Source organism: Pseudochaenichthys georgianus, chromosome 6 (assembly GCF_902827115.2).
Source record: "Pseudochaenichthys georgianus chromosome 6, fPseGeo1.2, whole genome shotgun sequence".
Taxonomy (NCBI): Eukaryota; Metazoa; Chordata; class Actinopteri; order Perciformes; family Channichthyidae; genus Pseudochaenichthys; species Pseudochaenichthys georgianus.
In genome coordinates this window covers 30,639,850-30,757,016 of record NC_047508.1, presented here as the reverse complement: position 1 = coordinate 30,757,016, position 117,167 = coordinate 30,639,850, and the positions used below count along the sequence as shown (strand labels likewise).

Sequence of the window (117,167 nt, the reverse complement as noted above, 5' to 3'; positions counted from 1 at the left end):
TGATAAGGAAAAGACTGCAAAATCCATTTTATTAACTGGAACCAGAAACGTCAAACATTTATGCTGGTTTGATCATCAAAATAGTAAATAGCTGATTCCTTTTTCTTTTCATGACCAGTCAATTGATTAATCGACGCAACTCTTTATACGGTTAAGGGTCTTAAGTATTCAAATGAGGTAAAGAAAAAAGAAAAAACGTTGATTGAAAAAAAAAACTTTATATAAACCAACTTTGAAGTACAGACATGGACACACGCTCCTAACAGACTTTTTTGTGTCCGGGGATGTTTTCAGCAGCCTGGCGCACATCCCTCACCTGCCTCCTCTCCTCCTGCTGCACACATCCCATCAGAGAGGGAGAGGCGAAGGACGAAGAGAAGCAACACAGGACATTCTGACTCAAGTTAGCCAACGTTTACGCTTACTTTTTTTTGAACGAATTATTTCCTGACGATTTCTCAATTTCTCCCAGGATTTATGATAATTATTTCCCAACTTTATTATGAAGCTTGTTGGAGCTGAAATCAAGGTGCGCCTGAAGGCAATTTTTCTAACGTTCTTCTTATATAGTTTTGTGTCGGCACCTTAATTATAAAAGAAACACCTAACGAGACTTCAGTTTTAAGTTATAGCCTGTTGCGCAGCGTCACTGGAAGCGTTTGGCCAAGGGACGTCAATCCAGAGCCAAGTTGCTGAACAGGAGAAGTTCTCCGCATGAACCGCTGGATTTATGTGAATTTATACAAGACGAAGACGATAAGAGTATAATCTGGATTCCGTGATGTGTCTGTGAAAGTTTCCCCCATCCGAATTGATTTCGTTCGGAAAAGGGGATACTTTAATGGATGGATTTTTTATGCGGGACCCGCTAGGATGGACGTGGTAGATGAAACAGAAGCGTTACAGAGATTTTTTGAAGGTAAGAATGTCTGATTTATTATAGGCATTTGTGTTTATTAATAGCCTACAATTCAGCATTAATACGTAATGAACAGAAAAAGTGATAGGCCTAGTTGAGCATAAAATGTGTGATTTGTGTTACCATTATTTGTTTTTCGTATCTGAAAAACTAAATGTATCACACCTTGTCAAATCCAGTTTTCGCTGGTGTGTTAACACAGTCAAAAAGCCTGGTTTATACTATTCTGATTCACAGATCACATGGCAGGTGGTAAACATCATAATAGAAATAGCTATAATATTTGCAAGTGATCTTATAGGACTTGTGGCTTTCCCATGCATCATTTACAGTGCTCTGTTTTTCACTTAAACCTTCCTTCTTGGCTCTTCATCTTAAAAACAGAAATGCAAGAATGCAGGAGGTTTAACGGGTGCAGGGAACAAAAGTGCTGGTGATGGGTAACAGATCAAGTTAAACGGGGAATCCTAAAAAAAAAAAACGAGGAGGGTGAAGGGTGGAGGAATTCAAGTCAAGATAAATGGTGTGTTTTCCAAGGGGTGCTGTGGCACAATGTGTGTGTTAGAGACATGAGCAATGGGAGTTTAACCAGTGATGTAGTGTTGCTCATAAGGAAAACACCCATAAAAAGAAACAAAAGCAGTGAAGAAAAGCCTCTTTATGTTTATCGCCACAATCAAAATCTTTATAAATATATAATATTGACTGACTTTAAAATCATAGAGAGTTTAGTAAGACATATTTTTCAACAAGTGTAACACTCTTACCAACCCTCTTTTTTTACATCTTAGTTGGGTGTGTAAACCTGCAGACTTAAACATATTGACTGAGTTGTGTTTAATAAATAACATTGTATACTGGTCATTGTTCAGTATTTCAGACATCACAGATAAGACAATTCGATTTTGTCTCATTACGTTTTTCTTTCTGCTCTGTGATTTACAGCTTGCCACAGACATTTTATTTTTTTATTAATTTGTTTTTTTTAAAGACACTTTTTTTAAAGACACTTAAAGTCAAATGTTCCAGAAGTCAAGTGCACATAAAACACATACCGTGCTTTATGTATAATAAGTTATCTGTTGAGAGACTTAACACTTGATTATAGTATACACAAAGTGTTGACTTAAATATACACAGCCATTCATGACTGTCAGAGGTTCCTTGCCACTCTGACAGGAATTTAGTGTGTTTACATTCTTGCTTTGGGAGTAAGAGAGATGTTCTTACTTTGGCTTTATTTCAGCCACTTTTGCTTGGACTAAAATGTCAACTTGTCCATGAGAAGTATACAGAAGGTGCCGCCTTGCTTGTTTTTCTATTTAGCTTGTTCCTTCTCTACCTATAGTGAAATTGTTGCGGGGTGGATTCAGGGCTTTTAACGTTTTATTGAAATTGGTTCCAAAAAGTAACATCAGAGAGCCATCAATTGGATGTATTGGATAACTAATGTTATCATGTATCAATGTTCATCTTGCCTTTTATCTGTAGGAGACACACGCTCATACAGAAGCACACGCACAGCACTATAATGGATTTCGGCACTGGTAAACTGTTTTAATAGGATTAGAGAAATATGTATACATTCACACTAATGCACGGGGTACATTCCTGGCATAGCCCTGGTGGCTGTTAAAACACAATGAGGTGAGACTGGTGATTCTCCTCGGGTATTTGGCGCTTGCTCTCTCTGACTCCATTAGAGTGACAGTGAGCAGACAGGGTGAGGAGGTGAGATAGTGCAGACTCAGGGTGGAGAGGGACTGGTCTGTTGAGAGAAACCCAGTTAAACCACCATCCTCCCCCAAAACTTGACCTTCTCCTCTCTGACTCACTCAGACAACAAACAGTCGCTCACACACTCTCAGCGCCGTGTTTGCACATTAAAGGATTGTGACATGTATTGCTGTTGTGTTACTCCAAGTAATGCCCCATCTTAAGTCAACCAAACACTTGATTAAACCGTGACCCACTGCCTGCGCTACATTTTCAGCTTGTCCTTAAGGCAAAACACATTGGTTTGAGAACATTCATTTACATGTTTGGGATCTTACGGATGGAAACTAATTGTTTTTGCCACTGAAATAAATGTGGATCCATCAGACTGTATATAAATAAAACATTTCTTATAAGCGTTTACAACCACTGCTCTGCAAGTCTGTTCTTTTAGTTCAATACTGGCATCAGAAAAGGGGCTGTGACTTGTTGGGTCTTTAAAATATTATAAAAGACCCAAAAATGGCAGCCACCCCTCAAATGTTCAACCAACACTACAAAGATTTCTAGTTTACAACCGAATATGACAAAGATACCAGCACATCCTCTCAATTGAGTCATTCAAACAAATGTTTCTAAAATGTCCTACAAAAAATAGTTTTAAAGTACAATCGATTGATCAATTAATTGTTTAGCCATAGTAAGAATGCCAACACACTCACAAGAACAATGCTACAATGTTTCCCTTATTCACCTCTTAGTTCACTATACAAACATATGCTAATCAAGCATACAAGAAAGTACAACTGAGGCTAAGAAAATGTCATTGATGTCATTAACTAATGCCATTTTGTCATAAACTAAGTATCAGGCTGACCTGATAGTAGCTCTAGATGTCATAGGATCATTAAAGTCTGTCCTGAGGTGGATATGAATGTAACATATTTTATTACAATCCATTTAGTAACCTGCAAATCATTTTACCTCATGTTGGTGCTGGATGGGAACATGAAGCAGGATTCATGTTCAGGCAATCATGAGCGTTTGTACTAAATGTCATAACCATCCATCCAATGGTAATAATGCAAAGAGACTAACAGGGACTTCATCAGAGTTAACATGGACAAACGCATACGAGTTCAACCTAGGAGGTCAAATGTCATAATTGGACGAAGAGGATCTTAACCTTATGGGCATATGGGTCAGAGAAGCGTTTTTCAACTAGGTATTAAGATATCTCATTCTGGACCGATGGGGGAAAATGCCATCCACAGAACCACACTGCTAATGTGGCTGAAAACCCTTCAATTAAAACATAAACCTGTTTAATATGGGAGAGTTTATTTTTAAACCCTTATCTGACAAAAGTTAACTGTTGAGCATAGTCATAACCCTCTGAGTCAAAAGGGACTTAATGTGGTTCTTACTGCATATTGCCCTCAAAGATAAACAACTCATCATCACACATGACAATATATCAAAATTCCAATTAAGTCCCGCTGTACTCCCACAGTAGTTGTGAATCATGGATGGGGAGGCCGTCGTCCATCTTGGAAAACCTGTGAGGTGAAGTTTGGACTTCTCTTCTGATTTATAGGTTTAGCAGTGAATTGCAATCTGAGGAATGTATTGTTTTTGAGCAGCCAGGCTTACGGTGCTTACGAGTAGGTTTTTAGATGTTTTACTGTTGTGCCTCGCCCGGTGCTGACTGCCAACTCAGTAATCTTCAACCGTTGCGTATTGTTTGCAGTGGAACTTAATTCACTTTTTGCATTTGTTTGGGTGTGTGCGCGTTTTTATAACTTAAGAGAGGTTGTCATGGAAAAAAAACCTCTAAAGAGATGTCTGCATCCAATATTCTGTTAGTCATTGTCGAACCCAGGATCGGACATGGTGACTGCGGGTCTTTATCAGATTTGCTCTGTCTAAAATTCAATAGTTAAAAACAAAATCACACCGTTTTTATTCATCTACATGAGCCTATATATTCTTTAGACAGTCTCCATTCTGAATTCTGTGTTATCACTCTAGTGACCCAACTTTTCCACCTCTTCTTCATGTTACTACATCTTTATGCTACTTCTTTCTTCTGGCCACTTCCTTCTTTATACCCTCATCTTAATTTCCCTTCTCCATTTCTTCTTCATCTTCTTGTGCTGGACCTCAAACTCAACCTTACATTCGCAGGGTTTTTTCCAGCCTTGCTCCGTGTCTCAGTCCCAGCCTTGTCACTGCTGTAATCTCCTGAGCCAGGTCCACCGGTGCGACCAGTGCTTGTGTGCGACAAGGGCTGTGTGTGGTAGCCTGGTACAGCCCTTTCTCATGACCGGGGAATAATCCTTATTATAACACTCTCCTAGCCTTTCTCACACACGCACATATGCTTTTACGCATAGGCATGCACGCGCAGACACACACATTTGTACCCTGATCTGCGACGCTCAGGTCTACAGAAGAAAGTCTCACAGCCCGAGTGGGGAAACATGTGAAAAATTAGAGAGGAATTGTTCTTCTCATCTTCTCTTTCAGGTGCTTTCATCTCAAGGACATCAACATGCTTTGGCTACGCGCAGGTACTCTGCCGCTCTGTCCGCTCTGCTTCTCTTTAAAATGATTTATCAGTCCCTACCTAGTGAGGGGCTTTCTGTTTGTAGTCTCTTCCTAATTAATATGTGTGTCATAGTGATGCTCTTCACTCCTTTAACAGTAACCTTGTCTTTTAAACAAATTGAAAAGGTCTAAATCTCTCAGGTTGTATCTCAAAGCTGTCTAACACGTAGATTTGAAACATTTTGTATCACTTTCTATTTGTTTGTGTGTGGTAAATGTGAATTGTAGGCACAATCGTTTCTGAACAATGCAAATTGTACAACTGAAAGATTGTTAGTTTCTGTACATTGATTAATTTGACATTACTAAAATCCATCAGATTATATTTTGTTGATTTTTGTGAAAATTATCTCCAAAGGTCAATTCAAATATATTTCATAAAATAATGGCACATGTTAATATACTTAGATTTGCCTGTTACCTTGAATTATTTTACAAATTTGGATTTACATTTTTACTGCAAAGCTTTATTTATTGGTTCAGGATGTAATTTGATGCTTTATCTGTATAAGCTTATTCACTCTGTGCAATATGTGTGTTGTGGGTGTTTAGCCAAGATTATCAGATGGACTTTGTCCTCCTTCGAAAGTGTTTAATTATTAACACACACATGTGAGTGCATACAAAACTAAGTTGAAGTTGGTTTAGGTTGTTTTTTTTAATGCTCCTTCTAATTTGTTTTCAAGCCTGTCTGCGGCCTTGAGTGTAGTTTACCAAACTCTACAGAAAGAAAATGTCGTTGTTAAAGTTATTTTTTACTTAAAAAGGTAGATATGTGCATTTCATTGACTGATTTAAGTCAAATCATGTTTGATGGGCATTAGCACACTTGGTCCTTTGTTTGTGTTCATTTTAGATTATAACTGCTGACAACCAAGGCATTGAAATGGTGGCATAACACATACACACACACAAACAAACAAACACAAACATGCACGCGTACACTTACATACACACATATAAACACGCACTCACACACTCCCCTCTCAACCCCTAATCTTTTAAAAGACCAGTCTGTATCGAGGTTGGACTGACAATCATTTCACTGTTCGTTGTTGAACACAGCTGGACAGAGACAAATATAGAGGGCGGGGGGATTTACACATCCAGTTCACAACTATTTTAACTAAACTGATTCACTGATATGGAGGTTACAGTAACTTGATTTATGTTTTATTCGTTACATGCAGAAGAATAGCATTAAATGAAAGCATTATAAATAACGTTTCTTTAAACTTCATGTATATGACATGTCACACTGTAAAGACAACAACTTTTTTGTAGAAAAAGGTTTGGAAACTGTCTTGGAAAGACAAACACTGTATCTGTGGGGTCATGTTCATTGGCTTCGAAAGACATGTTCAGATGGAAAGTTGTGAAAGACTTGCAAAAACAGATATTTTGATGCTTTGGCTTTGTGAGTTTGTTAGGTCTTAGATGTTTGATGAACACCTCTTTCCAGCAGACCTGTGATTGTATTGTTTATTAGTTATGAATGCAAGGAGCAGATAAAGAGCTAGATATTCCAATCAGGAGTTGATAGAGACAAAGAAAAAGCTAAAATAGAATGAATGTATCTGTAAAAATCTAAAAAAACAACTTAGTACTTACTTTATGATAGTCACGATAGTCCATCTCTATTTGCAGCTGCTTAATTTATTTTCAAATGATTATGTCTTCATCTTTGTGAAAAGGGTATAAAGCAGTTGATGTAAAAGTCAAAGCGTATTTAAATTTCAATCAAGGTCTTCTGCTACTCTTGAACTCTTGGTCCTGGACTTCTCTTGGACTTTTCTCTACATCTCTGTTTCATATTCTCTCTACAGTCAATATTGTAGGTTTTTCCCCATCACCCCATCCTTGGACCTCAAACTTGTATACTGTCGTTCTTGCCCCCACTCTCCTCAACCTCCATCTATCTACCCTCCCCTCTCTGTCCATCTCTCTACTTTTCGTTATCAGGCCTGCCAGTGTAAATTTACTGCCTATTTGGGTGGAGTGCACATCTGGATCTTATTTAACGGGAACCATCCTGCTTTCCTACCCTTGTACTGGCACGTATTAGGAGACATTAACCATCTGTTACTTTGTATCGTGAAAAGCCAGTCAGTGTAAACTTGTTAGCCGTCTCCACAAACATCGTAACGTGACGATTTATAATGTTAAAGAACATCATTGAGGTTGTTGAATTGGTTGCATCGCGATGGAGACGAAGTGATCTGGTTTGTGGGTTTTATTGATATGAGATTGTAAGATGTTGATGTTTATGCTGTCAACTCTCTGTTGGATGTGACACGGCACATGGATAAAATGGTCCATTTCATAATTTGTGGTGAACATAGCAATGTGTGGAGGAAGTTAGGAAAGGTACTATGAAAATAATAGTTTAATTTCAGTTGCATTTCTGATTAAAAATGAAGCGTTAAGGAAGACAAAAAAAGGGGGAAAGGAGACTTTTTTTCAAATGCTAACAAAAAATTCCTTGCATTCCCAACTGAGTAGCTGCTTAATCTACGTGTGTGTGTGTGTGTGTGTGTGTGTGTGTGTGTGTGTGTGTGTGTGTGTGTGTGTGTGTGTGTGTGTGTGTGTGTGTGTGTGTGTGTGTGTGTGTGTGTGTGTGTGTGTGTGTGTGTGTGTGTGTGTGTGTGTGTGTGTGTGTGTGTGTGTGTGTGTGTGTGTGTGTGTGTGTGTGTGTGTGTGTGTGTGTGTGTGTGTGTGTGTGTGTGTGTGTGTGTGTGTGTGTGTGTGTGTGAGAGCAAGAGAGAGGTAGAAAGAGAGAGAGACTGGGATTGCCTGCCCACCCACTATATACCAGGTCCTTACCCCCTGATTCACCCCCCCCCCCCTCTCTCACACTCGCTGTGTTTCCCCAAATCTGCAGTCTCTGACGAGTGCCTGCTTTTAAAAGATATGTATTCTCTTGTAACATTTGAGTTGAACGCTCTTAGGAACGGCGCTTTATATAGTGATTTATTATTTTCTTAATATATGCACAACCCCTTGTTCTGCATGTTGCTGTTTTAGAGCTTAAGTGGGGTCATGTGTTTGGGATTGGTGAGGATTTGGCTATCAAAGGGTGAAAATGACCCTGAGGTGAGGGGATAATTAGGGAATTATGAAATTACAAATATATATGTTATGTCATTATATAAAAAGTATTACAAATCACGCTACACTCGACGGGAAGAAGCTCTAGATTTAGTTTATCTTTACGAGAAGATTATTTTCGTGAACAAAGAAAGTGGAGACAACACAATCCAGTGAAGTTACTTGGTTAGAAATGTTAAAATGATTATTATCAATGATATATGTATATTATATATTTGGATTAAAAAGCTGAGGTACAAAATTCCAGTCTATATGTGTAAGCAGTTATGGCAATAAATCATCAGTATGTGATCTGTAATGTTGACTACTAACACATATCTAAACTGTTGGTCACTCTTGTAACCTTAATCTTTAAATTCTCAGAAAGCAAATCAGCTCTTCTTTTTCACATGATTGTGATAATTGTGTTATTTCTGATATAAATGCATTCATAGAAAGTAATCAGGATGCAGGAAAAGATAGAAAATGATACACAAACTGAGTAAGCAAAATGTGATAGTGATAGTTATTGTGTTGAAACTGGAGGATTTGTGGCGGTGTGTTGAGTTGCTGAAAGATTCCCATTGCTAATTCCCAGATGCTCTCCGTCTCCCCTCTGTGTTCCCGACCCTCCCTTCACCACAGGTCATGATATTATCAGCTCTCTGGAGCCAGCCAACATCGACACCAGTATCCTGGAAGAGTACATCAGCAAGGAGGACGATAGCACTGACATGTCAGTAGGGACTCCAAACCTGCCCAGCAACGTCAAAACAACATGCACCAACCGAATCAGATCATGTCGTTACAGAGGAATTTGTTTTTTCTGCGAAGGCTAATCTCTATTTTTTCCCCCCTCTTTCTCCCCAGCTGTTTCTCAGAGGTCCACAGCGCCCCAGGACCGAATTACTCATCTCCCCAGGCAGGAGTGTCCTCCTCTGGGGGATTGGTGTGTGGTGTGAGCCCCCCTATTCCTCTGCGCCAAGGAGCCCCTCCGCCCGGGCCCCCTAACTGTCAGAACGCCTATCCACCAGGTCCATCTCTGGGCCTCCGACACAACTACCACTGCCTGGGACAGCAGCAGCAGCAGCAGCAGCAGCAGCAGCAGCAGCAGCAGCAGCAGCAACAGCCGCAGCAACAGCAACAGCAACAGCAGCAGGCTCACGTCAAACCTGAGCACAGGGGCCACTACGCTCCAGGGTGAGCAAAATACCACAGAGTTAGATAGCCAGAGGTACAATGAGGAGAAAGTATAGAATGAGCTAATACTTCGGAATGCTCAAGACATGTTCTAGATGTTGCCAAAACTCACTTGTAAACACGAGGGCAGTGGATGACGCAGTATATCATTTGAAAGTATACAACGAAACTAGACTCACACACACCTTACTACAGGTTCATTATGCAATCAATACTTGATTAAGCTTTTTTTATACAAATAAACCACTAGCTGGTCAAGAGGGGGAGGGAGACTGATAACAGACAGAGAGAGAGTCGAATTACAAAAAAGAAATCCTGACGCACTCAATCTTGTGTAAAGAACACACACAGGGTTTTCTCCCTTAAATGTAATGGCACTTTAGAAAACAAGAAGTATATATGAGGAAGGGAGTCCACATTTCAAGCATGGTAGGGGATTTTTATGATTTGAAAGTTTGAATATTGTTTTTTTTGTGACCATAACATCAACTGCCTTCTGTTCTGTTTTTTTAGGACACTACCTGAGTCCCCCCCTGACTCCAGCTCAGAGCCCTACTCTCCTCAGCAGGTGAATGGTAAGTAGCACATCTTTGTCCTCTCCCTGTAAAAACGCGTGGAAACAATGTGACAAGGGGCACACACAAATATAAGAATATAACAAACAGAAATGGTGCTAGGATCTGCAAACTGCATTCAGACACAGAGGGGAGACAGGAAGGTACTGAAGTATTTGAGATGTATGTGGGTCACAGTCAAATCAATACCTGCTTCTTATCATCACGTTGGTGTATTAAGGCAGAGCATAAAGACAAAAGAATGTGCAAACCAATCAATGTATCGAATGCAGCGTGTCTGTCATTTATTCATCAGCAATTTACATAATTTGTCTGTAAAAAAAAGAATTGTATCTAACAATTTAAATTTCTTGGACTCAACTTTATAATCTTTCATTTTAAATGTATGTTCGCCCTGTTCCAACAAAGACGATACTCAAAGTCATTATGTGCTTCTTGCCGCTAACACCCCTGTGTTGGTCTTGCCCATTAGTAAAGAGGTGTGGAATAGTGTTATCTGATGGGCATCCCTCCAGTCTGAAACAATGGAAAATACCTTTAGCTAAGGTTAGAGGGAAGTAGAATAAACTGCCGTTTGTAAAACAGAACGGACTGATCTTAGGGGGGAAAAGGCTGCTTTCTGTATGTGTTTAATTGGTCAGTGTATATATCCCCATTGTGTCTTCAGATCCTCACATGATCAGGACCATGACACCAGAAAACATGTGTCAAATGACCCCAACGCCACCCCTCCCACCGCACGGGCACTATCCCAGCATGCATCGGGACATGTACATGAAGCCTGAGACCATGATAACACAGTATCCCATTGGTCAAGCCACAAGTGGAAGTGGAGACATCCAGCAGACTCAGATGCTCCATCAGCTGCTGCAGCATCCTCAGGGGCAGGAGTGAGTCCTGGAGAAACAGCGTTGTGTTGTGCAGTTTTGTACAGTATGGTAAATAATGGGAGAGAGTAGAACATGCGCAGCTTTTTAACAGTGTTTCCATTTCGTCCCACAGAAGCATCCCTGTCCACTCGGCCAAGAAGAGGAAGCACTCCGACTCTCCCAACAGCACCCTCAATTCCCAAATCCTCACAGGTATCATCAAACAAGAACCAGGTATCTTTCATCTTCTTTACCTGACGTCCCCTGCTCTTACCTACCCTTTGACTTTTGCACAGACTTTAGAACAGTTGCAGATATTAGTTGGCTGTCTCTATCTTTCTTTAACTGCTGTTCTGTTTGTCACAGGTTTAATGTCAGATGCAGACAACTCCTACCTGGACCCAAACTATCAGTGCATTAAATGGCAGCCGCACCAGCAGAGCAAGTGGACACCGCTGTATGACGCAAACTGCAAAGAGCTGTGGGTGGAATTCATTTTGGCATATCTGTACATCTTGAGGTCTTTATTTTTTGCGGGGGGAGAAGAGCTGAAAGCCCTCTTCAGAGAGCCAAAAATGAAAGAAGCTATAATTGGTAAAATAAATAATTCAGCAAAGCATAAAGCGGGAGAGGCAAAGGAATAGCTGGGTTGCAGAGGTCTACAAATTCCTCAGAGGTGAGCTGTGCGGGGGAGTGAGAGTGTGCAGGGTTTCGGCTTAGAAAGACAACGCGAGGAGGGGGTAAAGGGAGAAATTAGTGTACACCTTCTTGTGCTTGTGAATGCCAAAATAGAAAAAAAGTATAGATGGGGAGTAAGGTTAAAGTGAACTCACAAGACCTTTCAGATGCGTTATCAAAACCACCTGGTTGCACTTCACAATGTTTAGTCCACTCCACATACGTAGAGGCACAGAGGTTGTTCATTGGTTTTAAATTTGATTTATTAAGTCTTTCAGATGATCACAATACTGGTAAAACAAATGGAACAACTGTAATACTGACACTTCTTAACTTGCAGATCCTTAATAGGAAACCATCGTAATTAGGTTTAGGACCTGATCCAGGAAAAAAGATAAGCACTTTCTCAGTCAATTGCCTATATTAACTTAAAATAGGTGTTTTACACAATCATCAAATCTCTTCTCACTTAAGAATCACCGTTAAGCTGTCTCTATTTTTACTTTTCCACCAGGTAGTGTTAGTTGACTTTCATTTATTTTACACAGCTAATTATTATTATTATTATATAATTGCTATCTGAGACCATGGTCTTTTTTTCTTCTTACATGTTATCATTGATGTACATTTTCCAAAAAAACCATCTTTGATTTCTATAAAGATGTTATCACCTTGAACTCATCAGTCTTGAGAGTTTAGTGCTCATTGTTGTTTTTGATACATTCTTTGCATCAATCCTTCCTGTTATATTATATCTCTAATGGGTTATTTGTGTCTCATGCTACACCCTTCCACCAATTGTAATCAGAATTGTTTTAGTGATCCTGCTTGCAAAGCAGAAACTGAACCCTCAACATCTATGTGTGTACCTCTCTGAGGCATCGACCCTAAAACATATAAAGCCCCCTGTGGTACAGTTGAGACTGAAACATATGAACTCTGCATTAACAGTAATATTCTAACAAAGTGGTTTTCCTTATCACACTATTAATATGTCATCATTTCTCCCCCTGTCTTTAGTCCGATGCCAACCTACCGCGTTGACGCTGATAAGGGCTTCAACTTCTCCTTGGCTGATGATGCTTTTGTTTGCCAGAAGAAGAATCATTTCCAGGTCACGGTATACGTAGGCATGCTGGGAGATCCCAAGTACATCAAGACAAGTGACGGCCTGCAGCCAATCGACTGCTTCTATCTCAAACTCAACGGAGTAAAGGTGCACAGAGGCAAAATAGTGATAATTTCATCCAGATGAAAGATGATAAAGTATTTTATTTATATATATTCTTCTCTTTATTGCCAGGTGGAGTCTGTGAATCAAACCATCAGTGTGGAGCAGTCCCAGTCTGACCGCAGCAAGAGACCCTTTAAGCCAGTGATGTGAGTGTGAACACCTTAAAAGATGTGTTTAAAAACTAGTAAACAATTGAATAAGATGAATGTTTTTACTATGTGTCAGTAATCTTGTTTTTCCCAGGGTCACCCTGCCGTCAGAGCAGGTCACAAAGGTCACAGTGGGGCGGCTTCACTTCAGCGAGACCACGGCAAATAACATGAGGAAGAAGGGCAAACCAAACCCTGACCAGAGGTGAAAGACATTACATCACATGGAAACATATGATTCCCTATTTTCACATCATATCTCCAGTAGTAACACTCCTGGTGTTTTTGGCCTGCAGGTATTTTATGCTGGTGGTGGCGCTGCATGCTCAGTCCCACAGTCAGAGCTACACTGTGGCTGCCCAAGCATCGGAGAGGATCATCGTCAGGGTAACGTCTGGCCATGTCTGTCTGCCTCATAAAACAATCATACCCCTTGTGAATGTGACAGCTTTGGTCTCCTTGACATATCTTTCTGCACTTCAAAATGACTCCACCATCTCCTTCTTCTGTTTTTCCATATCTTTAATCTGCGTGGCTGTGATTCCCAGCACACTTATTATACGCTCAAATACATGCAGTACGCTGTGCTGTGAAAACCATGTATCCTTAAAACATTAACCATCAAGAGCTTAAAACATATCTTTGTCAAATCAAGAGAATTGTCTTAGCCCATAAAGGAACATTTGACCCTAGAAATAAATAAAGCCAGAGATACATGATTTTCACTGGAAAACAAATGGCATTGTTTTTACTTCAGAATTGTGAAACAGTGAAATATAATGCATGAGTTAAAAAAGCATTAGAGCTTTTTGAAACAATAATTTACTTTTTGTCAATGGGTTACATCAGGTCTAATGTAAAGTCAACCCCTTACATCTTGGTTTGTGTAATGGATATAGTTAAACAATTCTGGTAACATGCCTATTTGATTTCATGCCTCATATCTAGCTACATTAAATATGTGGATAGAACTAGCAGCTTGTTAGCTTAGCTTGGCACAGCAGGAAACAGCAAGCCTTAACAACATCTGCTTACCAGCAACTCTAAAGCTCACAAGAACATTTGTAAAAACAGCAAATTGTAGTGTTTTTACAGAGGGTTATGTGTTAGACCAGAAGTTTAAGCCAGGCCTCCCAGGGGGGCTTTATTATTTTTAGTTTGTCATCATTTTTAGAAGCATATGACCTACTGTCAATGTGCACCTTCTCCTTTATGTCTCTGCTACAGGCATCCAACCCTGGTCAGTTTGAGAGTGACAGCGAGGTGCTGTGGCAGCGCGGCCAGATGCCAGACTCGGTCTACCACCACGGGAGAGTTGGCATCAACACCGACCGGCCAGACGAGGCCCTCGTTATCCACGGCAACCTGAAGGTCATGGGCTCCCTGGTGCACCCGTCTGACATCAGGGCCAAAGAAAATGTCCAGGAGGTCAGGATGAAACTCAGTGTGTATGTATATGGGTGTGTGTTTGTGCATGTGTGTGCGCGTGCGTGGGTTTTCCAAATGTTCAGTGTGTCATTGTTTGCCTCGTGTGCTTGTCATCATGAATCATGTCATCCAAGTGCCCGTTGCTCAGCACCGCTGACTGTGCAGTTTAAGTTATTTTTGTCATGTCATTGTTCTTGACCCAAGCATTTTCATCTGCAACATGAACATTGTTTTTCATACCATCTGCATGGACATCTTTGTCATTCTGTCTGTGTGTAGGTCAACACTACAGACAATTTGAAACGGATTTCTCAGATGAGGCTCGTGCATTATCAGTTCAAGCCTGAGTTTGCTGCCTCCGTGGGCATAGAGAACACTTCAGATACTGGTAACAACCTCATAAATAACAGATTCAAATGTTTGTCTCCATCTCCTTATTTCTTTATACACTGTTCCACATGTTATCATCTTAATAAAGCACTAGGGCATTTTGCATGCCACCCTGGAGTTAGCATTGCATTGGTTCCCTTTATAAATGGTCGAAGGTATTTTTCCATTGACTTTTTTTTTATTGCAGAATAAAAGATCGGTAGAAAACAAATGTTTATCTCACCTGCACATTTCATTCAGAAAGATAACGTAAAGATAAACGCATTACATTACATTACATTACATTGCATTTAGCTGACGCTTTTATCCAAAGCGACTTACAATAAGTACATACGCAATTGCCAGAAGTAAAAGCTAACGTTTTAAACTGCTGTAAATGAAAACTACACCATTGTTGTATGATCTCAACTACACAACCACTGAGTAGATGGGTTTCCCTTTGTTCCGTTTGATTATGTTTAATGTACCAAACAACCTCTTAAGTCTCATATAGCCAGCCTTCTTAGACTGCCAAAGGCTTTCAAATTCAACAGTGGGGTAGTATTGCCATATTTTATGTTGTAAAGCAAAATATGAAGATCTCTAAATCTTGTGTTAACCACATATCTTACTGTCGAGATGAGGGAACAAAGAGTGCAAAACTGCTGCAGGACAATATGTTTTAATATTTGATATGTCCTATTCTCCATGTGCTGTGAATGACATTACCTTTTTTTGCTGCTCTTTTTCACTTAAGCATTTCTCATTATTTCCTCTTGCAGGAGTGATCGCTCAAGACGTTCAGAAAATCTTGCCTGAAGCAGTGAAGGAGGGCGGTGATGTGGTGTGCACAAATGGAGAAACTATCCCCAAACTGTTAGTGGTCAACAAGGTAATGAAAACACAAAACATGCATAGAGTTGACGGCTCTCGGACATCACTTCCGTACTCACTAACAGCTCTGCCTCTTATTTCAAAGGATCGTATCTTCATGGAGAACGTGGGAGCGGTGAAGGAGCTGTGTAAGCTGACAGACAACCTGGAGACTCGTATAGACGAACTTGAGCGCTGGAGCCGCAAACTGGCCAAGCTGCGGCGTCTGGACAGCATGAAGAGCACCGTGAGTGGAGGCACTGTCAGGTGAGAGCAATGAGCAGAAATCCCTTCCAATTAAGTTTCACACATTGACAGAGAGAATCTTGTATGATAGAAAAACTAATGAATTGATCATTTTTTCTTGTCCATGTAGCCAATCAAGCAGTTATTTCAGCAGAACAGGAAGTGGCCCGCTCCGAAATAAGACAGTCAAACCTGGCAGAAAGGTGTGTGATAGTGATGTATTTAAATTGTGTTATTAGTGAACAGCAGGATTTACAACTTTCATGTTATCTGTGGATTTTTATTGCAGACTCCGACTCAGGATCAAGGCTGCATCAGCCAGAGGTTCATGCAGGGAACCATCCTGGCTCTGGTCATCGTCATGGCCTTCAGGTTAGACTGAGCAACATGTGCTTAAGGAGAGATTGGTGGGTTAACATAAAGCAGTAGTGACATGATCTTTATTTGTTCCCAAACAGTGTCATTTCCATGTCTGTCCTTTATGTGTTGACTCTTCACCATAGAGGAGACGTCCCAGAGAAAGACGAGTAAGTGCATTTGAAGTAGAAAGACACTTGTGTTTTATAGTAAAAATAGATAAATGTTCTCCCTCTCCATTAATGTATTTTCTATCAAATGTGTTCCTGCTTTCTGTAGCTATGTTCCTTCGTGTGTTCTCTACATCTCTTGGATGCCTCTCTTCACTGCCACTGTTACTTTCTGTCCGCCTGTCTGCCCATGGTACGCTTTCAACACCTGCCTTTCTTGTTCCTTCATTGTTTCATTTTCTGATCTGCTCCAGTAGTCTTGCGTAGTTGGGTGTTTCTTTTTTCCTATCTGAAAGGAGATCATGAGTCATGTATTCAAACATTAAAAAAATGTATTTGGTTTCAAGTATATCAATGTTAAACCGGCTCTTGAACTCCTGTACTGCCATCTGATTGGTCCAGGTCCAGAGTAGCAATGGGATCCTCACACAAGAGTCCTCCACTGTCAACCACCACTGCACCAGGTGAGTGAAGTTACTGATCACCACAACAAGTTTGGTATTTTGAAAAGCAAAGCAAACAACCAGCTCTTTCAGGGAATAATATATAAATATTAGCAAATTCCACTGAGATCTGATTCTCTCATCCTCTCACTGAATCTTGTTGTTAAACTTCATCCATAGGCAACCAATCAGCTGCAGTTTCGACGTTGAGTAACAACCAATCCATGCTAGGTAAGTAAGCAAGTAATATATATTCAACACATTTAAATGTGAGATTATTGAAGCACGCTAGTCATTTACAATGAAAAATGAAAACAAAACAACAACAAGGACATATACAGAAGAGGAAATACCATTATAAGAATACTAAAACCCATTATATGAAAAGCCTTAGTATCTTGCAATGTGGATGGAAAACTTGGTAGATAGAATAAAGAGTCAAATAAGACATGGTAAACATACATTTTTTTGAAGTTTAAAGATTTTAGACCAAGTTCAAGTTATAGGTGAATTTTGTTTTAGGAAGTATCTTTTTTTGTTCCATGAGTTAGGCGCAATAAAATGTAACATTTGAGATGTTTTCTTGTAGTGTACATCTGTCTTTGATGCAAGTTAATTATCCTTCTTCTCTAGAATTAGGGAGCCTTGATTCCACGCCAGGCACCATCATTAAGAAGGCAAAATCCAGACAATTGGACAAGGACGGCCGCAATAGAAACCGCCTGAGTCACACCTCAGCACCTTTGTACTTTGCCAAGTCCAAAAGGCCGGCCCCTACAGACCTGGGCGGGACAGGTACGGCCAACCGCCTGCCCCCGGGTCAGCAGCCTCTGCCACGCAGACAACGAAGCCTACACACAAAGGGTGAACCCACAAACACAGTGCAGACACGCCACTTTCTTCACACATATTATATGTAGTATGCAAACACAGTTAAGCCATGTGCAAACAAAGCTTATCTGCATACTGTACAGAAGAATGCTACAGTATGGGTACGGTGCTCATGGCTTTTCTTACTTTTTCAGGAGGAAGGTCAGCTCCCTCTCTTACTACTCTACATATCGTGGAGACAAACCAAGAGATCAAAGCACGAAGTTGTGCAACTCCTGAAAACTGCAGGTACATTTGTCTAATAGTTTTGAGTTGACATTGTACAGATGGGTGACGAATCAAAAAAGCTATGTAAAGTGTATTAAAGACGTGATGGTCCCCTAAAAAACGCTAAAACAGCTTCAATGCTCCTTGCCATTGATTCTCCAAGTCTCTAGTGCTACTGGAGAGATGGACAGACACCATTTGCCTACTTGATATTCACGAAATAAGTGTTTGAATAATCCATCCATCCAGCCATCCATCCATCCATCCATCCATCCATCCATCTTCTCCCGCTTATCCGTGGTCGGGTCGCGGGGGTAGCAGTTCCAGCAGAGAGCCCCACACTTTCTTTTCCCTGGCCACATCAACCAGCTCTGACTGAGGGATCCCAAGGCGCTCCCAGGCCAGCAAAGAGATATAATCCCTCCACCTGGTCCTAGGTCTACCCCTTGGTCTCTTCCCAGCTGGACGTGCCTGGAACACCTCCCTAGGGAGGCGCCCAGGTGGCATTCTAACTAGGTGCCCGAACCACCTCAACTAGCTCCTTTCGACGCGAAGGAGGAGCGGTTCAACTCCGAGTCCCTCCCGGATGGCCGAACTTCTCACCTTATCCCTAAGGGAGACACCAGCCACCCTGCGGAGAAAACCCATCTCGGCCGCTTGTATCCGCGATCTCGTTCTTTCGGTCATGACCCATCCTTCATGACCATAGGTGAGGGTAGGAACGAAAATGGCCCGGTAGACAGAGAGCTTTGCCTTCTGGCTCAGCTCCCTTTTCGTCACAACGGTGCGGTAAAGCGACTGCAGTACCGCTCCCGCTGCTCCGATTCTCCGGCCCATCTCACGCTCCATTGTTCCCTCACTCGAGAACAAGACCCCGAGATACTTGAACTCCTTCACTTGGGGTAAGGACTCATTCCCTACTTGGAGTGGACAGTCCATCGGTTTCCTGCTGAGAACCATGGCCTCAGATTTGGAGGTGCTGATCCTCATCCCAGCCGCTTCACACTCGGTTGCGAACGGATTCAGTGAGTGCTGAACCGAACTGCAGACCCCCTCCCCCATGACTACGCCTCGAAATCCGATCCATGTATATTACAAACAGGATTGGTGACAAAGCGCATCCCTGGCGGAGGCCAACCCTCACCGGAGATGGGTCCGACTTACTGCCGAGGACCCGGACACAGCTCTCGCTTTGGGAGTACAGAGATTGGATGGCCCTGAGTAGAGACCCCCTCACCCCATACTCCCGCAGCACCTCCCACAGTAACTCCCTGGGAACTCGGTCATACGCCTTCTCCAAGTCTACAAAACACATGTAGACCGGATAAGCGTACTCCCAGGCCCCCTCCAGGATCCTTGCGAGAGTAAAAAGCTGATCCATCGTTCCACGACCAGGACGGAATCCGCATTGTTCCTCCTCAATCTGAGGTTCGGCAATCGGCCTGACCCTCCTTTCGAGTACCTTAGAGTAAACTTTCCCGGGGAGGCTGAGTAGTGTGATGCCTCTGTAATTGGCACACACCCTCTGATCCCCCTTTTTCTCTAACATAGAGGGCGGAGTTGTCGGGTTCAGGAGTTCCTCAAAGTGTTCCTTCCAACGCCCTAACACTCCATCAGTTGAGGTCAACAACGTCCCATCCTTACACAAGAGAATCTTAGAGTTAAGATGTTGTCATTTTGAAGTATAGCCTGTGATTTACGTTTTGTTCTGCAATTATTTATTGACATTTTCCTTTGATTTGTCCATTCTCTGTTAGTTTGCCTTTTACACAATTAGAGTTTGAATTCAGGTCTTGATGCTTAATGCTGATTTTATGATTCTCTTTTGACTCTAGCTACACAGTTTCACTCCTTGGAAACAGAAATTCCTCCATCTCACAAATCACTTTGCACATGACGTGAGTATACAAACATCAACCTATCCAAATACCTGCAAGCATTGCACTGGTATTGCTTTATTTTATGGATCTCTAAATTACGGATAATTTCCTAGGAGGTTTGCTGTAAAGAACCATGTAATTTGGCACTAATTATATTGAATGAAAAATAAGACAAGCTTTTTGGTACACCAGTCAATTCATTCCAGTTAGTTGCTATACTAGCTAAACCCTTCAACAAATGCCACATTTTAGTCAACAAACAAAGTTTTAAAACAGAGTGTTACCTGTGCAGCTAATAAAACATGTCAACGGTATGGCACAGAGACATGGAGCATAATGATTTAATTGCAGGTCTACGAACAGCGTTTGGGTAAAACAATGTGGAGCCACCAAGGGACGTTTGTGCCCCAACCACACAGAGACAGAGCTCTATGGTGGACAGAGAACATCAACAAAGGTACACATTGAAAATCATTATCCATCATATAATCAAAACATGTTTTCTTCTTTGTCATTTTTATTTATACTTGTATTTGTAAAGTGGCCTTAAAGAAAAGGTGACAAAGTACCATGTAGCATATTCAATTGTAATTTTAAATGTAACCTTTTATAACAAATAAAACAGCTACCCTGCTGCCTGCTCATGTTGTATTTATTGTATGGACTTGCTGTCTTGTTTAGTTATTTTGCTTCATCTTTTGTTGTGTTATTCTCAGATACACAAGGGAGTGTAAATGTATGTAAAGGCAACATATTGCAAATGACTATCTTGCGGACTCTCTATATTCTTTATATTTTCCTCTAAGGGGACTCATCACCTGTGGTCAGTGCCCGTGCTGTCCTTCCAGGACATCGCCTATCACTTCCGTGTCTCCCTGTCTGTGAGTAAACTAAAAGCTTTCAGGCACTGCGTTGTGTTGTTTGATCTATATATGATATCATATCAATATACTGGAATAGACTCGATATCGACTTAGATTTTGTTTATTGTATATCGTTATATGGCATCAGTGTCACCTTTTAGTGGGTTTTAAAGTCTACTTTACAGTAAAGTAATGTCCTTTATAATACTACAAAACTCTAGCTGTTCTATTTTCTGGCTTAATCCTCTTATATGTCATTATATACATATTACTGTCAATTTTCCTTAGTATTTTATGAAAGCACAAAATAGTTACAATATTGCCAAAATATTAAACTTGAGGTATTTGGTAATAAAAGTTATATGTTAGATTTTTTCCATTTTGCCCAGTAGTACTTGTGATCCATTTCCTGTAGGAGTTAGTTTGAATGAAGTCAACGACTGATTATTGCATTTTCTCTCCACCTGCTTTTCTTGGACAGAGTGAAGTGAGCTGTGCCTCTGAAGGAGAAACATCACCGTACTCCGACTACCATTTTCTCATCCAGAGCAGCTGTGTATGAGAAGGAAGACGATGTGTCCCAGTGTCTTTACAATACACCACAGTTTCCCTTTGTGGTTCCATTTGGACACTGTTGATATTATAGGATGGATTTCTGTCTTATTATTGTACATTATTTTTTAAAGATCTTCATACAGAAACTATATACCACTGTTCCCACTGTAATCGCCCCCATATGTTTATGCATTAAGACATCTCTTTCTGCTGTGATCACTGGAGTGTGAAACAGGTCACTGAAAATGTTTTAGATCTCTGTAATTGTCGACTGTGTTGTGTCATTGTTAACTGAGACCATACGTTTATTGCTCATTTTATTAATGATCACCAAGTCCATACTTTATAGAAGCCATAATTACTTTTTAGCAGAATTTAAGTTTTTTAATGAAGTCCAGGCTAAGAAACTGTATGACTCGGCATACATTTATGATTCTTTTTGTATACAATGAATCTGTATGTACACTGAAACCAGTGTCAACTGAAAACAAAAACACAATAGTTTGATACACTGGAGAGGAAATCATTGGCTTTCGCTGAAGTCCTCAGTGAATGGTTGCAGCTCACACTGAAATTATACCTCAGTAGTGCACACTGGTAAACCCTGGGTGTGTACAGTGGAGCATTGTGTTGGAGGCTGCTGCAGTCGACTACACTGTCTGCTGTCTGCTCACGCAGCATCTGACTAAACACTGCACAGAGAAGAAATAGTGTGCTATATGTCTATCTAAACTCTGACATTACATGAAACATCAAATTCTTACATTTATGGGGACATATTATATAGAAACATTTGGCTAGAGTGCCTAGCAATTCATAAACTGTGAAATAAGACAACCCAGACAGTTTTATGTGGGCTGCCTGGATCAGGAAAAAAAATCTGCTCGCCTTCCTACTGTATGTGACATTACAATATATCGGCCCCAGTTTGACTGCTAACACAAACAGCTGGAGAAATACTTATGAAAAGGTGTGCCATATTTTTCATGCAATCCTATCACAGCAGATTTTTGGGGGGGGGCTGCTTAATGAGACAGGCACCCAAAAGGAGCCTTTCAGAGGTTCTTCAGATATATTCATTCATAGAGACAGTACGGTGAGAATAATGTGTTTTTTGAACATTAAAGCATGAAAGATGTTCTACAAAAAAATCTAAATCCAAGTATAAACCTGAAAATTAGCATGATATGTCCCTTTTAAATGTTATATGGATCCTCTATCCAGAAATCCTTATTATCGTACCTAAAATTAAGGTTTATAAGTCATACATACTTTATTAGCAGATTCACTGAAAGACATTCTATAAAACTGGATCCGGGAAAAAATCACTGGAAATGAAAATGTAAAACACTGACAGCTCCTGGCATCTGATGATGGAAATGCAACAAGTCAAACACTGACAATATATTTCAAGAGACACTGGAATAGCTTACACTGTATTTTGCTAACTGGATAAAATGCTGGCAGGGCAATAAACGGCAAATATCATTTCAGGTGCATGTCCAATCATTTCTCTAAAATGATACATCTCAGCTCAGAGGCAACTCAAAGGCTGCTTCAGCTAAAGAAATTCCATTTTAATGGCTCGATCATGAAGCTGAGAAGGAGTTGCATTTCTTTTTGTACACTGCAGAGATAAAATTGGATAATATACACTGGACTATTTTGTGTATTTCCTTGGATATTTTGAATACTTTGTCTGTGCCTATGCAATTAAGACTATGCATGCAGTGATAACACTTTGAGTATAACCGAAGTTGTTGTTTTTTCTATTATGCTTTCTTGTTTTAAAACCATTCTCCATTTACTTTTACCACCCTACTTATTTTGTATTATGTTATAAAATGCATTCCCCATATGTGTCTGTATTCAGAAAGAAAAAAAACAGAATAATGTATGTCAAATGTAAAATCAATACTCAATAGGAAAAACAGCCATCAGACAAAAATGTATGGAATTTATCATGACGTTGAGATACTATACAATGCTTTCAGTATAATTACTATGATTTCAGTGGGTATAGTGTACTGTTTTAGCTTATTTATAATGCACTAGCTAGCATATTGAAACCACTGTAGCACTTTTTGCACTGTATATATGAACTGCTTTGCTCTATCCGGTGCACCAGACTGTTTCCATAAACTCTGTAAGAACTGCATTACATGTAACTGTATAGCTTCATTGTGTTACTACCAATGCTCCTTTTTATCTGATGTGTTTTATCATTTTGTTTTTATAGTTGATGTGTTTTGGTTGGTTGTTGTATTATCGATAATATATTAACATTTAATGGAGCCCATAAATGATTGACAAGACTGTAAACACACAAACACATAAACACACACGACCACACACACACACACACACACACACTCAAAATAATACATTTCCAACTGTAGCACTGTTGTTCAAGGAAAAATACCATAACACTAAAACTCTTTGAGTACTACTTTATACTCACAACTTTATCTTTGTTGCCCATTTTATTGTTACACTTTCAAAGCCTTTTGTTAAAATAAATGCTGTAATACTATGTAAATGCATATAGTAAATACATTTGTGATTGAATTGTCTGTTTTGTTTGATTGCTAAACTTCATTAGATCAAAATAAAATGCTAATGTTGTCCAATAGGTGGCAGCAGATGATTTATGACAACACATTACATTTAAACGTTATGCCCCGATATAAACCGTGCAGGTGGCGGACAGCCGATAAGCCATAAAGTCGAGTTGTCCCAGTCCCAGTGTAGTTTTCATACATTTTATATAAATATTGACGCCTGTTTTCTTGATAATTGTCATGTAGGCTTATGTTACCCAGTAGCTGAAATGTACTACGAAAATGTGTCACTTTAGTCACAATTGCTCATATTGTGTGTTAGTGGTTAATTTCTATGTTATACAAATATGTTTCATAATTTCATGATTTATGTTTTAATAACGTCTATGTTATGTATCCGAGTGACTCAATGTTATACAAAAACGGAATTACATTTGGGCTGCAGTCGGATAGTTTAAAAATCAGCTCCTAGATTCTAACCCTATCGTCTATTCCTTGACCTCTGAGTGAAACGTCACGGGGTTAAGGGATAGTGGATAGGAGAATTCAAAAGGACTTAGGAGAAGAGACTGCGGTACTTTAGAGAATCCGAATGCACTTTCACTATCCAACGTGTTTATGATGCGCCAGCGGACGTCATTGTGTGCGTCTGCTGCTGTGGGGAAACTATGGAAACCACAGTTTTCTATACAGCGGACTACAACATGGATGTTTAATAAGAACGACGGACTACTGTAAACTCATCTAGAGACTCTGCACCGTGCTCTGATGCTGCTGCTTTGCTGTATGAACGTGGACAACAGAGAAACATATTCTTCATGACCAAAGTTGGAATTGAAATAAAAAAGGAAAGTGAAACTTATGCTCGTCACCCTCTCCCTCCGGTCCACATTAATACAAATGATCCCAATACGTATGATTGTATGAACTAAAGATCTTAAAATCAATACAGATGTATTTATTATAAACGTTAGTCCTTAACATCTATCACTGTGTATATCACCATTCAAACATCCTTTAAAAGTTGAAAAACCCCACACAGCTCAGTAAAGACTGAAATGTTGACTTTATTTGATAATTTCAGTGAAAACTAACGTTCATATTTCTCTTTGATTATAATACTGATGAACGTTCAAAACAAAGCACTTTGGCAACTTACCACCTATGTTTTAAAATGCTTAATAAGCACCGTAACTTTCATGATATAATTTCTCGGTCATAATCGGTTGTTTCCGTGAACGGCCGACTGTTGAGTGACGGCAAATGCTGCGGCTGCAAGGCATTGTGGGGCAGCATTTTCGCTTCTCCTGTCGGTTAGGGAGGTTCAGTGGTTCCTAAGCTAAAGGAGGTTATAAAGGAAGTTTGAAACCTCCTTTCCTATCATTCTCATCATTCTAGAGAATTCGAACGGCACTTATCATGGCTGCCACTGAGGGACTTCCGGGTCATTTCACTCCTTTAGGAAGGTTCCTAAGCTAAATGGACTATTCGACTTCAGCCTTGCAGTTTGCAGCCTGCAGCCAGCCTGAGAAGCTCAACCGAGGGGTAAAAAACACTTTTTGGCTAACGTCAACTACGTCACGCAAAAACCAGGAAGTGATAGTCAGTACGTGGCCTTATCATCTTGGACCATAGAAAAAGGAGCTCCTCTGCAAAGCAAAATGGTAAAATAACTTAAATCTATCGTGGTAATTGACTTTCTATTTGTATTATGCAATGGTAAGCGGTGTATCGTTATACGATGTTCATAGTTTAACCAGCAAAATAATTCGTTTTCTATGTGATTGTGTCTTTGGCGTAGCTAACGTTGTAGATAGGCAAAGTAGCAACATTAGCTTCTCATGTCAAATCCAGTGATGTCGCCGCTCTAATAAAACCACATAAACGTGTTTCAAAACTATTTAAACGCCATTGACGCGGTGCATTATGATAGGCGTTAATGGCTGGTGTTTTTGCTGGATATGTAATTGTTTTAACCTGGTTTTATCCTTTCCTCTGTGGCTGCAGGAACTCGAAGCTATGACCAGATACACCAGCCCGGTGAACCCGGCTGTGTTCCCCCATCTCACCGTGGTCCTGCTGGCCATCGGCATGTTCTTCACCGCCTGGTTCTTCGTGTATCCTTTCACTACTTGTTCTACAAAACACTGTTGACGTGCTACAGGACACATTAGGCTACCGAAGTATAGCAACCTGCAGTAACACGGTACAAGATTAGGTTGAGCAGCATATCAGTGCCTCTACATGTTATAGAGCATCTTACTTCAAGTTCATAGTTCAGCCCCTGATTTAGTTAGTTACAATTACATAATTTACAGAGTTGGTTATTGGCATTAAAAAAATAATAATTAGGCTATGATAAAGCAACAAGCAGTCAGATGCTCACATACACTCCCACTTTAGCTGTAATTATTTGGTAGAAAAAATAAAGGTACCCAACTTGGCACTTTACAAACTTTCTTCCTGCTTTAGGTTAAACCTATGGGTTGTCCACATTGTTTTCCTGTGTAGTACGGGATTATTACAGATATATATTTTGTTCACTTTCAATCGTATCTTTAAAATATAGAGGAAGCTAATTTGGCTTCAATGTATCTCAGTTTATAACGAAATTGTTATCATAAAAATGTCATAGTTGTCGTTCAGAGTCAAAATGCTTGATAAAGGAAGAAATCCACAATTGGAACTAAGGAAGGTGAAAAAGTCAGCATGTGTTACTATAGTTTGTTTAAATCTTAAATGTTAAAACGGGACTATGTTTGAAATATCCTGCGTTTTTGCACATTTTTCATTGCTTTCAATTTTAACTTTTTTCAACAGTGATTGTATGTAAAGTTCATCAAAGCATTCAGAATGACACTAAACATAGTAAACTATAGTACGCTAAGGACAATTGCATATTAAGCTAGACAACAGGAGGCGTTAGAATTGTCAAAGAGTTCAGAACTTGGCTGTTCGTCGTGCTTTTTTTATGGCTGGCCCTTAACTTCTCATCAGCTACGAGGTAACATCAACAAAATACACCAGGGACGTCTACAAAGAGCTGCTGATCTCCCTCGTGGCTTCACTTTTTATGGGCTTCGGTGTGCTGTTCTTACTACTCTGGGTTGGCATCTATGTATGAAGGTACATTCGACATCTTATTAAACTCTCGTAGTTATTTTTATTGTTATTAATCACTGAAACAGATTTGTGAAAGTTAACTTTGTTTCCTCTCGTTTCCTCCAGTTTTGTGTGACCGATTTGAAAGAACATGACACATTCCATTGGAACGAAGGACATCACTCATCACACAATCTGGATTTAATTGGAGTGCACTGACAACATAATAGGATCATATGGACTCTGGTTTTCTTGTCACGAGTAAAGGGGATTTGTACAACTTTTGGTGTCCTTCTTTGTTCAGCCTGATATCAGCACGAATAGCTAAAATCCATGGATCACATAGATTTGAACAATTGTATAAAAACTGTATAAATTCTTATTTAGATGAGACCCAAAGTTCAATGGAACTGTTGTTTTCTAGCTATTAGAATTTTATTTTGACACCCTAAAGACTATTTATGGTGTGTTTCACTATGGTGCCTAAAACCCTCAAGCCCTGATTAATCTTTGTGTTAAATATAGGGCAGTCTTCACCTTGTCTACAGGTCAACACTGACTTGAGTGAAGAAAGGATTACACCAGGATTAGAGAAGGATTATTTATTTAAAAACAGCGGGAACACTGTTCAAAGATTCACTTGAACATTGGCTTATTAAAATGACATTAACCATGTAAACAGCACATAATAACCTTACATAAGGCCAAACAAACCAACAATGTTCTTCCTTTGAGGAGGAAATAACATACATTTAAAAAAAAAAAACTATGACTACATGTTTTATGGATAAATTACTACAAATCAAAACAAACTTTCCATTTGTAAACACTGAAATCTTACTAATGTGCTTTCAATGCTTCTCATGCTGTCTGCCACTCTAATTGATTTACAAAGGCCACATAGATTACCAGACACAATCCTGGTTAATACAATACCACTACGGTTGGCTTACCTGCCACTGTAAGCGGTTTAACCAATTCCTCACTTGGTGTCGAAGCACAAATAAACAAACAGCTTGAGACTTTGCTGTGAAAATAGTCAAAAATTCTGAATAGCTAATAATGATGCTTGGTGTTATAATGTCCGAAGGGCCTTCCATCCCTGATCCTTTTGAAGGAATACCTCATCCCCAATATGATGACCTTACATTCTTGCAGAAAACTGTTTTCCGAGGCCTCTAAGGGAAAATAAATGGGGGCTGCTTTAACCAACTTCTGAAAAAACAGTCTTACAGGTGGACAAGTATCACAAAATAGCAAACATGTAAGTTTGTCAACAGCTGTTGTTAAACACGGCCCCATTTACTTCAGTTAACCAAGAATTGTATCCGTTCAACTTTCAGATACGCAAGTTAACACAGGGTGATCCATAGATGTACAAATAATACAACAAATATTTTCCTTAAAGTCTTTCTCAAAACTGTCTCTTATTCACTGACGAGCTCTGGTGAAGATGTTACGCAGCCACAGAGAGTCTTCGTACAGCCTCGGGTCACCCATACACTCTGCTGTGCGTTTGTAGAAGTAGTAATACAACACTGCCGCTGTTAACAGAAAAAAGTAACATTTACTCAACTAATACAAAAAACAAATTAGTTGCAAAGGGAAATTATCCTGTAAATTAAGCCATCCCTTACCTGTTCTCTGGAACACAAAAAGAGCCTGAAGACCATCAGTCCAAATAAATCGGTTTGACTGAAACCATCGGAGGTTCTAAAAAAAAAAACGTATAAGCAGCAGTTTCAAAAGTGTCCACCGTTAATCAGTTGTATTACCAAGTGGATTTACACATACGAGGAATTCACATTTGGTATAAGTGGTGTATACAGAGACACAGAAAAAATAATCAAAAATAAATTACAATTATAAAAGCTAAGACTAATGCAAAAAATGAAAGAAATGTAAGTTGTGATATGACATCGCTTACTTCAATATTTTGTCATGATTTAGTGTTTACTTGAGTTAGTTGAAATGCAGGTTCTGTGTTGGTGTAACAAAGCTTACCAGCACCCAGCAGTGGAAGCAGATGCTGAGCGTCAGGTAAAGAGCAGAGATGATCAGCAGCGCCCTGAACCTCTCCAGCAGCAGGGACACCAGGCCCACCTGGAACACGTAGGTGTTGAACAGCATCAGCAGAATGATGATCACGTTGAACAAGATGGCGATGTCCTGCATGCTGTAGACACAGATGTTAATGGTTCATTTGTATTTCTGGTTTCTGATGGAATGAGTCATGTGTAAACAAAATACAGTTATGTGGGTTTTAACACACAACAATATATTTGACAAAGCTTCACTATACAGGATATTGTTATGAAACAGTAATGGTTGGTCTAAAAGTTACAAAAAGAGTAGAAGAGGAAAGTCATTTCTTTTTACAACCTCAATGATGATAAACCACAAAAAGTGACAAGACTTTCTATAATTAAAGCAAAATAGCGTGTGAGCATCTCAATAGTATACATCCTGGGTTAACGGCTAATGTATTCACTTTGTGTGATTAATCAATTAATCTAAATGTATTATATTTTCAGCCTTAAACATATGTCATCTACCCCAAATGAAAACCACAACCAATTTTATGAAAAAAGTCAAATTTAAAATGCTAGACTTATAAAATACTTAAACAAATCGGTATTAAAAATGAAAACAATTAGCTGGAGCATGTTTGTGACTTAATGACAGATACAAAATCATTTTAACATACAGTTCAGTGACTTACATGAAAAGCACTAGTTGGATGACCGGTGCTCCTCTCAAGAGTTCACTGAAGGAGTTGACGAAGAGGTCATAGGCCAACAGTGTCAGCTGGATTAGCAGCACCAGTGAGAAGTTACCAGTCTGCAGCATCTTCAGGGACAGATCTTGCAAAGCACCAAGCCTCACAGTCTGTTCGCCTCCTCGCTTCTGGCTGTTTTCTTTAGACTTGCAAAACGTATGTACTTGATGGTGACACAAGTCTTTTCAGATTCACATACTTCAGTACAGAGAAACTGCAGAGGTGTAGACTACAGTAGGCAGAAAGAACTCACATGACTTCTCCATTCACATAGTCAAAATACTTATTACTAATATGTTCTATTGTTTTAGGTTATCCCCACTCCAGTTAGTCCCTCTGTTCATAAACATGTTGTTTGTAGTCCTCAGGGAAAAGTGTCTTGGTGATGATTGAATGCAGTCCACGATACCAGATTAGATGTTTGAGATATTTTCATATGCTGCATGTTGACATCCTTGATGTGGAAAGTGTCCTCGTCTGCTGCATTTCCTGAAGGAGAAAACATTGAAGCAGTGAGACAAAATATATGTCGCTGTATGGTATGAGAAAATAAGCATTGTGATTGTTTATATCTTTGCCTTGGCCATCTCCAGTACCGTGCAGACAGCTAATTTAGCAGTAAACCTAACCATGCACCGTAAACACACACATACTCTTACACAAACAAACATGGAGATGCCAACCATAGGATTACAGATTAATTTTACATACGTGAACACCACTCTTGTTTAGTTGTTGACACACTCCCTTTCTCTTCATCTACTCTACACACGACGGTAGCCTAAGGTTATTTATAGTACCAGCTGCAGATAATCCTGGAGACGCATGATATAGTTATTTAACTGTTTTACAACCAAAACAAATCACTGTATTGTATAGCACACCTCGGTTTTTAACTTCGAGGAACTCCCTCCAGACCATAGACTGTATATATAAAGCTCCAGACACCTTTTGCTCCGTTACCATCATAACACTGGTTCTTCCTACTGTTGTATCACAGCTTCACATGTACGAAATGACGCCCACTTACCGGAACAAAATATGAAGAATAAAGGAAGTCATATCGAGCCAAAAAGAAACATTACAACGCTCATATTCTACTTTTTTGCAGACAATGCTACCCACTCTGCCTCCACTGCTGCTTTTCAGCGGCAACGAATGTATTTCCGTAACTTCCATGGTAACGCCCCTACTTACCGTAATAACAAAGAGATAGGTTCAAGAACATTTAGTTAAAAGCAATAATAGAGATCACCGTATCCTTTTAGTTGCTTTAAATTGCTTTTTTTTCCTACATGCTTTCAAACGAAGCTGCTGTGTGAAAGAAAAAACAATGAATAAACATGTTAGGCAAGGAAAGTGTGGGTATTCAATGTTCGTGCTACTCCACACACTACGGTAAACTCTCATCAAACACAGTGCTCACTGCCACCCAGCGGCTAACGTCAGTACCATAGACTGGTCAGTACGTAAAGTGACTGCAGCACTAAGCTGATCAGAGGTAGTGGCCACCTGCATCCAGAAAACTACATGTGAGTAGCCACCAAGTTTCTACAACTTCTCTGAATTTATATAAAACACAGTCAATGTTATTTAGAAATATGAATACGTTTATGGTCACTCTTCCCGCCTTGGTGGACTAACAACCGACTAACTGTTGTGTGGGGTTCCTTTCTTTAATAATAAATGTGCATTACTTCACTATCTTGGGTTTAGTTACCTTAGCTAGCTACAATGCGCATGTAAGCGATTTCTTTTTACTGTAAGTTGCCAAGCTCATTTTCTCTCAAACTTGTTGGTACAGTCGCTATTCTGCTTTTAGCAAATATTGGCTACTGAATATCATCTTGATGTTGTATTATCAGAGCTGTCAGTGTTTTTAAACATATGTTTTATAAAGTTAGACCGAGTGTCGTCTTGTGTTGACATTTATCACAGAAAGTGTTAGACCTTTGACTGACAGTTTTGTAGCATACGACACGTTGTAAACGTTGTATATTCACTTTCCCTGAGAAGTGGTATTTTGCTACAACACGGCGCTTCACTTACCGACTTTGCGAAATAGTGTGTTAAGTGTGTAAGTGTATCTGACCATTGGCGTGGTTGTTGGTTTACTGACATACAAAATCCACAGCATAATGTTTGCACAAGTGCCTTATCTGGGATCCTAGCTTATGTTATAAAGAACTTTCGATCTGCATAGATCATCAGCAAAATGGTTTAGGAGTAGCCAGTGCATATTCTTAGATATTGGTTTTATGATTTTAGATAGCAAAGATAACTAGAGATACTGGAAGGAGAGGCATTGACAAATCAACATTAACTTGACACTAATTATTTTGAATTCAATTTAAAATAACCATTTATGCTGATGTGCTCTTCCTGTGTAATAGCAATGTATCCATCATAAAATACTGTTTTTTGAGTGTTTGTGGAGATACTGAGTTTTCAGTGCAGTTCTCAAGAGTGAAATCTGTATACAATTGTGGTATGTCAGACAATGCAAACAAACTGCAAATGTTTTATTTGCATCTCCTCTCCCCAGGCAATCTGCCCTCCCCTTCGAGTACACAGAAACTCTCCTCACATGACACCGTCCTGTTGTTTTACCATCACACATCCTGGTATAGAGCAAGCTTTAGCAGTGGCATCACCATCACATGTTTTTAAATGCGCCTCCTCTTCATTAACAGTGGGGGCAACTGCTTATGCTGCGTAAAGCTAGGGATCTATGTTTGACCTGGTCTAGAATATGAACAATTTGTATAGAAATGTAAAGTAACTTTCCTTCATGTCCCTCAAACAGTTGTAAAAGTGTCATGCCCGACACCTGTTCACAGCAGCTGTAGAATATGTGTACAGTCACAGCGTTTGTTTTGCATCTCATGTTTGACAAGGGAGGACCTTTAGGCCAGCTTCTCACAATATCTTGCAACACAGAGAGAGAAGATCCAAAGTGTATTTTTATTCACTCTGGTTAATAAGTAAAGGTCTCTGATTAGGCCTCAAACTGTTAATGTTCATAAATACATAGATTTAATTAATCTCATTAGGGCTTTAAATATATTCCTCTTGTTAGACCAAAGTTTATAATTCCATATGACAAATACAAGTATCCTATCCTCCCATTTCACCAGATAATGGTTAGTATTTCTTCACTATTTATGATGACACATTTATGTTTCATTGATTGTTTGTCATGCTTCACATTACAGGTCTACTCCTCATGACTCCGAGGCAAACAGAAGAGTTCCCCAAATGACAAACTAAAAGTCATCAATAAAACTCAAAGAAACGCTCTCTCAGAATCGGCCTCAGTGCAGAATGTCTAAATGGCTGAATGATAGTGAAGTGCTGGTGGGTCAGGGCAGTGGGGAGGCAGTACTTGTGAGCCCCCGACCCCGGGGCCTCCCGCCTGGGAGGCCCAGGCCGGGCCGGGGGGCAAGCAGTCCGCTGACCTCACCCCGGGCCAGAAAAGCGGCGCCGTTAAGCCCCCTGGCAGAGACCATGGGCAAGGCCAAGGAGCTGTTTGTGCTGTGTGACAAGGAGGGAAAGGGCTTCATCACGAAGCGGGATATGCAGGTGAGCATCCGATGTGGTAGAATAACAACATTATTAATTGTAGAATCTTAAACTTTGTTTTTTCTATCCAGCGGCTACAAGGGGAGTTGCCTCTGTCCCCTGAGCAGCTGGAGACTGTTTTTGAGAGTCTGGACAGAGAGAGCAATGGATTCCTCACTCCTGTTGAGTTTAAAACAGGATTTGGTGAGTAGAGCTGCAACGAAAAGTCGATTTTAGCTTAGTCACTCGAAAGAAAAATAGTCACTTGATTCATCCTCAATACATTTTTTATACAAAAATATTGTATCTGCCTCTCAAATATGAAGATTTACTGTATTTCTCAATTTTATAATTCATATTACACTGAATATATTTAATATATGAAATATAGTTTCAATGAATCCATTTGTCTTGAAAATATATAAATATTTTTCTAGTTCCGTCCCATTGTTAAATGTGCAGTTGTGAGGGATTTGAGAGTTCTCCATGGCTTTGAGGGGAAAGCCACTGTTTTTTCACGAATCCTCTTTGCCTTCCCCTGCCGGCTGCAGGTGAGTTTGTGGGGCTTGATGATACGACTGAGCTGAGTCCAGACGAAACAGAAGCAGATACAGAGCAGGTGGACTGGTCCCAGGACTCCTCTGCACTCAGACTGGTTAACATACTGACGGAGTTGGGCGCTGACAAAGTCTTTAAAGAGTAAGATCAATGTCATAAAGTTATATCTGTTTATTTTATTTTAGACTGAACACTTGTATTACTCATGACTTGAAAAACCAGGCTTTAATGCAGTTTAATTCAGAGTTGTTTCTGTTATTTAGCCTACCTTCATTGTGTGTGGCGAAATAGTAGAAACACCTTCCTGAATAATGCAAAACAAATCCAACTATATCCAACTATATCCTTCAAAGTAATCACAGAGTTCATTCCAAAACTGAACATTACGATTAAGACCCTGCACCTGTTGTACTGTTAGTGATTGGTGTTGTGCTGCTAAGGTCCTCAGCCGCTCGAACAGTTGTGTGTTGTGTGTCAGTCAGCAGGAGCTCTCCTTTGTGTGGTGTGAACTCCAGAGAGACAGACCGGAGCTGCTGAGCATCCTGGAGGGCGTTCTGATCCACGCAGTGTCCCATCTGCAGGACTCCATCAGAGAGAGAGACAGCCTGGAACAAGCTCTACGCAGGTACACACTTCCTCCCAATGTCCTCACAAGCCACTCATCATGCCCCATTCAACTGTGAGTCAAAATCAATCAACTGTTTCTGTTTTAGACGTGAGATCGAACATGACCAGGTTGTTCGGTCCATAAATGAAGAAATGGAAAACCAAATCAGGGAGGAGAGAGAGAAACACGTGACTCAGGTACATACTTGTGCTATATAGTCCAGCCTTTGTGCCATTTACCTTTGTGTTCACGATGATAGCATTAAATGAATTTCTTGTGAATTAAAGGACAGTATTGGAAAGAAGCAGAGAGGACAAGAACTTAAGGAGGAGCTGAATATGCGGGAGCAGGAGTTGGAGAATACACTGACTAAACAGAAAGAGGTAAGTGTACAAACACTACTCAAGTTTTCCCAAAGAGTTTCTGTTTTATGAGTAAATCATCCGGACCTGTCTTTATCCTAAGCTGGAGACCAGAATCCGGCAGCTGAGCTGTGAGCAGGTAAACATCAAGGAGCAGAACCAGCAGCTGCGGAGCCTCAACGTGCAGCTGCTGGAGCAGGTGGAGAGCAGCCGGGAGCAGCTGCAGCTGGCCCTGGGTCAGCTCAACATGATGCAGCTCAGCACCGCACAGGAGCAAGTGTCCAAGCAGAGGTGAGGGATAACGGCATGTCATTTTCTAATAAACTAGTTTCTTCTTTGTTGTTGTTATTTCGGTTGGTCTTTAGAACGAATTGTTTTAGTTGGGGACTGTTATGTTGTATATTAACACACATTTGGTAGTCAGTGTTTGTGGAATCAACATGGATTAAACTACAGCGACCTTGTTCATCGTAATGAAGGAGTTCAAGTATATCAGGTGTTGGCAGAATAGGCAGTCCTAAAAAGGAATCATTTGTTGTTGGTTTTGGTCTTTTCCTGGGATTTGTCGCCAATAAGAAGAATATAGATGAATTTTCATCAATCTTTTGTTTGCTCCAATGTAGAAACGTGATGAAGGTGTCGAGGAACATGCAGAAAGAGAAGGATAGTCTTTTCAAACAGCTGGAGCTGCTGAGGTAGGTCTTAATAACTACTGTTGCTGTTTTAATCAAGTTCATATGTTGTGAAGTGAAATACATTTCTCCACAAAATGTGTAAATGAAAAAAGTCTGTAAGGAACTTATGCAATTCTGGTGTGTTAACTCTCCTTTCTTTTTTTTACTAACCCACCTTTAAACAGTAAAAGGCGTGATCTGGGTTTTAATTGATTTTCTCTCTCTGTGTCAGGGACATGAACAAAAGGCTGCGAGATGAGAAAGACGCCCAGCAGTCTCAGAAGAGGGTTAGTCACAGACGCTCTGTCCTTCCTCCTCTGCCTCTCACTTATTACCTCAGTGAAGACCTTTGTACCCCGTGGACACAGCAGATTTATCCAACATAAGCTAAGTCTATGAACGGCTTCATGCTTTATTTCATCCTCTGGACAATGATTATTTATATGAGCTTTTATTGGTGGTTATTCATTGAACGTTTGTTCAGTGACCCTGTTTGGGGTTTTGGGATGTCAGCACTCAATGGAGTGAAGTGTTTTGTTGAAAAGACATGTATTCTATCTGTGCCAATTTTAAGAGAAAAGCATTTATATGTTTAATATTGAAGGTGAACAAAAATGGGTCAGTATTTAATTAACTACCAATCCTTATTATATTGAAGGACTGATAATTATACGCAGGTTCCCTTTATCGTATCCACATTTTTACATATGACAGTTTTGCCAAACCTGTAACAGTTTTTGTTTTTTTTACAAATTCTTCCAAGAATGTATCTTCAAAGTTTCTGAACAAATGATTTCTGTATTGTTTGTCGGTGTATTGACAGGTTGTATCGTAAACCAATGCCATGTATAGCCTAAGCTAACTAGCTATGTCCAACTCTAAAGGATAGGGATGGATAATAGCGAGATCATTTACAGATACTACAAAATATTAATAAAAAAATATAATTTCCATTACACAACAAACACCTGCTGTTTATATCTTGTATATTTGTCTTGTCAAATAGTTTGTAATCAAACAAGTGTATTGGTGATAAATGATGATGTTAAACGCAGTAGAATAAACGTCTTGCTTTAAACATCTGCCTTTGTGAAACAATAAGTATGTCCTCAGAGAATAAAGTGTAAATAACCATTGAAACACATCTTACAATTACACAAACCTTAATGCTTCTCATTTCTTCTGCCTTACTTTTCACGAAAATCCTTTAGAACCCAAATGTCACAAAGCCTTTGCGGAAGCAAGGGTCAGTCATAGGTAACTACTTACTGCAAGACAAGCCATTGAAAAGGTTTGTATGACCAACCGCACCGACATCACATTTATCAAATTTGCATTAATGCTAGGCAGCAACTAACGTTATGTGTATTCATTGATTCTAAAGACAGCTGAGCTCATCCCATGAGCTGGAACAGGACAAAGAGACAGAAGTGACACATTCATCCAAGAGACACCAACCGTCATGTAGAGTCAGGTGTGAAAATGTTGAGCAGGTGCAAACTCAGGTAGGGAACATATTGATAATAACATTAATCCTAAATGCATCAATTTTATAACACATTTAAAACTCTTTATTGCTAAACATGCTACTCAGAGGCTTGTTATAATCTGCACTGCACGACATCTATTGCATGGCTGTCCGTCCTGGGAGAGGGATCCCTCTAATGTTGCTCTCGCTGAGGTTTCTTCCACTTTTTTCCCAGTTAATTGTGGGGTTTCTTTGGGAGTTTTTTCTTGTCTGCTGCGAGGGTCTAAAGACAAAAGGTATCTCATGCTGTGTAAAGAGTCAAATGTGTCATTCATTTGTAATATTGCGCTATATAAACAAATATGTATTCTCTTAAATGCAAAGAAACAAATGATAAGTGTGGTCCTTTTACCTGCATTTTAGAGCACAATTGTCAGTCCTCAGCGAGTGTTCAAGGTGGTATTCCTTGGTAACTCAGGGGTGGGTAAAAGCTCCCTCATCCAGCACTACTGCAGAGGACACTTCTATAGTCACATGAGCTCTACTGTAGGTAAGCTTTTCTTTTCACTCTTTCACAATGGCTAATGTGCTCCTGAGTAAATACATATATCAAACATATGACACCCTAGGTCTTTGTTGCTTCCAGGTATAGATTTCCAGATGAAGACCCTGTCTGTGGGCTCCACCACCGTCACCCTGCAGCTGTGGGACACTGCAGGACAGGAGAGGTCAGATTCCTGCGATTACCCGTCTTGTGCTTTTTTGTGAAAGATTGACAATAAAGTTGACTTTGATTTGACATGCCATTTGAGGTTTAGGATCTTTTTCATTGCCTCCTAATATTGAGCTATATGTGGGTGTGTTTTATTTACTTAGTCCTTATGTGTGTTCAGGTTTAGCAGCATCACTGAGCAGTACTACCGTAAAGCTGACGGTATCCTTGCCATGTATGACGTGACTCAACCCTCCACCTTCACCGCTGTGAGAGGGTGGATGGACTCTGTGAAGGTAAGCAGGTGGAGAAACACATGCAACAGTTTAGGATACATTTGCATACACATGCTTGGGATTGACAATACACACATTTCTATATAAACATTTCCCATCTGAGTGATAAATATGAACACAGATTTTAGATTGATGTTTTGTGTAGATTTTGTGATATCTTTCCCTCAACAATGTTGTGTTGTTAAAGTGTGTTGTATGTCTGTCCCAGGAGAAGATGTGTGAAGGTGCGGTTCTGATGCTGCTGGGGAACAAGCTGGACCTGGCAGACACACACAGCAGAAGAGTGACGACATCCGAGGGGCAGGGACTAGCAGAGGTGAGGCACATTTGAATATTCAAACAACTTTGTGCGGTGATTTACTCACAGTGACACCGCTAATCCCTGAACATTATCTTGGAAATAAGTCTGTCATTTATTTATTTTTGTTTCACTTCCTGGATTATACAGCAGCACCAAGCTCTGTTTTACGAGTGCAGTGCTAAAAGTGGATGTAACATGGAGGAGCTGATGACTCATCTGGCTAGGTATGGCATCTTGTTTCTTTGCTGTCTGACATCCACATCTAGAGCCTGCTAAATGTTTGTATCTGCTGTGTTTGCATTTTGTTGGTACACTCAAGCGTAGCAAATCCTCCTTGTTGCTGATTATTCTGTTAAACTGTTTTAACACTTTTAACAAATGTATTCTACTATAATACATATAAAGGGGATGTATCTGATAAACTAGAATCTGAGTGTAGTTTATCTCCTAATTTTAATCATAGACCAGACATGGCGCAATGCAACCGGATCAGCAGTGGGAACTACAAACCCATTTTTATTCTCAAATGTTGTGGTTTCTGCGGCACAATGATCCCATTTTTTTCATTTTAGGACGTTGGTCTCCCAGCTTGATCGTAAATGTGAAGATGCAGTTTTACTGACTCAAGACATGACTAAAAAAGTCTGCTGTTGATAAACGGACGACAAAAGTAAAAAAAAAAAAAAAAGACTTCTAACAAAAAGTTTTGTGGTCACTTCAAGACACAAACAGTGATATTATCTATGAACAACTTTACATTACAGTATCTGTAACAGTTATTTATAATCCATCCAATAAAACACATTTTTGATAACTCCTTTGTTGTCTCAGTCATTTTTTAAGAACATCTTCCAAGCTGCACAATTGTATTAGATCTCATATGCGTGAGAATCCAGCTGGGGGCAGCCATGTTCTCCATAAAGCTGGTGGAGGGGTGAGCTGCCTGTTGAGCCAAAAGAGGACTCAGACGCCTGAGTAGGAGGCTCTGGTCTGAGTGTCAACTGAGAACCGACGCTGTTGCCGTTAACCTTCAAAGACACAGCACATCGACACTGGGGCTGGTGGGATCTGGGAAGACGTTGCCTCGATAATCTACACTCTCAGGGCCCTCCATCTAAAATCAGGTAGGAGTATTTTAGTCTCAACGGAAAGGGAGAGCAGTTTTTCCATGACACAATGAGTTAAAAATAACTTTTTATGTTATGACCATTAGAAGCTGCCTGACAGTCACATTTTCACATGGAATACTTTGTCTCGTGAATAGAAAGACAGCATTTTTCAGGTGTTAGTGTCACTTGACTCTCTCTGGAGATTGTCCTTTGTTTTGTGTGTGTGTTTCTTCTTGTATGTTCCTGCCTGTGTACATGACATAAGCTGCTGCTCATAACCAATTGCCCCTTGCGGGATTAATAAAGTTGTTGATTGATTGATTGAAGTCTCAATCAGATATGGCCCTAATAGGATTTAGTTTGCTGTCCTACGAGTACAAAGATAGTAAATTGTGTGATAATAATCTTTGCTTTTGTATTAATGAGTCGACTAGCTCTCTGCTTGTGTTCATTATGTCTATGTTTTTCAATCTTCCACTGAAAGTTTTCATTTGGTAATGCACATCAACTTAAAGTGTACCAACATGTATATGTTCTATTTCAGAATGGAAGCTCAAGGTGGAAACAGACTCAGCTGTGGGACAATTTGTCTGAAGTATTTACTTTTTCTCTTTAACATTCTGTTTTGGGTAAGTCAACACAACTCTATGTTAAGAGCTCCTTTGGATACTGGGATAAATATGAATACCATTAGTTGTAATAATAAACGTTTACCTATAATAGCCATATGCCTCAGAGACTAACATAGAGGTTCCTCTTACAACACTGTGTCATATCACAGCTTGCTTTCATTTCTATTGTTGGAGAAACAACTTCCTTATATTCAATGAAAATGTGTGATATAATGCCCCACATAGTTTCAATAAATACAATTATACTAAAAAACCTACCCATCAGGTAGGTTTTTTTCAGCTAAATTTTCTTTAAAAACGTTATGTGGAGCATTCTTCATAAGAGCATCTGGTTTGAGTTGTCCTGATAAAGGTGCGTTCCTTCAGCTGGCAGGAGCGGCTGTGCTGGCAGTGGGAGTGTGGACTCTGGTGGAAAAGAGCGACTACATCAGTCTACTGAACTCCAGCTTCTACTTGGCCTCAGCTTACATCCTGATAGCTGCCGGGGTTATTGTGATAGTGACCGGGATCATTGGATGCTGTGCCACTCTGAAGGAGATGAGGGCTCTCTTGATTGTGGTAAGATGGAGCAGACGCAAAGCAGTGCCCAGGGACCGAGAAATTAAATTACATTTAAATATTAATATAGTTCGATTTTTCTTCAGTCCCCTAAAGAAATAAACTATTTTTATACATACATTATTTTCACCCTCAAAATAATTGTTTGTCTACAAATCCCTCCATGGTGAAAGAGGAAAACAAAACATTTAGAGAATTCCTGAAGAATTTAAAGGGGACCTATCATGCAAAATGCACTTTGGTACGTCTTTTATACATGAATATGTGTCCCCAGTGTGTCAGGGAACTCACCAAGTGTCAGAAAACACAACCCTCTCTCTTTTCCTCCATACCCAAATCTCTAAAAACGGGGCTGCAACAGATCTGATACAGACTGATCCAGATTTGAAATAGCTCTGACGTCAGAAACGGGGAGCTCCGCCTATATGGGCAACTCTCCACCTATCAGGAGGAGACAGCCACGGCCATTGCCGTGAGAAAGCGCTGGAGACGCTGTAGTACATATGCCAGGCCTGTAGGTGGCGCTGTAGTCTGCCACAAAAACAGCGAAGAAGACTTCTCACAGAATCAGCCCTTGCAAAAACAGGGCTAAAAAAGAGCAAATAGAGAGAAATGAGGCATGGCTAAAATGCATGATCTGTTTGGTATTTTGAAAAAAAGACTTCGCAGACATGTTTTATATAGGTATTGCCCTACAATACATTATTCAAATATAGCATGATAGGTCCACTTTAAGTAAATGGGGCACCAGTGATGTACCTGAACGCGTTCAATGAACGATCGTTCATGAACGCGTTCATATTTTGGGCGAACGTGAACTGAACGTACTGTATTTCCGCTAGATGAACGTAATTGAGAATGCGTTCATTCTCAGCGCTGTATAACGGCGTTCAAAAGTGCGTTCATTCTCAGCACTGTATTATAACGGCGTTCAAAAGTGTGCCAGATTTCATATGCCTTTCAGCCGAAAACCCAGTTAAAACACACCGTAAACAGGCTTCAAAATAATGCGGAAAACCACCCAATTTGGCAACAGCAAGCTGCCTGTGACGCGTACGCGCCTGTCACCCCTGGCTGTCGCACTAAAATATAAATATACTAAATATATCAGACTCCTCACAACAAACAATGTGGAACCGCGGAACCGGCGAGCATTGAATGAATGAATGAATTAGTATGGAGGAAGCCGAGAGCAGCTGCAGCAGCACTCGCTCAGAGTGAGACTCTACGGCAGGGGTGGGGAACCTCCGGCCTCCGTATACGGCCCGCGAGACAATTTGGTACGGCCCTCGAGGTAATTTATAAACACACGCAAAAAATGAAAGAAATCTAGACCGCAAAAAAATTAAACAAGCGAGTGCCTGGTTTTCCTGGCCAAGATCAGGGTCCTTGAACACAACACGAGCCTAACGTGTCATCACGTGGTATATGTCTCGACTGACAGGGGTGCAGTTCTGACGGAGAGCACCAGAACGCCACTCCAGCACTTCAGAAATTGCAGAAAGTCCATACATATGCCGCAGTTTCTGCGTGTCTGTGTCTTTAGTTGAAAGCCCAGAGGCGATCTGCTCATCTGTCATACAGTCAATAACTTTGTTGTTATCATTAGCATCTGGTTAGCTAGCTATGCTAACGAATATAAAAAGCTTTGTCTACAACCAGTGAGGTAAAGGCACATCTTTATATGATCATTATAGTTATAAAAAAAATAAGAGAATAAAGTAAACAGGTATAAAATACTATATGACAGTTATTAATAAAGAAGAATACAGTTTGAAAGGGGAGTGATTTGTCAAATATCCATAAATTAAAAGTAAATCTGTTTACAGTTCTGTTTCATCTGGGTGTTGAGAGATGTGTCCATCGATCTCCTAATGTTGCTCTCAAAGTGCACCAGATTGATGCTTTTAACTTCAACATTTAAAAAAAATCTTCCCAGGGGAGCATGCCCCCCGGACCCCCCTAGAGGAGGTTAGGTCCCCCCTCCACTTAAATCATGTTCACATGGATAGGAAACTAAATACATTTGCACACATCTTGTGTCCAGATCTTTCTGTTTTGGTGGTCACGCCACACCGTGCACGTGCATGCATAAGCGAGTCATGGTGAGATATCTGGATTAAGAGGTTGCTTTTTCTTTGCACAGAATGAAATGAATGGGCTGTGATTTTAGTTTTTTTAAGCAGAGGTCAATAACTTGTACGGCCATCTGAGGATATTGTAAAAACTGAAATGGCCCATTAACATCGTACAGGAGACAAATAATAGTTCGCAGCAACGTATTGAAAAAATAACTATGAACTATAAATTAGTTCATTTTTGAAACCATGAACTTTAGTTCAACATTTTGAATTATGAACTATGAACTGAACTAGTTCATTTTAAAATATGTGAACTGTGAACTGAACTAGTTCATGTAGAAAGTGAACTTTCCCAACACTGTGGGGCACATGCTTAAAGACAGGAACACTTTATCAAAGCACTCTTTTACAAGCTCTCTTTCAACTTGTGTAATATAATATCACTTTATTCCTAGTCGTATGCTCAATAATTTCCAACCACATAGAAACTCTATTATTTACTATAATGTGCTCTTTCACTGATGTGCTACTTGTCTGTCACTGTACTGTTGAAGCAATAGCACTGAGTTTGAGCCAAAATGCATGTGTTTGGGAAGTATTGAGCATACAACTGGATAACTAAGACATGGATTATTTTTGCACAAGTAGTGTGAGAGTTTGTAAACAGATGTTTTGATATAGTTTTCCTTTTTGTTAAATGAAGCCCCCATTTCCTTTAACTCATCTAAAATTCCTCTGTTTTTGTTTGATCGTTCACAGTACATGTATGCAAGAAATATAAAGTTTAATATAAGAATCTAAGGAACACACTATCGTTTTGGGGGTGTAGTGTTCCTTTCATTATGTTGAATCAAAAGGATAGCCCCTTTAAACTTCCTACACACAACCTGTCCAAGTCGTCGTGTGTTGAAAGTTAATCCCTGGTGACCTTCTGTCTCATCTGCCTGCCTTCAGTGTGGGTCATTATGTCAGGCAGGGCTGTCAGATACAGTCTATGGATACAACAGACAAGTCACGCAGAGTGTGTCTTTAAGAGTTTAGATTTAGAGTGCGCCTCATGCCAGAGGAATGAACGGCATTGCAGGACTGAAGAGTGTGTGAGAGAGACAGACAGACACTAGTGAGAGGGTATTATACAGAAGTAAAACTGCACAAGCTCTATGACGCTATGTCTAGTTCCATTTTTACCACAACTGTAATAATGAGTAACTTCCTACCCCCCATTTTAATCAGTGATTCACTGGAGTAAAACCTTTATTTATTTGTTTAAATCATGAACAGGTACTTTTTAAAGCTATTGCCATGTCTAAAATAACATCAAATGTCGTATGTTAGCACAGAAATGCACTGAAACACTGTCTTGTAATACATGAATTGATATGTTTCAACTTCAGTTCATTAACAGCTTAGTTCATGTTTTTTTCTCGTCCATCCCCTTCAGTATTTGGTCTTGTTGATCTGTATTTTCCTGCTGGAAATCATTGCTGGCGTGCTGGCTTACATAACCTACCAAGAGGTAAAGTGTTTTACATAGTATAGTGACTGGTCCAACATAAAGTCATTTTCAACCTAAATATGTCTTTATAAGGTCTTGTACAGTGTGTACCAGATGATTGTATTGTTGTTCACCAGACACCATTTATATGAGATTGGAATGCAGCAATTGAAAAAGACAATTCCTTTCCTTTCTGTATATTTTGGTTCTTCCATAATCCCTTAATGTTTTGAAAACTATTAATTTTTTCTTCGTCATTTCTATTCAAATCGTTTTGCCACTGAAGAAACACCTGCATGTCTGCACTCTGTTGTGAAATCTTCTCTGCATGCCTCTCTGTGCATGTTTTTCATTTGTCCTGTTTTTCCATCTTTCTCACATCTCTCTCTTCCTCCCTTTTCTTGCTCCAGTGTTTCCCTTTCTGCTACCAGGTAATCTGCTGCCACCTGTCTCCATTTTATATCAACCTGTTTCTCTGACAGGTTGATATAAAAGGATTGTTTGCACTTATTCAGTCGAGAAACACACAACTTATTTGCACATTTGTATTGTTTTCCAGTTGGTAAATGTTCACGTAGAGCTACATTGCTCATATATTTTGAGTATTGTGAGTCCATTGAACAAGTAAAGAGGAATGTTACAAGGGAGGGAAGAAACTTGACCAGGGGTTATTTTAATTCATGGGATGACATTTTCAGATAGCAGATATCTTTTTTTGAGTAACCACTAAAGTTGTGATTTCTTACTCTCAGCTGGATGAGGAGCTCAGACAGAACCTGAAGGGGACCATGCAGCAGAAATACAAGCAGTCGGGGGAGGATGACGTCACGCAGGCTGTGGATAAACTCCAGCAGGAGGTGTGGAAATTACACTTTATGTTTTCCAACTTAAATTTGGATAGCGATGTGAATACAATTCAATGTTAGTCAACGTTGTCTCCTCTTTTTCTCTCATCTGTTTAATGCAGGCACAATTATATATAAAGTACACAAGCATTTGATGACGCAGCCGTGACGAAGGCTTATGTTTATTTAGTTTGTGAAGATAATTGACACCTTTATTCTTTCTTCTGCTCCTCTCTGCACCGGCTCCCTCTCAGTTTAAGTGTTGTGGCAGTTACAACTCCTCAGACTGGAGAGACTGTGCGTGGATCCAGGAACCACTCAACAAGCGTCTCGTTCCTGACAGCTGCTGTAAGAGTCCTGGTGACCTCTGTGGCCTCAGGGACCATCCCTCCAACATCTACAAGGTGGAGGTAGGGAGAGCGGTCTGAGTGGCTTTGGATTCATGTGAAGTTAAAACTATGTATTCATTGATTTCCTCTCTCATGCTTCCAGGGAGGCTGCATTGTGAAACTAGAGGAGTTCATCCTGAGTCAGTTGTATATTCTTGCTGCAGTGGGCATTGGGATTGCATTTTTACAGGTAAAGAGCAAAACATAACTTAACATGAACTTATTTTGTAATGTTAAATGCCAAACAATGATCAATGGTTTACTTTGTGCATTGGGAATTAACCATTTCCTCTTTTCTTTTCTCTTTCAGTTTGTGGGGATGATGTTTACTTGCTGCCTCTATCAAAATTTGAAAGAGGAACCATACTGATTTTCGACTTTCTTTAATAATACAGATTGTGTCAATTGTAAAATGTTTGTTTGGGTATTTTAAATCCCCGTTATTAACTGAGTTGTGGATGCTGTGAAGTTGCCAATTCAAAGTATAACATGATTATTGCTAAAACAGCTACAAACACTAAAGATGATGTAATGCTGCTGGGCAGCGATCTCTTTTTTTATGCTAAATGCCATTGCATGCTCTAAATACATTCTACTTTTTATCAAAAAATATAATGTGTGGATAAACATGTAACCAAAAACACACGTTTTAAAGAGCATAGAAATATAAGCAGCGTGTTGTTTCATTTAACAATCAGAGATAGTCTTGTTGATTATCTTGTTTTTTATCGTATCGTGTTTACCAACATTTTAATAAATAATATATATATCAAAGATATTTTTTGTTTGTTAAAACGCAAATAAAATGCTTGCCATTACTAATCCAAATGATTTGAACATTATTGTCATTTTGTGACAGTGAACTTTTATTCTGAAATCCTGCAGCGGATGTTGTTGTCAGCTGACAGTACTTCCTCCTCCTCGCGGATTTTCTTGCTTGAATTCGCTCACAATTACTTTGTTTTTCCCTAACCAATATTTCATGTGGAATTAACACAAAAACAATTGAAATGTCTGCTAAACCAACTTGTCTGATTGTGGCGAGTGCGTCTCCTCAAGGTGAGTCAGTGCTACCAGCTGATGTGTGATGTGACGTTAACAGAGATAATAACACAAAGCAGTGAGTTTACTACAGAGTTTTCTATCAATTAGAGCTCAGCTGGCGTTATTTATTAACTTTAATAACATGTTAACTCAGGTAAAACATATTTTGCTAGCTATCTTTTTGCATAACAGTAAGGCTAATGTGATGAGCTCTGATGTTTTGTGTGTTTTGATCTTCCAGGGGTTTCAGCAGCTTCTTTCCATCAGTCCTTCAGCCTCTGTTCCTCCGTGTTCAACCTCCAGACAGCCACACCTGGGGTAATACTGTTTATACCTGCTTTAGTGGATAGTTACTCCATGCATATACTGAAGTAGCAAGTAGGCTACTTTGAGGAACTTGTTTTTAAATTCCAGTGCTTCGTACAAAACTCCATTACATCTTGGAGTCGAATATTTTACTTTTTAGAGCACATATTTTGGCTTACGAATGCAGATTTTTTTTTATTTCGTCCATGTCCAGTGTAATTATAATTGAATATCTGTTTTACTTTTTATTTGAATGTTTATTATAAAGGAAGATAGTATTTTTCTGAAAGGTGGAAGGGAAAATTGGCAAGTTATATTTTCCCAAAACATAATATAAAATAGTAAAACCCTGACTTTGACATGTTGCTTTATCAATATTAAAGTAAAAATAAAATGTTAAGTCTACTCTTAGTAGACCTGAATTCAAATGTTACTTGCGTAAGAGTACAAAGGTATCATTGGGAAACTGCATTTTAACAACAGTACCTCAGTATTGTATGATACACGTGGAGACAGAAAGGAAAATCTGTTTTAAACCAAAAATGTAATAATATGTACATTAACCGTAAGAAGGTAGAAGAGCAAAGCCTTATTTGTAGCAATGTTTCTGGTTGAATTGTCCAATCAGACAATTGTTTGTATTGCAGGGAAAGCCAATCGACTTTGTTGGAGTGGATGAAAGCACTGCTAGATGGGTGCAGGACTTCAACGTGAAACCCTACGCAACACCAGCCAAACTTGAATCCATAGATGGTAAGGAAAATCATTTCATGGTAAATTGGCTGTTTTCATGTGCTCTGGTGGTTAGACTTTGCTCAGTCATGTCATGATGACCCTGTCCAGGTGCTCGATACCAGGCGCTGCTCCTCCCAGACTGCCCCGGGGCGCTGAACGACCTGGCACACAGCGGCTCTCTGCACCGCATCCTCACACACTTCATCTCCAAACAAAGTGAGTGTAAGGCTAACCTTAAAAAACTGTCAGTATTTAAAGTATAAATCTGGTGTAGAGCCTTGTTTGTTTCTCTGTGTGCAGAACCTGTTTGTGCAGTGGGACAAGGAGTGTCTGCGCTGTGTTGTGCCACAGAGGGCCAGAGGTGGATCTTCAGTGGATACAGCTTAACAGGGGTAAGTCTCCCTCAATTAAACATGAAGGTAGTATCTAGGGCTGTGATATATCCTTTCAGCAACAACATAAGGAGGTCAAACTGTATGCGAAAAATGTGTACGTGCAATGTAAGGTAAAGCATATAAATGTAAACATGTTATGCTACAACATTTGTGCTGCTTTATATGAAAATGTAAACTTGCAGAGTTCTCAAAACAGGTGAAAATGATTGTATGTTTTTGTGCTGCAAAAATAAAAAAATATTGCAATGACATTTTATTGAACATTTTGGATTTTTTATTTGTGTCATTGAGATGATGCTAAATGTTTTTCCGAATCTAATTGAACTAAAGGGATTTAAGCTTTCTGAACCCTGTAAACAAAAAATTCAAGTGTAATATATTTAATCAGTTTCTATTTCTGCTGAAAGCCCTCAGTGTTTGAACTGGTGCGGAGGCCTGACTTTGCCAACCTGCCCTTGGTCGTGGAAGACTTTGTGAAAGACAGTGGTGGATCGTACACAGGTGAGCTGAGCTGCAGAGCATGGACATTAAGTAGGTAGAGTAAATAATATGGATTTCTAAAACTCTCTCCTGTTTATATCTGTTTTACAGCAAGTCAAGAAGATGCCGTGCATGTAGTCATAGACAGACACCTAATAACTGGTCAGAATATGCAGTCAACATCACTTGCTGTAAATAATCTAATCCTGCTTTCAAATGCCAAGTGAAAAAAAGAAAATCAGGAGCACTCAAATCAATCAACTCAGTTGTTTCACATTTGTATTCATGTAAATAAACAAACATTCATCTCAGACAAATATTGGAAGATACTGGTTCAGAACAGATGTTTGGCACCACTGTAAATACAACTTCATAACTTTCCAATGTTGTAATGATAAACTGATAAAAGCCACACAATCAAATGTCTTGATTTATCATTTAAAAAAAACGAGAGAAAGCAGAAGCAGTTTTGAGTATGTTTAAAGCATCTTCACAGCAAGCAAAGCTGCGACTGAAAGCAGAAATGTGAGCAATGGACAGCAACAGCAGAAGATTTCTGGATCTGGACTGAAGAGAGGCTGCCGATGTCTGCTGCTCGCGAACAAAAGAAGAATGTACCCTTCATTTAAAAGTTGTACCTATTGATGATCATGCACTCTGACTGAACTGCACAAGTTAAAACATTTGACCACAATTCTACCAATGAAATGGAATAAAACATACTGAAGTACCTTGTGTCTGCTGGTAGTATTACGAATGAACAGATTACTGTTTTTCTCATGTAGAGAACATATCAACATTTTCTGGTCCAATAAGCTGAATTGTATTTAAAATTACATTCTTTCAGATTTCTAACTCCGTAACAAAACACACAAAAGTATAATTCCTGCATACAGAGCTTGATCTTTTGATGCTTCCCTGTTCAAGGAAAAAAGAGAAAATCCCATGTGCTGATGCTCCAAAGTCCACAGGTGTCACTTCTGGAGCCAACTCTTATAGGAGATCATAGAAATAGTCCAGTCCTTGTCCCAATTCCCACAAGGAAACTCCTGTTCCCAGTTCAGTAGCTAAAGAGATCCTCAGGTAGAGTGACTGTAAAATAAGTAAATTATGTTAAAGTAGCAGTAAACACAATAATAACACTTTGGTTAAAAAAAGTTAAGGCAAGTTATTTTAATGATCTAAAAATGTGCAAAAGACTTACCTTCAATGAGGGATAGTACACCACATGCTTAACTGCGTTGTTCCTAGAAATTAACGTCACAAATTGTGTTGGAAGATTGTGTCTGGAGATTTTATTTGTTAATTGTTTACTTTAAGATAAATGAATTAATTACCTCTTATAACTGAAGTAATGCTCTGCAGACTGTTCGTCCCACAGAAGTTTTGGCCTATTTTCTCGCAAAATCTCGATGTACCTGCAGGAAACCAGAGACAAGTTAGATCATAAATAGATCATTCAATTATTTCCACAGCCTTTTACCTAGACTTCTTAGCTTCTTGTTACTGTATGACACAAAACTGTAACAGCAAGGTTTGGAAAAAAAGTGTGTACAAAAATAATTACGCTAAAATATAACTGAAGTATTCCAGTAGTAGTCACAGTATTAGCTCACCTTCCTCCCAGGAGTGGCTCCGTTCCCTGGCTTGCAAAATCAAGGCCATACATATTGAGTCCAAGCAGGATCTTTTGCCTCCACTGAGTGTTGGGAGCGAGCTGGAGAACACAGTCTCTCATCCAGGGCAGGGGGGAGCTCGGGCCCGCTCTATTGAACAAAAACAAACCCATAGCAACTCAGAACATTGTCAGCATTAATACTGTGCATCTCCTTCTGCATCACTGGCTCTCTCACATGGCACCGCTGGAGTAGTCGTACGTCATGAGGCTGAATCCATCCACGACAGGGGCCAACTGCTCAAACTCTTCCCTGCCAAACATCCCCGGCTGCCCTGTACTGATAACGACAGGAAGGAAAAGAAGCAAAAGGGGGAGTCAGCACCAATTTATTAGGATTTATTGTCACTGAAAGAAAAATGATTCCACTCACCTGGTCACAGCAGGAGGGATGACAAGAATGCAGTCTAATCTTTTAGCCTTCAGAGTCTCACATATGTGTTTCACCATATGTACAAGCTCCCTGTGTGAAGATTATTTTTACATGTTTGATTATTTGTATTGCCTTCTTGAATCGTCAGACAAAAAAGTAGTAATAATAAAGAAGGGTCAATCGGATAACTCACTTTCTTTTGTCTCCGCCCAGCTGGCTCCACACCTCCAAGGTGAAACCATCGAAACCTTCAGTCTGCAAAAACACAGCTTCATTAGACACAGGACAAAAAACACTTTCGTAAGAGAGTTAAAGCTAAACAAACCCATTTTTTACCTTTGCAACATCCACCAGCTCACTTCCCAGCTCTTCAATTTCATCTTCACTCGCCAGCACACTCATGTAGTCCTGGTAAGACCAGCCATCAAATAACAGCCGAGGCACTGAGGGTAAACAAATTTAAGCAAATAAAACCAACAATAGATTCTCATCCGACACTACTTGCACACATTCACAGATCTGAATTGTGGGCAGTGGAGAGGACATCTACTTACCCATCCTGACTTTTTTGTTAGACTTGCGTACAGCTTTGACCCAGCCTGGAGAGACAGAAAGAGCCCTTTATTAACATATATTACTAAACACTTCCTATTTGACTGTGAATGACGCAAGTTCTCTACCTGGGTCATGATCGTGCAGTCCGGTAACGTCAAAGGTTTCAGGTCCTCGTCGGCGGACCTGAAGCCAAACTGGACACAATGAAGTCAGTTTAGCACCAAACATCTTGGCAACGTCGTAGCCGTGGGCATTCCACTGGAGGGTAGGGGGGAAAAGGACATGTGATTAAAAAATATTGAGTCAAAACATCCTACACAGGAAGGATAAGTTCAAAGTAAAGGACCGTTGAAGTATAATATAATACAACAGCTGCATGTACATGTTTAATTAAACGGTCTCTGCAATACTTCCTCCTCTCCATTCTAAAAATGGATAACATCCTGGTAACACTGAGTAACTTCTAAAGTAGGTAGCAATCACTCTTTTATTTTATCTGCAGGTTTTTATAAATTATTTAATCGATTAGTTGTTTTGTTTTTTAGAGTCGAATACACCAAAACGTATATACTCAAATTGCCCTTTTTCCAACAAGCAGTGTAGAATCAACAGATCTTTAATTTACCATTGCACGAAACTGCTCTTATCTTTTCTGTAGATAATGCAGCATCAGCGGCATTTGACATTCTTGCTTGCAGTATTAGGTCAATTATAAATAGATATTCAAAAAGTTGCCAATTATTTACTCAGGACTTAAACTTGTAACAGAATATTTTTTCTGTGTAGTACCATATCCCAGTATTTCTTCCGGCAATGCATTATAGGTCTGTGAGTATTGCATTCATTATGAATCTAAACGTATCGTTTAATGCTGTGTTGTCATGTTAGACAGTCTATGTTTGAACAGTAGCAAGGGAGGATGTAGATGTGTTTTTGACTTACAGGTGTGACATATCCAAGCACTGGTCCTTGAAAGGTTCTTTTGATCCGAGCCCAGTTTCTTTTTTCCTCCTTCACTATGTCTTTCCAGAGCGGGTCTGTCACAACCAGGCCTCTCTCCAGAACAGACATCTCAGATAGCGATGTCTAAACAGTGAGATCAAAATGAACAGCACCTTTCAGTGACAGATAACAATCATATTCATGACTACAAACATGACAGGTGGAGCATATTCCTGATTCTGGACAGTCAGGTAAGCCCAGTGAAATGTCAGGCAGACAGACGAGAGCTTGTTTGACCTGCAGCACACAGCTCACACTTATTTCAAGGTAAACACCAGAAGTTATACTCACCTCAGCATCAGCTGCTTTATGCGCCTTCTTTGCATCCTTTTTTGAAAGAGTGGCACTGACCAAACAGAAGCATGAGATGGCGTGCAACAGAAATAATGTCGTTCTCATTTCCAAACAAAGGCAGTGAAAGGGAGCCGTGAAGCTGTTAAATATAAAATGTGTTAGCAGCTCACAGTCTGCAGGTTTGCAGTGCAAGTGCTTCCTTCCTGAATGAGATCTGGTAGATAAAACCACCCAGCATATCCTGCTGCGGTTTGAAGACTCACAGAACAACGAGCCAAAAAAGACCCGTTCACACTGCTGAAATGTACAGTTTGACAAATAACCTGGTTCCGACTATCGGACGGGTTGATTGACAATTTAGCTCAACGTGTTTCTCTCTGGAGCGTCAACGAAGCTGGGTGACTTCCGGTTGCGTGTTTTTCAAAATAAATGTATGTGAGCGCGCTAAGTCATCTGAGCCGATAGGTGGCAGTGTAGCTATCATGCTAACAAGCTAGCGCAACAAAAGAAGACGGCAATGAGTTTAACAAACACACTGGTGTAATGTAGATATTTGCAGGATATTTCAAAGTTCTCCCGCATGAATAACATTAAGGTTTCTGCTTTCTGCTCACCTGTGGTCTCTTCAGCTAACTACATTAACAGTTGAGTGTCATTTTCTCCTGCTAGCTGTAGCTAAAGTTAATCCGTTTTTGAGTGCAGTGTGGTTAGCACTTAGCAAGCTAACATGTCAGCATTCAATACGCTTTTAACGTGTTTATACTATTGACTAAGCTGTACCCTACCTGTGTTCCCTCGTTTATTACCTTACATTGTTGTTCCTTATATTAAAGTGGAGTTAAAAGTATTTGTCACTGAGGTGCAGTGGGTATGGATGTTTAAAGTTGCATAGTATGGATATATAACAAAGTAGAATTACCTCACTGTAACTGTACTTAAGTAAAGTTCTTGAATAAATACAGTTAGCTACATTCCCCCACCTTGATAATGAGAGAACTATCATATCCAATGACGACAACAGTTTTTAGTATGACCTTCTCTGTTGTCTGTAGCTTAAGGGAAGTGTAACTAACATAATGTTTTGGATCTGTGCTGAAACATTTATCATCTTTTCTGTCTTTTTAGTTAGCAATGGCGGTGGAACAGTTTGTGTCAAAAACACTTGAGCTTCTACAGGAGGAAAGGGAGGCTGAAATAGAGGAGAACAGGTAAGAAAGAATAACATGGACTGTAATACTTAACTTAATAATTGGATAATTTGGCAATTTTGCTATGCTCTTCCCTGAAGTTAGGGATTTTGGAAAAAGATCCTACACTCCAAAGAATTATGCTTGGTAATCCCTCTACCTGACTTACCTTAAATCTGTGACTAAAACACTACAATGTCTTGTTTTGTGCCTACAGGATATGGCAGGAGAACATCTCTCTGAAGGATCTTCAGAGTAAAGGGGTTTGCCTGCTGAAATTGCAGATAAGCAGTCAGTCCACAGGTCTGTACGGTCGCACAGTCGTCATCTTCGAGCCACGGAAACATTTGGGTTTTACATCTCTGCCAAGCAACAGCTTTGGACCTGGTGAGAGGGAATATTTAAACGTCAGATCTGTGTGTTTCTGTGTGACTGTAGTTTCATTATTGTTGCTTAATAATTAAACATGTATGTCTTTGTAATAGGTGACATAGTGGGCTTGTATGACACTGGTGGATGCACCGCAGCCTCACAGATTGGCACAGGGATAGTGACAAGGGTCAGCCAAACTGCGATAAGTGTGGCCTTTGATGATTCTAACGATGGCCTCAGCTTCGATACAGATGGTCTTCACAACCTCTTAAAATTGGCAAATGATGTTACCTACAAACGAATGAAAAAGTGAGTGACGTCGGTAATTTAAGACAAAAAAAAGAGTTATGCAACCTGTGAAACATATTTTTACTTTTCCTGTGCTTGCAGTGCCTTGAATACATTAAATGGATACAGAAATGGACCAGCGGCCAATCTGATAGACGTTCTCTTTGGAAACTCAACACCTTCTTCACAAACACAGCCAAGTAAGTGACACTAAAATTGTGCCTACTGGTAGCACATCCAAACTTTCCAAATCAGAAAAAATCTTACAATACAAAGGACTAACTCTTGGTATCCTATTATGTTTCATCAGACGAGTTTAAATTCTTTAACTCCAACCTGGATGATTCCCAGAGAGAAGCTGTGTCCTTTACTCTGTCTCAGAGAGAGTTAGCTGTGATTCATGGACCACCAGGCACTGGGAAAACCACCACTGTGGTCGAGATCATCCTGCAAGCAGTCAAACAAGGCCAAAAGGTGCAGAAAGTTTATATTTATTAGTGCATGTGTTAATACTTTTCCTCCTACTTATTATTTCCTTACATTTATCTGAAGTTGACCTTTTCGTAATTGAATGATGTGTTTGTGCAGGTCTTGTGCTGTGCTCCATCCAACGTGGCGGTGGATAATTTAGTAGAGAGGTTAGCCCAATGCAAGGCTAAAGTCCTGAGGCTGGGTCACCCTGCCAGACTGCTGGAGTCCATACAGAAACACTCACTGGACGCCATCCTCGCTCAGAGCGACAGTGCAGGCATCATTGCAGACATCCGTAAAGACATGGACAAAGCATTTGTATGTATTTAAGTGTGTGGTCCTCTTACTAGCATGTGTGACATTTTGAATGATTTCTAATATATATTTGTTCTCAAGGTGGGAATAAAGAAGATGCGTGAAAGAGGAGACCGGGTGAACTACAAAAGGGAAATAGGGGAGCTAAGAAAAGAGCTGAGGACCAGGGAGGCAACAGCCATCGCCCAGATCCTCAAAAGTGCTGATGTTGTGTTATCAACCAACACAGGTCAGTTAGGGCTCCGGGTGAAGATAATGTATTTTCAGTGATGATGAAAGGCCATCAGAGAGCACTTGTTTGTGTCTGCAGGTGCTTGTCACACTGGTCCGCTGAAGTACCTGCCAGCGGAGCACTTTGATTGGGTGGTGATAGACGAGTGCGCTCAGGCGCTGGAGAGCAGCTGCTGGATCGCCCTGCTCCGAGCGCGCAAGTGCATCCTGGCTGGAGACTACAAGCAGCTACCACCGACCATCAAATCACAAAAGTAAAGAAACAACAACCCGATTTCATCTTTTTGTGCATTAATATGTTTTAAAGAATTCATTTTATATTGGTCCTGCTGCAATAATTGAAATATTTTCCTTAACCCCTGAAAACATTAATGACGTTTTTATTCTTAGCAATAAAAAATTCCAATGAAATAACGCGATTGAGGCGATTGGACGGTGTCACGTCAAACGCCAGAGTTCAATTTTTGCAACTCGAGCGTCAAATTCACGTGACGCGTTCTTGCGGAAGCCATTCAGCGTTGGGATTCGCTCTGACGTGCTGCTGTTGATCAGTTGTAAAGATGGAAGAGATGATCGTTGTGGCTGTCAACGGTATGTTTGTTTTGAATGACGCGTTAAAACATACTGCAAGCCGCGGTGAAACTTGAGCGATTGGAATGCGACGCGAATATTCGCATCGCGTCCGGTGTGAACGCAGCATTAGGGTCCAATAGTAATTCACCAGAACTGTGTGTTTGTGCTTTGATCAGAGTATATTGACAGTGCTGGCAACAAAAGCAACATCTAATAAAAAAACTCAGCGCATTTGAAATAAAAAGCTACGTTTGGGATTGGTGCAAGTCCTGTCAAACCAGTTAGAAAATCACAGATACAAACACAAACACAGTAGTCTTTTATATAAAATAAAGAAAAACATTTAGTTTTCTCTTCAGCACACCTCAGTCATAGTAAGATGGTGTTTGAGAAATGCTATCAGGGTCTTTTATATGATCATAGTTGCACACTGTTCTTTTTTCTCTCCACAGGGCTGCATCAAAAGGCCTGTCCCTCAGCCTCATGGAGAGACTCATCCAGATGTACGGGGACTTGGTGGTCCGCATGCTAACAGTCCAGTACCGCATGAACAGTGCCATCATGGACTGGGCCTCCAAAGAGATGTACCAGGGACGACTTACAGCTCACAGCTCTGTAGAGAAACACCTGTTAAAGTGAGTGTAAGCTTGAGGATGGAGAGTCTCTAATGTTTGTATATCCGTGAATCTAAAAGATAACAATTGTGTCTTTGATGCTGAAGAGATCTACCTGGAGTCGCCTGTGTTGAAGAGACCAGCACGCCGCTCCTTCTTATCGACACAGCAGGCTGCGGTCTGAGCGAGATGGAGGTCACTGAGGGGCAGTCCAAAGGCAATCAAGGTTAGTCATTTTTATTGTAAAGAACACATCGTTTTATTACAGATAGGGTTTTATGGGATCTGACCTGACCGTTATCCTCAGGTGAGGTCGACATCGTTGAACTGCACATAAAGGCCTTGACTGAAGCTGGGGTTAAAGCTAAAGACATCGCTGTTATCGCTCCGTACAATCTACAGGTAGGTCACTGATTGGAGGAACTGTACTGCAAAATACATGTTAACTTAACCTCTACTACTGTACTGTGTCAAAGCAATATTTGCATCATTTGTATTGAATATTTTATTAATAAAATATCTAAACATTCAAAGGATTAAAAAGAAAATGCCCCAAAAAGAAAATGTAATACTGAACTAGAATTCTAAATGACATTAAAAGTTATGTACTCAATAAAAGGTCAGAAAATAGTAGAAAATGGCATTCCCAGTTTCTCAAATTTAAATGTTTCAAAAGATATTCAATTTAAAATGATATAAAACGGAACAAAATGCAAACCTTTTTTCTCGAAAAATAATTTCAACAGTTTATCATTTATTGACAGTTGTCGATTGTTCTTCTTTCAATCAGCTGTTCAATCAGTCGACCAGTCATTGCAGATTCATAAAAAGTAACTCATTGATGTTCTGGTCTCTGTAAAGGTGGATCTTCTGCGTCAGAAGCTTTCTGCGAGGCATCCTGAGCTGGAGATAAAGTCAGTGGATGGATTTCAGGGCAGAGAGAAGGAGGCCGTGGTGTTGTCCTTAGTTCGGTCCAACAGAAAAGGTCATTTAGCTAAAAAGGATGTCTGATTCTGTAACACCATGAATGTTAGCTGCACGTATTCATGTATTTGTTAACTCTTTTAATTCCAGGGGCAGTTGGGTTTCTGTCAGAGGACCGAAGGATTAACGTGGCTGTAACGCGTGCGAGGCGTCACATCGCTGTTGTGTGCGACACGCAGACCGTCCAGAATCACGCTTTCCTGAAGTCCCTGATCGATCACATGACTCAACATGGTGAGGTCAGAACAGCATTTGAGTACATCCAAGACATCGCGCCACAAAACTACACCCGCGACCCCAAAGACACAAAGTCTTCCAGCAGCTCCACGTCCACCAAACAGAAGGTCAAAGATCAGCCTCCCAGCAGGACGAAGCCACCGCAGAAGAGTTCAACCGGAAGCAGCGCTAATGAAAATACTGCAGGGAAAGAGAAGCACACAAAGTCCAGCTTAACATGCCTGACAGAGGAAGAGCAGAAGAAGAACAGAACTGCTGAGATCACGGCGCAGGTGGAGAGCTTTCTGAAGGACTCAAATCAGAGTGAACTACAGTTCCCATCATCCTTTAACTCTCATGACCGCCTGCTGGTTCACCAGATCGCCGAGGAGATGGGCCTCGTGCATGAGAGTAAAGGGGAGGGGAAGGACAGGTGCATCACTGTCGCCAGACCCCTGGAGTCAACACCCGCTGAGGAGCCACCACAGGAAGAAGAAGAAGAAGAGAAGGAAGAGGAAGAAGAGAAGGAAGAAGACAAAGTCCAGAATCCCCAGAAAGAGCAGCTTTCTCAAACCGCATTAGACTTAAAGAGTTTACATTTGGAGCGAATGAAGAGGGAGCAGCAGAAGAGGGAAGAAAACGCTCAACAAAAGAAGCAACAAAACATCATCCTGCCAGCTCAGGCCTCGAAGAAACCAAAGGCTGCTAAAGGTAGTAGAAACATCTCGCCTGAAGAAGCACTCACCAGTATTTGTATTTTTCATTACTCTTACTCACATTTTTTTCTAGATTTTTATTTCAGTTTGTCATAGTCCAAGTTGTTGTCTTTGAAAGTCTTGTTTTTTCTGTCCAAAACCCAAAATAATTGGCAATTACTTTTGATTACAATTAGATTATTTGCCCAATTGTTTCAGCTTTATTTTTAAATTGATACGATATGACACACTTTATTGTCCTTGTAAGGACATTTGATTTGCAACGGTCCAGCAGTTCCATAGAAAAAGCAAATCATAAATACTACATAGTACGTGATAAAAGACAATACCATGACTTATGTGCACAGACGTACATACACAGACGACACACTGACGATGACAAACCCCAAGGTCAACAACAACAGCTGTTATTGTTTTCAGCTTCGAACCTTTCCATTTGTCTCCCAGTAAAGAGTAAAACGAAGACGGGCGCCTGCGGCATCGCTGCTGCCGCCGCTCCAGACGAAGACTTCGACACACTCATCAACGCCGTCATAAAGGCTGAGCGTGTGTGCAGTTTCCTGAGGTGCAAAGCTTCTGTGCTGATGCTCGGACAGCTCTGCCTGTTCTGCAACAGGCAGTACTGTCTCAGTCATCATATACCAGAGGTGAGACCGGAACAGACCCCAACGAGTACATGTTCTTTTTTACTATGTAGTCGTTTTTAAAATCCATGGAGGAAGGAAAGTATTTTATTAGTCTGTGTATTGATAGTTCGCCATAAGTGACAACCTAAATATAAGAAAGGTGTTGTTTTCTGATGTCATGTGTTGCACCTTTTTAGGTTCACGGCTGCGGAGATAAAGCCAAGTCTCACGCTCGCATGAGAATAAGCAAGGAGGGCGTTCTTTACGCCGGGAGCGGGAAGAAGGATAAAACCATGGACCCCAACAAGAAAGCCTATCTGCAGAGGAAACTGGATTCTAAACTGAAAGATATGTCAACACAGAGGAAGCCAAAACAGAAAGAAAATGAAAGTTAATAACATCAAATCAACTCTACATATTTATCTGACCTGAGACTGTCTTTTAAATAACGTTAAACAAATAAAATGTTGAAAGTGTTGTGTCTTATTTCATCAACTACACAGTAGGCTACAGTGTCATACATCTTCCTCAACTCAAGCACCATGTATTATGTCATCACCTATCCAGTATGATGCCTGTGCAACCATCAGATGCAGTGTCATGTAACTTCTGCTGAACTTCATATTGAAACTTTTGCAACGTCTCCCTCCACACTAGCACCATGTGTCTACTGCATGTGAGACTCTATGTGCAATGCTACTTTCTGAGGACAGATGATCAGCTGGCTGCAGTGTTTCCCCTCTGCACTCAACCCAGGGGAGAAGAAGGGAAACATCCTCTCTGTGAATCTGTCTTTGAAAGTGTATATTATTGTTGAATCGGCCTCGTTGATGAAAACAACCTTTCCTTTATCATTGTCCAGCTGTACAGTGATCTTCTCAGGTTTCTGCTTCAACACCAGCTTGGTGCGAGGCGAGGTCTGAGCCCAGAACGAGTCTCCATTGCTCACACCGATCACCCAGAAACCCTCGCTGGGGTTGAGGAAGACGGTACTCCTCCTCTTGATGGACTCCCGGGCCACTCCGATGTGCCAGTCTTTGCCCTGGCCCACCTCCACCATCCAGCTGTGCCTCCCTGACGTGAAGCCGCTGGCCCCCAGCACACACACACGGCTGGTGAAGCGTTCAGGGTTATCAGGGAGGAGCTGCTTACTGCTGAACTGCACACAGGTCAGATCTTCAGACAGCTTCAGGTTGGACTGGGCCGTGTTTGGATCCAGAGTAATCGGGACTGAAAGTATCACAAATATTCAGTACATTAAAGATCCCCTATAATACTCTTTTTCATCAATATATTATAGTTCTCAGTTATACACAAAACATGTCTCTGAAGTGTTTGGCTCGAAATACCGAACAGATCATTGCAGCATTACCCATAAACCCCTCTGTTTCAGCCCTGTTTCAAAAGTGCTGATTCTCTGTCTTTAACTTTAGATGAAAATAAGGAGCCCCTCCCCTCAGAGATATTTGGTTAAAAAGAACACAATGGTGCTCGAGGAGGAGATTCGGGATAAGGTGGGCGGGTGTTACCTTGGTTGCTGATTGGCTAATGGTTACACAACCCAAAAAAACATGACATCACAAAGTGGCCACAATCTGATCAGCTCCTTTTCAGACAGGTTTTTATAAAAAAATGGATCAGGGCAAGAAGAGCGCACATCTTTTTTTGCTGAAACTTTCAGAATCTCTTTACACAGAGAGGACACATGTTTATGTATAAAAGACATGAAAAAGTGGATTTTGCATAATAGGTGAAAATATTCTTTACTTATAAGCCATTTTCTGTTCACTCACCACATGTGATGGTGCTGGCCATCTGCTTCCAAACTTCAAACCTAAGTGAGCCCAGATGCTTTGCAGAGTTGATCAGGATATCTCTGATACACTGCGGCGCTTGAATGGTGCATTTGACCCTGAAACATGTTGAAATAATTACAACATTGACTTATGGAGACACGTTAGGGCTACGTTTGGCAGATGGTGAGTTACACATACCTTTTATGTGTCTGCTTGTAGTCCTAAAGATCCAGAAAGAAAGTGAAATAAATGCAGCTTATTATTTAAATCTGAGGTGTGTAGCCATACGCACAGCAGGGGTCGTTTGAGTAAAAAGAAACACTATATAAATAACACAAATATTTTTGAATGTATGCATGAAAGGAAACATTAATAAAATAATACATGACAAATGGAAATCACAATCGTAAAGTTAGACACCAAGCTCCTAAGGCCATGAAGGTGTCATTTGCTCATAGCTTTGAAATGTTGATCAGCCTGGCTGTGGTTGACAGTCACACCTTGTCAGAGCCTATTGTTACATATAGTATACTGATCAATCTGGTATATTGTCGTTAAGAAGGATTAAAATGTCCATTCAAATACATTGGTGGTCTGTGCACAGTGGTTGCTCTTAGCATCTTGTGGCACTGATGGGATTTATAAAGCCGTTCTCTATGGTAAAGCCAGTAATTGTACCTCTACTGCTGCTTTTGTGTGTGTTATTGTGTGACTTTGGTTATACCGGACTCACAAACGTAGCAAACAATTTCAATATAATGTGAATTTTTCAGGTGTCCCCTGTTGACAGCAATGCATTGCTTTGCTCCTTTTCCCTTATTGCTGTCTGTTTCTGGGGGGGTGCCATCGACCCCTTAGTGTAGCTTATACACTGACTATGGATGAACCTCATATATCCCCACTTTAAGCCTTATTGTCACGTAAACAATGGCAGTAGATGTACCTGTAGAAATGTTAAATCCTTGGCTCTGAGGGCCCCCTCGACTTCACTGATGGTGGAGTAGAGGGTCTTGATTTGCTCCTCGATGTTTTCCAGCTTCTCACACATCACCTGCGTCTTGATCTGCTCCTCCTGTCTGAGCACCTTCAGCCTGCTGTTCTCCTCCTCCCTGAGGAACACGTGCAGCTTCTCAAACTCCTCCTTTATCGCTTCCTCACTGTGATTCACTTGGCTCTGGAATGTTTGTGGATATATTTTTGGCAGACACATAAAAGAATATTTGCGTGTCGTCCGGGAAGGAACTTTCTATCTTGGCGGAAACTGAATGAGTGAGACTAAAGAATCAGAATTCAAATATTAGAGGTATATCAAAACACACAATTATATCTTTACCTGTATATAGCGTTTGGTTTCCTCCCATTGCACCTTTGTCATGTTCAATAATCTGAGATGTTTCCTCAAGGACTCCAGCATGGCTGAGATTTCTTTCTGAAATATTCAAAAGATTAATAATTGACAGTCTAAATCTGGAGCTGAAACTATTATTCTATGAATTGACAAAACATCAATGTGCTACTTTTCTCAGTTTTATATAACTAACTAATTGTCTATTATGAAAGTAATTGTTAGTTGCAGCCCAATCCCCTTTTACACTAGAAGAAAAACAACCGGACACAAACACATCTTCACTACAGACAAGTCATTGTGTTGGAGAATATTTGCAGTAAATCCCCTTGTTATTTCCCCAGTTTCTATTTTTACTCTACCTTTTTCTGTGTGGCGGCCTCCTCCACTGGGCTGCACTCGTGAACTTTGTGCTGTTTTGACGTTTGGCAGACGAGGCAGATTGGCTCGAGGTCATTGTGACAGAAAATATTCAGCTTCTCGTTGTGAACCCGACAAACGTCCTGAGTGCTTCTGGTCTTTAACACCTGATATTCGTCCGCAGCTATCTTTAGTTCCAGGTTGATAGGAGGCCTCCCAATGACAGACACAGCCTGACACACAGGACATTCTCGACACCCTTTCCATTCCCAGAATTTCTTTAAACAAAATCTGCAAATATTGTGGCCACAATTTAGGAGCACGGGAAGGTAGTAAATATCAGAGCATTGAGGACAAAGTAAGTCCCCTTCAGAGAATGAAAGCGCTGCCATCAGGAGGAAGATTTCCTGCAAAGTGAGCTCACAGGAAAACAAACCTCCAGTGTTGCAGGTGTTGTGACAGAAGGCGGTACGATGCTTATGGCTTAGTTGAAACTTCTGTAAATGTTGGCAAACTAGTACGACTGGTTGAATGCTCGTTGAATGTTCCACATACGATAACAAAACTCTTGTTGAGCGATGGAAGCAGACTGACATTGAAAGATGATAACAAAAGTACACATGGTGAATACCAGCAATAAGATTACACAATAAACTCCTGCTGCACTTTATTTTCATTAATGACATGTTTCTATATTTGACACAGTTACATGGTTTGACTCAATGCATAAATATATTAACAATGCATTCCAGTCCGACTTTAACTCATTTAAACCATGGTTATATCAGCATAATGTCTAGAAAAACATAACATATCCTACATGTATTTAAATGTTGTGTTATTACTGCATTAATCCTCTAAGGAGGGCGAAGCTTGGAGGCAGAAGCAGAGGTAGTTAAAACTGTTAAAGATAAGTGGCAGTGGCAGTGAAATCGTATTTATACCAAGAATAGTTATTTGATTCTTTGCACGTTTTACGACTGTGCTACATGTAAACAGACAGTGAATAAACATTAATTTGAATGCCGGGAACCCAAACAAGTTCCTGGTGCTGCTCAGAAGTGAGGTTAGGTGAAAATTAAGTGCTTGTGCAGTACACGTAAATGCCGTAGTCTCTCTGTTAAGGCTGTTGACCTGCTCACATGCTGTGAAGAGAGAGAAAACTAAGTACTACTATATGTTTAAATTATCAATGTTTCAAAAAGGGTAAACGGTATTCGTTAAATTATTCATCCTGTGTTTTGATCACACAAATACATTTATTTTGGGCTCACATCTATATGTTAGTAGGCTACTTTTGAAAACTGTCTTACTAAAAATACATTTAGTATGAGTTACAGTTTTAGAGGAAAACCTGGTTTCAGCCACGATGTTTAGATTGACATGGCTTATATTGTTAAAGTATATAATGTGTAAAATATATTTAACAAATATATAAGGAATATGAATGATAAAAGCCACTGAATATTAAGAAAAACTATATTAAACAAATCCGAAATAAGTAAATATAGTTACATGGATTTATAATTTGATGTAATTCTTTGGGCATTATAAATAAAACATGCAATAATAATTGATTGATAGCACAGCTTTTTTAGGGCTTTCTCTCTCAAAACCACCTTAAAATGACAAAGCCTCTCCAAGTTAATAATATCAATCTGTATATTGACATTTTATCATGTAATATTTACACTACAAATATTAAAACTCCACAATAAATGAATAGTAATCTGACTGGTATGTGATTGGTCGAGAAGATCCTTTCCCAATAGGTTTTCTCATGTCCTCAAATTGCCACAATATTGTGTTGACGTCAGATTTAAGAGTTAAACATGGACAGAAAAGTCATTTCCATGAACATTATGTGTGATCCGGCTCCTCTATCTCTAAATAAAGAAATAAAAACAGCAGCATGCCTTTTCTGTAAAGACTTACTAGTTTTTGAATGGTTAAGAGGTTTTCGACCACTTCTGGGTTTTACAAACACCTCAAAAAATGTAAAACAAATTAACATGAGAATAGTATGTACATGAAGACAATAATAAATATACCATGTATGAAATCAATTCAGAAACGGCTCTGTCTTCTGGAAAAGATACAAAATAAATCAGAAAACTGTCGATTAAAGAAAAAGTGGATGTAGTGTAAAAGGTTGAATCTTGGATGAAATGAAACTGACGATCATTTCATCTTGATTTGACTAAACTATTACTACGCAGAAAATAGCAAATACAAGTTATAAACGCTCTTTTGACGGTCCATATTCCTCTAGAATTTTAAATCTGCACCTAAAAGGCCAGTCGTCAGAGACAAGTAGGTTCATTCTTCTTCAGCTTATATCGAAATGTAACACTGTCAGTCGCACCCCTCAGTCGGCTGTAACTCACAGACTGATAATAAGATGGATGCCTTGAAAGTGTCCTCCAGCGGCACTCTGTGACACTGGGTTCAGTTCAGGATCCTCTTCACAGAGCAGTGAATTATTTCTCCTCGAACATCTTCAGGATACCCCGAGGCTGCCTGCTGCTCTCAGATCAGTCAGGCATCACGCTGTGTCTGCAGATCCAACGCACAAACACAGTCGCACAATCACACAAATCCAGGCTTCATGGAGGACTTGAAACATTTGGGACAGCCCTTCGTCCCGTTCGTCTGCAGACACCTGAAGGAACAGAACAGCCTAGTGTCAGCAGGTTTATCTGTAAACATGATATTACTAATAACATATTTAACTTATATTGCATTTTTCTTAATAGTCAATCAAGCATTACAATTAAAAAAACATCAAAGAATTTCTCTCAGAATTTAGAGTTTTGGGATTTATTTTCACAATTTCGAAAAAGTACATTTTTCTCAGAATTTCGACCTTGTCAAATTTATTTCAGAACTTTCTCAGAACTTCGAATTGTTCTCACAATTTCGAAAAAATAAAATGTTGACTTTTTCAATGTTGTCACTGTCTCTTTCAATACAATACAAAGAGATGGCAAAAGTACATAGTTACATCCTTTACTCAAGTAGAAGTACAGTGTTTAAAAATACTCTGGTAAAAGTACTGAATAAACTTCTTTACTCAAGTAAAAGTAAAGAAGTATTGGCTTCGAAATGTACTCAAGTAAAAAGTACCCATAACTACCAACTGTTTTATAGAGTAGGCTAACTGGTAACTGGACCTCGCTTTATATTAATAGAACATTAAGGATCTTCTAATTCGTATTGTAATAATGTCATTGTATATATATAATGAATGTTTCGATGCTGAACAACAGCAAAATGACAAAGTTTTCATTGGTCCCTCTTCTTTAGAGAAGACCAGGAAATGATGGATACACGGATCATGTTAAAATGAATAGGCACGCAATGACTCTAAAACTAAAGTAACAAGCCTGTTTGGAAAATGTAAGAAGTATAAAGTACAGGTATTCGTGTTAAAAATGTAAGATGTAAAAGTAAAAAATCGTCAGAAAGATAAGTAGTGGAGTAAATTACCGATACCAGAAAAATGTACTTAAGTACAGTAACAAAGTATGTGTATTCCACTACTTCCCACCTCTGTCTTTGAAATTGTTGGGAAAATACTGAATGTACTCTTCTAATATCAGAGTAGCACATGATAACAAAGGCCCTACGTAGCTGTGTACGTAACAGGATGTATGATTACCTAGAAGAGCGCCAGGACTGTTTTAGGCTTATGATCGCTATGTGACAACGATTAACATGATGATTCAGCCTCTATGGAGATAGACATGTGACAAGCATGATCATTTCTGACGTGGGTCTTAGCTAATCTGAAGTACTCATTGTATACTGCTTTGAACCGGTATTCCTGCATCATCTTGTGACTGTGAAACACCCTCTCTTGTATATCAGCATGTATGGACAGCACACTGTTCTGGGAACAAGTTGTCCCATGTATGTGATGACTACTTCCATTATTGCAAGGATAATAAATACATGTATCCTGATATTGAAGCTCAAGCCGGTGACGAGTGATATTTTTCTAACAGAAAAATAATAACGTGTGTAAGAGCACCCACTTGAGATGGAAGATGTGGGAACAGGGTAATGCCTGCAGTTTTTGGTCCCTGTCCCCGATGGACTCTCCGCACATGCCGCAGTAGAGCTCCAGCTCCTCCACACACTGCAGGAACTTCACCACCTGCTCCCGGAGCTCCTCCTGCTGCCCCCGGGTCCGATAGATCCCCTCACTCAGGCTGTGCACCTTCAGCGAGCACAGCTACAGGGCCAATCAGAAACACACTGTCAATGTCACATGTCAATGTTAGCCTGGAACTAAAGATTACTAAAGACAATCGTTTGCCGTGTTTGCGTAAAAAAAAGCATTATTAAACTAAATGCCAATTATTTCAGCCGAACAACTTTTGCAATTTATCAAGTAATATTTGGAGCTTTACTTTGCTTGTGTCCTATAGAAACATCAGTTACCTTGTTTCCCATCCCATCTGCTAATTCCTGGGCTCGCTGCAAAGATTCAAGAGCCTGGGAAATAAAAACATTGAAGCAGGTTTTATATGAGAAACGCTTATGCCTCTTAGACTGTGATATTTGAAGGGAGATAATAAAATAATTGGCACCTTGTCCAACTCTTTCTGCAGAAGCCAACACTTTGCAACTCCCAGGTAGACCTGTGATTGGCCCAGACGGTTTCCAATCTCAGTCATGATACCCATTGCAGACTCGTAGCGAGGGAATGCTTTCTAAAGGGATGAAGAGAATTGACCACCATTAAGGTATGAAAGACAGAGCAAAACACAATGAAAGGAAGATAAATAGAAAAGTCCAAACTCTTTGAAAGATACATGAAACAAGATACAATCGTATTGGAGAGCTAACCGGTCTACTCACATCACCGTCACTCCTGCAGCGGTGTATGTCTGCAAAGTTTAGTAAGCACAGAGCCTGCAGAGGACGGTCACCGTGCTGCAGAGCAATCTTCATAGATTCCTGTTGGAGTGCAGGACATACAGGGTCAGAAGAGGCATTGAACTTGTCTGACCCCTTAACTGTTAATGACTTCATTTAATAATCTGAAATTCGGGGAAATCCTTTTGTATCATTTGGAAATGAGACTTTCTGGTTTAATATCAGCAGCTAATTACATTTAAATGATTGTATTAGACAATAAAGTACGCTCATTTAAAATATGCACCCTAACATTACTCCTCGCTATAGATGAAAATGTCTCAAGTTGGAAAAGTAAATAATTAAATATTATGTGGCTGAGTTGTTTATAATAAAAAGGAGTGGGAATCCAGAAATTGACGGCTGCATTTTATTCAATTACTTGTACAATTAGCATGCAGTTATGTCATTTATCGGGTTGAGTGTATTTTTTAAATAAATCAGACAGAAACAGGAACGTGAGCTGTTGTCATTCCCCCTTTAGGACTCCTCTTGTACTCTGGTATTCTAAATATGACAACATGTGTAAATTGTTTGTCTAAAAGTGTTTTGCAAATGTAATAAATCTGAAAAGCACCCCGCTGTCTTGTTACTTTACTTGTGCGCTCCAAGGCAATGACATCAAGTTATTTTTCACCCTCGGTACATAATTAGAACAGAGTGAAAACTAAAGCCACCCTCTTCATTAACACTTCAAACCAGCGCCTCTGTGAGCATATTTCTGGTACAACAGAACAACTGGTGCTCGCACCTGTCAGCAACCTCTACTGTATGTATCTGCTGCTCCGACATCCAAACAACCAGACATCAGGGGACTTTGTGAGGAAACCAAAACTGTGACATTCTCCTCAAGTTATGTAGGTTTGTCTTTGAAGGGTTGAGTCCCGTCTCTGAGGACCCGTCTTGTGTGTTGGGACAGTAAAACAATACCTCACAGCACTCCATGGCGTCCGGCAGGCGCTCCAGTTTCCTGTAGGCCACAGACATGTGGTACTGGCTCATGGCTCGATACTTGAGGCTCCAACCCTTGCCGTAGTCGTTGACGAGCTCAGCGGCTTTGCAGGGGAAGAACAGCGCCTTCTCGTAGTCCTGTGGGCGGAGGATACTGATGAGTAAGGCCTCTTATGTCCAAGCATCAGTAACAACAGTGTTGGCATACAAATGTACTTAAAGTACCCTAGAGTAGTCATTTTGCATAAAGGCCCATTTCAGATGTATTTATATTAAATGACTGGATTATGATAAGTAATGCATGTATGTATAACCCAGCTGGTAAATGTGGAGCTAATTATTATTATTATTAATAATAATAATAATAATAATAATAATAATAATAAATACTATTTAGAGGCACCTTTCAAAGACCCAAAGGACACCTTACAATTCAAAAAAGTCACCTTACAATTCAAAAAAGTCATTTAAATAACTTTGTACACAGCTGCTGGTTATCTTAATTTCTAATTTCATGGCAATGTGTATTCATTAGTTCGATTTATATTATGTATTATCTATTCAGAATGAGTATATCAACTGAAGCAGTCAAATAAATGTAGTGAAGTAAAAAGTGCAATAGTGGTGTCCATAATAACAATAAGTAGAAAGAAATTAAAATATTCAGCTAGTACAAGTTACTAACATGTGTACTTAAGGTAGGGTAGGTAAGAATGAAGAAACCAGCTCAAGTAAGCTAGAATTTGAAAGTACACAACCGGAAAAAATCTGCCCCTTCCTTCAGACTTCCTTACAGAGCCCCTCCTCCAACCCAATGAGGGCACGAGATAAGTTTGTGCACGAGATGGAAGGCTGACAGGCAGGTAGGCCATCCCGTTATCTGCCGCGGGCCGGGGCAGATAAGACTTTTACAGCGCCACGGCTTCAACGGATGAAATATTTGTATATATTTATTGTCAAGCATTTAATTTATTCATTGCTATCGGGATGTTAAGAGCATTCCATGCAATATAACAAAAAGTGTTTCTGAAGTGAATTACCTACCCTACCTTTAAGCCCAGTACTTGAGTCAATTAGTTAGTTTCCACCACTGCAAAGCAAACGGCTTCATCAAACATCTTATTTAGATCCTAAAGACATTTTGGTTTCTAAAGCTTAAGGAAAATTCCATCTCTGACAGTATTCAAACAAAATAATCTTTTAGAGAATGAGTATTTCTGTGTCTCCAGTATTATGAAATAACGTGACATATATGTGCATTCCTCAAACGCCTCTTCATAACAATCCCATTGAAACCAATCCTCCCTAGGAAGCCGAGGGATTACCCCTACACATCTCTGATGTCAAGGGTACTACATAAGCCCCCTCACTCCGCCATGTTTCACAAAGCCTCGTACCACATGAGCGAACCATTAATGATGTTTGCTTGGATGCTCTGCGGTGTTTTCATACTTCACAAATACGTTGGCAATATCAGTATTGGTTGCGTAATCAAGTCACACGTGCAATCCAATTAATGTTTTACCTACATAAAAAACCTCAGAAAGATTAGAATATTATTTTACAGAAAAGTATCACAACTTGTCTTTCATACAAGCACTTTTGAAGACATATAGTCAAAGGGAAATACTAAGCAAAGAATAGGATAAAGTAGTATTTCTAATGCAGCACATCATAAAGTGTGCTGTAATTTAACTTACTACAGTTACTGAAGTACAGTACTTAAATACAGCAGTACTACATTGTACTTTTTAATTTAATGAATGTATTAGACATTTAGTTTATATAATGTGATGCAGTAATATACTATCAAGTACCTGAACTTGACTTTATTTTGCAAACCTACAACATTAAAATGTTCTTATTTGTTTTCTTTAGTTAAAAACAGAACTTTTTAATATTCTACAATACAATAATAATTAAAAAAAAGGAGCCTTTTGCATACAGGGTCCTTTTACTTTGATACTAAAGTGCATTTTGCTAATGATACTTCTGTACTTTGACTCACGTAAATATTTGAATACAGGACTTGAACTTGTAAAGAGTGTTTTTAGACAATAGTTTTTCTACTTTACTTAAACGAAGGACCTCAGTTCTTTGTCAACAACTGTTCAGCACATTAAAATCTCAATCATTTTACAAAAATGTTACCTTTAAATGGACATAGATGTTTCCCAGACTGCAGCAGACTCTGCACTCCAGCATCTTGTCGTCGTTGTTGTGAGCGTAGCGCAGGGCCTTCTCGTAGCTCTCCAGAGCTTTCTGGAAGACACTGAGGCCGAGGTAGGCGTTGCCCATGCTGAGACAAACCTGGCCGTTGAGCTGCAGGCTGACGGTGGTACCCTGCATGTTCAAGCAGGTCTTACAGTAGGACACCGTTTTCTGGAAGTCGCACAGCTTCTCGTTGCTGCGCGCCAAGTTCAGGTAACCCTCTGTCAGGTAGTCTGGGTCCTCCATTTCCCTGGCGGTGTCGATCTGAGTGAGAGCGTACTGCAAAGAGAGAGAGGGAGGCCATGGAGAACAAGCAGGTTCATGGTGATTACATTCAAAAAGATACCAACTAAAAAGAGAAATGATATCCTTCTTCAAAGACATGAGGCCTCTACTTTGTAAAGTCTTCATTTCAGAGTGACTGCTGCATGAGTATAGATGGTTGTGTCAACAAGACACCCCACACTGATACTCGGGTTGCAGGGCACTTATTTACTCTGCACCGTGGAAGCCACACATTAACCCATGCTTCTCAAGATCACTGTAAATGGAACCAAGGCGCCGACCTTTGACCCCTTCTCCTTCAATTATCACTTGGACGTAGTAGAAATGTAAAAATGCTACTACAGCACGATCTGTTAAACCCCGACTGGACATGATCATAAATAAAGTTAATGGGCTATTCAGTGGCTCACACTCCACTCCCACACACACTGCTCGTTGCATAACACCAGTCTGATCACACAGAAAGGAAAATGTGAGAAATGTCTTCACATGAATTATCTAAACAAATATCGAGAGGACACAGATTTGGTTAAAATGTTTTTGTTTGTAGCATAAAGTTCTTGTGGAGGCTTACCTTTAGCATATCTTTATATTTTCCCATTTCCGAGTGGGCTGTGATCAGGCACCCCAACACCCGAAACTTCCCCCCAGGATCTGAGGTCTTCCACAGCACGTTTGTCCAGACCTTCAGGGCTTTGTCCGTCTGATTGGACTGATACAACCTCAGGCCCTTCTCTATCTGCAGCTTGGTTTGGTCCTGGCCCATCTCTGGTCTAGGCGCCTCATACAAATATTGATTCGTTTAGGCCATGCAATTTCAGTGAGGCAGCAAGAAAGTAGATCCTTGCCATGCGAAGAACGACTCCAAAGAAGATCCCTTGAAGATGATCCTCGGAGAGGTCGCTGCCAGCAGGCCTACAAGATCCCACTCTCTCAGCTCCGGCTGTGCCGAGATGGAGAGGAAACTGGATCCACCGAAGTAAAACAGCAACACACCAAGACCATTATCGCCGGTCGCTTCGTGGAGAGCAAGAGGACCAGAGAAATACCTTCCCCATTTAACCCTGCAACGATCCCCTCTCACCATCAAGTGTTCAAAAATCTCCCTCGGATTTCCGCTTGAAAAATGCCAAAGAAACACGTTTCCCCGGCGGAGTGCTAGCAGTGATATCCCAGAATATCTGCTCCCTCCACACCCCAGCAAAAGGAATTCTCAGCACCCCCCGTGTCCGACCCCCTCCACCTTCCTGCTGCTGCTGGCGCTGGAGCAGATGGTCTTGTCACTCTAGACCATGTGTCCCTTCAGGAATTCTGTCCTGCCCTCAGCAAGCGGTCCCAAGGTCACTTCAGCTCCTAGCGATCTACCTTCGCACTAAACCTCCCTCTGCACTGGACTCCAGAATGTTTCATCACAACCCTGCGGAGCATCAGAAACACATCCACACCCAACCGTGGGGCTATGGCTGTGATACAGGGGCTACAAACAGCGCTATTGCCCAATATTAAGGGACTGCATGTCAGATGGTGCTTGTCGTGGCAGTCAGTTCCTATTGGGAGTTCTTATGGAGGCGCTTATGTCCCCCCCCCCCCTCATCTTGGCGTCAGCAACTGATGCTTAGAATAGTTCACAAAGTCTGACATGTAACTGGGCTTGGGTTTCAGCTGCACAGCCTCCTGCAACACATCAATGGGAGAGTTGTGGCCTTTCTGTAGTGGCTTGCTCTCCTTCTCCTCTTGTCCTCCCCCAAGGACAACACAGGCACCTTTAACACCTCACCATTCACAAGATGCATTGCCAATCCAAAGGTAAATACTGTAAGGAGTTACATCTTTGTTGAGGCAAAGCACCAAAGCACAGCAACAAATCCCACCCTTTCTAAATCCATAGCGGTATAGCTGCAGGAAGTAAAGATACCAAATCCCTGGTAACACACAAAGTATTAATAGTGAGGGATAGTTAATGCAAGAAGGGTTAAGGGCCATAAATATCAGAACAAACAATGAAAGCTTGCAACTACAGCCATATATTTGACATTTCTGTTACAGTTTAACATCAAAAAATACAATCGCAAGACAAGAAACTGTGAAAAATGTAAAAGTTAGAAAACATCCTCTTATCAGGTTTATACACATTTTACTTCAAATATGACATCTGGGGATATGTATCCTGCAACATCATGACACGTTCAACCACACACAACATACTGAAGGATGTTTTACGTTCAGTCACGTTTTTACAATGGAGTTGGTCATGCGTGTCAATAAACGAGCAGTGCACAGGACACAACGTCTATTATTTCACCGTCACAGCATCACTACACATTGTTTGACTTCACAATGAGACACACTGGAACAACACAAGAGAGTGACACACACACACACCGCTGTTCCTTTTTACTGGTCTGGTGGTGAAGTCCTGATGGAATGAGTGGCACAGAAACCAGCGGAGTAAATACAGTTACGGCGGATGTCTGAAGAGTGAAGTCATGGTTAGTTGTCCCTGATTGTCTGTGGTGAATGTGTGGACCGCAGTATGACTTCCAGAGGACAGTTTAGGCCAAGACAAACTGCCAGTTTGTGAGGAAGATTTTTAAACTTCTGATAACTGAGACGACGGATGTCGCCGGGTTGAACTTTAACGTGTTTGCGTCTCCTTTCTTACATTTGTCCCTGAATACGTAGATGCAGCCGTTACAGCTGGCCACCTTCCACAGAGAAGGCACGCAGCTCCACACCTCGGGGAAGCGCAGGCAGGGTGAAGTTCTCCAGCAGCGGGTTGTAGCAGACCAGGGAGTCTCCCTCTGCCACGATGAAGATCACGTCCATGTGCACCGCAGCGTGCATGCAGCCCGCGAACGGCAGCATGTAAGGTTTGATGTGGCACTTCCGTGTGTCGGTGCCAAAGCACTGAATGAGTCGAGACGGCTTAGTGAAAAAGTCCATGTCGTTCTCCTCCCCCCCGAGCAGGTAGATGGTTCCTCCCAGGTTCACACCGGCGGCTCCGGACACCGCGGTGTCCAGCTGGCTGCTCTCTGTCCACATGTTGTCCTTCACTGTGTAGAAGATGATGGCGTTAGAGAGAGTGTCCTGCAGCGTCTTTCCCCCCAGTGAGTAGATAGTGTCCTCCGTAGAGACGGAGACCATGGTGTGGTGCAGGCGGTCTCTGGGCAGCGGGGCGCAGCGCTCCCAGTCCATGGTGTGCATGTTGCACTTCCACATGCGGCGAGGGATGGACCCCCCCACCACATACAGGTCACCTGCGTGTTTACAGGCCGCAGTGATCTGATGGCATAAACTGTTCTGGCCGCTCACGCTGATCGAATCGTCCTCGTCACAGTGAAGCGACACGGCCAGTGAGTGAGTCCGAGCCTCCTCCTTACCAATCAGGTAAATGTGGACATTGTCCCCGATTTCCTGTGGATGTACAAGAGAAAGACATCCGCCATTACAGATAAAAATAGTTCAAACAGACATAAATTAGAAACACTTGTGTACATTGTTATAAAGCTACAGACACAGTGTAGCGGCCAAAATCATATAGAACTAAAACAGATAATTAACTTAAAATAATACAGCCGCTGAGGCACTAGTGAGCGGATCTTACGCAGGGCAATGATCCAGGTCCAGACAAGATTCTCCGTTGTGCATTTTATTCCTATAACAAAATACAATGAACAGGTTTCCTATATCTCTTTCCTTAAGCCTTTCCTATGGCTTTCCCTTGTGTGGCTCGAAACACCCTGGTAAAAAACCGTTTGCCTACTAGTGCTCTGCCTCCCACCTCCATCTGTCTCCAATATATACAATTACACCAGGTGCTCTAATCACCCAGTGCCCAAAACATGCCTTCAAAATAAAAGCATAGAAACTACTTTAACTTATGACACTAACTAAGAATACATATAAATAAATGATAATAATAATAAACACTATAAACAACAAGAAAATAAATGTTACACTATTAAATAATATAAAGAGATATATATATCTCCAACACACAAGGCAAATGCTATCTGCATGCTCATAATGATTTCAATCCCTCTCGAGCCACAATATTGCCTTTTCACCACCGTGAGCAAGACTCCTCCTTCTTTTCATTAGAAATCCAGCCTCTCCCTGTGCATTGCCCTTGGGTTAACTGTTGAATGGACCGGTATATTATGTTTTCTATAACTAAGTGCCTGTAACTGACGAGTGACGACCATAACTTTTTACAGAGTCGCTGAAGAATCTTTATTCTATTTACTTGTTATTTAAATTGTTGATAATATATATAATAATAAATAACAATAATAATACATTACATTTATAAAGCGCTTTTCCTGGTGCTCAAAACGCTTAAATATATCTTAAAAATATCTGTTACTATTATTGTTATTTTGTACTCTTGGTGTGTTGGCCAGTGTCCCCGGGGATGACTTGAGTGTGTGCCGATGTTTGTATACCGTATAATGTGTAAAACAAAACAACATTTGAATATAAACAACAAAAAAAGGCAAGAATTGGATACAAAAAAAATATATATATATGTCAGCTCTAGTTGAAAGTGAGCTACCTTGAGATTTTCTTGGAGGATGCATGAAAACTCTTCTCTCTCCACCTTGTTGTTGTTTATCCATGAATCAATGGCCACTTTTGGATTCTGGGAACTAGGAACTCCATCTGAAAAAAACCACAAAGCGAGTGAGTCACGTACATGAGGTGTTTTTTTACATTTGTCAATTTCAGATCATCAATAGTTAAGTGGCAGACAAGAAACGTTGGGGCTCATGCTAGCGGTAATGTAACTAATACAACGCATGACTTTGAGTAAATGTGATAACACAGTTTGGGACACCAGGCCACATAGTGATAGGACAGCAAACCGGTGATACCTTTGAGGATGTCCAAGAGCAAACAGAGAGGCAGGTTGAGGAATTCTTCAGTCTGGTGCAGCTGGGCCAGGTGGATTTTGGCACAATGCTTAGCTGCGGTGTACAACTCCCGGTCACTGTGTCTGTCTGCCAGCCACATCACCTTGGCAAAAACATGTCATATGACTAAACTGATACAATTGACACAAATGTGACTAAGTAGCAGAGACGTGTTAAAACAGTGACTCACCTGCAGGCAGTTGTTGACCTCTACTGTCCGTGAGAGGAAGCGGGAGCATTCCTCAAACAGAGCAGTCAGCTGGTACATGTCTGACATCTCATAGGTGTCCTGGAGCTCCTCCACTCTCAGTTTAATCGTGCCGTGGTAGATGTAGTCGACCAGCAGCTGAAAGACAGTGGCGCTGACATCCTTCAGCTCAATGGAGCGGTTGTGGGACTCTTTGAGGTTGGAGGTGAACATGGAGCGGAAGAAACTGCTCTGTGCCGACAGCACGAGCCGGTGCAGCTGAAACTCTTTGCTGTCCACGTTGATGGTGACGTCAGCGAACAGGCTGTCCCCCACACACAGGTCCATGATGCTCTTCACCACCCGGTTGGAGTGGGAGCGGTCGGTGAAGGTGTAGCCAAGGAAGTAGTTCTCGCCCACAGAGCCGCCCACACTGAGGCCCCCCTCCTCGCTGGACTCCATCTTTACTGCTCACCTAAACAAGTCAGCAAGCAGCAGAGCATCCATCTACAGTCAGTTGGCACTTTATAAAACATGTCAAGGTTAGCAAAAATACAAAAACCCTCCAATAACCCGTCTACATCTTTATAAAGGTGATTGTTTAAAGTTGTTGATGAAATCTTTCTATAGGTGTTGATTGTAGGCGATGTTTGGGAATATCATAACAATACATTGGGCAATAACACTATTATTGACTAATATTATTTAATAACAAATTATTTTAACATAAGAAGTTCAGGTTATTTAAGAAAATCACATTTATAAACAAGGATTTCCCTTTTGTAAATACTTTTGAACACAATTCACCTATATTATACCCACATTTGTTCATAGTTTTTAGTAGACAAATTATTGAATGGTAACACATTTTCTGCACAGAAAGCTCTTTCGATACAATACAATATATTTGGAGTAGGCTAATAGTGGTTATCCCTGTAGCTTTGGTGTTGCTTCAACTTCATGGTCTTAATGTTTACTGTGGTGTTGTTATATAGTAATGCGTTATAGTAAAAATTGTTCAGTAAAACACAATACAACAGAAGACTCCAAAATTGCCATACAGTTAAAAAAAAACACTCACAGATTAACATACAAATATTACAACTTTCACTGAGTTAGGATTTAGTGCAGAACTGTTTAATTAGCAGTCGTTTCTGCTAAACGTATTTAATAAATGATTGCATATCTTCATAATATCAAACCACAGAAGCATCTTCTCAAAAGCGTGGTTATACTGTCGTTAAATAATGTGATGAGTGATGTTTATTTAGGTTAATGTCTGCGGTAATGCGCAGTGTGGGTGTAACGGTAGTAGGAAGCTAACGCTAGCTAACCCTGTGTTGTGTTTACGGTCAGGATTAGCTTGCTACACAGGCGAGTCACAATTTAACTGTGATATCATGGAGGTATAGTTATAACTACCACTGCAAATTCGAAAAAAAATTGTAAAAATAATTTTTACGAAAGACTAGTAAACAATCGCATTTACCTTTATTTGAGTACTTTATTATCCAGGAAAAAATGAACTCTTCACCGGAAGTAAATACACTTTTCCATCTGTCAGAAAAGAGCAGTCAACTGGTGCTGCTGCTGCCACGTGGAGGAGATGCGCTACTACAACACACTGGAAATACAGTAGTTCCTGGTGTCAATAATGCTGGGCATAACCTCAGCTCACATCAACTTTAATTTTACAAAGTAAATCAAATGAAGTGAATGAGCTATGAAGTTGGACCGCTGAAGACTTCAGTAGTCAAGACATGATAAAGTGAATGCCTTTGTTACAGTATAAAGTGCATACCATAATCTTCACCAATCTGCCTTACATGAGACCAACTCTATTGTGGCATTTGTCTATATGTGGTATTACCTTACTTTCTGATTATTTAGATATTTAATATATGTAGATGTATCTATGCTGAGAAGTACCCTTAACTGAAACTGAATTTGTGAAGGATTGTTTTTGGTTATTACTTTTGTTTGCATTGTTCAATATTCTGGGGAAAATAATTTATTAATGAATGACTTGTTTGTTCTTGGGTATAAAGGGCCAATTGCCTCTGTGAACTTTAAGTCATTGTAGCTCAGAGTTCGGCATGTGGATAATAAAGAGATTGTAAAAAGTATCTCTGCTCTGCATCACAGCCATCTGGCTTTTGCTACTATTTTCCAAAATGGAAAAATGAGTGGAATTCAAGTTGATCTGTTTCTGCCCTGACTCACACAAGTGTCTGAGGGAGCGCAAAGAAGGATGCAGCGTTTAATCTGACTGCAACAATCTAAAGAAGAATATGAAAAAACATCTTGAATTCTGCCTTCAGGTCATTGTATGGCTTTCATTGGAGCAAGGGCTGCAAGGTAAGTGAAAACTGAAAATGTACTGACAGGAAAGTGACTTTAGGTTATATAATGATGAAGCATGCAGAAATCAATATGCATTTCATAGCATTACAAGGTGTCAATGCACATATAGTTTTCCTGCATCTCCATTGTGTTACAGTTAAACTGCAGTATTTTCTACGTTAGATGTGGCTGCAGGCAAAAGTCCAACACCTCCAAAACCCGGCTCATCTGTCTTTGATGCAAACCTGATGTTTGAGGTACTTTTTTCATTTCAGAGTTGTGTTCATGCATTTAAATCACATACCGGGCCATATTTAACTTGCAGAGAATGCTATCCATTTAGATTTTTCTAACCTGTGTGCAGTTTTTGCTGGGTGGGGTGGAGATCGACCATGACAACAACATTGTTCTGCTGGACAAGGAGATGGCATCCATGAGGACGGGGCGGGCTTTCCTGTCTCAGATCAATGACAACATTCCCAGAAGTCCGAGCTCCATGGAGCAGATGGCGACAGCTCATAAGAGTCAGAATCGGCCGCTGACTCCAGATCAGTTTGACGGTCTTGTTCTGAGCATGGTGTACTCTGCCCAACAGGCCTGGCATCAGGATGGAGAAGAGCATCAGGAGGCCTGGAGTGAAGTGCTCCTCCAGCTGGCAAATATTACGGTCCATGAACTACGTGGAAGTTATCTTTTCAGTTATGCATGATACAAAAACTGCCTATCTGCATAAGATAAAGGCGTCAGCAATACATCTCTTGTCCTACATCTTCCTTTAATGTGTATTCAAAGATTTGTAAATAAAAACCTAAATCATGTATAATGTTGTAATTTTTATTGAAGTATAAAAAAACGTTACACTATAAAAGAACATGTTTGCATTTGAGCAATCCCTGAATTTGAGACATAAAGAACACTGAAATACAAAGGAATGTATAGACATGGACAGTTCTACTATCGCAAGAATAACATAACATGTTTAAAGATAAAAGCTCTTGCCTCTTTTGTTTTCCATCAGACAACCAGTGATGTATTTTATAATCAAGATGAACAGTACGGTGACAACATGCCCGAAAATAGAAAATGGAAATAAATATTGTTTCCCTTTTAGATGTAATCAAAGTGCACAGTGTTGGTCAATTACAGTCCAACAGGTTGAAGGCATTCTTAGTTTAATCTCAGAAGACACATATGGTGCTCGGAGGTCCACCAATAGGCTGTGGCCCAATGGTTGAGAAAGGCTTCAGTAGATGGATCAGATCTACACTATTGTATAGTTTATTTCTTCCTCATCTCTGCTAGCTTTTCTTTAATGCTCTTAGTCTTGGTCTTGGTTTCCGTTTCTTCTAGAGAAGGCAGTTTCTTCTTGAGCTTTGCATCCAGAGCCGGTCCTCTCCTCTCCCTGCTGGGGCGCTGCCTATTCCTCCGCTGGCTTCCTGAACTTTCCGCTGAGGCAGAAGTTTCCTCCTGCGCTGTGGACTCATCGCTCATCAACAACCTGTTTCTATTCCAGACCAGCACCGACACACCTGCAGTGAACATTAAGTGTCTTTAGTCAATGTCAATGATCAATCAATCAATGTTTATTTATATAGCCCAATATCACAAATGTTACATTTGTCTCACAGCTTTAGTGACACACTTTAACTCCTCTCACACAACTGATATGATCAGACATTAAATCCCTTAAATGGATAACTCACCCATTCCAGATCCAATCACATCACCCATTGGACTGAATTTATTTACCTGTAAATAAATAATTATTGGTGTTAATTAAAGACCACAGCTTTCTTGTCTCCATTTCCCCCGCCCAGTGTTTTTAAAGTCATACTCACAGATTTGATACCTGAGACGGTGGGATCTTGCAGCTGACACACAAGCTCCGCTGTGTTGGAGTCAAAGATGTCGATGGTCCTCTGGTCTCCGGGGCAAACCCGGTTGTCGGGGTAACGGCCTGCCATGATGAGGTCATAGACAGGGTGCCATGTGGCCTTGAGAGAAATAATAGATTAGAATAGATAGTAACGCCAGGTTGCAGAGCTTGAATAGATCCACGAGAGCAGCTACACTGTACCTATGTCTAGATTGTGAAATATTGTGTTTTTAATTTGTGCTTTATCGCAGCTCCTGTACCCGTTTACATTCTTTTTACCTCACTGTAATCTCTTAACGAATAAAAGCCTGATACAAGCATAATAAAAGCCCTTTTAAGGACAGTGTTGCACTCTAGCATTTGATATAAAACAATATAGGACACTTTCATTGGATAACTGTTTTCAGTTTGTCTATGTATACTGTATCGGTCCATATCAGATAAGCCATTAATAAATATATAACAGTATTGTATCATCTCAAACTGTACTGTACCACACTGAGAAAGTTCCTTCTTGAATAAACCTCCCATGGGTCTCCTTATGTACTACCTTTGCCTTTATTTTCTACAAATGTTTTGATGTCCGTGTTTGTTTGTGTATATGCGCTGATCCTTTGTGCAACCAAACTAGGATAACTAGTGGTTGTCTCAGGATAAGTTAGCAAAGGAAACATACACATCTAGAGAAGAATTAAACCTTGATGGGCGTGAGATGCTGAAACTGTCTGTGTGGATGTTGGATGATATGTTGAGGCTTCGACCAATCAGGAGAGGAGTAGATCCGGATCTGGTCGTACTGATCTGTGGTGAGCAACTTGGAGCAGTCCAGAGGGTTGAAATAGGCTGTAATAACAGATTTACAAAATAACAAAGATTTTCTTTACAACTGCTCAAATCATGGATGTAAAGACTTTAAGGTATTGTCTACATTTTCATCAGATAAATTAAGAAATCTGAACTAAATGTCCAAAGACAAAACAACAAAACAACTTGCATCTATCACCAACAGTGACTCTTGCATCTACTACTTCACAACTACATGTATCATTTTAATTAATAATAAAACGTGGATGTTATGGTATGATGATGGTAGTAGAGTTTTCTGAGTGAGGGTTTCACCTGAGTTGACAGCTTTATCATGCGGCATCTCGTGGAGAAAGCTCTTCTTGTCTTTGATGTTTCTCAGGTCCCAAAGTTTCACCGTGTGGTCGACTGATGCGGTCGCCAACAACCAATCACAGCGGGAGTTGAACTCTGCATGGGTAACTTTGGCTTTGTGCAACTTCTCACTGAAAATCTGCAACATCAAAATAGAACAAAAAGGCATTCAAAAATAAAATCTGAATTCATCACAAAAACGTTTTGGAACTGTTAGTTGGGAGAAATACTGATTCTCTTTAGTGGCCAGAAATCAACTCATGTCTTTTGTCGCCTCATAAAGTAGAATGACTTAAGTTAAACTTTCGGGGAATGGAGACATACCTTTTGGCCGTCCAAACCCAGGAGTACGAGATGTCCCACATTGTCCCCTGTCACAAGCATCTGTCGACTTACAGACACATCCACGCAGCAGTACCAGTGACTGTAAGAAACAAAACAAAGTGAGTTTTATTTATATTCAACAGAATGAGAGTCAATGAAATATTTGAAAGTTTACTTATCAATGCTGTAAAGTGAAAACTATTTCTTTACTAGCTGATTTTTAAGTGCTCACATTAAACTAAAGGTTGCCTCTATATAGTATACCAACCAAAAATATATGTTGATTTGTCTATGAAATGCAGCGTTAGAAATCTTAAAACAAGGCTTTTTTTACTTAGTGAAAAACTGAAAAGTTGGGGATACATTGTAGAGCTTTATACTTCAGCATAGCAACATAACAATGAGAAGATCATATGATCCCTCTTGATCTTTCTGAGTGGCAGTCTTCTTCTCAGTTTCCTCACCAAACATGGTGGTGATCGTGGCCACAGTCTTGGGTTCGGGACAGAACGGTGGGTGGGTGGCCCTCAAAGCTCAGCATGTTCAGTGTGCCCTCACCAGAAGCCACAATAAGTTTGGAGGGGTCTGACGGGCAAAATGTCATCCCTCCAATAAAGTCTCCTGCTCCGTTCTGTGCACAGAAACAGAAACACAAGACAGTTATCAGTAAAACTCTTATAATTACTCAAATTATTTTCAAATTAGGGAGTTTTCCTGCTTTTTATTTATTTATCTAATAATAAACCGAAGGCCTTTGGTTTATGGATTGACAAAACAAGACATTTAAAACATTATTTTGGACTTTTAAAAACTTTGGATGGATGCTTTATTGACCAAAGAAAAGTTGTCAGATTTATAGATACTGAAAATAATGGTTGGTTGCAGTTGTAGTGATCTACACCACACAAATAGCAATAAACGAAGAGAGCCTGATAAGAAGACTGATGCTCAGGCCTGCAATCTACTTTTTGGATTGCAGCTTAAGGACAACTCTTACTTTCGTATGTCTGTGCTGGCAAACACTGATAGAATCGTCCCATTCAAATCTCGAAGAGCTGTCCTACCCCACATAGATGAGGTGAACAGCTGACTGGGATTTAACCGGTTAAACCTCATGTCAGTAACTGAGTCTCCAATCCCCATCTAAGCAAAGAACCAATACAAGTGTGTCTTCATGTTAATCTAATTTGCACAGTTTGTAAATTAATAATCGCTTCAAAATGTAATTGTGGAATAAGTTGCTGCATATTTCAAAAGCAGAAAAAGAAGAAACAAAGAAATATGGAGCATGAAGACATTCACCCCTTGGAGAAAGGTTTTCTTCCCAGGCGCCTCAAAGTCCCACAGATATATGTCTCCACCTTTGGAGCCCACAGCCAGAGTGGTGAGGTGAGTGGGATGCCACTCCAGACAGGTGATTCTGCGGTCGAAGGGGCTGGTGGCCCCGTGGAACTGATATGAAGACAGCGAGCGGACGAAAGGTTCCTGAAGACACTGCAACAAACAACAACGTTTAATGATCAACTGTTCCTGCGAGCTAAGCTGCCCATAGATATCTACATGGCAGAAATGATGCATACATACCAAGCACTAATGATAATGCATGTTGAGGACGTTTACTACAGTCACATCCACCCAAGATAAACACATCATGCAAACAATATCTTGATCTTTTTTGTATTGTAAATCCTGCACACGATACCTCTTTTTAAATTAGCATAGCTCTCCACTTTGAACATAGTATTTTCATGTTTTACTGTACTCGGTTTCCCACATAATTATATTTTGTGTATTGTCTTTATTTTTTACAATTTGTTTTATTTTATAATAGTAATATTTTTTAATTATATTTGTTTTTACGTATTCTTCTTTCTGTATGCACCACACTTATACCAAAGCAAATTTCTGGTAGGCCTATGTGTAAACCTACTTGGCAATAAAACCGACTCTGATTCTGATACAGTTATGGCATTACGTTGCTAGGTTATTTTTCTCAATCTGCAAAGCCGTAGAAGTCTCACCTGTTTCATCTGTGAGTGAAGACTTTGTCCCAGAGTGCTCTTGTAAAGGTAGTGCAGGATGCTCCCATACCCTGCTCTCTTCTGGACTCCTGTAGACTTGAGAGGAGGCACTGCAAAAAACGATATTTCATGACAGGAACATGATTGTATGTGCAACATACTGAGTCTGCACCATTAGGGCTGCACACCTTGTTTGGATGTTTCTCCATCTTTTCTTTCTCGTAGTTTTTTGGAGAGAGCTGGACCAGAGTTCTCCCCGGCTCTTTTCTTCACTCTTCCCTTTGATTCAGATTCATCTGCTGACTTCGCCTGTCTTGTTTTCATGTTTCCCTCCTAAAGAAAACACGCCTGTTCAACACGACACAGCAGAGAGGAACTGACCCGACATTTACTCATCTAGTTGCCACAATAAAGACTTAGACAGACTGCTTACCTGTGAGATTCAGTGTTTAATGTTGCAGTGCAGGAACTTCAGTGTTTGCATAATATCGCAGCACGTGAACTTTAATGGCTGCCCCTCTGTTTTGTAACTGTGTGTGTGTTACAGCTGGTGGACGCAAGGGGTCGTTGTTTTAACTACCAGCAACACCTACGCCTTTTGTAGGACTACAACACCTACAAAAGATCAGTTTTCAGATTCTGTGTAGTCTCTTTCAGAAGAGGAGTGCTTTCATGACAAAAATATTATTATTTTGGTCAGAGTGAAACATATCATTAATTAATTTATGTATAGTACGGTAAGTTAGGCTACATAATTAAAATGGAGTGTGAAAAAAGCGTTATTCTTTATTCTGTGTTCTACTCATAGGTACTACTACTACTACTATACAAAATAATATATATATATATATTTATTATAATATATATATATAAAAAAACAACCAACCAGCCGCAAACTATATAAAAAAAGTATATTTATTTATTCTTTAGTTGCAATATTGCCTAAATCTTAAGGCCTCTACAATATTCTATAAAATGAATGAATTGTTTTATAATAAAAACAATATTAATAAAAATAATTAAAACAATAATAATGATACTACATGTAAAACAAATGATGTATTATTTATTACTCTCATAATTTTAAACAAACAAGAATAAATACTTTCATTGTATGTTAAACATATACTTTTTTTTTAGATGTACACTTTTTTTGCATTGTTTATTCTTTGAAAATACTTATATTGATTATGAAATGTTCATTTTGAACCTTGTGATATTATGGAAAGTTCTATGCAAAAGGACTGCAAAGAAACCCCATACAACAACTCCAAATAGAAAGCAAAGCAGACACTATATTGAACCATTACATGGGCTGCAGAATATGAAAATATAATATCAATCTGTAAAGGATATTTTTGTTAATAATTGTTTTATGATTATAGTTTCAATCTGTCTTCTTTTTGTTGAATAACATAGCCTACCTATGTGTTGTTGATTGTATGGCTTAAACATGATGCAATACAGCCAAAATGAAAACATTGTGAGAGTTCCAATTCCCCTTGTTGCTGTTTATTTTTAGTTTGCGTGGTTTCTAGCCTTTCTGTGTATCCGGTTGTGTGCTAGTATCGGTTAATGATCTGACTGCTGCATATTTCACATTTCTGTAGTTCCCTAAAAGGCTCGGAGCGGCGGAAGGCGGAAACACGTGTCCGCTTGTTGTGAGATCTGATTGGCTGCAGCCGGCTCGTTTTGAAAAAGTCATCTGATTTGAGGCGGAGGGAAAGTTCAAAAACTTGTAGTGACGGCAACGGTAAAAACATCACGGAGCAGCGAGCAACAATGATCCGACAAGCGTAAGTTTACTTTAGTATTTTACACGATTATGTTTTAAATAATTGTGAACGGAGCACATTACGTATATGTTTTATGCTCATGTTAAATGTGTTTCAGTTTACGGGCTTGTCAAAGGATTATAATCAATGACGAGTGATTTAGCGAGCTAGCTTAGCCGTAACGTTAGCTGGAGGCTAATAAGCCGTCTAGCCAGAGCCTTAGCTCTCACACCATCGTCTACTCAAATGGAAAGCTAATGCTAACAATACACTCTGCTAATGAAATGTGATTTTTTTCAGGAAGGGTAAAACGCCCCGCAAGCCTCCTCCGAAAAAGCCTTCCAGCAACCAGAAAGACCCGGTTGGGGTGAGTGTTTGTTCAAGAACTAGCAAATATCACACATTGTTGCATTCTTTACTTCTGGGATGGGACATCTGAATGTTGGGCATTCATAAGCCCCTAATGTTGCATGATTTAATTACCTTATACTTGATGTTTTTTTACAAAAGGTGGGACACAACTTTGAGACTGTTTGTTTGAAGTTACAATCTACAATTGCACACAAATAATAAAATGACCTTCAAACAACCAACCTACTTTGTCCAATGTCTCAAGAATGACTTACTAGGTAATTGTTTTGTCAAAAGACACTATGAACTAAGAGTAGTGAAGCAAGGCACATTCATTTAAATTATATTTCAGTAAAAAGGCCATTCATAGGTATTTACATGAAACATCAAAAGCATCAACACATCAGCCAGTTGTTTTTTAAGGTTTGGTATTTTCTTGTTTGTCTTCCGTTTTTTCCTTTTTTAATTGAATTAAATCAGTGCAACTGAACATGTCCTCCTCCTGTGCTTTTGCTCAGGTGTACTGTCGTGTACGGCCCCTGGGTTTGGAGGATGAGGAGTGCTGCATCGAGGTTATAAGCAGCTCCACCATCCAGCTGCACGCCCCTGAAGGCTTCAAAACAAACCGAAATGGAGAATACAAAGAGGTAACGGACATTTTGACCCTGGAGTAGTTGTGTTTTCCCATCCATTGTTTTCATAATTAGGGGTTTTCCTGCTATTAAGCTAAGGAATGTCTTGTCCTTTACATAACGTGTAAATTATTTAAAACCTGTCTAATTTTGGTTTTAAAGCATTCAGCCTGTCATAGTCTGCTTTTTTTTATTGTAAAAGAAACTCATAAAAAGCTAAAAACAAACAATACATTGTATTATAAGTATGGTCTATGTTGCCATAGTCTTGTATGTCTTAGCCATTGTTTGTCAAGATTGATTAAAAAAACACATAAATGGCACATGTGAAATGTTTCGGAAGTTTTGAGAAACGAGTGTTCAAATGCAATTTGTTAAAAACCAATATGATGTAGTCAGCCATATTCTTTATTGTAAAGCAGTTCCCCTCAAATGTTCCATTCTCTTTTGCTTCTCAGACTCAGTATTCCTTCAAAAAAGTATTTGGATTGTCAACAACTCAGATAGAGCTGTTTGAGCATGTGGCCAAACCTCTTGTTGATGACCTCATCCATGGAAAAAATGGTAAGAGAACTGGCCAGCTTCAGAAGAAAACACATTTTTACTAAATAATAACAGTTTAACTATTGCCAGCTGCCTCATTTGCATACAAAATAAGCGCAATTTTGCCTTGTTGCAGGTCTGCTCTTCACGTACGGGGTCACAGGAAGTGGGAAGACGTTCACTATGACTGGCTCTCCGGGCCAGGGTGGTCTTCTCCCTCGCTCACTTGACATGATCTTCAACAGTATAGGACCCTGCCAGGCCAAAAGATATGTAAGTAAACATTCAAGAACACTGTTGATCATCTGTTGTACCAAGACTAATAAAGTAAATACAATTGCTTTAACTAATAGTAGGCTGCCTAAACAATTGAAAATCAGCAAATCATTTCTAATTTCAGCTTATTTACCAAATTGAATTACTCCTGGGTTTTGTTTTTTTAGGTTTTCAAGACTGATGAAAAAAATGGCTTGGAGGTCCAGAATGAAGTCGATGCTTTGTTGGAGCGCCAGAGGCGGGAAAACAACATGCCTGTTCCTAAATCGTCATCTTCCTCCTCCAGGTAAGTCAAAGTCCTGTTAGACACCAGCGTCCTGCTACAGTGTAACTGATGTATAACATGTGAGTCACTGCTCTGATTTCAGACAAAAAGATCCTGAAATTGCTGACATGATCACGTCAGCGGAGGCTTATAAAACCGACGCCGTGGATGAGGACAGCAGCTACACCGTGTTCGTCTCCTACATAGAAATCTACAACAACTACATCTATGACCTTCTGGAGGAAAATCAGGAGGATGCAATCAAACCAAAGTGAGTACAGGACATTTGAAGTAAAAGCAACATCATTCCGATATATAAACATGCATTTAAAGCCGGAACAGTTTAAATAAACTTGATGCTAATGCACTATTCATCAGAGTCCGAGACATTCAAATGTTATATTTACAGGTTAGCGCTTTCTTCGACGTAGCTGGAAGGCAATTCCTGTATTTTTCTTTTTACTAGGTGGAATGGTGGAGGCACACCTGTGCACCAGAACACTGAGTTCATGTATGTGACCAGTGAATACTCGCACACCACCAGATAGTAGCCTGATCTCGCTGTCACACAAAAATCTGTCTAGTTTAGTTTATCAATAGAACCTCGTCAACACCGGAGACATTTTTGACCATGTCATGGAAACGTCTTTATACTTAATACATTTAAATGGGTTATTTAGTGAACCAGGGCTGGATTTGAGACAAAAAAACAAATACTGTATAATTTGTTTATTAAATGATTTACAACATTTACTAATCAAATGTTAATGGCAAGTTCAAGTAATAATCATATGTTGCAATCCTAAAGACAAAGTTCTGAAATTATTAGAAACAGACAAAGTACTTTGCTATGATTCAATACTTTCAACTTTAATTCAAAGAACAAGTTAAAAGCTCAAAAGTGTTCATATGAGAATTGGCAAATTCTGCCACAGACACTTTTGGTCAATGATGATGATGAAATGAAGGTTTGTTACTTGGCCTTACCCAGGAAGTGTATTGACAGAGCGGCTGCACCAGCGAATGTCTCCAGTGTGGATGAGTGTTATTTAGTCCATTAGATCACCCCTGCTGCTGCTTGTAGTCTGTTATGGCAAAACCCCTGTATGTCTGCTGCTTTGTATGTCGCTTAGTGATTGTCACTGATTGTTTCCTCATAGCTGAAATCAAGCAACATGTATCCCCCCCCTTCATGTTTGATGATCTGTTGCATGAAACTGAAATTGCATATTGTCTGTAAGTAACACTTTTTTATGCTCTCAATGTAGACCACCTCAGTCTAAAATCCTCCGAGAGGATCAGAATCACAACATGTACGTGGCTGGTTGCATGGAGGTGGAAGTGAAGTCTGCTGAGGAGGCGTTTCAAGTATTCTGGAGAGGTAAGTCGTCAGAAATTAAAGTCACAGTTATGGAAATAAAGAAAAGAAAAATGTAGGAACAAATTGCACTGATGATTTTGGATTTTACTGACCTGGCATTGCTGGCCTCCGGGTTGGCTCTGGCCAGGAAGTGATCATATTTAATCTTCTCTCTGAGCAGCTCATTTAAGAATGTTATGCTTGAAAAGTGTTCACAGTAGCTGGAACTTGTTTAAAAAGTTGCCCATACTCTGTTGTTCCAGGTCAGAAGAAGAGGAAGGTGGCGAACACTCGTCTGAACAGAGAATCCAGCCGCTCCCACAGCGTGCTCATCGTTAAACTGGCTCAGGCTCCTCTCGATGCAGATGGCGACAACATTCTCCAGGTCAGCTGAATCTGAAAACTAATGTTTATTACTTAATCAAAGTAATGTAACCTTATACTCTATAACAAATGTTTTACACTGGACAAGAAAGCTGAAACGTCCTTTTAAAAAAGAAAACTAACTTAAAGTGGACCTATCATGCAAAATGCACTTTTGTCCGTCTTTTATATGTGTCCCCGGTGTGTCAGGGAACTCACCAAGTGTCAGAAAATACAACACTCTCTCTTTTCCTCCGTACCCAAATCTTTTAAAAACGGGGCTGCAACGAGCAGATACAGATTCCTTTTTTTCTAACTAATGGACAATTTTCGATTTAAACCTCTTTTTTTTCTGTTTTTTTCTAAACAAACCAGACCAAGGCAACATTTAAATACATATTTTCTTTATTAACACTATACAAATAAATGAGATTACCAAGTAGTCTAGGCCTATGTGAACAAATCAGTTGTTCAAGAATAAAAATAAATAAAATAAAAACAGCACCACGGCACTTGGCTGTCATTAAGATTTTTTTTAAATCAAACTGGAAAAAAAATCTCTTGTAGGCCATCCCTGAAAAAACTTGTAAAATGAAATACAACAAATAATAAATAATGATAATGGAATGAATAATAAAAAAATACCCTCAAACAAAATAACATCCCTTTAACTTTCTAGGAAGTTGTCTACAGGTTTTTCGCGAGGAAGACAAGCCTGTCTATCTACTGCCTCTGGCTTGAGGCATGCTCTTTGGCATGTTACAATGTTACCCCCCCGTACTGAAAACCCTCTCCGAAGGGGCACTTGTGGCAGGAATGGAGAGATATTTCTTGGCCAGATTACTCAGTCTTGGGAAGTTAGCTTCATGTTTACAGACGTGGGTAGCATGAGACAACATCCGGAACTACCGGAAATGAAACCAGCCGTGAAGTATTTCCTGTATTTTTTGGAGTATTGATTACAGCGTTCAAAACCATATGTGACCCGCTCTATCGAAATCAGTCGGAAGTCGCAACGGCTCATTTCAGAATAAACGTGGATTTACGTAAAAAACTATTTTTTCAGGGTTCTGGTGTTTTGTTTGATTTTAAACAAACAAAGTCTTGGCTTTCAGAATATGAAACTTTTATTTCCAAAATCACACGATAAATACATTTTTGAAGCTTGTAAAGGGAGGAAGACAGGCACCTCTCACTCGCAATCTGCTCTTCCAGCAGCGCCGTCCCTCCCTCCGGCTGAAATTATGAATGTAAGAGTATAGTAATCATAGATAACACGGCAGGGTCTGTTACAGTTTGTTTTCATCTGATTTCAATTAAACAAAGTCTTGGCTTTCAGAATATTAAACTTGTTTCGGCAAATTCAGATGATAAATACAACTTTGAAGCTTTTAACGGCCCAATTACAAGCGGAGAACGGAGTAACTTAACGTCACAGCAGGCATAACAACAGCTGGTGTTTCTCGTGAGTGTTTTCCCCGGGAAACAAACGCAATACACACAAACGCAAAATTACACAAACACACACCCACACGTATACACACACACTCGCGAGCTTCCCCTCCAAATGAAAATATCTTCCCTCCGTAGTATTTTGATCATTTGCTCCGCTAATAATCAATCAGATCGATGGATTCCAGAGAAAAGGAAACTTTAAAGGCCTTTTTCTCAAAATGAGGACTCGGTGACAGTCATATATATATATATGTGACATATTTCGCTTAATATTTGGAGTACAAAAACAATCCTGATATCATTAGAAAGCTATGAATATCCTCTTTCCAACAGTGTATACAACTCAAAATGTGTCTTCGGGTCAATGCGACTGATTTTGATGGAGCAGGTCACATATTAAACTAGAGAATGCAATTCCTGAAGAAATTGCTAGTGGGAATGCTTTATGCTGAAAAGCTGACGCTAAACTGCTATGCTGAAATGTAATGTGTAAGAAGAAAGTGAATCATTTAGATTGAAATGAAATGTGTAAGAAGAAAGTGAAGAATTTAGATTGAAATGATACATGAACACTGGGGGCTTGAATGTGTGATGAGAGAAGAAAAGAAAGTAAAAAGGCTTGGAAAAGCAGCAGAATATTTGAATCGTAAATTTCTGAACTAAGTTGATGGGAATGATCCCTCACCATGGCAACGGCATTTGATGACACCCCATAATACGCTTAGATGCATTGATGGCTGCATCGTTACCAAACCTGTGAAGTCTTGGGCTGTTTGGAGTATTTTCACTGAAGTTATGAGAACCGTGTTTCCAGGCTAGCATTTTGTTGCCATGGTAACGACAATTGAAGAAATCTCAAAACTGTCCCGAAGATGTCTTCAAGGCTGGACTGTTGGCACAAATGTCAAGTTTGAGCACTTTTGAAACATTTTCATAGGAGTTATAGCGACATCATGTTTTATGGCGAGGGATACGCATCCCTCGCCATGGAAACGGCATATGGTGATATCTCAGATTTGGCGTAGAGCTGTTGAGGCATGGACCGGTGATATACAAGTGAAGATTGGGGGACGATTGGACCGTGTCGATTGGACTTACAGCCTCATCGTGTTTCATGGCGAGGGATGCGTTTCCATGGAAACGGCATATGGTGAGATCTCAGATTTGGCGTAGAGCTGTTGAGGCATGGACCGGTGATATACAAGTGAAGATTGGGGGACGATTGGACCGTGTCGATTGGACTTACAGCCTCATCGTGTTTCATGGCGAGTGGTCTGTCGCCATGGCAACGGCATTTGATGACACCCCATACTACGCTTTGATACATTGATGGCTGCATCGTTATCAAACCTGTGAAGTTCTGGGCTGTTTGGAGTATTTTCACTGAAGCTATGAGAACCGTGGTTCAAGGCGAGCATTGTGTTGCCATGGCAACGGCATTTGAAGAAATCTCAAGGCTGGACTGTTTAAGTCGGCTATCTGAAGTCTGCTGCTCTGAGCATGTCAGTTGGAGTGATGACATCATCGTGTTCCATTACACAGGGTTTCTATTTGAGCTAACGAGCTCTGTAGAGATCACAGGTTTCCATTGTTCTGAATGAGAGATGAACCTCTTACATGTGAACGTTTTGTGGAAGAACCGTAACAGATATCTGTGACATTTTAAAACGAGAAGCATGTCAAGGAAGTTGAGTATCTGAAGTGTAATTTTTGTGTAGTTTCGGGTTAATAATGTGGCCTTTTTGGCAGTTTAACTAAAGGTGTGCGGCTGCTACCGTGAGGAAATATCTGCCTGAAATTACAATGGGCTTCAATGGAAGAATGTTGAACGTTTTTGTCACTTCATGCCCTCAAGAGGCATTTTGTTGAATTATTTTGCTTAATTATTTGTAATTTTTCAAGCTACGAGATGTTTTCCTACGTTTATCATGAACAATTATGTCCCAGCAATGTAGAGTTTGGGAATTATGGCAGTTTTAAAAAAATATATGAAGGCAAATTTCAAGATTTCTTACCCTCTAGCTGTGACATCACGCACTCTAGTTAATGTTAAAATGTAAAGAAAACCACTAAAACAAGGTCTGAACAAATGTTAATATCTCTAAAAGTAAGCATCAGATTTAAAAGTTGTTTCACACGAATAATATCAGAAAGATTTGTAACATTTGAAAGTTGGAATGAGGTTTCGGAGTGAAAGTATGAATGAACAGTTAGCAGTTGAAGTCGCATGAAGATTTGTTGAAGTTGAAGATTTCCTCCATTGACTTCAATGTTAAAAATGTGATGTATTATGGGATGTATCTCTGGAATTATGAAAGTTATGAATGAGAAAAGTAATAGCCATCGATTCCCGACCGAGCTGAACGTTTTGATGTTTGAACGGAGTTTCTGCGATGTTCAATGCGTGAGGAGAAGAGGGCCAAAAATACCAGCGGAATAATAATACAAATTTGTCCGTAGAAGAACAGTTAGTTGGAATGCTGTAAACAGCATTCCCACTAAATGAAAAGTCATGAAAGAGATAAGGAGGAGAAAAGGCATGTTTAGTTATATTTTTTCCGCCATGTCCGTTAAAGTTGAAATCTTCTGGACAAAATTTAGAAAAGTGCCGGTCAAAGGTCTTCTTTGTTATTTATTGAGCTTTAAAACAAATGAATAATGACTATAATCATATAAGAATAAAACACGGAAAACGGAGCCTCTCTTTTCCTCCCCCTCTTCTGAGAGCCCAGCAGCTGATCTCCCTCATGCAGGGGGGCGTGGTCAGCTGCAGCTAATTTGCATTAAAGCTACGTCACAGAATCAGCCCTTGCAAAAACAGGGCTGGAATAGAGCGAAATGAGGCATGGCTAAAATGCATGATCTGTTTGGTATTTTGAAAAAAAAACTTCACAGGCATGTTTTATATAGGTATGACCCTACAACAGGGATGGGCAACTTTGATGGTGGTGGGGGCCACATCATTGATGTACTGGCCACCAGGGGGCCGCAGATTCACTTGGAACACACACACACAAAAATTCCATGTATGTAATTATTAACAAATATACTAAGTCTGACATCTTCATTGACATTATACAATCAAAGGGAACATCGCCAAAAAATGAGAACATCCTCTAATAAGCTCACAAAACAAATATCAGTTCACAGAAATGTTATTTCATTTTTACAAGTGGCATGTTTGTATTGAACAGGTTATTAAACAGTGGAATAAAACTATTTTAAACTATTGGAAAGCACGGAAAATGTGTGTATTGAGATTAACCATTAGATGACATACACATGAAGTCATGAACACTAACCCAGACATTAGTTGTCTAACTTGAACCTAAAACACTTGTAACCAGTCTCTGCATTCCCCTTATTCCACAATAAGGGGAATGTCAATACAGACACCTGTCAGACTGCTGTTCCTCAGCACCACTCCCCCTCCCCCCCGCTGAAATTATGAATGAAAAGTGTAGTAATCATAGATAACACGGCAGGGTCCGTGACAGTTTGTTTTCATCTGATTTCAAATAAACGAAGTCTTGGTTTTAAGAGTATTAAACTTGTTTCGCCAAATTCAGATGATAAAAACAACTTTTAAGCTTGTAAAGGCATAATTACAAGAGGCAACTTAACGTCACAGCAGGCATAACAACAGCCGGTGTTTCTTGTGAGAGTTTCCGCGGTAAACAAACATAATACACACAAATGCGTCAGATTATTTCGCGGTATTTTAAATCATCTACGCAGCTCGCGACGTAACTAGGAGTCTAGTAGACGGTATCAGTACCCGAAGTAAAAAAAAAAAAAAAAAAATCCATTTTTAAAAAATAATTAATTACGTTGTTTATAAATTGATCTGAGGGCCGCAAAAAGAGGAGGTGGGGGCCGCATGCGGGCCGCCATTTGCCCATCCCTGCCCTACAATATATTTTTCAAATATAGCATGATAGGTCCACTTTAAACAAGAACCTTTGACAGTTCTCAACCTATTGCTGTCAAAACTTGTAGAAAAAGTGCTTACATATTATTAAATCAAGATGGGTAGGGAGCAAAACAATGAATGTTATGTACATAAGGTTTTTACAAAAATACTATTTTTATGCAACTCTTTTTGTATTTACTTGCATTTTGATTACTTCCTTTACTCAGTAACTGAATTCAATTTTTAAATGCATTTTGTGATTTCTTTGTTACATACAATTCACTCCTAACGCTGATTATAAACCATTTTGATACTGAAGTGCTTTTTTGATTGAGTTTCTTCAGGATAAAAACCAGGTGACTGTGAGCCAGCTGTGCCTGGTGGACCTGGCAGGAAGTGAGCGCACCGGCAGGACGGGGGCAGAAGGCACTCGTGTACGGGAAGCAGGTTTGTTAACGCAGAGAGAAACCATAACTATTGCTGGTGGCTGGATTACCTGTGAGATCTAACAACATTATCGCCTCGCAGGTAACATCAATCAGTCTCTGCTGAATCTGCGGACCTGCATGGAGGTCCTTCGAGAGAACCAGCTGTACGGCACAAACAGGGTATGAACCAGCAGATTAAAGCTGAATGCTGTCATCCTTTTTACTGATGAATCATAGAGGTATGTTTTCTCTACAGATGGTCCCCTACAGAGACTCTAAAGTGACCCATCTGTTCAAGAACTACTTTGACGGAGAGGGCAAAGTCAGAATGGTTGTCTGTGTCAACCCCAAAGCTGACGAATACGAGGAAACATTGGTAAGTTCTTCCTGCAGCCTCACTGTGTCCTGTACGTTATTCGAATGAACGCTGACACTCAGGAGACGCTCTCTTTTCGTCTAGCTGGTGATGCGCTTTGCAGAGATGACCCAGGAGGTGGAGGTGGCTCGGCCAGTGGACCGACCCATCTGTGGCTTCACCCCGGGGCGTCGCCATAGAAACCAGGCCTTCAAGGAGGAACTGTCTCGCAAGCTGGACGAGCGTGGTGGTCCGCTAGGGGGAGGTGGGTTATGCACCGTTTGTGGTGAATCTAACATTGACACTCTACTAGGGAATAATGTTGACATCATTTAAGGCGAGCCACATTGTAAGAGAAATCGGTATATATTTGTTCTCCAATCATTTTCAATTAGGAAATACTTTGTTTTAATGAACGGGAATCTAAACCGAATGGAGTATATACAGTACATTGAGTTATTTAAATTAATCATGTCAAACTTTATCACACTATTTCTCATTGTTACACCTTAAAGAGAAACCCTATTATTTGTAAATTATGAACAAAGAAAACGGCAATTGTGTAAATTATTTTTCTTTCCCTTAGACTTGACCTCTGTTATAAACAACCTGGCACACAGCCTCCCCCCCCTCCCCTCCTGTGAGCTGACCGACCCCCACGATGACATCACGCTGCCCCGGCTGATGGAAGCCCTGCAGAACAGACACAGGGTCAGGCAGATGATGATTGACGATTACAACGAAGCAGGTGCCCGCTGACAAACTAGCTCAACCTCATCTAATGTCTTTCTCTGTTTTTTAAAATGGTGATTTCTTGTCTTGCCTCTCATGTTGTCTCCTTTGTTTTGTTTTAGCCAACAGGATGAAGTCAATGCTTCAGGATCTGGACAACAGCCAAATATCCAAAGACAATTTAATTCATGAACAAAATGGCAAACTGGTGGAGTTGGACAGAATCCTCCAGAACAACAGGGCAGAGATCGAGCGCTTGGAGAAGAAAAACAAGATGCAAGAACACAAGGTGACAGAACACACTGAAACCTCACTGAAATATCTGATTTGTTTCGTCGATATTTGCTCAGTGTCTTAAACGTCCAATATGGCTTCTTTCCAGATTGACATCCTGCAGAAAACCACTAAAATCTATGAGGGTGACAAGCGTTCTCTGCAGACTGAGCTGGAAACCAGAGAGCAGCGGCTGCAGAGGGAGCAGTCGGAGAAGAGACGCATGGAGCAGCGCCTCAACGGCGTTGTGACGGATACCCAGTACAAGTGGGAGAAAGAATGTGTGAGTTGCTCCTCTTATCCTTTTCCTTACTCAGTCATATGAGGGCTAACGGGGTCAATGAAATGTAGAGGACAAGAGAAGGGGTCAGCTTAGCATTTCAAAATGCACTTGTAACGGTAAGTCCACACGGCTCCGTCGCGTGCTTCAATGGAGACGCTTCCCATTCACTTTGAATGGGGTGACGTCAAGCTTTGCAGAACTGCATTGTGGTTCCGTCGCGTCGCTTTGCCTCCGTTGCTCGCGCTGAAAGTTGAGAAGTTCAACTTTTCAAGCGTCGACGGAAGCGCTAGCCAATCAAATCATATTCCAGTACAAGCGCTAACCAATCAAAGTGTGTGTGCTTGTGTGTCCGGGGCGGGAGATTAATGTGATTGGTTGTTGGTCGTGCACCAGACACGCCCACCAATGCGTCGGAGCCGTGTGGACGTTACGTAAGGGCACATCATTAAATATGCATCATAAAGATCAAATGAGATACAATAACGTGTAAGATTTGACAGTTTGGTCTTAAAAAATAATATACAGCTTTGTTTGTCCTGTCTCAACTTTTCCAATGTTCATTTACACAATAAGTGTTTAACTTTCACTTTATCCCTCGTGCTGCGCAGGACCGACGTGTCAACGCGATGCAGCTGGAGATGCAGAACAAGCTCTGGGTGAAAGACGAGAAGCTGAAGCAGCTCAAAGCCATCGTGACGGACAGCAAGACTTCAGGCCGTCCTGATCCTCCTCCGCGCCAGACGCAGCCTCAGAGACCCTCCAGAGAGGAACTTCCTCAGAGACCCTCCAGAGAGGACCGCCTTCAGGTTCCCTCCAGAGAGGAACGTTTCCAGAGACCCTCCAGAGAGGAGCGCCTCCCCGCCAAGAGATCCGCCTCGCCCTCACCTGTCCCTGTATGTTGTGTTAGCGATGCACATCTGTTGACTTAATATTGTTAGTTAGGGTAGACAGTTTAACAAAAATGATGTTCCTTCAGCTTTTCCCTGAAACTAATACCTTTCTTACAGATTAACATGACTAACTAATCCCAATGTAAGTGCAGTACAAAGTCATGTTGCATTGGAGAAGGGGCAAAACTAAGAATTATTTTCAGTGTTTATTAACCGATGATGTATACCAGATCTTTAATCTCAGAAAATTCAATTTGCAGCTAAAAAAGAATTTATAGAAAATGTAAAAATAATAAAATAAAATAATTTTGTTTTTAAGGCAAAAACTCAATAGATTTTAGCATTTTTGCGCATACAATAATCACATCGCTAAAAGGATTATCCCAACTAAACTGCTGGTGTAAAAGTAATTGGGTGATCAGCTTATTGTCGCGGTTAAAAAATAGATGACCCTCTCGATTCTACTACAAAAGTAGAGAGTATTCTTATGCTGCGTTCACACCGGATGTGATGTTTGGGGGCGGCATGTAAAGTCGATGCGGACAGACGCAAATTCGCTCCGACGGCGAGCATGACGCGGGTGATTTGAATGTCGCGGCGCGATTGAGGCGATTGGAGGGGGCAGCGACAACCGCTCGAGTTAAACATTTTTCAACTCGAGCGTCAAATTCCCGTCACGCGATCTCGTGGTAGCCAATCAGCGGTGAGGATCTCAGCCTGCCGTCACTGACGTAGAACCACAAAACCAAAACGTTAGCTGTTAGCACTCAGAGCTCACAGCTCCTCATATCTGTTCAGAAACTAGACAAAACAAGTACAAACCACAGACTGTCTGTCATGGCGAATACAGTCGCTGGATTATTTATTTCTGTAGGCCGTTGTTATGAGTGTGGACGTATTACAATTTAATCACGGTAAAATATGTTCATTTTGTTATAGTTGTAGCCCCCGAGCCAGCGTGTCTTGTTTGAATGATGCGAGTAAACACAGCTGACAGCCGCGGTGAAACTCGAGCGTTTAGAGCGAAGCGAATATTCGCATCACGTCCGGTGTGAACGCAGCATTAGGCTGTTGTACTTTGTGACATTATCTGTGCATGTTTCTGTTGCTGCTGTAACATTTCTATCTCCTGTGATTTCTTTGTACTAACTGTATGCATGTCATTGTGCAGTCTTCCCATGTTGCCACCCAGAGCCCTGTAGAGTCTCCCTATGTCAGGACAGATCCAGAGCCAGTCAGTGCCACTAGAGTTGAGGAAGTAGAGATGAACCCCCGGCCCTCCTGCCCCGTCCCCAGCAGCAGCGCCTCTCTGTCTGTGGCTAACAGCGTCTCTACATGGGAGCAGCGGGCGGCCCAGGACAGCAGGCAGGGTTATCATTCTCCCAGCAGAACCCCGTCCCCCGCCGCCCCCCCAGCCAGAAGAGCCCCGTCCCCTGCCTGCCCCCCATCCAGCCGGGCCCGGAGGAGAGCTCTGTTCCTGCCTAAAGAAGAGGCCGAGGCCCACTCCCCTAAAGATGATTTAGACTATATTGAGAGAAGCTACAGGGTCAGTGAGTCAGCTACAGGAAGCAGCTTGAGGTGTTTCAGTTAAATCTGGGGTCTGAAATCAGGCTATATATCTATGCATAGATTCAGCAATCCCTCTAAAGGTAGCTCTTATGAACCACTAGAAGTGTGTTGCAGGGTCTGTATCTGCAGAAGCAATTTCCCTTTCTTCGGGAACCTATTCAAAGTTAACGCCATCAGGTGCCAGATTGAAAGCATGCACCCAAGAGGAACGTATTAAAATAGGGGACACAGGGCAAAAAGAAGTTGCCAATAAAGTGAGGTGACACACTAAGCAGGCAAAGCTGGTTTAAAAATCAGTGCAAATCTAACTCTTATTCCCTGAATGTAGATTCTTAACATTTCAAACAATTAACCCAAGTCACGATGGATCATTTGCTGTTATTTGTATGTTCTTACTCTTCTTTCTTTAATACGATACACTTTATTGGCCCCGTAATTTGTTCTGGACTCCGTCCTGCAGTTCCGCATTAAAATACATACACACACCGTTTGAACAAACACAATACACAGACCCACATACTGACAATGGCGACCTATTGCACAACCCTCATCGCCAGCGTTTAAAAGTATATTACATGTGACAGTAGGAGCTGGAATTCTGCGTGGGATCAGACGAATGTTTGTGCCTGTCTAATAATGGACTGCTCATATGTTTTGGAGAGATGGATGTTTTTTGACCCCCATCATTTTCATAGCAGTCTGTACCAGGCGAGCGATCTGTGACTGACTGCACAGTCAAGTTACCACCAGGCAGTGATACCATACCTTATGAGGCTTTCCAACACTGCATGATAAAGCACTAACATGAACTTCGGCTCGACTCTGTAAGCCCGGAGTCTACACAAAAAATACAATCGCTGTTGAAGTCTAGAGCACAGATCTTGAATGCACCCTCCAGCTGAGTGTATTATCTAGATGGACACCAAGGTACTTAATGTTTTTCTGCTCTAGACGACCACCCCGGTGCGGGCGCTGCACCGCCGCTCCCGCTCAGCCGGCGGAGAGAAGTGGGTGGACCATAAGCCCTCCTCCAGCGTCGACCTGGGGACAGTTCTGCAGCCCGTCATCCCCAACGCCATCCAGGTGTCCACCCCCAGTGAGAAGGTCCTGTCCAAGTGTGACCGATACGTGTTGACGCACCAAGAGGTCGCTTCTGACGGAGAGATACAGACCCAACTTATTAAGGTAAATACACTGCAATTTAAATTTTTTAAAAAAAGATAGAAATCAAAGGTTGGCACCAAATGGCAAATTGAAACGAATGGCAGTGATTGTGATGACTTCTAAAATATTACCACAGGTTATTTTGGTTTAACTTATCAAAAGTGAGTGTTTTCCATCATCTTAGTCACAGTGGGAGCTGCTTAAGCTGTTTGCAAAAAAACAGGCAGGTAAAGAACCGGCATTGATGTAATGCTTTGGGTTGCTACAGTGATGTGGTGGGCATTATTACAATGCAACAATTACATTCAGAATTGTTTTAATAGTTAGCCTTTCCAGATCTTTATCCACTAGATCTGTCTAATTGTTCTGTAACCTTATTTCTCGAAAAGGAAAGGTTTCTGATCTGTAAATATCCAAAGAAGCCAGCCTGTGGCACGTGAAAACTCAAGAGATATTTGCATGAAGCAAAGCAGTGGTCAAACAGTTTTGAGACATACTACCATATGCTGCACTTGTTAAGTCACCGCTCGTGTGTATTTACGAATCATTATGGGCTATTACCTCGTACTTTTCTCTCATTTTTCAGGGGGAGGTTATTAAGACCCGAGGAGGAGGACAGTCTGTCCAGTTCACGGACATCGAGACGCTGAGACAGGAGCTCACCACCGTCCCCAGGTATCAGCAAACAGCCAGTTATCAGCTGCAGATTAGCCAGGTGTTATAAATGATGTTTCATTAATGTCACTTTACATTTGTGTCTGAAGGCTCAAAAGAAAGTCTTCAGAGGGAGCACCTGCCAGCGGAGAGCGAACAGATGGATCGTGGACTGATGTGGAGACGAGGGTAGGATGATTATATTTATTAATTTTTATAATTAATCAAATAAACCTCCATTGCATGTGTGTCTTGGTTTAGGAACCAGATGGATGATGGGATTGATTTAACTTTGCATAGAGGCAGATGTTCTCCTGTTATATTAGAAAATGTTATGATAATTGTATCATAATTAACCCACTTAGGCGCTACAAATTATCATTAGGGTTATGCATGAATCTGTTCTCCATTATTCACTTAAAACTGTATATTCAATACAATTGTTTTTTAAATATATTGTAGCAGCTCAACAATAATCCAATAGGAAAAACTAACAATACAATGCTAATAAACCATACATGATAAGCAGGGTTTGTACGATCATTAAAAACCTGGAAAAGTCATGGAAATTCCAAATGGAAATTCCAGGCCCTGGAAAAGTTATGGAAAACAATATTTTTCTCAAAGTTTTTGAAAAGTCATGGAAATATAACTAAAGTTGTATCAAATATAATTTATATTTTATCCAATCGCCGAAATAGTAATACTATAATGATGATAAATACTGTATCATATAGTAATGAAACGTACAATGGCAACTGTCGCAGTATTTAGTTGGTGAGAGATGTTTACAATCACGCCCTCTAGTCTACAGTGGCTTTGGCCTGTAGGAGCTACTATTTGATATAAGGCTGCCAAGATGCCAGGGAAGTGCAGTTTCCACAATGTATGGCTTCGAAAGGATAAGTAACAATTGTGGTTATCAAAATACATTGACCAAAGACGTGCTAAATGCAAACTGTGTTGTAAAATATTCGATATTTCGAATGCCACATGAAAGAAATAACCTTTTTTTTTGGGTCATTGAAAATGAGGTAAAGGTCATGGAGAAGTCATTGAAAATCATTGGTGAAAAAGTGTATGAACCCCGGATAAGGAAGTCTTACAAAAAATGATCACAAGAAGTTGCTGATTAACCATAATTGCAGCCCAATACAACATTAACAATTTATTTCAGGGCTTGTTTATTCATTAAAAAGTGAGTCAAACTCAATTTGCTTTAATCTTAGCTTTAGTCATGGTGTTGAATTTACTCTGACATTCCACCCTAGGTGACTTCATTTACAATCTCAACATTACAAAAAAACCATTGCAGGCGTTTAACCGAGAAACAACGTAATTATGTGTGTTGTTGCTAATGCATCTGGTGCTAGCTGCGCCAACTGATATAAGAAGATGTTTCTACAACAAGGGTGGAGGAGAGCTCTCTACTGTCAGACTCTTTGAAATGCAATTTAATACCTCTGTATTATAGCAACAACAATAATAATGGCAATAATGATTGGGAGGGGGGGGCGCGGCTGTTATTTTCTCTGAGGGGAGGCTCACCTTCCCACACTTTAGATTAATGAGAAACTCCAGGAGATCTGGGTCCTAATCTTTGTTTTGTTCGCAGTGTTCTGTGGCTATGGAGATGAGGGCTGGATCCAACATGGGACCCGGCTACACACATCAGGGGATCACCAAGTAAGCGGTCATCTAAATCACTTTAAAGGGGACCTATCATGCAAAATGCACTTTTGTACGTCTTTTATACATGAATGTGTTCCAGGGAGCTCACCAAGTGTCAGAAAACACAACCCTCTCTATTTTACTCCATACCCAAATCTCTAAAAAAGGGGCTGCAACGGATCTGATACAGACTGATCCAGATTTGAACACTTTACTGACGTCAGTAAAGTGGCGCTACGGCTATTGGTCAATTCTCCACCTATCAGGGGAATGAGAGGTTGGGCCACGGCCGGCCATTGCTGCTCGAAAGCGCTGGAGACGCTGTAGTACATATGCCAGGCCTGTAAGTGGCGCTGTAGTCTGCCACAAAAGCAGCGAAGAAGACTTCCCTTGCATGGTTGCCCTTCTGTTTATTCTCCGCTGTGGCTCTTTTTCTCCCACCCCGAGGCAAGCGTTTGCGCCTCCTGCTTTAAAACAAATGAATAATGACTCTATATAATCATATGTAAGGGATAATGTGCAGCGACGCGGTCATTATGGGGAAAAGAACACCGACAGGCTGATCAGGAGCCCGACGCGAAGCGGAGGGATCTAGATTGGCATGAAGGCACATTATGCAATGTGCACATTATCCCGCTTATTACATGGCCACATTCTCGACAAAGTAACGACATGACTCCCAATATTAATTGAAATGCTTTTATGGATTTAGAAAATAATTGTATTGATTTAAAAAATAGTTGTATTGATTTAACTTGACATGCATCCGCTAAGAAAAATAGTCCGTTGTTACTGTTTTAACTAACGTAGCAACGGTAGGAATTGCTTCGATAGTGTTTTTGAGGAGCTTTTTGATTACATATTTGAAAACATTGTTGCTTGCTTTAAAAGTAGCACAATGCATGATGTCAAAGGAGGGTTTCTGCCCCATTACTTCTCTTCTTACTTCTATAAGGATAAAACACGGTGGACGGAGATCTCTTTTTCTCCCCCTCTTCTCTCCGTTGCAGCCTAGCAGCTGATCTCAGAGCATGCTCCCCTCTCCTGCAGGGGGGCGTGGTCAGCTGCAGCTGGAAAGAGCCAATAGAGCGAAATGAGGCATGGCTAAAATGCAGGATCTGTTTGGTATTTTGAAAAAAAAACTATATTTATATTAGGGCTGTCAAACGATTACAATTTTTAATCAGATTAATCACAGCTTAAAAATTAATTAATCATGATTAATCACCATTTGAACTATGTCCAAAATATGCCATTTATGTATATTGTTGTGGGAATGGAAAGATAAATGAAAGAAGGCGGATATATCAATTTAACATACAGATATATCTATGTTTATTATAACATTTGTCTGCGTGTCAAAATGAAAGACAACCCACACACCTATCAATCATCAAACCGTGGGGTCTTAATTCATTACGTGTTGATTTCTATCAACGGGGGAGTACTCAGGAAAGTCGACAGAGGAGGGGGGGGGGGGGGGGGGGGCGCGCTAGTGGAGTACTTCGTGACCACAGAGTGTGAACGTTGTGATCAGCTGTTTTAGCGCAGTTCTCCAGTGAAGTGGGGAAGTCTCCCTCCGCAGCCGGTTGGCGTAGTTTTGGCACAGTTCCGTTGTACAGACCGACGTTAACAGCAGCCCTGTCTGTGCACACGGAGACCGACTCTGTCGTCCGGTGATCTAACCGCCTTCTGGAAAAGCTTCACAAATACGTCAGTACGCAAATGCGCTTTGTGACACAAGTGACGGTACGCATTTCAGATTATGCACATAACCTGCACCCCTGTAATACAGTAAAAGTATTCTCCGTCGGGACTTCCTGCAACAACACCACGCCGTTATCAAAGATGTTCTATTGAGAAGACGATCACTACGTGACAAAAGTTTTCAAAACCGTGGCTACTGAAATCAATCTTACTAACTGCTGTCTGTGCAATTTACTCCACGCGAGTTGGCAGACTTTATTTTGCTTACTTTAACATCATTTTTCATGGTGGGGCTAAGCCATTTCTTGGTATGGGTGTAGCCTACCCCAGCCATACCCTGGCGCTGCCACTGGTGGCACGTATGGGGCGGCCATTCTGCACATGCGTTAAATGCGTTAACTATTTTAACGCAATTAATTCAAAAAATTAATTACCGCCGTTAACGCGATAATTTTGACAGCACTAATTTATATACTTTATAGGTATGGCCCTACAATATATTGTTCAAATATAGCATGATAGGTGTCCTTTAAGACATACAATTACATATTCAGCACAGTATTTGATTTAACTTTCTTCTTCTTCAACAGGCGCAGAAAACCCTAAAGCAGCTTCCTCCTGAGACCACTCCCCTCACCTGGCTGTTGTGCAATAGTCTGAACTTTTTATATTTAGCTCTAGTGATGATATTTAAACATTTTCCATGCTTTATCTATATATATATATATATATATATGGGTCACCAAAGTTGTTTTGTATAAATAATTGTATGCTGTGTTTTAACCCATAGAAAAAAAAAATGTGGTTCAACTTCAAACATGTGATTCAGTCGAGGTCGTGGCAGATATTAGTAACTGCTGCTGAAAAGAGTGTGTGCACATTTGTGTGTCACGTGGTGTTACTCGGCACATGAAGAGTCGTTGTGAATCTGCCACAATGATGATTTCACGACCTACTCTTTCTGTGGGGAATTATATAGAGCTTAAAGTAGAGTTTGATTTATCCAATTCTTTTTCAATTTCTTTCTTTATGAAACTGATCTTTTCTGCTTTCACTTTAAACTCAGGAATAAAATTCCTTTGAAGCCGCAGTTGGTTGTGTTGTGTACACTAAATTGAGTATATCGCAGATGTGACGACAGTGTGATGCTCCATGCAAGTGGAGCTATGATATATGTGAACACTAGATGGCAGCACAGGTCAGCGGTACATCACACTCTGGAGGAAAAGTCAAGGCACATGAGGTCTGCCTGCTATGATGAGACATCCTTTATACAACACTATCCTGTATTCCCATTATGACAAGACATGCAAACATAGCACATTTGTATTTCTAAGGGGAGATGCTGTGCTGCTTTATTACAACACATTAGCAGAACTTAATAAGGAGCGACTGCCTGTTTATTCTAAAATAATGCTTGAAAGAGATTTAACATCTCGTTAGAGCTCTGGGCAAAGAGAAGCAATATTCTGTCAGATAAACAACGTCTGCTTTCAATTACTTGGCTGAAATTGCTTTCCTGTGCTCATGCTTGATTACATATTCATTATGTTAAACAAGACAATGTATACATCTGCATTAAACTAATCTGGTTGGATGCCTTTAGGTTAAGTCAGGTTTAACAAAAAATAACAGTTTTAACTTTTTCTTCATACTTAGACGCGAGGGCAATTGTGGAAAAAAGTACTAATACTGCACCATAAAAACACTTTTAAACGACTCATGTAACAAACGAGCCCGTGTTATATTCGATTATCCACTTTTTAAAAATCTTTTAGCAACTTTTGATTACTTTTAGGGGAAATTGAATTGTAAACGATACATCCTATTTTATAAGTGTGTCATGTTTTCGTATGTAAGAATAGTGATCTAAGCCAATTAAAGCAGTGATCTTTAAACTATAACGTTTGTCAAATAAACGAGCAAAGTAAAGCAGAATGTAGAGTAAAAAGGTGAAGTAGCATACAATGGAATAAGTTAACAAACTAGAGTAAAATTAAGCACTATTTGTATTTGTTAGTTTTGGGACTATAACTTTAAATTATTGAACTATGACTCATGTCAAACCACTGAGAGGACTGTGAGAAAACAACTTGAAAACTGCAGAAAGAGTCCAACATGAAATGTCCAGTTTCAATAGCTCTTATCAGCTGAGCATCAGCGGTGTAATGAGCGTCTGAAGCTCGAGGTACCGTCATCCCAGCTTTGAGTAGACAGTTGTAAACTCATCTAGCACCAGTCTGGCTGGGTTTCAATTGGAAAGCACTGGAGAGTGACTAACATGGAGCCTCTTGGAGAGGGTCAAGAGCCCGGAGCAACCAGTGGCCATTAAATTCACTCCTATGAGATATCGAGTGCTTTGCTTTCTGACCGGGCTCTGTTTGGTGTGCAGCACCACACTACCATCCCCAGCTGCTCACTGCAAGCCCTCCACTGCCAAGTGGCGCCAGCATTATAAATATGTTATTATGGAGAGCCTGATCAACATCACCAGTTTCAAAGAGACAATTGAGGAAAATAAATGAAAACTGCACACAAAGGTCTCCAACAAGCATAACCCGAGTCTTAGAGACAATGCTGTTCATATGGTAAGAATACATCCTTCTGCATTAGAGCTTCAGACTTATAATTACGCGTTATGATTATCAATGGTATTAAAACTGCTAGAGGGAATTCTGATGTTCTACTTGAATACACACAGTCAATTAGACCATCAGATTTAAGAAGAGCAAGCCTAATTGCAATGTTTTTATTGACGCTCTGCTCGAGTGACTCTGATAAAGAGGTCTTAAGCTGCCTTTTAGATGGAATCATTTTCACATCTGTGATGCTGATGAGAGCCGTAATGATTCAGAGGCTCAAAATCAGTCAACAATTTCCGCTGCCATAATAATCATCTCATCTGATTCAAACGTTAACATTTGTATTCTAAAAATATGTTATTTACTCACTGGTGGCTTTTTAATATAACTTGAACCTGATATAACCATTTTTAGCATATAGACAAAGTTTGACCTTTCAAGTTCATTTGGCAAACTTTTTAGCAAACACTCAGACACTTTAAAATACACATTAACATTCATTTGGAGTCAAGTTTGTGTCCAAATTCAACACTCGCTCCTCTGGGAAATTTGGAAATGTAATGCTCCACTATGCTCATCAGTTAGTTGCTAACTTTCTGCTGTTTGGTATTGAACAGGAAGAGTTATTATAGACAGCAGCTGCATGCTTCAGCTACAGAAATAAGGTGAGAGTGAATCAAACCGGAAAGTTGCTGGCCCAAAAATTCAAACTGTGATTTAAAAAGACACATTCTCTTTTAGGCTGTCAGTAAAACCGACACATTTCACGCTACACAGTCATTTGATCTATTATAACTATGAAATATTTATTATAACAGCTTAAAGTCGATATTTAGTTTTGGCACATTTCAACTTGAGCAGCAGGTTCATGACCTTTTTCTGCTCACGTGATTAACACGCGGTACTGAATGCGTCTGTGAAAAGTGGGCACGAGTTTAAATGGGTGTGATGAAAGTGTAACTCCATCCAGTAGCACTCTAAACTTGGCTGTACGGAGCATTTGAGGTATGATGGCAGCTTCAGTTGCTTCCAAAGCTGTATCATAACACTGAATGGTTGCTGATTTGAAGGGCATGTCGCAGCAAGTAGGCCTACCTAAATCACTGCAGCCACAGCTGTCCTTTAAAACCAAAACCCATTACAGCGTTTCCTGCCTTCCTTCAGTGGCCAGGATAACAATTCCCTGACAATGAAAGCCAATTAGTGGGAAACACAAGTAAATACTGCATGAGAGCTGAGCTTTGCAAAGCAGAAGTCAGAGGGGGACGGGACCTGAACGCTACGTCTTCATATGTCGTGGCCGCGGCTGTCTGCCAGAGAAATGTGTCGGGCCAGGAAGATATGTGAATGCAGATGAGTGTTGACAGCCAGTCAATTGTCATTCAGCCCATCTCCCAGCCTCTCGAGACTCATCTGGCTTTTTTTTTCTCCTCCTCGCCGGGGCTCCTCTTCACTGCCGGCTCACCTCACGCTCCTCTGCCTAATGCATACTAAAACAGTTCACAGTGGAGGCATGAGGCGCCGTGTTAAGCAGTAAAAGCTCCCACGCTCTCTTTCTGCTGGTGCGGCTGTGACGAGCAGATGGGTCAAAGAGTCACAAACCTCGCAGAGACTCCCGGAGGTAACGTTTGGTTTTTCAGCTGTTTAGAAAAGCACATTGGACGAGAAGTGCTCTGACCCTTAACTTAAGCGCATGTGGTTAGTGGTTCAGAACACCTCATTCCATCTGCTTCCCTCCTCCTCGTGCTTTTCAGAGCGATATGTCACTTAGCTGCTAAGACTCTTTGAGACTACTTCGCTGATCTGATTTCCTACTTTATACTTTTGATGACTCTCTCCCCCCCCCCCCCCCAAAAAAAATAGATGGCTAAAACAGATGTCACTGTCCATATTATTTTCTGATGTTGTCATTCAGTTGATGGAGAATCCATTTGTCCTTGTGCTTATTGTTGTGGTTACACATCAGCACTGAGGGACTTGACCTCTGACAAATGTAATTCAAGACATGACTGATTTCTTATTGAAAATATTGGAAGCTAGTGTTGTGTTGGCTCATTTTAGCCAAATGGGGCTGAATAGTGTTTTTTCCTCCCTGTCTTTGTTCTTGGCAGCAGACTAAGTGCTTGCAGCTGTCAGGAGAGTGTATTCTGCTTGCCCAGTGTATGTGGTTTGGCTGCACTTTTATCTGGCTGAGTCCCTTCTGTGGTGACAGTATGCCATGACTGATTTCCGTTGACTCACTTTCATTGTAACCGCAATGTGTCCCTCACAGAGAAATCAGACTGCTTTTTTACAAGTAGTTGATCTCATCTAGTTAACGCTGCGGCGAAACCGGGCTTTGCGTGCAGTTGGCTGATTATTTAAGCATCGCTCCAAGCAGTTTGCTGATGAAATGAGATGGGAGGATATGCCAAAAATGATTGGACTGACAATAGCACAATGCAGGATGATGTATGACTAAATGGTATTTGGTATGTGGTGTAGAGTGACTCAACTTTCTCAAATCACATGAATCCTCTAGCCTGGGTTTTGCAAGTACTGTACCAAAAATGAAATGAGCGTTAAAAACACCTCGTATGAACACGCTAAATGATATCTGCGAGTCTGTTTGCTACAGTGAGAATGGCGTTTTGTCCTGCCAATGCTTTCATGCAAATGACTCACACTGGAGCCAGCTTATCTGTGAACAATCAAAGGTGGCATTTGATAGAGGGTGAAATAGCAGTGCATGATTTTCATATCTGCATAAAGCTCAGTCAGGTCTCCACACACACAATCCCACACAACACAAAAGCCTCTTTGAACACTCATATCAGCTGTTTATCTTAAAATAGTCTCTTATCCAGTACCTTGCACATTGCACTTTAAGGTAGGCAATTACACGTAGAGCATTAAGAAGTGGTTGTTACTTAATTCATTAGATATGGATATGTGTCAAGGTTCATTCATAAAGCAGCACAGTTAATCCTGTATGGCCAGGTATGAGTATAAAGACTGAGATTACAGCAGGTGCACAAATAAGATTAGAGCGCCGGCTGAAATGCTGTTGACAAGGTGAACGGGATGGTTGTTCCAAAAATCAAAAACATGTTCATAAAATGTACAGAGCATGCTAGTATCATCCCAATCAGAACAGGTTGCTATGCCTGCTCCATTATAAAAATATTAATAATAACAATAAAATACAATAACTAAGATAAAGTAAAGATGTGCACCCTGTACTACAATATGTAACAACAATAAATATGTGAAAATGTGTAATACAGTTTACATGTAATGTAAGTCATGGTGTGTTTATCCGCATGATTAACTGCCGCTCAGATTAGCATTCAAACGTTACCTGAGGAAAACATCTGAATGGGTTTTATACTAATACTAATGATCCAGCACATGCCTAATAAACTGGAGTGAGAATTCAAACGAGGCTCAACCTGCCTGCGAGCTAAAGCAAACACCAGGACAGCTGGCAGAGGAATCATCGTGACTAATGGTCTCAGTGTGAGACAGGAGCGCGGCTGTGGGTGGTTGTTTTACCACACTAAGAAGAACAGACTTTGTTTGTCTTTCTATAGCATACAGTGTGACAGTGTGATTCTGGAAGTGTTAGCTTTGTTTATGTTTGCTTTCCCTGCCACTGTAGTGCGACACCAGGAACTATCGAAATGTGTTGTCCATGTTTCCCTCCTGAGGACGGAGTGACCTTATGAAATGGGAATGTATTCATGCTTTTAGTCGTCCGTGGACAAGACTGTGTGTACTGTCACCTCGAGGTGTGTCTGTCAACTCGTGTATTGACTTTATGTGTATTCCTGTGCTGTGGTAAAAAATGTCCTCGGGGGAAATGATCTGATTTGCTCTTCCCTTGTCTTTTACTCCTAATCGCATCTATCTCAGAGCCAGAAAATGGTTGTGCAGCTGTCAAAACCGGGGCACAGCATGGCGTGATGCGAGTGCATGTTTTTGCTATCATCTATTCCATCTGAGCCAGAGCACAATATTAAACCTCCACTGCAGTGCATCCCTCTTTCTCACAGACCGCTGCATGATCAATACCCACATCAAAGGCTCTGGGCAGATAGCAGGATTCTTTGAAGCATGTTTGTGGAGCTGGATTTGCTGAGCTAACACGGTCCACACAGAACCCCCTTGAATAAGCTTGTTTGGTTAGCATCCTCTCTGTTTGTAGAGGAACTGAGTGGAATCTAATGGAGAACAGACAAGGCCTCTCCCTGGTCTTGTTCCTCCCTTTGAGCAGCTAAATGCATCCATAGCGCCAGTGCTTTTTGCTCAAATGACATACGCTTCGTTGCATGCCAGCTCAAATATGTATCTAATATCAAATTGGCTGTAACCCTTTGGAGGCAGTGAAATGCCAGAACATATTTCTCATCAAGGACACAAAATAACTTGCATCAGAGTTCGCCGTGCCAACTGCAAAAATGCGGGGGAAATACTGATTGAAATGAGCAGCAGTGTTATGTGGTTACCTGTGTTGTGACTCAAACAGGCAGAAAGATCCCACAGTGATTCATCACGACCTGGAAAGCTATTAACTATTTAAAATGTGTTTTTCTTTCTCCTAAATGGGAAAACAGGGCATTTGGGACTTGATGTGCTAAGTAGGTGAAGCAGAACTGGGGTTGGAGGTTTCACCACAATAAATAAAAAAAAGCACATAACTCCTATAATCCATCAGAGTCCGCAACTCTGAAAGTGACGGCGCTGTTGAATCAGCTCTCTGCATGCAAATCCAACACAAGCATGAGCGGCCTTTCTATATAAACGACACTATATGTGATGCTTTTGACTTTTAAGATTCATACTGTTGAGTATTTTGGGAGGTAATTGCACTATTTGGTGTATGCGGTGCAAAAGGTTTGACTCCCCAGCCCGCTGTGGCTCATTTGAAAGTGAAATATGTGAAAACGCTGACGACTCTTCCTCTTGCTCCCAACACCAGGGGCACCACTGCATTAGCATCCCTGTCTCCCTCTCAATCTCTCTTTCGCTCTCATTTACATTAGGGATGGTTCATTTAGCTTACATGACCGAGTGAATACATAACCCAGGGTAATTCAAAATACCACAAGGGCCTGGAGGGATAACATGAAACCACATGAGCAGAAAAGATCGCTGCGCTGCCATCTGCAGCAGCCTTCATTCTGCTCTTCCCTTTCATGTGGATGGCAAACGTGGCCAGACGTCGACCGGATGTGGGCTAACAAGGGGCGTCAGCTAAAAATAATCATTTATATTTTCTGAAGCCACTCTCCTGTACAGCATTAGTGTGCATGGGGCATTAAACACATTTACATGGTATTTAAAGAGTTTAAAAGTATAACAACAACCTAAAAAAAAGAAAACAAGTCAAACAAATGGAGAAAGTTCATTTAGAAACGGAGAAAAAATATATATACTTTTATTAATAATGACAGTATACCTATGTTATGAAGTCAATCATGTATTAATGCAATGCTATGTGCATGTGTAAAACCCCCTTACACCCCCCCCAACCCTCATGTAATGAGCTGTTCTGTTTATAATGTGTGAGTTCTTGTCCTTATGTATGTCTTTGAAAAAAAGACTCTGTAACATTTATGCAAGCTTAGGAGTTGAACAGGGTTACATAAAACAATATTTTCCAAACTCACAATCCTCAGACTAAGTAGCTCTTCACTGCATAACAAGAAAAATGCTTATTAAATATTGACTATCAACTATAGAGGGTCCTATCTTTGAGCGTGTCATGTTGTGTAAGCCATCAAGGGCATAGTAAAGTATTTTTCATATAAGTCAGCTGTGATTATATTGAACTGTCAATATGAGACAGTGTTATAACCAACTTATATTAGAGGCATTCGCTTAACATTGGGTTGATAAGCTATTTACCCACTGCTGTTCAAACCTGCTGAAACGATTAAAAAGGTATGTATCGTCGGCAGCTAGACTCTTTCAGTGTGAAAGAAATAAGACACTGTTTAAAAATAAAAACAAACATTAATATTTTGCATATGAGAAGAAATATGTTCACATGCATAGTCATTTAATAGTAAAGGTAACTTAAGGGAGCAGAGCTCAGCTAACCGTTACTATAATCACTCCCTCGGTAAGAGACTCTAGTTTACTCTTAACGAGCAGTGATTCATTCATGCGTAAACTTGTCACGGTGAGTCATCAAGTTTTTCCATCTATAAAAGTCAACGTTTTGAATGGAGGTATTGTTTGCAGAGAGTAGTGTAAACACGGATGCTCATTTTCATCATTCCATCTTTGGACATTTCTCAGAGCCCCACATAAATCACACACTTGAATAAAATGCCAAGGGTAGATATAATGGACCATACAGAAAATAGGAAGTGATTTGGGACGTGGCCTGAGTCTGGGAAATGTGTAGAGAGATAAAAGAGCGATAAAGTGAGTAGGCCTGCGAGTGGTGAGTAATGGAGTAGGTTTGACTATCTGTGTGTTCTCTGTGTGTTTTATGGTTGGCTAAAGCCGTTATCGTTATAGCTGCAATGTGTAACCCAAGATAATAATTGAGTACCTGCATCCAGATAAAAACGTGCTTTGGCAGACAACACAAGCTTTTATTTCTGCTGCCAACAACTTTTGACGGCCCTTTGTTTTTATCTGGATTTTCACAACGACACAATGGCCCCGGTGACAAACCCGTTTTACAACCATGAGGCCTAATGACAGAATAACCAGACGCACATAAACAGCTTTTCCCCACACGGAACAACAACGTCGTCTTGGTTTCACAAGACGACGTTTCACAAGTGGCTGTTATTGTGTGTCGCTGATAAAAGTGGCGGTGTGAGAAAGTCTCTCTCTCTCTCTCTCTCTCTCTCTCTCTCTCTCTCTCTCTCTCTCTCTCTCTCTCTCTCTCTCCTCTCTCTCTCTCTCTCTCTCCTCTCTCTCGTCTCTCTCTCTCTCTCTCTCTCTCTCTCTCTCTCTCTCTCTATATATATATATATATATATATATATATATATATATATATATATATATATATATATATATATATATATATATATATATATATATATATATATATATTATATATATCTATATATATATATCATCTACTGCTGCTGCTCTGCTTTACATTAGCAGCACAGCTCCAGCATGGACAGGTCCACGGCTGTTATCTCAATGATGGTCTAATTCTAGTCAAACAGTTCTGTGTTTGACTCAATAGAGGCAGTGTTAGTCAGGAGAGTCAATATTAGCAGAGCACACAGAGCAGGACTGTGTGTGGTGTGTGTGTGTGTGTGTGTCAGGATACATGGTTAAGTGTGCTCTGTCAGTGAACCTTGACCGCATGGTGCAGTAAAAACAATAAAGATAATAAGAAAGAGGAAGAAAGGAATACACGCCTGCTTGCTTTTGCCCTCCGTGTTTTACAGGAGAGACATTTCTTTTATGGCCCGTCTTTTTATGTGTGTGTTGTTGTTAGACGTCAGCGTCCCTCACTCTGCTGGCCGAGGGCGCTCTGTGCGGCGGAGCTTGGACTCGCTGACAGTCCTACATGAACAGCTCAGCACTTCAGATGGTTTCCCTCTTGAAGGAGAGGTTTATTTGTTCAGTTTATTCAAGGTCAAACCGCTGCCAGTATCAACAGGCTGATTATTTTATTGTCCCTATCAGATTGCTCAACTACTAAATGAAATCTTCCATTCAATAAAAATGCCGTGGGTGAATAAACTCAAAGCAAAGCCAGTACTTGAATGTGATTTCCACATAAAACATGTAGTGGCACAAAGCATATTTGTGGCTGAATAAGGCTTTAATTACAGAGGGCAGCTGAATAATGTTTGAGTTCTGACTCATGTGCAATTATAAACAGGAAATTACAACCCCATCAGATAGCAGCACTCTCTGTTTGTTCAGGAATCATCCACCAGCACAGTTTAATCTACAGGAGATTCTGGAAAACAAACATGTCATTATTGAATTTATGCCTCTGCTAATCTCAGTATAGAGAAATGATTGATCATCACGCTGGTGTTTGAGTATAACCCTTAATAATACTCTGATATAAGGAGGTTCTTATGGCGCCAAAAACCCACATTTCTCAATCCTACTCTAAGTCAATAGTATCCAACCTGTTGAGCAAAATAATGTGAGGGGGTCGCGATATGATCAACATGATGAGAAAAAGAAAACATATATATTGCTGTAACATACATTTCTGTTTCAGGCTTTTCATTTTTTTAAGTAAAACAAGGAAATAAAAAGTGAAATAGTACCATGTATTTATCTCAACAAAGATAGATTGATGGTGTTACATAACATAATGATATCCACAGCAAAAATGGCCTTACTAAAACGCGTTTTTAAAAGAGGAAAATCTATTTCCTGACTTTTAAACTGTAGACCCCAAGCCAGATAATTAAACCTAATGCCCTGTCATTTCACTTCATTACTCACTGTGGATGTGAGCAGCGATTTACAGGTGTAGAATCGGGATAGTAGATCACACAGAAAGCTGCCTTTACTCTTTGTCTTCGTAGCTTTTTACTAAAGTAGCCTCATAAACAGTGTGATGGCTGTCACATATATTACATTACATTGTTACTTATAGAGCTAAGCCTCTGCAGCAGCTGTGATGGCAGGCACTCCGTCATGTTCGACTGAGCCAGTGGCCTTGTTAGCAGTAATATCTAGTGTAAACAAACAGCAGCAGTGTATTTTAAGGTCATCACAAACATCACCCAAAACCTCCGAGTCAGCACAAAGCAGCACCCGGCTCCCTATCTGAATCTGCTGACATGAGAAAAAGCAACATTAGCTAATGCACTACTTAAAGACCATAATCGCTCTTTCCCCTACTGTTAATGAATGCTAATTAGGAGTCTGGAGCAATTTCTAGCGTGTGCTGGCTGCTCCTCTAATGTGCCGTATTGTTCCTCTCCTCGCTCCAGCTCAGCACTAATGCTGCTGTGCCAGCTATTAAAGTCAGATAAGCTATCCATCTTTAGCATTGCCAGCCAAAAAGCCACTAATAGCTTAGCCACAAAATTGTTAATTTCCATGGTTTCCTTTCCTTGTTTTGAGCGTTCTATGGCAGTGTATAAAATGGACAGATATTCAGTGTCACCCTGTCAGCCTGGTGTGTTTCACATGATCCATTTCCTTACCCACATTTTACAACCCTGTCACCCCCAAATGCTCCGTCAGGGAAACAGGCTGCTATATTTGTGGTTGCCTCTGTATAAAGCCCATTCCAGCATGACACTCAGTCATGGACACTGTCATTAAGCCTGCAGGCCGTACATATATAGCTGCCTCCATGATAGATGGGCCTGTGGCTCTTAAAACTAATACAGGAGTGTGTTTTAGTAGGAACCCAATCCTGAAATGTGGGCTGCAATAATGTGATCTAATTCATGAAACAACCTCGCTACAGTACGGTTAATCACAACCACAATTTAACGAGGATTAGGAGACATATAAACTGCCATGTTAGCCTTATTCCAGATTCCTGTTTTTAAGATCTGGCAGAAATCCATTCACCAATTTAGGCTACATAGGCCGCTGGGGAGTGTGAAGTGAAAGTTGAATAAAAGTTGACTTTGAGAGGATGAAAAAAAACTAAACACTGTCTGGTGTGTGTTTAATATTTGTAGTTAATACTGTTTTAAAAGACGGACACTAAGCCAAGCAAGGAGGTGACTTTTAAGTTGTATGCTCACTGGATGTTTTACAGCACAATTAGGTTTGTGCTCTTTTTTTAACCCTTAAAATACACAGACATCCAGATCCAGCTCCAACATTTGAGGTAATGTAAAAAAATCAATACATCTCAGTTGTTTTGCTGTACTCGGTACATAACTTCGCTTGTATTTTATATAGATTTTTTATAATTATTGTTGGCTGTGACTCAAATGTAACGCATAGCGTATGTTGCATGGCAATTATTTGCTTAATTTATACTTTTTCTAACTTATTATAAAAAGCACATTTTACAACGCAGTCTCACATAGCTTCTCTGGAAATGTCAATCATATCACATGATATCCATCAGCAGGCACAATTTGCTACGTTTTCAAGAAATGATTTATATTGCCATCTTGTTGGGGCTTTAAAGTGTTTTAAGCTTCAACATAATTTGATTGAAAGCTCCAGAAAAGCTGCCCCATGGACCTTAAGGTAAGATTTGGCAAAGTTCAAACTATTTACACGGCACATTGACACAGCATGAGTCTTCTGATAAACTTGTCGTGACCCACACACGATGCTCCACTGTTCCCATCATGGGAAGAGTGTGAACAATCGGGTGTGTCATTGAATAAATCGATGACCTACATTTTGCTCTGGTGGATGAAGAGTGAGACACTTTCTAAATCATTCTAAAGTGACACCTTGT

General features: G+C 40.3%; 14 protein-coding genes and 1 non-coding gene across 32 annotated transcripts; 9 read left to right on the top strand and 6 right to left on the bottom strand.

Moving 5' to 3' along the window:
- Window positions 1–292: 292 nt before the first annotated feature.
- Window positions 293–23,887, top strand: myrf (myelin regulatory factor). Of its 7 annotated transcripts, none has more exons than XM_034085275.1 (27): window positions 293–919; window positions 8,978–9,068; window positions 9,203–9,532; window positions 10,046–10,107; window positions 10,775–10,997; window positions 11,110–11,189; window positions 11,343–11,457; window positions 12,675–12,870; window positions 12,958–13,034; window positions 13,114–13,242; window positions 13,334–13,439; window positions 14,265–14,465; window positions 14,745–14,853; window positions 15,617–15,726; window positions 15,814–15,974; window positions 16,084–16,156; window positions 16,243–16,325; window positions 16,412–16,480; window positions 16,590–16,673; window positions 16,883–16,944; window positions 17,104–17,154; window positions 17,557–17,787; window positions 17,949–18,042; window positions 19,857–19,919; window positions 20,253–20,358; window positions 20,708–20,782; window positions 21,246–23,887. In XM_034085275.1, exons 1-27 carry the CDS (start codon window positions 874–876, stop codon window positions 21,324–21,326), a joined length of 3,108 nt encoding a protein of 1,035 aa, XP_033941166.1. In that variant the 5' UTR covers window positions 293–873; the 3' UTR covers window positions 21,327–23,887. The 7 variants fall into 7 exon arrangements, with proteins under 7 accessions (XP_033941166.1, XP_033941167.1, XP_033941165.1 ...); XM_034085276.1 differs by having other exon boundaries at window positions 11,110–11,210; window positions 13,132–13,242; window positions 13,334–13,424; XM_034085274.1 differs by having other exon boundaries at window positions 11,110–11,210; window positions 13,132–13,242.
- Window positions 23,888–25,195: 1,308 nt separating this feature from the next.
- tmem258 (transmembrane protein 258) lies at window positions 25,196–27,262 on the top strand. The gene is made up of 4 exons (XM_034085900.2): window positions 25,196–25,544; window positions 25,888–25,997; window positions 26,878–27,006; window positions 27,109–27,262. Exons 1-3 carry the CDS (start codon window positions 25,542–25,544, stop codon window positions 27,002–27,004), a joined length of 240 nt encoding a protein of 79 aa, XP_033941791.1. The 5' UTR covers window positions 25,196–25,541; the 3' UTR covers window positions 27,005–27,006; window positions 27,109–27,262.
- A 94-nt stretch (window positions 27,263–27,356) lies between these two features.
- tmem138 (transmembrane protein 138) lies at window positions 27,357–30,924 on the bottom strand. The gene is made up of 5 exons (XM_034085898.1): window positions 30,792–30,924; window positions 29,705–30,250; window positions 28,987–29,158; window positions 28,620–28,695; window positions 27,357–28,526 (listed from the first exon to the last, which is right to left on the bottom strand). The coding sequence occupies exons 2-5, from the start codon at window positions 29,830–29,832 to the stop codon at window positions 28,414–28,416; spliced, it is 489 nt and encodes a 162-aa protein (XP_033941789.1). The 5' UTR covers window positions 29,833–30,250; window positions 30,792–30,924; the 3' UTR covers window positions 27,357–28,413.
- A 271-nt stretch (window positions 30,925–31,195) lies between these two features.
- On the top strand, window positions 31,196–39,124 carry cracr2b (calcium release activated channel regulator 2B). Of its 5 annotated transcripts, XM_034085341.2 has the most exons (18): window positions 31,196–31,293; window positions 32,977–33,343; window positions 33,415–33,526; window positions 33,874–34,021; window positions 34,359–34,505; window positions 34,594–34,684; window positions 34,775–34,870; window positions 34,953–35,140; window positions 35,473–35,544; window positions 35,756–35,810; window positions 36,735–36,814; window positions 36,908–37,028; window positions 37,415–37,541; window positions 37,638–37,719; window positions 37,885–37,999; window positions 38,208–38,315; window positions 38,448–38,524; window positions 38,873–39,124. In XM_034085341.2, exons 2-18 carry the CDS (start codon window positions 33,086–33,088, stop codon window positions 38,952–38,954), a joined length of 1,959 nt encoding a protein of 652 aa, XP_033941232.1. In that variant the 5' UTR covers window positions 31,196–31,293; window positions 32,977–33,085; the 3' UTR covers window positions 38,955–39,124. The 5 variants fall into 5 exon arrangements, 3 of the variants coding, with proteins under 3 accessions (XP_033941232.1, XP_071059629.1, XP_071059628.1); XR_011643461.1 differs by lacking the exons at window positions 37,885–37,999; window positions 38,208–38,315; window positions 38,448–38,524; window positions 38,873–39,124 and adding an exon at window positions 37,227–37,287 and having other exon boundaries at window positions 37,415–37,537; XR_011643460.1 differs by lacking the exons at window positions 37,885–37,999; window positions 38,208–38,315; window positions 38,448–38,524; window positions 38,873–39,124 and adding an exon at window positions 37,227–37,287 and having other exon boundaries at window positions 37,638–37,718.
- Window positions 39,125–39,263: 139 nt separating this feature from the next.
- On the top strand, window positions 39,264–46,158 carry cd151 (CD151 molecule). Of its 2 annotated transcripts, XM_034085344.2 has the most exons (9): window positions 39,264–39,424; window positions 39,954–40,038; window positions 40,408–40,599; window positions 44,122–44,196; window positions 44,586–44,606; window positions 44,928–45,032; window positions 45,275–45,430; window positions 45,513–45,599; window positions 45,720–46,158. In XM_034085344.2, exons 2-9 carry the CDS (start codon window positions 39,955–39,957, stop codon window positions 45,777–45,779), a joined length of 780 nt encoding a protein of 259 aa, XP_033941235.1. In that variant the 5' UTR covers window positions 39,264–39,424; window position 39,954; the 3' UTR covers window positions 45,780–46,158. The 2 variants fall into 2 exon arrangements, with proteins under 2 accessions (XP_033941235.1, XP_033941236.1); XM_034085345.2 differs by lacking the exon at window positions 44,586–44,606.
- A 157-nt stretch (window positions 46,159–46,315) lies between these two features.
- Window positions 46,316–49,099, top strand: gatd1 (glutamine amidotransferase class 1 domain containing 1). Its single transcript, XM_034085346.2, has 7 exons — window positions 46,316–46,468; window positions 46,695–46,771; window positions 47,407–47,512; window positions 47,603–47,710; window positions 47,795–47,886; window positions 48,297–48,390; window positions 48,481–49,099. Exons 1-7 carry the CDS (start codon window positions 46,420–46,422, stop codon window positions 48,594–48,596), a joined length of 642 nt encoding a protein of 213 aa, XP_033941237.1. The 5' UTR covers window positions 46,316–46,419; the 3' UTR covers window positions 48,597–49,099.
- Window positions 48,632–52,649, bottom strand: chid1 (chitinase domain containing 1). The gene is made up of 12 exons (XM_034085343.2): window positions 52,266–52,649; window positions 51,915–52,058; window positions 51,098–51,230; window positions 50,972–51,016; window positions 50,754–50,860; window positions 50,611–50,672; window positions 50,418–50,507; window positions 50,223–50,324; window positions 49,986–50,135; window positions 49,707–49,787; window positions 49,574–49,616; window positions 48,632–49,461 (listed from the first exon to the last, which is right to left on the bottom strand). Exons 1-12 carry the CDS (start codon window positions 52,371–52,373, stop codon window positions 49,363–49,365), a joined length of 1,164 nt encoding a protein of 387 aa, XP_033941234.1. The 5' UTR covers window positions 52,374–52,649; the 3' UTR covers window positions 48,632–49,362.
- A 97-nt stretch (window positions 52,650–52,746) lies between these two features.
- Window positions 52,747–59,337, top strand: ighmbp2 (immunoglobulin mu DNA binding protein 2). Of its 4 annotated transcripts, none has more exons than XM_034085340.2 (16): window positions 52,747–52,808; window positions 53,394–53,476; window positions 53,673–53,842; window positions 53,941–54,136; window positions 54,218–54,315; window positions 54,426–54,589; window positions 54,704–54,904; window positions 54,983–55,130; window positions 55,212–55,386; window positions 56,158–56,340; window positions 56,427–56,545; window positions 56,627–56,721; window positions 57,181–57,304; window positions 57,394–58,230; window positions 58,683–58,882; window positions 59,059–59,337. In XM_034085340.2, the coding sequence occupies exons 2-16, from the start codon at window positions 53,400–53,402 to the stop codon at window positions 59,254–59,256; spliced, it is 2,985 nt and encodes a 994-aa protein (XP_033941231.1). In that variant the 5' UTR covers window positions 52,747–52,808; window positions 53,394–53,399; the 3' UTR covers window positions 59,257–59,337. The 4 variants fall into 4 exon arrangements, with proteins under 4 accessions (XP_033941231.1, XP_033941230.1, XP_033941228.1 ...); XM_034085339.1 differs by having other exon boundaries at window positions 52,757–52,813; XM_034085337.2 differs by having other exon boundaries at window positions 52,757–52,863.
- Window positions 59,338–59,412: 75 nt separating this feature from the next.
- LOC117448175 (zinc-binding protein A33-like) lies at window positions 59,413–62,840 on the bottom strand. The gene is made up of 6 exons (XM_034085342.1): window positions 62,365–62,840; window positions 61,991–62,086; window positions 61,601–61,831; window positions 60,856–60,878; window positions 60,655–60,773; window positions 59,413–60,091 (listed from the first exon to the last, which is right to left on the bottom strand). The coding sequence occupies exons 1-6, from the start codon at window positions 62,752–62,754 to the stop codon at window positions 59,529–59,531; spliced, it is 1,422 nt and encodes a 473-aa protein (XP_033941233.1). The 5' UTR covers window positions 62,755–62,840; the 3' UTR covers window positions 59,413–59,528.
- Window positions 62,841–62,981: 141 nt separating this feature from the next.
- On the bottom strand, window positions 62,982–72,650 carry rapsn (receptor-associated protein of the synapse, 43kD). The gene is made up of 8 exons (XM_034085393.1): window positions 71,307–72,650; window positions 70,388–70,726; window positions 68,216–68,374; window positions 67,229–67,327; window positions 66,958–67,080; window positions 66,809–66,862; window positions 66,400–66,599; window positions 62,982–65,024 (listed from the first exon to the last, which is right to left on the bottom strand). Exons 1-8 carry the CDS (start codon window positions 71,496–71,498, stop codon window positions 64,952–64,954), a joined length of 1,239 nt encoding a protein of 412 aa, XP_033941284.1. The 5' UTR covers window positions 71,499–72,650; the 3' UTR covers window positions 62,982–64,951.
- An 83-nt stretch (window positions 72,651–72,733) lies between these two features.
- Window positions 72,734–77,387, bottom strand: kbtbd4 (kelch repeat and BTB (POZ) domain containing 4). Its single transcript, XM_034085391.2, is given in 6 exon segments — window positions 72,734–73,486; window positions 73,488–74,146; window positions 75,288–75,394; window positions 75,607–75,748; window positions 75,836–76,307; window positions 77,322–77,387. Coding segments are annotated over 5 exon segments (1,569 nt in total). The 5' UTR covers window positions 76,295–76,307; window positions 77,322–77,387; the 3' UTR covers window positions 72,734–73,284.
- Window positions 77,388–78,070: 683 nt separating this feature from the next.
- Window positions 78,071–78,978, top strand: LOC117447521 (protein FAM180A). Its single transcript, XM_034084230.2, has 3 exons — window positions 78,071–78,190; window positions 78,359–78,432; window positions 78,540–78,978. The coding sequence occupies exons 1-3, from the start codon at window positions 78,124–78,126 to the stop codon at window positions 78,882–78,884; spliced, it is 486 nt and encodes a 161-aa protein (XP_033940121.1). The 5' UTR covers window positions 78,071–78,123; the 3' UTR covers window positions 78,885–78,978.
- A 17-nt stretch (window positions 78,979–78,995) lies between these two features.
- On the bottom strand, window positions 78,996–84,099 carry ddb2 (damage-specific DNA binding protein 2). Its single transcript, XM_034084229.1, has 11 exons — window positions 83,988–84,099; window positions 83,743–83,887; window positions 83,555–83,664; window positions 82,836–83,027; window positions 81,998–82,164; window positions 81,534–81,633; window positions 81,171–81,348; window positions 80,749–80,894; window positions 80,014–80,169; window positions 79,879–79,924; window positions 78,996–79,704 (listed from the first exon to the last, which is right to left on the bottom strand). Exons 2-11 carry the CDS (start codon window positions 83,876–83,878, stop codon window positions 79,454–79,456), a joined length of 1,482 nt encoding a protein of 493 aa, XP_033940120.1. The 5' UTR covers window positions 83,879–83,887; window positions 83,988–84,099; the 3' UTR covers window positions 78,996–79,453.
- Window positions 84,100–85,230: 1,131 nt separating this feature from the next.
- On the top strand, window positions 85,231–105,303 carry kif23 (kinesin family member 23). Of its 4 annotated transcripts, XM_034085940.1 has the most exons (24): window positions 85,231–85,350; window positions 85,630–85,696; window positions 86,199–86,327; window positions 86,771–86,876; window positions 86,992–87,128; window positions 87,299–87,417; window positions 87,500–87,667; window positions 87,863–87,907; window positions 88,665–88,777; window positions 89,020–89,141; window positions 94,832–94,934; window positions 95,016–95,095; window positions 95,172–95,291; window positions 95,376–95,535; window positions 95,857–96,018; window positions 96,125–96,291; window positions 96,385–96,558; window positions 97,167–97,451; window positions 98,620–98,994; window positions 99,969–100,202; window positions 100,768–100,856; window positions 100,946–101,024; window positions 102,451–102,521; window positions 104,804–105,303. In XM_034085940.1, the coding sequence occupies exons 1-24, from the start codon at window positions 85,337–85,339 to the stop codon at window positions 104,817–104,819; spliced, it is 3,135 nt and encodes a 1,044-aa protein (XP_033941831.1). In that variant the 5' UTR covers window positions 85,231–85,336; the 3' UTR covers window positions 104,820–105,303. The 4 variants fall into 4 exon arrangements, with proteins under 4 accessions (XP_033941831.1, XP_033941832.1, XP_033941833.1 ...); XM_034085941.1 differs by lacking the exon at window positions 87,863–87,907 and having other exon boundaries at window positions 85,232–85,350; XM_034085942.1 differs by lacking the exon at window positions 98,620–98,994 and having other exon boundaries at window positions 85,241–85,350.
- Window positions 88,841–88,937, top strand: LOC117448747 (Z30 small nucleolar RNA). Its single transcript, XR_004552378.1, has one exon. It is a non-coding gene; the product is annotated as a Z30 small nucleolar RNA (small nucleolar RNA).
- Window positions 105,304–117,167: the final 11,864 nt, after the last annotated feature.

Coding starts and splice junctions, on each gene's coding strand:
- myrf (XM_034085272.1), top strand. CDS start 874: ATGGACGTGGTAGATGAAACAGAAGCGTTACAGAGATTTTTTGAAG. Junction 9,533..10,045: donor AGGGGCCACTACGCTCCAGG/GTGAGCAAAATA, acceptor CTGTTTTTTTAG/GACACTACCTGAGTCCCCCC. Junction 10,998..11,109: donor CAGCATCCTCAGGGGCAGGA/GTGAGTCCTGGA, acceptor TTCGTCCCACAG/AAGCATCCCTGTCCACTCGG.
- tmem258 (XM_034085900.2), top strand. Junction 25,998..26,877: donor TTCACCGCCTGGTTCTTCGT/GTATCCTTTCAC, acceptor ACTTCTCATCAG/CTACGAGGTAACATCAACAA.
- tmem138 (XM_034085898.1), bottom strand. CDS start 29,832: ATGCTGCAGACTGGTAACTTCTCACTGGTGCTGCTAATCCAGCTGACA. Junction 29,159..29,704: donor ATCCAACTAGTGCTTTTCAT/GTAAGTCACTGA, acceptor CTGTGTCTACAG/CATGCAGGACATCGCCATCT. Junction 28,696..28,986: donor GCTTCCACTGCTGGGTGCTG/GTAAGCTTTGTT, acceptor TTTTTTTTTTAG/AACCTCCGATGGTTTCAGTC.
- cracr2b (XM_034085341.2), top strand. CDS start 33,086: ATGTCTAAATGGCTGAATGATAGTGAAGTGCTGGTGGGTCAGGGCAGT. Junction 34,022..34,358: donor GCTGACAAAGTCTTTAAAGA/GTAAGATCAATG, acceptor GTTGTGTGTCAG/TCAGCAGGAGCTCTCCTTTG. Junction 35,811..36,734: donor CCCAGCAGTCTCAGAAGAGG/GTTAGTCACAGA, acceptor AAAATCCTTTAG/AACCCAAATGTCACAAAGCC.
- cd151 (XM_034085344.2), top strand. CDS start 39,955: ATGGAAGCTCAAGGTGGAAACAGACTCAGCTGTGGGACAATTTGTCTG. Junction 40,600..44,121: donor TGAGGGCTCTCTTGATTGTG/GTAAGATGGAGC, acceptor CATCCCCTTCAG/TATTTGGTCTTGTTGATCTG. Junction 45,033..45,274: donor TGGATAAACTCCAGCAGGAG/GTGTGGAAATTA, acceptor GCTCCCTCTCAG/TTTAAGTGTTGTGGCAGTTA.
- gatd1 (XM_034085346.2), top strand. CDS start 46,420: ATGTCTGCTAAACCAACTTGTCTGATTGTGGCGAGTGCGTCTCCTCAA. Junction 46,469..46,694: donor GGCGAGTGCGTCTCCTCAAG/GTGAGTCAGTGC, acceptor TTGATCTTCCAG/GGGTTTCAGCAGCTTCTTTC. Junction 47,887..48,296: donor GTGGATACAGCTTAACAGGG/GTAAGTCTCCCT, acceptor TTCTGCTGAAAG/CCCTCAGTGTTTGAACTGGT.
- chid1 (XM_034085343.2), bottom strand. CDS start 52,373: ATGAGAACGACATTATTTCTGTTGCACGCCATCTCATGCTTCTGTTTG. Junction 49,788..49,985: donor GAGCCACTCCTGGGAGGAAG/GTGAGCTAATAC, acceptor GGTTTCCTGCAG/GTACATCGAGATTTTGCGAG. Junction 49,462..49,573: donor TGTACTATCCCTCATTGAAG/GTAAGTCTTTTG, acceptor CTTATTTTACAG/TCACTCTACCTGAGGATCTC.
- ighmbp2 (XM_034085337.2), top strand. Junction 53,843..53,940: donor AAGCAACAGCTTTGGACCTG/GTGAGAGGGAAT, acceptor TCTTTGTAATAG/GTGACATAGTGGGCTTGTAT. Junction 57,305..57,393: donor AGTTCGGTCCAACAGAAAAG/GTCATTTAGCTA, acceptor TTTTAATTCCAG/GGGCAGTTGGGTTTCTGTCA.
- LOC117448175 (XM_034085342.1), bottom strand. CDS start 62,754: ATGGCAGCGCTTTCATTCTCTGAAGGGGACTTACTTTGTCCTCAATGC. Junction 60,774..60,855: donor TACAAGCAGACACATAAAAG/GTATGTGTAACT, acceptor AACATGTTTCAG/GGTCAAATGCACCATTCAAG. Junction 60,092..60,654: donor GGCCAGCACCATCACATGTG/GTGAGTGAACAG, acceptor TGATACTTTCAG/TCCCGATTACTCTGGATCCA.
- rapsn (XM_034085393.1), bottom strand. CDS start 71,498: ATGGGCCAGGACCAAACCAAGCTGCAGATAGAGAAGGGCCTGAGGTTG. Junction 68,375..70,387: donor ACATCTATGTCCATTTAAAG/GTAACATTTTTG, acceptor CTCCGCCCACAG/GACTACGAGAAGGCGCTGTT. Junction 67,081..67,228: donor GCTGCAGGAGTGACGGTGAT/GTGAGTAGACCG, acceptor TCATCCCTTTAG/AAAGCATTCCCTCGCTACGA.
- LOC117447521 (XM_034084230.2), top strand. CDS start 78,124: ATGAAAAAACATCTTGAATTCTGCCTTCAGGTCATTGTATGGCTTTCA. Junction 78,191..78,358: donor ATTGGAGCAAGGGCTGCAAG/GTAAGTGAAAAC, acceptor TTTCTACGTTAG/ATGTGGCTGCAGGCAAAAGT. Junction 78,433..78,539: donor ATGCAAACCTGATGTTTGAG/GTACTTTTTTCA, acceptor ACCTGTGTGCAG/TTTTTGCTGGGTGGGGTGGA.
- ddb2 (XM_034084229.1), bottom strand. CDS start 83,878: ATGAAAACAAGACAGGCGAAGTCAGCAGATGAATCTGAATCAAAGGGA. Junction 82,165..82,835: donor AGAAAACCTTTCTCCAAGGG/GTGAATGTCTTC, acceptor TTCTGTGCACAG/AACGGAGCAGGAGACTTTAT. Junction 79,925..80,013: donor CCGTCTCAGGTATCAAATCT/GTGAGTATGACT, acceptor ATTTATTTACAG/GTAAATAAATTCAGTCCAAT.
- kif23 (XM_034085940.1), top strand. Junction 88,778..89,019: donor GTTTCAAGTATTCTGGAGAG/GTAAGTCGTCAG, acceptor CTGTTGTTCCAG/GTCAGAAGAAGAGGAAGGTG. Junction 101,025..102,450: donor GGACTGATGTGGAGACGAGG/GTAGGATGATTA, acceptor TTTTGTTCGCAG/TGTTCTGTGGCTATGGAGAT.